This window comes from Podarcis gaigeae (assembly GCF_964106915.1).
Source record: "Podarcis gaigeae genome assembly, chromosome: 6".
Classification (NCBI taxonomy): Eukaryota; Metazoa; Chordata; class Lepidosauria; order Squamata; family Lacertidae; genus Podarcis; species Podarcis gaigeae.
The window spans coordinates 48,791,380-48,935,558 of NC_139682.1; the positions used below are offsets into that span (position 1 = coordinate 48,791,380).

Below are 144,179 nucleotides of genomic sequence, written 5' to 3' on the forward strand. Positions count from 1 at the left end.
TTTTCACTGCCTCCTTTCACAATTTCACATTCTGACCAGATGAGACATCTGATTCAAGGGCCAAACTTGGCAGCCTTTTCAACATGCTAGAACATGGGTGAGTCTTTTGGTCAAGGAGTTTTTAGGTTGCTTCACCACCCACTGACTGTATACTACAGATCAGGAAAGATACCATGAAAGCCCTAAGGATACCAGCATGGTTAAAGAGCAGAGTCAAATAAGCTACTAGAGGCGAAAGGCTTCCCTTAACAAATAAAGTCTTGTCCAAACTGAGATAAAAAATAACACAAACTTTGGTGAGGGGGGGGGGGAGAAAAGAAAAAAGTGCAAGCAGACAGTAAGGTGGGGGGGGCTGGGGGACCGTGGCCCTGGTGTATTGCTTCAGAGGGGGTGCAACCAAGTGCCCCCATGACAGGCTCACTCAGTGGATCCTCGTGTAAGCTCCACTCCCGGGTGAAGCCTGACCCAGGGGCGGAGAGCAGGAGAGTTGGCTGCAGTGTTGCCACCTCCCTCCTCTGCTTGGCTGCGGAATGTGAGTGCGTCGCATGCGCCACTTTGCGAGGCAAGCTGCAGTGGGCTTCCTCTGTGCCCCACCACCCTTGAGTGTTTGCCCCACGCACCCACTCCGGGTAATTGTATCTTACACTCCATCACTGCAAACATTGGCCAATAAATAAATAAATGTGCAGGTACACCATAAGGGATGCTAGAAAGGAAATTGATGAACACACATAAAAAATTAAGACTAACAAGAAGAACTTCAAATATGCAGGGAGATGGCTGGGCTAAAGGGAGACAAATGAGTGCTAAAGGAGGATGAGGGAATCATAGAGAAGCTGACTGAGTTTTCTGCTTCAGCCGTCACAACAGAATATTTTGGGCAGATCCCGGAACCATGATTTAACTTTTGTAGGATCAACTCTGAAGATCTGATGAATGCTGATAAGAAATGAAGTTCTAAGCCTATTAAACAAAATAAAAATGGACAAATAACCGAGTCTACATGGCATCCACCCAAGAGTTCTCAGTGAATGAAAATGTGCAATCACTGATCTTCTAACAAAAACATGTTACTTGTCCCTAAGATCATCCATCATACCCAAGACCTGGAAAGTAGACAATGTATCAGCAATTTTTAGGAAGGGATCCAGGGGGAGCTCCTGGAAATAGCAGGCTGCTTGCCATAACAATTCTCCAGGGAAAACTGGTGGAAAGTATTAATAAGGATAAAATGTCCAACGTTGGGGTGTCAAGTTAAATAAAATATTGGGGGAGGCAGGTAAGCCTCACACCACATAATCAATCATATGATGCTGTACACAAACATCATTTGAATGGCAATGGCCATCAACTTTGGGGTCCACGGGTCCACTCAAATATTTTATTGGGGGGGGGACCTCAGCCCCAAGGAGTTGGCTCTTATGAACCAAGCAAGGCTCCTCCAAGGGAAAGAGTTGTCTCACAAACCCTACTAGAGTTCTGAGAGAGTGTCAACAAGCACATAGAGATGATCTGGTCAACAAAGCATACTTGGACATTCGAAAACCTTCTGACAAAGTTCCTCACCAATGACTCCTGATTAAGCTTGGCAGTCATAGGCTAAGAGGAGAGGTCCTCCTCAGTATCAGGAATTAGCTGGGAAGCCGGAAGGCAAGAGTAGGAATAAATGGACAGTTCTTCAAATGGAGATATGTAGAAAGTGACATTACAAAATGACATTACAAAAAACAATCTACATAAGCAGAATAAAATACTTTATACCGTTAAAATAATTTTTAAAACCAGGCATTCTGTCAGATAAGAGTTTGCTCTCCTGAATAATTTTTTCTCCTTAAAATTGCTGCTCTAACGGCCAAACAAGCCACTTTTTCAGAGGTGTAGAGTGACTTTTGTCCTTTCATAATTTTTAGTTTTTCTTGCACTGCCAGTTGACTAAAATTTTTCAGAAGTCTTCTTAACCCTTGTTGTGTTTGAGACAATTGAATATCACACACTTGAAAGACCCATCAGGTTTGGATGGGTCCATCAGGTTTGGACTTTAACACTTTGAAACACCCATCAGGTTTGGACTTTAACACTTTGAAAGTAGAGCAGAATTCAGGATGTTGTGCAGAAGATCATCACAGGACATTCAGATTAGGTGCAAATCCATGAGAAAAAATTGGTTCAGATATACCCTAAACCACTGAGCCTCTTGGGCTTGCTGATCAGAAGGGTGACAGTTCAAATTCACGTGACGGGGTGAGTGCTTCTACCCCCTAGCAGTTCGAAACTACCAACCTAGCAGTTCGAAATCATACCAGTGCAAGTAGGTAAATAGGCACTACTGCGGTGGAAAGGTAAACAGTGTTCTGTCACGCCAGGAGAGGTTTAGTCATGCTGGCCACATGATCTGGAAAGCTGACTCCAGACAAACTCTGGCTCCCTCTGCTTGAAAAACGAGATGAGTGCTGCAACCCCATAGTCGCCTTTGACTGGACTTAAGCGTTCAGACTTAACCTAACACACACCTGCAAAGTGATTGAGAAGCTTATCTCATTCCATTTTTGAGCAGCTTATCAAATTTCCATTAGAATGCTTAGTCCAATAGCAGTGTTAAATATGTACATTTGTTATTAATAAGACATCAAAGTGATTGTGCTCAAATATATGTGTTGAGGACCTCAGATAAGAGTGGTAAATTTGCTCTTTGGATGTACAATGCCGGTAGATATACCCATCAAGGGCATGAGAACATTCACTGATATAATGTAGGTGGACTAACAGCTTGGATCTGTATAAGGTAGCTTTCTCTGTTCCTAAATGGCTGGAATCCCCCAAAATAAGATTGATTCATTTCTTTTTGTGCAATTTCAGGTCCTTCCTGGCATCCTTTTCTCTTCTTTTTTCCCATTCATGATGATTTGTGCTCATGTGCTATTGAGGTGGTCACATGTGGTCATGATTTTAATTATGTTTGCACATGAAAAATTTCTGGAGTGTCACAGTGCTTCATTTGCAAGCAGTGCATATTCTGATATATATATTCCAGATTTCACGGTCCTTCCCCCGTTACCATTTGCCGATGGCCATGGGACTTTGGGGGTTTGGGTTTGGGATGGGGTTTTGGAAGAAGCCTGTGCATCAATTTGTTTTATGTATGTAGATCAGTGCATGCTGACCAACACTCAGTCTTCGCAGTAAGGCTCTATTTCGATGGCATGAGTACCACAACGACCGGTAGATTCTTATCTGCTGCAGCCTTCATCCACCTTCACAGCCATTGTAACATACCTTGTTATCTTCCACCTGTTCAGCTTCTGAGGACTTCTTGGATCATTCTTTGTTTAGATCCTCCCCTTTGACCTTATCGTCTTGGGTGACTCTGCTGGGAGTACGCGACTCCTGATGGCTTTGCTCACAAGGGTGATAGGAACGTGCAAGCCCACTCACCCCCGACAAGGTGACAATCCAGCGAGTGAGATATTTACCCTATTAAATGCTGAATACATGACTTCCTCTTAGGTATGATTTCATTGTGTTTACAAAGCAAGGTGACTGATTACTTCTCATTTCCAAGTATGGGCTGGACTTTCTGTGATGAAATATGATCTTTAGATGACGGTGGGCACTTCTCAAGCAGCTATAAAATAACAGAGTTTCCCCCTAGAAAAACCAGAAAAACTAGAGCAGCCCCCACTGGACAAGCAGGATGAAGTACCTTGCAGTTCTCTTCACCATTGTTGCTCTCTCCGAATGTCTCGTTAAGTAAGTTATTGTTTTGTTGCTGATATTTACTCATCTGACAGCTACACTTTCTGATTAACTAATGAAGAGGATAGAGTGTGAATTATAACTTCAAATATTATATAATTATTCAGATATATATATATATATATATATATATATATATATATATATATATAACACATACACACAGCTGAGAGGAGATTAATAAATGCAAAATGGTCCTCTGGCCACAGTTACAAGGGTAGAAGCACATAAAGGTAAAGGTAAAGGTACCCCTGCCCGTACGGGCCAGTCTTGACAGACTCTGGGGTTGTGCGCCCATCTCACTCAAGAGGCCAGGGGCCAGCGCTGTCCGGAGACACTTCCGGGTCACGTGGCCAGTGTGACAAAGCTGCATCTGGCGAGCCAGAGCCGCACACGGAAACGCCGTTTACCTTCCCGCTGGTAAGCGGTCCCTATTTATCTACTTGCACCCGGAGGTGCTTTCGAACTGCTAGGTTGGCAGGCGCTGGGACCGAGCAGCGGGAGCGCACCACGCCGCAGGGATTCGAACCGCCGACCTTTCGATCGGCAAGTCCTAGGCGCTGAGGCTTTAACCCACAGAAGCACATAGACTCACTGAAAAAAGCATGGCTACGTCTAATTTGAGATGGAACAATATTTTGGGGCATTTGTGTATGTCCTTTTTTTATCCCCTGCCTTAAGTAGCGTAGTAACAGGATGATACTCAGCACCTGAAGCTCACCACAGCATGTCCGAAGTGACAGGAGAAAGTGGAATTGTCAAACTGTTCTTTGTAATCAGCAATTGAGGACCCAATAGCACACTTTGAAGTGCTGCTGACACTAATAGAAACAAAAGGAGTCTTTAAAAATGGGCTGCAAAGAATTCATTTTATGTCAGTCAAATATTAAACACCCTACACACCTACAGTTGTTTTTTTCTTTCAGCTATCTTCCTTAAATTAATTGAGAGATAAAGGAGATTATCATCCCTGTCATGCATTACAGCAGGAACTAGGATTCTATTTGCCGTGCTGGTTGGGGCTGATGGGACATGGAGCTTAACAACCTCTGGAGATCCACAGGCTTCTTTCCCCTGCATAAAAGCTGTTCAAATCCCACCCATGATCCCATGATCTTTTCTATGGAAAAGATGCATGAATGAATGTGTGCAAGATTATAGGCTATGTTACTATTTCTTGATCCTAAAAAAAGACTTTGACTGTATTGAGTGAGTGCGGACTTTCACTTCAATTTCCTAAGTACCAAATTTTTGGAATAGCTTAGATCTAGTAGTTAAGAGAGTTTGGAAGGTGTGCAGGGCTGTAACTAGGGGGTGGCAAGGTGGGCCCCCACCAGGGACGCAGGCTAGGGGGGGTACAAAATTGGCTAAAATATGTCCATAAATATGTCTTTTAAAATATTGATTATTGCCTCATTAGAAAAGGTTTTAAATAGAGGGTGAATTGAAGGGGGGATGGAGGAGAGGTGGAAAGAAGAGCTAATTTGTCAGTGGCTAAGGGGCACAATCTGGACAGGAGCGCAAGATTACCTAGCTATAATTTTGATGGGATGGTTATATTAAGCCTATTATTATGTTTGTAGCTATGGAGTGGAAAGACAGGTTGCAAAATAGCAAATTTTAGGGAGACAGAAAATCCAAACCTAGTAATTTTGTTTCTTATGTTCCAGGATTCCCTTGCAGAGAGGGACAAAAGTAAGAGACACACTCAAGGAGAAAAATCTGCTGGAAAATCTTCTTCAGAAATACCGTTATGACATTGGTACAAAATACAACTCAGATATTTCTAATGCTGCCCAGGTGGCTGAAGAACCACTTCTGAACTCTTTTGAGGTGAGTTCAAAAGAGTTTTGCTCTTATCAATTTGCTGTGCTGCTGAACAACATTTCCTCAAAGTTTTCATGATGGTCAGTTGAGATACTTCTTCATATTTCTCCTGACACCCAGAGGTTATCAACATACTATGTTAGATGCAATTCAGCAAAACACAGCCACCTCAATCACACAATGAGACTTAGTCATGACTATCACAAAGCCCTGTTGTTTTCAACATAAGAAGTTGCAACTAACTTTTGCCGGATAACTCCCATAGAGGAGTTATGATCCAGCCAAAGTTAATTACATTGAAATCCCATTGACACCTAGCGTAGCCAGATACAGTAGAGAACAGGGTTCTTGCACCTTTAATAGTTGTGTAGAAGAGGGAATTTCAGCAGATTGTGGCTTTTCATTCAAGTTCACAGATACTGAGCGCCCCTTTATTACAACTATTCAAGGTATGAGAACCGTGTTCTTTTTTGCATCTAGGCATCTTATTAAAGGGCAGAGCAGGAAAATGATGAAGCCAGGGTGTTGTGTAGGCCAGAAAAATAGTACTTTAGCTTGTTTTTTGTGGTGAACATTGTGAGAGCTCTTCTATGGCAATAAATGGTACTTACGTGTTTTTTAAAAAAATATTTATAATTTTCAATTATAACAAAAAGGAAAACATTTCACAAATCAATCAATAGTAATTCTGACACTTTGAATCTTGACTTTCCTCCCCCTTTTTCTGTAGTTCCTTAAAACTGTTTTCATCTTTCCCTGCATATCCCAAATTGTCTCAATCTATTCTTTTTTAAAAATCTGCTATTATATATATATTTAGAAACTGCAAGTTTTTACAATAGCACTTATTTGTTATGCACAGAAGTTATTTTGAAGTGGGGAAAATGTCAGTTCTGCTGTATTTCTTCTGTTCGTGAGTTATATTAAAGCACATACTGCTTTTATATTATGTCGTTTATTATTTGTTTATTTGAACAATTCCCTTTTCATATTATCCCACTTTTGACAGGAAATAAATTTCTCTTTTCTAACTTTTTTTTTTAAATGTAGCACTTAGATTTAAAGTGATTACCTTGCATATCTGTGAGGAAGTAAAATGTTCAAAAGCCTAAAAAGAAGGAACGTTTTGCAAATTGTGTTTGTTTTATGAATTAACAGACTGAATACTATGGAACAATCTACATTGGAACCCCACCACAGAAGTTCACTGTTGTGTTTGACACTGGATCATCCACTCTCTGGGTACCCTCTGTCTATTGCAGTAGTCAAGCATGCCGTAAGTAACTGACTATAAAAAAGTCTTCAAGCATGTCACTCTGATATTAAATATGACCTGGGAGGGCCTATGAAGTTGTGTAAAGGAATGGATTCATTATTTCACAATCCAGCATTGCAGACTCAGGTCATAATTCTATTTACATATGAGTAGGGTTGATTGAGAGATGCGGGTGGCGCTGTGGGTTAAACCACAGAGCCTAGGACTTGCTGATCGAAAGGTCGTTGGTTCGAATCCCCACTACAGGGTGAGCTCCCGTTGTTCGGTCCCAGCTCCTGCCCACCTAGCAGCTCGAAAGCACCTCAAAGTGTGAGCAGATAAATAGGGACCACTCTCCAGCAGGAAGGTAAACGGCGTTTCCGTGTGCTGTGCTGGTGCTGGCTCGCCAGCTGTGGCTTAGTCACGCAGGCCACGTGACCCGGACGCTGTCTTCGGACAAGCGCCAGCTCCTGGCCTCTTGAGCGAGATGAGCGCGCAACCCCAGAGTCGGTCACGACTGGACCTGTTGGTCAGGGGTACCTTTACCTCTACCTTTTAGGGTTGATTGAACTCAGTGAGGCCAACGTCTAAATAAATATGTGTGGAATTGAATGTGGGCTTGCAATCCCATACCCATTTACCTGATGTGTCATCAGTGTCCCCACACAGCCCAAGTAAGGGTGGCAGTGGGGAAGGGGTGGGAGGGAGGCAGGGTAGTAGAGTGGGGGCACATCCCATTATGCTTCAAGTGGCAAAACAGGACACTCCACTGCTGGAGAGAGAGATCTCAGTTTTTAGTGATCAGGTGTAATGCTCTCAGGCAGGCAAAAAAGCTCCAAAAAGAAGTAATGAGTTTCTTGGAAGATTTACAGTAATTTACAATTAATACAGAGAGAGCAGCATGAGCCTGCCATTCTCAGCTACAAGGTGCTCAATCTGAGTCCCCACCTTGTACATAGCTGTCAACTTTCAGATTTGAAAATAAGGGATCAGCAGCCTCGAAAATAAGGGATTAGCAGCCTCACCTGTCCCGGGGACAGTCTTTTGTTGTTTAGTTGTTTAGTCGTGTCTGACTCTTCGTGACCCCATGGACCAGAGTACACCAGGCACTCCTGTCTTCCACTGCCTCCCGTAGTTTGGTCAAACTCATGTTGGTAGCTTTGAGAACACTGTCCAACTATCTCGTCCTCTGTAATCCCCTTCTCCATCTTTCCCAGCATCAGGATATTTCCCAGGGAGTCTTCTCTTCTCATGAGGTGGCCAAAGTATTGGAGCCTCAGCCTCAGGATCTGTCCTTCCAGTGAGCACCCAGGGCTGATTTCCTTCAGAATGGATAGATTTGATCTTCTTGCAGTCCATGGGACTCTCAAGAGTCTCCTCCAGCACCATAATTCAAAAGCATCAATTCTTCAGCGAGATTAGTAAAAAAAATGTGTTCGGTGAGATTAGTAAAAAAAATAATACATCCCAGCTCCTGTTATCTAAATGTTTCCCTAGTGTTTTCCAATGTCCTTTTATTACAATTATTCTCTTCAGAAAATGTATACCTTCAGTTTGTTTCTGCTATTGATCACTGATTAAAAGCTGTTTTTGTATTAATTAATTTCTGATTCCTTTTTACCTTTAGAAACACACCATAGATTTGACCCAAGTAAGTCTTCTACCTTCCAAGGAACAGGACAGCCATTCTCCATTAAGTATGGGAAAGGAAGCATGGAAGGGATCTTTGGACTTGATACAATCAAGGTAAACTAATAGTATTTTATAGATACAGGACAAGTTGAGAATACAAGCTTATAAAAATATTGACTCTTCTGTGCATTTCCAAGGTCGATACTTCTCAATGTTTTTGAATCCTGGAAAATTTAAAGCAGTAAAAACTGAATCAGTCCTTTATATTCTGTGGAAATATTTATGTACAGTATATTTACATTGATGGCTGCTTCCCAGGGAATTCAGAACACAATATGTGGTAATCAAGAAGTTGATTTTAAATTGTCGTTGTTACAATCAAAATAGTACAAATTAAAGCTGCAGTACTAAGGTTATGCAATCCTGAAGTAAATATCAATGAAATTGATGAGACCAACCTCTGAATAAACAGGTTTAAAACAAGGACCTAATTTGCTCTTGCCCACTATCCATAGGAGCCAATTCTTATGGGCCATGGTCCCTTCATCCCCCAAATATTATATGACGGGGGCCGCCCCTCAAAGTTAATGGGCTTTGCCATTCAAATGGTGTGCATGGACTGTGTCTTGTGATCAATTATGCAGGATGGGACTTACCTGCCACCCCCAATATTTTATTACCTGCCACTATACATGTTTGAATATTATTGTCTGAAAGGTCAAATGAGGTTTCCTTTCATGTTAACATGCACAGGATTGTAGCCTGAACGCAATGCTTAAAGAAGCCTGCTCTGTACTTTACAACGTGATACAGAAGTAAGGGAAGACTGTGTTTTTCTCCTAGATATCTGATCTTACCATTTCCGATATGGAATTCGGCTTGAGTACCAGTGAGTCAGAAGACCCATTTTCCAGAACTAAATATGATGGGATCCTCGGCTTAAACCCTTGGAAAAAAAGTTCATTCTTTGAGAACCTGATGAAGAAAGGCTTGCTTGAGAAAGAAGAATTTTCTGTTTATCTCAGCGGGTAAACACTATTTTGCTTTACTGCTAAGAAGATTTGTTGCATGTTGATGGAGGACTCATGGAAGGAAACTGCACCTGAGATTACTTTACAGGTTGGCTAATGCTTTGCCTGCTGAATCTTGTAGAACAGGCTGTCTGCCACTGTGCTTTGTTTGCACAGAGGTTGATGGGTAGAGGGGACTGGAACCTCAATCCCCAATTTGGTTAGAATGCTGAGCCCCTCCAGGGATGAATACGCTATTGTAGTCAAGGCTACTTGATGATGATGAAGAAAAGATCCCTCCAGTTTTCTAGTACCCAGCAGTCGACTGCACCATCTTGCTTGTTGTGCCTTGAGAGCAGAGCAGAGCAGGGGCCAAGCTCAGGTGAGCTAAGTCTTAATGTGGGAAGAGAGGGAGGTGGACAGATGTGAGGCAGAGAGTGAAGAGGTCAACCCCCCTGCTTCTTTTACTATTATTTAATGCATGGAAATACGGAATTAAAAAAATATATTGTATTCCATCCATGTAGCTATCTTCCCTTTTCATTTTAATTTAATACTGTACAAACTTGAAACCTCCCCCCAAAAAACACTTTAGAGATTTGGAGTTTTTGCTCCAATTCACTATCCTACCCCATGCAGAATAACTGGAGGATAGTATCACAAAGACCATTTCACCTGACTATTTTGGGGGTAGATCAAGAACTGAAGGGATAAATTCCTCCCTCCCATCGGGTGGCTAATATGCAGCCCATCCTGTACATGTCAGCTCAGAAGTCAGTGCTACAGTGCCTGGCACTGCAACCTTAATGGTTTTTTGAAAGGGAGGTAGCAAGCCTTTGTAGGGCAGAAGACAGGAAGGAAAGCAGTAGGTGGAAGCAGAGCCAGCCACAAATGAAGCCAGCTGATTTTGTCCGCATTCTCCAACCAACTGAGGATATAAGGGTAGCAATTAGACAGACTAAGGAGGAGGAAACTGACAGACAGTGACACTCCCTGGACTGGGTGCAGGCAGGCAGGCAGGCAGCTGAGGCTGGCTGGAAGTAGACTGAGGTTGGTGGAGTAGAAGCCATTTCCGCAGAATGGCCTCCACTGCCCCAATGGCTTGCTTAAAATCACAATGAAAATCAATTAGAAGAACAAAACTTATGAAGATTATGAAGGGGGAAGTCAGTGTGTGATATACAGAGCTGAATAGGAAGCATGGTGATATATAGAACATTAACAGCATTCACCTTTCAAAATCTTAAAGCCTTCATTGTTGAGTGTTCACCAGTTGATACTGGTGCACTGCAAAAGTTTCTTTCTCTCTCTCTTTTTGTCTAATTTGGACAGAGATACAAGAACATGATACATACTGTCAGGGGTTCAGGAGCAGAGACACAGGACATGGAGCAAATGGAGAGTGAGGAGGAATCCGAGGAGGGTGTAGGCAGTGACAGTGGTCAGAGAGATTCCACGAGTCTCTCCAGCGAATCGGAAGATTCACAGAAAGGAGCGCCGATGGCCAGGGCAAGGGAGGTGCCAAGGGGGAAACCCCAGAAGGAAGGGGCCAGCGGGGACTCCCTGAGCAGCAGTTGGAAATCAGGACCAGCTTCCCCACCAGAGCGCAGTGGGGGGGAGGAGTCCCAGGCATCGGGACCAGTGTTCTCACCACCAGAGAGAGGAGATGAGTCAGGATTGACCATGCCTCCATGGGAGAGCAGGGAAACGGTCAAGAGGAAAGTCACAGGCTGGGCGCGCGCGCCAAGTTCAAATGTACAGGCGAGCGGCACAGCAGGTAGCCCGGATAGGGAGCCAGGTCCTAAAGCCCGCCGGAAGGAGGGGCAAGACTCAGGGGGGTCAGCGTCAGAAGAGTCCAGGAAGGAGGAAACCCCAGGGGGCAGAAGGACCCAGAGGAGGAAGGAACAGCGCAGGAGGTGGAGCCGGGCTAGGATCTTAAACTGGTGCGGAAGGGATAGTGACTCAGAGGGGACTTCGCCGATCTAGAGTCAAGACGTAGGGCTGCACGCTCTGGGGTTTGAAATGGAAACTAAACTTCAATGAAGACTTTTGTACATTATATCAACCGGGCGTTGGTCCTCTGTGAGCTGGGACCTAGAGGCAGCTCTGACACATACACTTTTTAAATATGCAGTCCAGCTTATTCTGAACGAATGACTTCACAACATCATATATATCTATGTTTCAGAAAAACAGATGGGAGCATGATCATTTTTGGTGGAATTGATCAATCTTATTTCACTGGTCCTATTAACTGGATTCCTGCCACATATAGGAAATTTAAGATTGAAGTGGACAGGTAAGCAGGAATTATTCTTATTAATAGTATTAGCAACATTATTGTTAATCTTAACATATTGACTGGGTACAATAAAACGGAAAAGTTTGTCTGAATAAATTTAATGGCTACTAGTTAGCTAAACAGGAAGAGAAGGAGGGCAATAAAATGTAAATACGAATGTGCAACTTACTTTGTGTTTTCTAGTTGTCCGTTGTTAGAATGACTTATATAGGACTGTTCTTATAAATGGCATTTACAGAGCATATGAGGGCAGGTCCTTGCTCTGAGCACTTTACAATCTGTAGTTCGTGAGTTTTGTTTTATGCCTTGTACTATTTCCAGTGCAGCTACCTGAAAGTACTTATCACATCCCAGTCTCCATTTAAAAAACCAACCCATGTTTGGGGAAGGGCCCTACCTCAGCTGAGGATCATTTGCTTTGCAAGCAGAAGCCTCCAGGGACATAGCTATACAGCTGCAAAGAAAACGTTTTAAGTGTGTTTTAAGTGAAATATACAATGTGACGCTAGATGTTGATGGTGAGCCGTACGGTAAATTCAATGTATTTTTAAAAACTTTTTTTAAAAAATAGCATTTTTTATTCCACCTAGGTTTCATAGCTGATATTTCCAGGCCGTGCTATGAGAACTCCCTCTCTGAAATCCTGGAGAGCTGTTCTATACAATGTGGGATTTTTATGTTTCATGTCAGAATCTAAAGAATCTAATGATGTCCAATTTCTCAGCATTCTAGTGTATGGTCAGGCAATTGCCTGCAGAGATGGCTGTGAAGCACTTCTTGACACGGGGACGTCCTTCTTGCTCGGCCCAGCATCTGAAATTAGCCAAATCCAACAAGCCATTGGAGTTACAAAAGTAAGATTGACTTTTGCTGGTTGTCTTCATACTGTAGCTGAAAGAGGCCCAGTACCATCCTTTTCACTCCAGTGTCCACACTCCATACTCTAATTGTTAGCTAGAGCTCAAGTTTCAGAGGCACACAACCGAAGGTGGTGAGGATTAGGCTTGACCTAGGATATCGCCTGGACTGCAACAGCTGAAACCTCAGTGCCAGGCTTCATAATTCTTCATGATACTGCACATGCATGCAAATGTACATGAGCATACAAACTATGACCATGGAAATGGCAGGGAAAGAAAACAATCTGGGAGGGTGACGTCCAGTGAAATAAACACTTCCAGTGGACTTAATGCTAAATCCACACAATTAAATGAAGTGATGGCCTTTTTTCAATAGGCTGATTGACTCTTGGAAGATCCTGATGCAATGAGAGTATGATCCATGGAAGCTTCTCTCTGACTGATGGTGATTTCATATGTGACCTTGGCATTTTTATATGACATAACCTGAGAATGTCCCATGGGTTTATTGTACTGTTGTATGTGCTTTGGGCTATCTAGCTATCCTTTCCTATATGCAGGGTTCTGAAAAGAATCCACTATACAGTACATGAAAGGTGGCCAGATGCAAAACACAACAAAACTCTTGCACCTTTAATAGTTGTGCAGAGAAGGAACTTTCAGCAGGTATTAGTTCTGCTGAAAACCATTCTTCTACGTCCAAGTCCCATACATGGACAGATAGAGGGTGTGTTTCATCCTTATCACTCTAGTGTCCACACTCCATACTCTAATTGTTAGCCGGAGCTCAGGTTTCAGAGGCACACAACTGAAGGTGGTGAGGATTAGACTTGACTTTGGATACCTCCTGGCACTGGTACCAACTCCAGGGGGCCCATGGGGGCCCAGGCACCACACAAAAAATGGTGGGTATTTGGCACCCACACTGCGGAGCCTCCGATGTGATTTAGGGTGCTTCGCAAGGCCCCGGAAGTCACATCCAAGGTCTTGCAGGACCTCCCGAAGCACTTTCAGGAGAAACCAGAAGTCACATTGGAGGCTTTGAGAGACCTCAGACATGACCCCGGAGATTGCATTGGAGGCCTTCCAGGGACTGCTGTAGTGTGTGCAATGTAACATGACATCAAAATGTCAAAACATCACATTACATCACGGGTGCCATTGGGCACCCATAATCTGGGGCCCAAGTCAGTGCCCCTGCCTCCTGGACTACAGCTGCTGGCACCTCAGTGTCAGGCTTCATGGTTCTTCATGATACCTACTGCACATGGATGCAAATGTGCATGAGCACCCAAGCTACAACAATGGAAATGGCAGGAAAAGAAAATAAGCTGTGACAACCAGTAAAGGAAGGGGGCGATAGAGAGCACTGCTGTTATTTCATACTGTAGTCTGTCTGCAAAATACATTGGCTTTATTTCCTCCAGACAACATCTCTCAAAACAGATTCAGTACATCAGCCTGCCATCAGCACCCATTTTAGATTGGGGAATTTGGGCTCATACCGGACTTTAAAAATGGATTGCATCATCTCCATTGCTTTAGACTGTGAGGTTTAGATGTGAAGTGTTGAGGTGATTTATTTGTAATATTCAGCTAGATGGCGTGCTTCTGTGCTACAGTGTTCTACAGTGTGCTGTTCAAACCTGTGAGCTACACTAGATGAAACAAAAAAAATTCCTTCCAGTAGCACCTTAAAGACCAACTAAGTTAGTTCTTGGTATGAGCTTTCGTGTGCATGCACACTTCTTAAGATACATCTTAAGGATATTCTTTTTTTGTTGTTTTGACTATGGCAGACCAACACGGCTACCTATCTGTAACTTACACTAGATGGTTATTAAGTTCTCACTTAAAGCGCTATGTTTGCTTTCCTGAGATTGGCTCAGGGACAAATCCATGACATTTCTCAAGCAAACTTGAGGTTTGCTGGTTCAGTTCCTTCATGATCAGAATAATGCAAAAACTCAACTCTTCCTTATCTCTTTCAGCATTCGTTCAACTGCAGAAACCTCCACAATATGCCAGATGTTGTTTTTGTAATCAATGGAATTCAATATCCTTTGACTCCACAAGCCTATACTCATAAGGTATATGATAGAACTGGAATACTATCTACTTGCCATAATAATGCAGGTTCAAACAGTTTAGGGCAGATTAGAAGTGCAAAATATTTATGAACACATGGGCTAAAGACGGGGGGGAGGAATACATTTTGGGGCAGAAAGCTTATTAGATATCCTGAGACGGTCAGAAGAACTGGATCCAAACTTGCAAGTCTTATAGAAATAAAGGCCAATTCAAATTCCCCACCAACATAGTTTTATGACAGTTTAGTATAGTATCTCTGACTACAGATGATTCCCAACCCAGGAAGGTTGCCTCTGATATGTTGTATAACATGGGTGCCTGATGACCCCGAGAAGGACTTAAACCTTCCATCACATATAGCAACATATATACTGTATGCAGCTCTCAGATGTGTTTGCTTGGCAGTTGCAGATACGGAAGAATTTTGAAGCAAATAATGTTCTTTCTCCCCTCGTTTCCTCTTTGTAGTGATGACACAATCTAGAGAGTTTCTAAATCTCATTATCAGCAGCATCCTAATGTTCCACATGTAGCCCTGAAGAAGGGCTTCTATTGGCAGAGGGACACAGTGATCCTATCCTTTATAGCTAGCAGTAGAGGTGGAGCGAGGAGGAGATGGAAAATAAGTCTCTTGTGATCTCCACTGACTCCATAGGGAGAGGCCATAGCTCAGTAGTAGAGGATTTGCTTTGCAAATAGAAGTTCACAGTTTAAACCTCCAACATTTCCAAGTAGGCTTGGCAAAGATTCCTTGTCTGGAACTGATTCTATAATAATTAAGCCAGCATAATTCCAGGGATAAGATGGCATTTCAATGCAATTATTTCTTCCAACAGAGCAGAGCAAAAAACATTTTGAATTGTGGAGACTGCCTATAATTTTAAAATAGTTTGCTGACTTGTACAATTTGGTTGCTCATTATTAAGGTATTATGCTAATTATTATAGAATGAATACACGATTTACAATATTGTGCACCATTACTATTGTCCTAGTGTTACATCTACAATATTTATTTCCTTTTTAGACTTTTCTTCCAGGAAAAATCCTTCCTTCGCCTTCTTTATGTTGGAATGTTACCTTATGCTAGGGTTTAAAATATGGCAACCCTTCCTTGTGCATTTTTACCTTGATTAATTTCTTGGTTGATATGGATGTCGAATAACCCACATCTTAAGGATATTCTTTCCTTTCCTTTCTTTCTAGGATGATGACCATTGCAAGAGTGGTTTTAGCTCTGGCAGCAAAGATTATGATCACTTGATACTAGGAGATATGTTCCTCAGAGAATACTACAGTATATTTGACAGGGGGAACAACCAAGTTGGACTGGCAAAGGCAGTGTAAAAAAAATTCTGCATTTAAACTATGCAAGTGCTGTAGCTGCTCATTTAATCAACTAATGCCAACGTCATCGTAACTTCATAGCAATGTATTTGAACAAATACTATCACTCGGTATCCTATTAAAATTATGTTCATCAGATGCCTTTAAAGAAGATGCAGGTGGTAGCATTGTTGTGGCATATATGATCTGAAAATTATGTATTTCAAATTAATAAACTGTTCCATGGCTAAGCTTTTGGATGTGATTTCTGTACTATACCCTATAGCTAATGTGAGTGAAGCTGAGGTGCCATTTCTGAAGTCAATGGGGAGGGAAAAGGCAAGGGCAAAAGGCCCAGTCTCAGGATCAGTCAAGTTTAAGTTATGGAGAGAAAGAGAGAGTAAAAAGCCACCAATGTACATTAACAGTATTTTTACTCATTTATTTCTTTTTTATGCCCTATAAATAATACACAGCGAGTACTGTACACTAATACCACACAGAGAACTGGAGAGTTGTCACGGATACAAGCACTCCTCCTGCAGGGACAGGGAACCTGTGGGCCCCCGAATGTTGTTGAGCTGCAGTTCAGCCCCAACCTGCATGGCCGGAGTTCAGGAATGATGGAAATTGTAGGGTCAAAAGTTCTCCATGCCTGCCCTTATTGATAATCACATATTGTCCTAAACTGTGTGGCAGTGAAAGGACTGTGCCCCCTCACCAGCTAGTGGTTTCTCTGGAGCAACATCTGTTTTCACTGCCTCCTTTCACAATTTCACGTTCTGACCAGATGAGACATCTGATTCAAGGGCCAAACTTGACAGCCTTTTCAACTTGCTTGGACATTGGGGAGTTTCTTGATCAAGGAATTTTTAGGTTGCTTCACCATCCACTGACTGTATAGTACAGATCAGGAAAGATACCATGAAAGCCCAAAGGATACCAGCATAGTTAATGAGCAATGTCGAAGAAGCTAGTATAGGCAAGAAGGCTTCTTTAAAAGAAATTAAGTCTTGTCCAAATGGAGAATAGATTGGAAACAAACCTGGAAAGTAGCCAATGTATCACCTATTTTTAGGAAGTGATCGGGGGGGGGCCTCCTGGAAAAAACAGGCTGCTTACCTTAACACCTTAACAATTCTCCAAGGACGACTGGAGGATAAAAACAACTGTTAAGGATAAAATAACCAAGCTTATTAAAGAGTCAACCTGCCTTTCCTTATTTCTGGGGCAGTTGAACTGCAGCTCTGAGCTTTGAGTTGGAAATTACAAATTTCTCCAGCATAAAGGAAATCACACCTATTTGCTGTCTTCATCCTCACAGCTGTTGCTTTTGCAAAACTTCTTCTGAAGAAACGAGTGATTGTGAAAGCTATATCACCTTCCTGATGTTGCACCATTAATGATCACACCCAAATAAAAGTGATTCATCTGTTTTGCTGGAATTTAGATTAGGTCCAAGTTTCCTTGTTTTTCTTGCTACCCAATTGTTAAAACGCATTAAGTTGAAAGTTCAGTCCCATGTTAGGTCTGAATCATGTTGAGTGAATGCAGAACCTAAGAGGAGACCAGTAGCTCCTCCAAGTCACTGTAGAGGTGGCATGGAGGGGGGCTGCTGAGGAGGCAGCAGATCTGGCATGCAAGGAGCACATGGCAATGGCAGCAACAGCAGGCGATGCATTCCTTGGAGGCGGGATCTGCTGCCCCTGTGGATCTTGCTGCCTAAGGTGGTCATCCCACCTTGTCTCATGGATGGGCTGGCCCTGGCTCTACCTCTGTATGCAGCAGAGGTTCTTGGTTTACTATCTAGCCTGTTTCTGTGGCCTTCTGGACTCCTCCAGGAATGGAAGGATGCTGGAATGCAGAAGTGTCAGTACAGTGGGAGAGCTTGGTTGCCCATTTGCTGCCATGATGGCATCCTCTGGACCCTACCAGTGATGGATGGCAGGAATCTGGTGGTTGAAGGTGGTAAGAATTGGAGGGAGCCAGAACACATGTTTATGCCAACAATACTCCCAGCAACCTGCAATAGAAGAAGAAGAAGAAGAGTTTGGATTTGATATCCCGCCTTTCACTCCCTTTAAGGAGTCTCAAAGCGGCTAACATTCTCCTTTCCCTTCCTCCCCCACAACAAACACTCTGTGAGGTGAGTGGGGCTGAGAGACTTCAAGGAAGTGTGACTAGCCCAAGGTCACCCAGCAGCTGCATGTGGAGGAGCGGAGACGCGAACCTGGTTCCCCAGGATTACGAGACTACCGCTCTTAACCACTACACCACACTGGGTGAAGGGAAAAGTTCCTTGCTGGGCAGAGAGAAGGGATCTATTTAGAGGTCTCTCTGTTCAGTTGTCAAGTTCCTAATGCCTCAAGTGGCCCTGTTGCCATTCACCTTCATCCTGTTTCATATGTACCCTTCTCCCTTCTCAGGTCATATGCCCATTTCTCCCAGCCTCACACCAGCACTTTTATTTTTTTTAATGTTCTTGTGAGCTACACATGAAGAAATATGTGCTAAACTTTCCATGTGCATCAGAAGTAGATTTACGTGTGTGAAGAAGAGGTGGAGAGATGATTTTAGCTAATTCTTATTGGGTCATAGGAGCGTGATGGAATGGCTTTGAATGCCTATAAGAAAAGCAATAAAAGCTGGTGAAAGACAGTAGAATATGGTGAGAGAAAGAGAGGACTCCACTGTGTGATTAGGTAAAGAGAAGGTAGACGAAGGTGTCAACAGAGAGGGAAAGGGGACAGGCAGAGAGCTGACAAAAGGAAGAATTGTGAAAGGAGGGAAGACCTGTAAGTGGCAACAGAGAAAGGACTAAGAAAATGCAGGAAGGAGGCTATAGTTACAGGGGGCAGGGGTGGGAGAGACAAGAATAAGATGGTGAATGTTATTAGTTAATGGCTAACATCATTTCCCCCACAATCAATCAATGAGACTGAAGTTAAAGCAAATACAGATTTCAGTAGTAGCAGGCACTTCAGTTCAGATGCCAAGTCTGACAGAAGCTGATTGAACTGTATAGAAAGCAATGTTGCCATACTGGCAAAATTCTCAAAGACAAACAAGCAAGCAAGCTCAGCCCCTGTATTGGAAAGCCACCCTATTTCTCTGTAAGCAAGACCACAAAGACAATGAACACGCAAACCATGGGCCTATTAAGTTTGCCTGGATGAATTTCTCCACTATCTCTAGTCCTGAGTCTGGACTGATTGAAGACTACTGGCCTGCACTGACCACCAGCACATCTTCATGGTTTCAAATAAGATATGGAAATATAATGCATGGCAATTTATTCACTGGATTTATTTATAACTGAAAATATTTTATGATGAGGACACACCTTAGGGAAAATTTCAGCATATTTACAAAGAAATATGACTGGTCAGTTTTGGTTTCCTGGAATGGGAGGGGCTTTCTGTGATGAAATATCATAATTCACCCTTCCAATAACATTGAATACTTCACAAGGAGCTATAAAATAAGAGCATTTCTGCAACAAACACTAGAGAAACTGGAGCAGCCTCTGCTGAACAAGCAGGATGAAGTGCCTTACAGTTCTCTTCACCATTATTACTCTCTCCGAATGTCTCTTTAAGTAAGTTATCATTATGTTGCTGATATTTACTTCACAGACATATGTGCTTTCTGATTAACTAATCAAGCAAGAGAGGAAAGGGAGTGTGAATTGTATCTACAAATCTAAGAATGTGTGGGTGGGTGGGTGGGTGTGGGTGTGGGTGTATGCGCACTTATATTTGTGTGTATACATATATACACACTGCATCAAACCTATTCTTAAGTTTTGGACTATAGAGTGGAAAGACTAATTGCAAAATAAGCACATTACGGGGAACCAGATAGAGGGCCTTTTCAGTAGTTGCACTCTCCCTGAAGGAACGAGGCAGAGGGCCTTCTTGGTAGTGGCGCCCGCCCTGTGGAATGCCCTCCCATCAGATGTCAAGGAAATAAACAACTACCTGACTTTTAGAGGACATCTAAAGGGAGCCCTGTATATGGAAGTTTGAAATGTTTGATATCTTACTGTGTTTTAATCTGTTGTAAGCCACTCAGAGTGGTTGGGGTAACACAGTCAGATGGGTGGCATATAAATACGTTGTTGTTTGTTTGTTTGTTTGTTTGTTTGTTTGTTTGTTTGTTTTGTACCAGGATTTCTTTGGAGAGGAGGAAGAGTCTAAGAAAGATTCTCAGGGAGGAAAACTTGTTGGAAGATTTTCTTTTGAAACAATGTTATGGCTTCTTTTGTCAATACCTCCCTTTTGCAAAAAATGGCCATGTGTCTAAGGAACCGCTTCTGGATTTCTTGGATGTGAGTTCATGTTTTGCTTTTATCAATTTGCTGTGCTGCAGAACAACATTCCCAAATATATACATGAGGCTCAGTTGAGACCCTTTTTATATTTATCTCGGCATGCAGGCTTAAGAACATAATAGGCACAATTAAGCAAGACTTAGTCATTCCCACTAAAAGCAACCGAATACGATTTAGTCATGGCTAGCTTAAAGCCTTGTTGATTTCTATGGGACATGTTGAAACTAACTTTGGATGGATTGTACCCATGATCCACCCATAGTTAAGCACTTTGAAATCCCATTGACACCTAGGGGGTAAAGGTAAAAGTAAAGGTACCCCTGCCCGTATGGGCCAGTCTTGACAGACTCTGGGGTTGTGCGCCCATCTCACTCAAGAGGCCAGGGGCCAGCGCTGTCCGGAGACACTTCCGGGTCATGTGGCCAGCGTGACATCGCTGCTCTGGCGAGCCAGAGCCGCACACGGAAACGCCGTTTACCTTCCCGCTGGTAAGCGGTCCCTATTTATCTACTTGCACCCGGAGGTGCTTTCAAAGTGCTACGTTGGCAGGCGCTGGGACCGAGCAGCGGGAGCGCACCCCGCCGCAGGGATTCGAACTGCCGACCTTTCGATCGGCAAGTCCTAGGCGCTGAGGCTTTAACCCACAGCGCCACCGGGGAGCTAGATGCAAAAGAGAACAGAGCTCTTGCACCTTTGATGTTTCCAACAGGAGTGATTTCTCATCAATGCAAACTTAACACCTGCTGAAATGCCCTTTGCTAAATAACAACCCTAATTCTACACATCCATTAAAGGTCTGTGAGTCCTGACTTCCTTTGCATCTGGCCACCCTACTGAACCACATGTAGGGCATGTTGGGATGATGTGAGCCAGAAAAATATTATTTTACCTTACTGACTATGCACAGAAGGACACTGGGGAAAATTGATAGCCCTACTCTTGTATCTTTGCTGATTAAAGGTTACGTTTCCATGCATTCAGCTTGAACATTTTGATGTTTATTCTTCATTTATTTGAGGGAAAAGAAATCCCCTTTCTGCATGAACCAGTCTTTGCCAACAATCTATTTCCTGCTTCCACCCTTCAGTTAATTATGTGGCACTCAAATTTACAGTGATTAGCTTGCATATCTGTGAGGAACTAAAATTTTCAAAAGTCTAAAAAAAGAGAGAAGTAACCAAAATAAGTGTTACAAAGTGTATTTGTTTTATAAATCAACAGCTCGAATACTATGGAACAATCTACATTGGAACCCCGCCACAGAAGTTCTCTGTTGTTTTTGACACTGGGTCATCCGATCTCTGGGTACCATCTGTCAAGTGCAGTAGTGAGGCATGCCGTAAGTAACTGAGTACCTCAATGTAGTCAAACATGTTAGTCAGATGTAAAAGTGGTGGTGGGGAGATATAAGGAATGGGTTCATTATTTCACAACCAGAAATCCGGAGTCTGGTTGAGGCTATAATTCCAGTTACCTAGGACTCACTGAATGCACAGGGACTTGCTTCTGAATAAATATGCATTGGATTAGAGAGTGAGCCTCCAATCCTATATATCCACTTTCCTGGAAGGAAGTGCCATCAAAGTCCATTAGAGGCGTTACTTCTGAGTAAACACGCATAAGAGTATTCAAGAATATCAAGTGGATTTGGTTGTGTGAAACTCAATTCCCATCATCGAACACAGATATTTTTAGTTAATGGTACAAAAATGTTAGAATGAATATATGCATGTGTGTGTGTGGAGAGAGAGAGAGAGAGAGAGAGAGAGAGAGAGAGAGAGAGAGAGAGAGAGAGATGGGGGAGGGAAAGAAAGATTCAAGTTTCAATATCAGGGAATCATTTTGTGTATCTGAAGAAGTGTGCATGCACACGAAAGCTCATACCTAGAACAACTTAGTTGGTCTTTAAGGTGCTACTGGAAGGAATTTTTTTATTTTGTTTTGACTATGGCAGACCAACACGGCTACCTATCTGTAAAGGGAATCATTTTGTATTGGGTAAAATTTATTCAGTTAAATAATAATAGCTCCCAATTTTATCTAAATATTTCCTGCAGGTAGACTAACAAGATTGCTAGTATTTTCCAAACACCCTTTACTTTAAAATTTTACAATAGTTTTATTTTATACTGTGATTTCTGCCTGATATCTATGATTAATTAAACACAATTTTTATATCTATTTAATGCTTTCTTTCTTTTTTACTTTTAGTAAAACATCGGAGGTTTGACTCATCTAAGTCTTCTACCTTCCGCAGAACAGGAAAACACTTCCATATTGAGTATGGGACCGGAAGCATGAAAGGAATATTGGTATTTGATACAGTTAAGGTAAACTAATAGTATTATACAGGTACAGTACAATGTTATACTCAGCTATTGGTTCTGTGCATTTCCAAGGCCAGTGAATCTCAGCCTGCTTGAATGCTGGAACTCAAACTTTAATGCAGGAAAAACAAAACAGCCCATTATTTTCTCTGGATACACACACACACACACACACACACACACACACACACATATACATATATACATAAATACATATGTAGATCTACATATGTAGATTATATGCTGCAGATGGATGCATATAAAGGAACTCAAAACAAAATATATTTTAACTTAATAGCTTTGTTTTGTTTTTTGTTTAAAAAGACTTTACTGAGTAATCGAAACATTATACAATACAACAAAAAAGAACCAACTGGTGACTTAGTATGATAGTTCTGTGACACATACTTAGATATCACTTCATACCATAGAAAGGTTCAATCCAATATCAATCAAGAAAATGAGAATTATTATTATTATTGGGGGGAAGCAGAAAGGGCTACTGCCAAATAAAATAAAAAATGGTGGGAACATGCCAACCCTGAGTTTGATTTTTAATATACATCAAAGCATTCCCCACATAGCAGCATAGTCCATTGATTTCTTGATTTTTAATTGCCATTGTTAGCATCAAAGTAATACAAAATTGAAGCAGTACAAAATCATGGGATCCTGAAGTAAATGTCAATGAAATTGTTGAGATTTACTTCTGAATAAAGACGTTTAAAACTGGGTTGTAAGTCACTCTTACCCGCTATCCACATTTGAATATTATTCTCTGGAAAGCCAAATTCCATACATGTTTAAAAAGAAAAGCAAGACAGAACACTGCTTGATGAGGTTTCCTTTTTGTTAACATGCACAGGGCTGCACCTTCAATACATTGTGTGTGTGTGTGTGTGTGTGTGTGTGTGTGTGTCAATAAGCAGATGAACATCACTAGTAGAACCCTGCTCTGTACTTCACAGCTTGATATAAAAGTAAGGAGATACTTTGCTTCTCTCCTAGGTATCCAGTCTTTCCATTTCTCATCAGGGATTTGGCTTGAGTACCATTGAGCCAGGTAAAACCTTTGTCAACATGTCATTTGATGGGATCCTGGGCTTAGCCTACCCCTCCCTTTCTGAAGAAAAAGCAACTCCGTTCTTTGATAGCCTGATGAAGGAAGGCTTGCTTGAGAAACACCAATTTTCTGTTTATCTCAGCAGGTAAATACTATTTTGCTTTACTGCTTAGTTGATTCGTTGACTGCGCCATCTTGCTCTTTGCTCCTTGAGAGAAGAGCTTTGCTTTAAGGGAAGAGCCAAGTTCAGGTGAACTATGTTGATGTGGGAAGATAGAGAGTTGAGGCTGAGGGTGAAGACGGAGAGCATTCTATAATTTATGTAAATGCAGAATAGGAAATTAGATTATATCTCATCAGTATAGCTCACATCGCTTTTGATTTTAATTTAATATTGGATCACCTTGAGACCCTCCTACCTAAAAACACTTATGGAATCTTTGTTCCCAATTGCAACGGTACCCCATGCAGAATAATGGGAGGACAGCATTACAAAGACCTTTTCACCTGACTATTTTTAAGGTCAAGTAGTCAGCAAAATGTATTGTTATGGGTTGTGAGAGGCGTAGGCTGTATGGCAAGACCCTTTTAATTCCTGGATCCAACAAGCGTTAAAATCTAATCGAGGATTCAAATTCCTGGAATAGCTAGGCTAGCTTCTTTGCTGAAGTGATAGCCTAGGTGATGAGTTATCCAGGCAACAAAGGAAGGATCTCTGTGCTAGCCAGCAAATAAGTGGGACCCCCTCCTTCTACTTGCTAGTAGTTAGACAGACAAAGGCCAGAGTGAAGGGTGGAGTGATGTCAGCTAGCCTTTCTAGGGCAGAAGGCAGGAAGGCAAACAGTATGTGGAAGCAGAGCCAGTCACAAGCAAAGACAACCAATTCTCGCTTTCTTCCCCATTCTCCTCCCTGCTGTGTATATAATGGCAGCAGTAAGACTGACTGAGGGGAAGGCATCTCACAGGCAATGGCACTCCCTGGACTGGGTGCAAGCAGGCAGGCAGGTGAGGCTGGCTGGAGGTAAACTGAGGTTGGTGGAGTAGAATGGCCTCTGCAGAATGGCCTCCACTGCTCCAAACTGGCTCCCTTAAAATCACAATGAAAACCAATTAGGGAAGAACAAATCTTATGAAGATTATGAAGGGGGGAGTCAGTGTGTGATGTACAAAACAGAACAGGAAGCATGGTGATATGGAGAACAAAACAGGAAAAGTATACAGTATTAACAGCATTCACCTTTCAGAATCTTAGAGCCTTCATTGTTCACAATTAGATACTGGTGCATTACGAATGTTCCTTTCTTTTTTTCCTCTTTCGGTAGTAATTTGCACAGAGGTACAAGAATATGATACATTCGTTTTTTAACATGCAGTTCAACTTATTCTGAATGAATGGCTTGGTAACAGCACACCATATATTCATGTTTCAGAAAGAAAAGAGGAAGTGAGTTCATTTTTGGTGGAATTGATCAATCTCACTATACTGGTCGTATTAATTGGATACCTGTTAATTATCAGTCGGGTTTTTGGCAGATTGCACTGGATAGGTAAGCAGGAATTATTCTTAGTAGTTGATGTTGTAGCATTAAGGTATTCTTAACATATGGACTGCCACAAGGGAAAGTAGGTGCCGTCTACGATAACACTGGAAATTTTATGTGACTAATATTCATTGGCCAAATCTATCCTGGTCAGTTATAACATTAAAATGTGTTATAAAAATATGACACCAGCGCTGTGCTGCAGACGCAATCGGTTGGCAATGAGAAATTACATTGAGACCTATGTAACTTTAAAATAAAATCCTTCAATGGCGTTTTTACATGTCAGTGCAGATCCAGCCCTAGTTATTGGCTAGCTAAAAATATAAGGCACAAAAGGAAATGAAGAGAAGGATTTGCAATAAAATGTAAATACTAATATGTAGTTTACTTTGTATTCGCAAGATGTCAGTTGTTAGGATGAATTGTCAATGTTATTATCATTTTATTTATTTATTTATTTATTTATTTATTTATTTATTTATTTATCTATTTATTATGTTCATGGTGATCTACAGTGTATATAAGGACAGGTTCCTGCCCTGAAGACCTTACAATCAATAGTTCATGCATTTTGCTTTACTACCGTCTACAGCTTCCAATATGTGATGTAATATTGGCTAGCACAATGGAGAACCTAAGCTGCATAGGGATGGATAGCTTCCTGAAACCACTTATCATATCCCACTATCCATTTTGTTTTAAGTCCATGTTTGGGGAAGGGTTGTATCTCAGTGGTAGGGCCTATGTTTTGCATGCAGAAGATCCCAGGTTTAATAACTGATATCTCCAAACGTGGTTAGAAGAACCCCACATTTTAAATCCTGGAGAGCTGCTGCCATTCACCATAGACTATACTGAGCTCGATGGACCAGTGGTCTGATCCAATGAATGTTCTATGTCACAGTCTAATGATTTCTCATTTCTCAGCGTTTTAGTGAATGGTACAGAGATTGCCTGCAAAGGTGGATGCCACGGAATCATTGATACAGGGACATCCCTCTTGCTTGGCCCAAAATATGATATGATTAAAATCGAAAAAGCCATTGGAGCCACTCCAACGCACTTTGGCATGGTAAGTTTTACTTTTTGGCCATTGTCTTCACACAGTAGCTGAAAGAGACCCCATATCATTAGCTGAGCTCACATTTCAGATACATGCAGAGTAAGGTGCTTAAGATTAGGCTTGACCTCGGATTCCTGCTTGCATCCCAGTCCTAGTCTTCACAGTTCTTCATGGTATTGCTCATGCACACTAATGTGCCTGAGCATAGGGGATATGGCATGCAAGGCTTTGTGAGTATGTAGTGAGAGTGCAGGAAGGAGAGGCAATGGTAAGAGCAGGAAAAGGAAACAAACTGGAGTTTGGCTGGACCAGTGTGACATCCAATGAAAAAATGGGCCTAATGTTGAATTAACAAAGTTAGCTGAAGTGAGGATATGTTTTTCATGGGTTTATTGGCTCTTAGCAAAAGAGGACCTTTAAGAGTTATGCAGAAGAAGGAAGTTCAGCAGATGTACCTTGTCATGCAACCTTAAACTTGCGGAAGGTCCTTCTTCAGTACAAATATGAAAGGTGCTCAATTCTTTTGCACTCCATCTGCAGAGAGAGGGGAGCAGGCTTTGCTGCTATTATCTAGTACCATTGCCTCTCCTCAAAATAGTTGTATTCCCAGTTGTGATATCTTTATTTTCCCCAAACACAATATTTCAAGAAAGAACAGACATACAGATTCAGTATGTCAGCATGGCATCAGCATCCCTTTAGAATGGGGAATTTGGTCTCAGAGCAGAATTTAGAATGGATGGTTGTTTCATCTTAATTGAGAGGATATGGTTTGGGATATGAAGACTGGACTCAAAGCTTTGAGTTTATTTGTTTGCAATCTTCAGCTAGTTGCGTGTCGAGGTCCCCAATACACCCCAAAGGAAAACACAATTGACACTTAATTGTTTTTTTTAAATAATTTTTATTCATTTTCCAAACAAGTTTTATACAGTCAACAAATTATTTTACACTCATGCTTCAATTTTTGACTTCCCTCAATTTCTCTGTCAATCTTTCAAAAAATTTCTATTTATTAACGCATTTCTAAACATGATATTGCCTTTCCCCACTTCTTTTCCTCTTACTCTCTTTTTTGCAGTATTTCTTACTATTTCACAGAGACTCTTCAAAACCAACAAGCGTTGTCTGTGTATCACATATATTTTTCAGATATTCTGTAAATTTTCCCCAGTCCTCGATAAACTTTTGGTCTTTCTGGTATCGAATCTTCCCAGTCAATTTGTCCAGTTCTGGACACTTAATTTTTGTTTAATTTTTTTGGCATAATTGTGGTCACAACTTTATTCAAATACAGCAATGTGAGTGGTTGCTTAGGCATTGGTAACACTAACTGCCCCCGCACGGGGATAGCTCTTACATTTGCACCCCCCGCGAAGTCAGGAAGGGTAAGTCACCTGGGGAGAGAGACGGGACTGGGAACCATGCCTCACCTCTCCCCAGCTTGCTCCCAGGGGCTTGCGTGGCCCTAGCCCCTTGCCAGGGGGTTTCGGACAAAAGCACGGGGGAGCCCCTGGGTTCCTTTAACGGTAAAACCCTTCAGCAGCAGCAGCAGCATTTTGGAGGGGCAGGCACAGCCGAATCCATACCCCTCCACCAGCAGCAGCATTTTGGGGGGCAGGCACAGTCGAATCCATACCCCTCCAGCAACCAATTCCAGACCAATGCCTAACCGCAAACCTTACAAGTTGTGACGATTTGCTACGCGGTAGGCAAAAACCAAGTGGCACACACTAATCAGCCAAATGGCAAAATTCCTACCGGGCCCCTGCCCCAAAGCAGACGACCCCATGACAGGCAATAGCAAGGTCAAGCAAACAGCCTAACATTAGGGAAGGGAGGGCGGGTGATCCGAAGCACGCAGCGAAAGAGGACGTCCGTTGCTGCGTGCCTTCTATTTAACAAATAGGGCTGTCAATCACTAAATGGCAACATGTAATTTTCCCCAGTAACAGCCCGCCCCTGCTTACGAGTTGGCCAAACCATCTGCCCAGAAACAGCAAGGTGTCTTGGAATCCCCAACCGCAACACGTGCTCTCCATGATGGAGAACATGCTATGTCCTGTTTCTGTGCTACAATGCACTGTTCAATTCACTGTTCATGTGTGCTACATTAGATGGTCTGAAGGGAAGTCCAGAATACTCAAGTTCTCTCTTAAGGTTCTTTCCTGAGTTTGGCACTGCTACGAGTCCACTGCATTTCTTAACCAAGCTTGCGGTTTGCCAGTTCATTTCCTTCATCATCAGAACAACACAAGAACTCAGCTCTCTTCCTTATTTTTTTCAGAGTGAAATCAACTGCAGTAAACTCTCCAATATGCCAGACGTTGTTTTTGTAATCAATGGAATCCACTATCCTTTGCCTCCATCAGCCTACACTCTAAAGGTACATAATCGTTCTCGAATCTCATTTACTTGCCATAAGAATGCAAATTCAAAAGGGGTTGGGGCAGATTTAAAGTGCAAAATCTTTATGAGCACATGGGCTGAAAACAGAAAAAATGGAATAAATATTTAGGGGGGAATCATATTAGATATGCTGAAAATGTCAGAAATGCTGGGCTAATACATGCATGTCTGATAGGGGAAAAAATCAATCCAAATTCGGATAATGGCTCTGCTCTGCTGAGCAGCATCCCGATTCCATACCAACATGATTTATTCATTGTATTGTATCTCTGACTACAGAATTGTATTGTACAATACAGTACAATTGTATTGTATCTCTGACTACAGATATTGTATCTCTGACCACAGAATAATTATTCCTATCCCCAGAATGTTGCCCCCATTAGTGCAAAACCTGGGTGCCCACTTATCCTCAGGACGCATATTACACCTTCCATCAAAATGTAGCAATGTATCTATGGAGCGCTCAGGTGTTCCAAGTATTTGCATGGAAGTTGCAGAGAAGACAGAAGCTGGAAGCAAACACTATTTTTCCTCCCCTCATCTCCTTCTTGTGGTGATGATACATTCTAGAGTGTTTCAAAATCCCATGGCCCAAACAGGAACGTGGATGGGCCCATGCTGTACATCTGTACCGTCACTGCCTCTTGCATTCACTTGAATGCTGCCTTTGTGGCAGGGGAGGAGATAGGAAACCATTCTCTTGTGCTCTTCATCAGCTCCACTGGGAGGAGTCATAGCTCAGTGGCTATGACTCTCCAGCATTTCCAAGTAGGGCTGGCTAAGATTTCTGCATGAAACTCAGTCAGTCGAACTGTAGACAGTACTGTTCTAGAGGGCCAGTGGTCTGACTCAGCATAAGGCCCCTCCCTGTGTTCCCATGATTCCAATGGGAGTGTTCCCGACCACTACCTTTGTAGGCAAAAAGCATTTTGGAATTGTGGAGGATTCCTATCACTTTTCAATACTTTGCTTATTTGTACAATTCTCTGGTTTATGTTGATTGGGAGATCATCCTGTTGATTAAGAGACCAAATACATAATGTACAGTCTTGTGCACTATTACTATTGTACTGTTGTTGTATCTACATTATTTATCTCCTTTGGAGACTTTTTCAGGAGAAACTCTTCCTTCTTTGTTCTGGAATGTTACTGTATGCATTGCTACCCAATTACTTTCTGGGATGATATTTTTGTAGAACCTCCTGCATGTGATGACTATCCCTTTCCTTCTCTCTAGGAGAAACAAGTCAGCTGCTTTAGTGGTTTCGGATACACATTTGATGGCAGTTGGAACCTAGGAGACGTGTTCATCAGAGAATACTACAGTATCTTTGACCGGGAGAACAACCAAGTTGGACTGGCAAAGGCAGTCTAAAATAATTGTGCCTTTTAACAACAGCAAGTGCCGTAATCGTTCATCTAATTGACTTACGCAGATAGCATTTTAACTTCATAGCCATGTATTTGAGCTAAAAATAGCAACTCCAATGATGTCCTTCAAAAAGTAATATTTGTCCAAAGTTTGTAAAGAACCTGCAGGTGGTAGCACTGTTGTGGCATTTATGATCTGAAAATTATGAATTTCAAATTAAAAAACTGTCCAAATCTTCTTCTTTTTTAGTGATTCATATAAAAATACTATAACTAATGTGAGTGAAGCTGGGGTGCCATTTCAGATGTCAGTGGGCAGGCGAGGGGAGGGACAAAGGCCCACTCTCAGAATCACTCCAATAGGCTCATCCACACTTCTGCTTTTCCCATGACTAGAAAGCACAAGTCCAAATGGTTTTCTGCTTGACCCATGCTTACTAGGCATGCTTCAGAGCATTTTTCCCCCATGCCCTATTCCTTTCCCAGAGAAAACCCACTCTTTAGTGCCAAACCAGAGCAAAGATCAGCCCGGAGAAAACCCAAATTGCCGTTTGCTCCAATTGAGCACTAAACAGCAGTTTTCCCTGGGGGAAAGCAGCAGGAAAATAGGAGTCTCTGGTTCCTGTAAACTCTAAGTTCTGCAGAGATTTTGACGTAGTTATCTCTCTCTCTCTCTCTCTCTCTCTCTCTCTCTCTCTCTCTCTCACACACACACACACACACACACACACAGAGAGAGAGAGAGAGAGAGAGAGAGAGAAACGTGGAGCAAAGCAAAGTACTTTCCTGTCTACTCTTTATATTTTTGTGGTTTTTTCACAATTAATCTAATACCAACAACATAGACAACTTCAAAACAGATACATATTATCTGTTTTTCTATATTCTTTTTCCCATGGATAATGGATAAGGATGATAGGAGTTCTAGTCCAATAACATCTTCAAGGCCACATCGTCTCCCTGCATTTTTCTTAATTAAACAATTTTGAGCATTGGAAGCATAATCTGAGTAAAGTGTCATAAATCCTCCTATCCCTTACTGACCACAGTACACAAAAGGAAACCACACAGTCTTGCAAAAGAAAAGCACAGATCTTCTCAGGAAGGAGATGCTGTGGCCAAACATGGTTTCAGTTCTTAGGAAGGCTTACCTGTGAGGAAGTTGGTGTCACACTGTCATTTTCTCAGAGGGATGGTGGAAGGCTGACTCCATCACTGAGCAGTAGAAACTGTTGTGGTGATTTAAGTGATCCCAGGCATGTTTAAAGGTCTAATATTACTCCAAGCATGAGAAAAAAATCATTTGCTGGCCAACTAGTGGTCCCAGTCAGTTGCAAGTTAACTGTCAATTGTTGGTAGGATAGCTGAGATTTGTCAGTTGAGGAGAAAGGGGGTGATAAGTTATTTGTGAGGGTTTTTGGTTGGTCAGACTGTCCAAGCAGTCAGAATTCCAACCAGAGGAGCTTTGTGGTTTGAGGATGGATTTTCCCAAGTGGCTAGCCAGGGTTCTGGGAGTCTTTGGCTCAGATATAGGTTTGGGGTATGTGGACTGAGGTTTGGGTCACTCAGAGGCTCGTGCTGGCAGCAGTGTCTCAAGTCTTCAAAGGCTTTCAACAAGCACCTTTGAGAATATGATAGTACATTTGACAGGGCAAACAGACAGGTTTTGCTGCCAAGGCAACCTAGAATAATTGTGCCTGTTCATGTAATCAGCTTATCCAAATTTCATTTTAACTTCATAGCAAGATATTTGAGCTAATAGTAGTGATTCCAATTGTGTTGTTTTAAAATAATCATCAGGATGATGTATTTTAAGAACCTGCTAATATGGCATAGAGTATACAATCTGAAAATTATGAATCTCAAATTAATAAACTGTCCCAAAGCTAAGGTTTTGCTTTTTGCGATTCATGTGTGAAATCCTATAGTTAATCTGAGTTAAGATAGGGCGCCATTTCCGATGTCAACAAGGGGGGCAGGAAAGGGAAAGAAAATAAATAACAACAAACGTGTTCAGTGTTTCCTGGTGTTTTTCTCTCTCTCCACACTCAAGAATCATTGTATTTGTGTATGTATGCATATATGTATACATATTTCATCTCAAGTGACAGCAGGTGAAATTATTAGCTGAGCTTTTCTTCTGTTCCCAAATATTTGTGAGAACCTGGGTTTCGAAGGAAAATTTGCCTCAAAGGCCTCAGCCAGAATATGAATATGCATATATAGGTACAGACTTGATCAGTGCTACCTAAAGTAAGTAGTTATTGCCATTAGGGTACTGTTGCCAAGACACTATGAAGCAGTCCCAGTGACAGCCATGAGTCTTCTCCTCTGTTCAATGTCCATTGCTTTGTTAAGCTCATCATGTTCTACAGTGGTGCCTCGCAAGACGAAATTAATTCGTTCCGCAAGTCTTTTCGTCTTGCGAGTTTTTCGTCTTGCGAAGCACGGTTTCCCATAGGAATGCATTAAAAATCAATTAATGCGTTCCTATGGAAACCGCCTTCAGACCAGGTCCGGGGACAGTCTGTCCCCCAACCTCTTCTGAAGGCCGGTGGGGGGCGAAAGTCTTTGCTCCCCCCCGCCTGCCTTCCCGGGGCGGTCTTAAAATGCTGGCGGGCGGCAGCGAACCCTTCGCTGCCGTCCCCCAGCATTTTAAAAGCCCCTGGGACAGCGGAGACTTCCCGGGGCGATTTTAAAATGCTGGCGGGCGGCAGCGCTGCTGCCCGCGAAGCCTTCGCTGCCGCCCACCAGCATTTTAAAATCGCCCCGGGAGCGGAGAAGTCTCCGCTGTCTGGGGTGATCTTAAAATGCTGGCGGGCGGCAGCGCTGCTGCCCGCGAAGCCTTCGCTGCCGCCCACCAGCATTTTAAAAACCCCGGGACAGCGGAGGACTTCTCCGCTGTCTGGGGTGATCTTAAAATGCTGGCGGGCGGCAGCGCTGCTGCCCGCCAGCATTTTAAAATCGCCCCGGGACAGTGGAGGAATTATCCGCTGTCCCGGGGCGATTTAAAAGCCCCCGGGAAGGCAGGCGGGGGGGACAAGGACTTTCGCCCCCCACCGGCCTTCAGAAGAGGTCCTGGACCTCTTCTGAAGGCGGGCGGGGGGCAAAAGTCTTTGCTCCCCGCTGCCTGCCTTCCGGGAGAGCGGAGAAACGCAGCGCTGCGTTTCTCCGCTCTCCCGGGAAGGCAGGCAGGGGGGACAAAGACTTTTGCCCCCCGCCCGCCTTCAGAAGAGGTCCAGGACCTCTTCTGAAGGCCGATGGGGGGCGAAAGTCTTTGCTCCCCCCCGCGCCGCCTGCCATCAAAAGCCATCCGGGATAGCGGGAAGTGCTTCCCTGCTATCCCGGACTGCTTTTAAAATGCTGGCGGTGGGGAGCAAAGCCTTTCGGCCCCCGCCGGCCTTCCTGGACCTCTTCTGAAGGCCGGAGGGGGGGGAAGGCTTTGCTCCCCACCGCTAGCATTTAAAAGAGGTCCCCGGAGATTTCCCTATGGGCTTTCTTCTTGCGAAGCAAGCCCATAGGGAAATTCGTTTTGCGAAGCGCCTCCAAAACGGAAAACCCTTTCGTCTAGCGGGTTTTTCGTCTTGCGAGGCCTTCGTCTTGCGGGGCACCACTGTATTACCTAAAACTTCAACGGGCAACAGGAGTGTTTGAGATCTACAGTGTATCGTAATAGCAATAGGAAATGTCTTGAAAATGAGGATTTCCATGGTTTATTTAATCCTGGTACCTTAAAAAGCTGGAAGGCAACCAAACAAGGAATAATTGCTTGGATATGAAAAATTCCTGTAGTTCGTCCAGTTTCATGCAGTTGTATTTTGGATGCAGAAGGAAGAGACCAAAACATGGTATTTTATTATGGCTCTGCGCCCCATCCCACCATCTGCTGATTCCCTGAAGCAGTGCTTTCCTCTTTCCTCTGGAAAAGATAAGGAAAGAAGTTCCTTAGGTCACAGGCTATGATACATAAGCAAAAGAATGCGAAATTCAGAATATGTGAGTCTGTCTACCTTTAACACAGAAACCTATCGGCCACTTCAGCCTTTAAGAAACCAGCATTTAACAGCAAGGAGAATTTTCTACAACACTCAACCTGCAACTCTAATAGTAAAAAGCAGTCCTTTTTAAAACTGTAATCCATAATATCTGAACACATTTCCTACGAAACATTCCATGAAATACTGGATCTATAAAATCTGTTGCATCCTAAGTTGGCTGCACTGCAATCATGCGATGGTATGGGGACCAATTAGGGCGCAATTGCTGTGCGAGCTCCAGGTTGCACAATGAACAACATGTTCCTCCCACGTGTTCCTCTCTGTTAAACCCTGCAAGGCAGTGATCAGTACTAGGGTTATAAACCAAATAGTTTATTAAAAAATGAGCCTGAAATTAAGGCTGGGCTGAAATTCCCTTCCATTGGGAAGCTGCAGTAAGAGCTTTGCACCATTTCAGCAGAATGGGATTAAAATAAAATAAAAAGCTTGTAAAAAAGAAAACCTTTGGCCACCTGATGAAGTTAAAGAAAGGAAACCCCTCTCAAAACTTCCAAGAAATTTCTTTTCTCCACCCCCATGATATTTTGGGAGTCTTTCATTCTCACACAATGAATGGTTGAAAAAGAAAGTTTCAAAATGTCCAGCACAGCACAGGTCAAAGTGGTGTTTTTTATTACAGGTAGAGCTCTGATTGCTCTCTAGAGTTCATCGAGGTTGCATCAAGGTTTCACTTGACTCAGCAATTTACTGCTGAACCAGAAAGGTGGAGAAAAACTCCCAGAAATGAAGGTACCACATCATGCACAGCCTACACCAGCATTGCTCTTTCTGGCCAGGTATATAAAAATCCCACAACAGCTCAGCTATCTGTGAATAGATGGCATTTCATAGTAGGAGGAACAAATGCCCTGGAGAAGCAAATCTGTCACCTATAAAGGGCAGATGTCCTAAGAATGTGAAATTTTGTGAATATTAGGGGCTGAGAGATGCAAGGTTAACCATATCACTGCTGGTTAGAGAAAATGTCTGGATCATGCATCTGTCTTACCATGGGGACACTGACAGGTACAGAAATCATAGACATCTCAGAACCTGCACCAGCATTACTCTTTCTAGCCAGGCATATGATACCCAGATAATGGCCCAGCTATCTTCTCCCAGCTACAATCTATGGAGAGATTATATTTCTACTAGGAGGATGGCATGTGCTGGAGAAGCATATCTGCCCCCTAAATGTGCAGATATCCAATGGAATGCCATGAATACCTGGCAGAGGCAAGGGTAACCACATTATTATTGCTAAGATATCTGGATTATGCACCTTTCTTACCGTGGGATTGGTGATGGGGACAGAAGTCATTGTCATGTCAGAAGCAGGAGGCTTGATATCTTTCTTGCAAGAAATCAAACGCCAGTATGTTTCTCTCACCTGAGGATTCAAAATACAAAGCTACTAGGAAAAGATTTCTAGTCTCCCCATAAAAACACTAAATCTAATTCTGTTTCTTTGGAGTGAGTATTGCAGGGAGCAAGGAACAAAACTGTCCCTTGTTCAACGGTCCACAAACCAGGAGTCAGCCTTGAAAATGTGCACTAAGTTATATCTTGTTGTCAATTTACATTTCTTAGTACAGAAACTATTGATCTGATGTGTAGAGATCTTTCCTATTCTACTTAGTTCAAGAGGATTCTGAAAGCTTCTCTGTGTGAAAGAAACTTCATGATGTTTGAGAAGCTGAGTACAGCTGGTTTAAACTGGTTTTGTTATCTCTTTCTGTCAAGGTCATGCCGACTATAATAGTAGGGCCAGAAGGAGCCTGGGTTTCACTTACTTTCTCTTTCTATCTCTTTTCCGTCTGGTGTGGTGTTCTGTGGGTTAGTTGTAAGTTTAAGTTAAGTCTGCTGCAACTGGATTTCTTATGGACAGTGCCAATCCCGAATGTATTGGATTTGAGACCATTATGCTCATTTGCCTTCAATAGCAGTAAAGCTCTGCTGGATGAAATATTCATTGCCTCTGGTCTAAGTTTTTAATCCGCTAACTGTATGTTGGAATCTGCTCTGGATCAATATTGAGTAGAATTTAAATGACACTTGTATCCTATTGCCCACATTTTATTTGATATTGCTTGCTCTAAGTACTACCCTCTCTTGTTCCATACATTACCTTCTTGTTCAGCAAGCAATGCACCAGGAAGATGAAGAATCCCTGCACACTGTTGGTGATTGTGAACAGGTATGCCATTACCTCAGCCAGAGGGCCAAACTGAAAGAGGCCTAGACACCAAGTCACACCAAGGATGAAAACATGGGCCATTGCCTTAAATGTCAGTGACCTACAAAAGAGGAAGGCAACAGCATGGATGTCATGAAAAGGTAAGGGCAGTACTGGGAAGTTGTATTATCTGAACGAATCCCAGACAACCCTCTTTTTCTCAGTGGCTGTCCTTGAAAGTACACGTTCTCCACTCATGTTTAATAGAAGGAAACCAAAGCTTCCTAAGACTTGGAAAAGTTGTGGGTAGCGATGGAAAGCAGTTAAGATTTGCTACAATGTCTGAAGTGTTCCAGTAACTCAGGTGCCAAATCACTAAGTCCAGTTTTTTAAATCACCACTTAAAACTGGGCAGCTGGATTTTGCACTACTATGTGGTTTATCTTACCTCGTATTTCTGAGGGTAGTTATCTCAGAATTGAGAGATGCAAGTTTCATATGCAAGATCATCAGAATAAGGCAGAAAAACATAATGTTGATCTGAGAAAAAGAAAAATAATTTGAGAAAGGATAAAAAGTGCTCCACGGGAAAATGTGAAGCATAATTCTTAGGACTGTTGCATTTTGTGAGTGGGGTTCAATTGCAAAGCAGTAAATTTATGTTGGGCAATGAAAACAAATTTGGTGCTTATATGCAATAAACCCGCTTGTAAAACACCCACACACACACCAGACCTTTTGCAGGAAATAAAATGATGGGGCAATGTACTGGTAACTCATGTAACTGCTCCATGAACTAAGCAGAAATAATAAACTGGGTCATTGAATAACCTTCCCGCAAATATTGTGAAAACCAATCAGGATGACATTTCAATGAACAAACTCTCTGGAATTCACTTTATTCATATCCAGCTTCTAGATGAGTGATGCAGATTCACTATCAGTTTGAAAAAGTTTCTAGTGACATTGCAAAATTATTTGTAGCCCGTATCAGTGTAGCAAAAAGGAGATATTGCACATTATTGATAACTAATTAAACTGAAGGCATGAGGGCAAATATAGAAGTAACTCTCAGGACTCCTTTCAAGTATTAGATGAAGCCAAAGACCTGGCCTAGATCTGGCTGACAACAAGAATTATGAATTCTGCACCTCAGCCCATAAAAGATTTCCTTTCCTTGAGCAGTTATAAAGCAGGGAGATGTTCAACAAGCAGTCTGTGTTTTCTTGTGTTTTTGCCCCATTTTCCTGTTATTTTTAGAGAATGAGAGCTATTTTTACTGACCACGATTATGGCACAGACAGGTCCCAGGAAGCTCCAGATAAAACCTTTCTCATGGTTAAGCCAGCAGCTAAGGAAAAAGAAATACTATCAACATAACTTTTGGAAAACCCACAAACACCAAAACTGCAGTTACACCTGAAAACACGGCTACATGTACACAACATTATATAGTCTACATTCAGTGTTCACTCAGCTTGTTTGTTTGTTTTCCCCTAACTAGTCCACACAGTCTGGAACTATTCCTCACTATATACCCCTCAAAAACACTTTTTCATAAATGTAGTTTCATTCTGAAAATAGAAACCCAATGCAGATTGATTCTGTTTTATGTCTAATGCCCAGTATGTCCATTTGAATATAGATGGAGGAGGATCCAGCGATTGCAGGGAAGGTGGGATCCACAACTGCCCAGTGACGTTCTAACTAAGATCACAGTTACCACTTCCTTATTGTGTTGGGGTGTGTGGAAAGGGCTTGGAAAACCTTAGCTGGTCTTTGTGTCTGTTAGCCCACAAACCTGGGTCTGTAGAGTGATAATAAAATCCATCAGTAAATACATTCAAGATTGAGGTGCACTAGTTACATGGGCAATCCAATTATTTTAAACAGAGGACTTCAAAGGATGACCTTTGCAGATCTCCCTGCCTCCCTATATTCTAAAACGGACACTTACTGATAATGGGTCCCATAGGAACCGGGTGAAATTGCTGCAGAAATGCCAACTATCATGGCAGGGAGCCCATAGCCACAGAGGTACATGGATATCTTCATGCACTTGCTGGTACCGCCGTAATTTGCCACTTTCAGGTTCTTGACGACGATGAAGAGGTTCACACCTTCCAAGAACATCCACACAAAGCAGGCCAGGAAGAGGTACTGCAGAGTCCCAGCTATGACCGAGCACAGGATCTGGAATGGAAATAAAAGGCGCCCTTTTGTCAGTACTCAGTACTAGAATCCTGTACTGCTTTGGATCAGAGTGCATGACTGGATGGGTTAGTGAGCAGAGTTATCGAGTCTCTGCCATATCCTTCAAGGATGTGCCAAAATACCTTGTTGTGTGTTTTGTCAATTCCGATTAAGAAGATGAGGTCTGCAAAGAAGAGGCACAAGCTCAGTTGCAGGTGGATGAAGGTGCTGCTGTTTTGGACGGAGCGGCAAAAGAGAAAGGTAACAATGGACAAGAAGAGGCAGACGAGCGAGATGATCAGTCCAATGTAGCTGATAATGGAGAGGATCAGAGCTCCCTGTAACACAGGACAGTGGCTCTCAGAACCAAAAACTGACTTTTGATAAACATGGTTTTTTTACACTGCATCTAGCAGATTTTGATTCCATAAAGGAACAAAATCCTCAGCTTTCACAAGCTCCAGTGATTCCATAAGGGAAATTAAAGTGATCTTGAGCATCTTGCTGAAATGTCTATCTATCTATCTATCTATCTATCTATCTATCTATCTATCTATCTGTCTATCATCTATCTATCATCTATCTATCTATCTATCTATCTATCTATCTATCTATCATCTATCTATCTATCATCTATCATCTATCATCTATCATCTATCATCTATCTATCTATCTATCTATCATCTATCTATCTATCTATCTATCTATATCTATCTATCTATCTATCTATCTATCTATCTATCTATCTATCTATCTATCATCTATCTATCTATCTATCTATCTTCTATTAAACCTAATAGTTATGCCTTAAATACAATAAAAAGTTGGTGTGCAGCACCTCAGCCTGATTCCACCCCCTCACCAGTGTGGCACATCAGGTGTCTGAATTGCCCTTTTAACCATTAATGATGACAGAGAAACCTGCAGCAGTTTGCAGAAGTATTCTATGAACGTGTTTCTCCACCACTAACTCTGGAGTAGCCTCACACTATCTAATCCATGAAATACGGTACTATAACAAGACCCAAAATAAATGGATTAGTGGTGACTTAGGGTCTGGTCTTTCACTCTTTCCTCCAACAGGGAACTCAGACATTGTCAGGCCTAAGTCTGACTTACCTGTTTGGGAGTGGGGGCCATCAGCACAGCAAAGTTGGACAGGTACTGACAGCTGCATTCTGAATGAGTGCTGTTAGACTGGAGGAGCTGGCAGCCCTCAGGGGACCAGGCACCACTTCTGCTTGCAGAGTCCCAGTGGACACAAACCACTTTTTCCTGGGGAACTTTATTCTGTAAGAAAGGGGAAGGGTTGGAGGAAGATCTGGAGAAAGTCCACTGAAAGTTATGCGTCTTTCTGATGCAAAGAATAGGAGCCGCAAAGTAACAGGTAAAGAATACATGACAAACAGAAGGAACTACGGTATGTCTACAACAACATTTCTGATAAACTAGGATACCTGCCTGTGAATCTGAGTGTCAGGGAGCAAAGCTTAGATGTATACAGGGAGTTCAGCTGAGGGTCTTGTCCCAGCTCTACATTTTCCTTGACATTGGGGGAGGGGTCTCTCTCACAACTTAATAGATATTCACAATATGAACGGAAAAAACACTTCCCTGATCTCCTCTGCAGAATTCATTTACACACCTCAAGGTGACGAAAGGTGAGGTTGACAGGGCTGGAAATATTCCTCATCCAGCGGCTGGTGGAAGCGCTTAGCATCCTGGAGTTCATGCGGAAAACTTCTCCCAGAATTCCCCTGCTCTGCTGAGTCTCATCCTGCAGAAGAATCCCACTCAGGAGTGATCCCAGTCCACTGTATGACATAAAGGCCACAGCGACAGGACCTGCAAGAGACAGAAAGAATATCGGAGGCAGAATAGTGAAAATACATGTCACATACCAAAGATACACACATGTACTTTTCTTTGGTAGAATAGAGTGTTGCAGGAGTAAGAATCTGATTGTCCCTTAGGCAATTCCACACATATAAATTTCTCATGCTGCTGTCTGCACAATGCACTGTTTGTCCCTGCACAGGGACACCACATCCTGATGCCAGCCACAAGGGATAGGGAGTCATATTTTCTAGTTGTCCTGCCACAAGTCCCAGATTCTCATTTCCCAGCCAGGGCCAGTGGTTTGTACCTGAAGACTGGACCTCCTTCTCAAATATGTACAATTAGGTTGCACTTTTTTACTGCTGAGAAATACAGGTCAAATTGATGCTGACAGTCAATGAAACTAGTTAAAAGTACATGGTAAAGATAGTAAAAAGTTTGGTGTGTTTGAAGAAAGAGAATATTCAAGGTACTTTTCTAAGGGATTTAGAAGCACTGTGATAAGTGGCTATTTTTTTATCTTGAACAAGTGTTATCTGAGAAATGAGCAGAAAGCATACCTTGGGCGAACCTGTCAATCACTGCTCTGGGATCAATGGTCATTTGGTCTTCTTGAGCCTCTAAATGCAGAGCTTCATTTTTTGAAATAACCTCTTCACTTATTATGTGGGTTTGGATCACTACAATGAGCAAAGAAGGGACATGGGTTCTTAGATACACATCATGATGACTAACAATGTGTTTGTGGGACAATGAAAAAGCAAATCCCAGAACGGGCTGCAACAACAGACATGAAGGCAGGAGCACACATGTCATGAAACACAAACCATGAAACACTGACTTTTCCAAACACTAACCATGAAAGTTCACAAAAAGCCCAGCTCATTCCCAATCTAGCGATTGAGAGCTCACCCATCACTATAAATGACTAGGGGTGTATGGATCAGCTTATTTCCATTTAAGTCGGTTTCACATGCTTCAATAATAAGTCTGTTCCATCCCATTTACTGCACCTTTTTTTTTTTTTTTTTGAAGAAAAATGTTTGTGTGGTTTCATCCATTTTCTCCTTATATACACATTTTGTACTCATCCCCCAACCCCCTTTGTATGCAGGAGAGTTTTTAACTGTGTTCCACTCAATGTATAAGTCTGTTAATTGCAAATCATGTATGTTCTGTTTAAAGTGCAGACCAAACAGAATTCTCTTCCATCCCTATCTGCGACAAATCTCTCAAAATCTCCAAACCTTCCTTCTCAACCTTCCAATATAGTTGGTAAACAATCCCCAATCATGGCTTTCTGTTAGCATCATAACAGAAATACAAGGAAACAGAAGGAAGGAAGGAAAGGAGAAGCAGAATTTTATCCACTGGGTTTCAGCAATATAAAATGAAAACAAACAAAACATTTCTCCCACTGCTGCTGCTGCTGCTGCAGCTTTGAAAGCCCTCTTAAATCTCTGTTGTTGTTGTTGTTTAGTCGTTTAGTCGTGTCTGACTCTTCGTGACCCCATGGACCAGAGCACGACAGGCACTCCTGTCTTCCACTGCCTCCCGCAGCTTGATCAAACTCATGATGGTAGCTTCGAGAACACTGTCCAACCATCTCATCCTCTGTCGTCCCCTTCTCCTTGTGCCCTCCATCTTTCCCAGCATCACGGTCTTTTCCAGGGAGTCTTCTCTTCTCATGAGGTGGCCAAAGTATTGGAGCCTCAGCTTTAGGATCTGTCCTTCCAGTGAGCACTCAGGGCTGATTGCCTTCAGAATGGATAGGTTTGATCTTCTTGCAGTCTGTGGGACTCTCAAGAGTCTCCTCCAGCACCATAATTCAAAAGCATCAATTCTTTGGCGATCAGCCTTCTTTATAGTCCAGCTCTCACTTCCATACATCACTACTGGGAAAAGCATAGCTTTAACAATACGGACCTTTGTCGGCAAGGTGATGTCTCTGCTTTTTAGGATGCTGTCTAGGTTTGTCATTGCTTTTCTCCCAAGAAGCAGGCATCTTTTAATTTTGTGACAGCTGTCACCATATGCAGTGAGCATGGAACCCAATAAAGTAAAATCTCTCATTGCCTCCATTTCCTCCCCTTATATTTTCCAGGAGGTGATGGGATCAGTGGCCATGAGCTTAGTTTTTTTTGATGTTGAGCTTCAGACCATATTTTGCGCTCTCCTCTTTCACCTTCATTAAAAGGTTCTTTCATTCCTCCTCACTTTCTGCCATCAAGGCTGTGTCATCTGCATATCTGAGGTTGTTGATATTTCTTTTGGCAATCTTAATTCCAGTTTGGGATTCATCCAGTCCAGCCTTAAATAAGCAGGGAGACAATATACAGCCTTGTCGTACTCCTTTCCCAATTTTGAACCAATCAATTGTTCCATATCCAGTTCTAACTGTAGCTTCTTGTCCCACGTAGAGATTTCTCAGGAGACAGATGAGGTGATCAGGCACCCCCATTTCTTTAAGAACTTGCCATAGTTTGCTGTGGTCAACACAGTCAAATGCTTTTGCATAGTCAATGAAGTAGATGTTTTTTCTGGAACTCTCTAGCTTCCTCCATAATCCAACGCATGTTTGCAATTTGGTCTCTGGTTCCTCTGCCCCTTCGAAATCCAGCTTGCAATTCTGGGAGTTCTCGGTCCACATACTGCTTAAGCCTACCTTGTAGAATTTTAAGCATAACCTTGCTAGCATGTGAAATGAGCGCAATTGTGTGGTAGTTGGATCACTGCCTTGTCGTGGCAAAGGGGCTTGAACAACTTAGAGAAACTATGAGCTATGCGGTGCAGGGCCACCCAAGATGGACAGGTCATGGTGGAGAGTTTTGACTAAACGTGATCCACCTGGAGCAGGAACTGACAAGCCACTCCAGTATCCCTGCCAAGAAAATGCCATGGACAATTCTCCTTACCTATTGAGTTAGTAACCACAGTCTGAGATTGGTGCTCTGGAGATGCAATAGCTTTTGCAACTGCGGCTGAGGCCAGTCCGTCCAAAACCAATGTCACAGCTGATACACGCTCCTCATTTGTTTCAATACTCTGTAGGGAACTGCTGACAAGAAGTTTGTCAACGGAGCCCACTGTGTCCTGCAGCATTACAAGAAGCAAAGAAACCACATGACAATTCAAAACCTTGCTTGCCTTCTTACAATCAGTTCTTCAAGAGAGGCAGGAGGGTAGCTTCATGAGAACAGGCCTTCTCTGCAGTGGCTCCTCGTTTGTGGAATGCTCTCCCCAGGAAAGTTCGCCTGGTGCCTTAATTATACACTTTTAGGCACCAGGCAAAAACATTCCTTTTTAACCAGGCCTTTGGCTGAAATTGGGCTGAAATTTAGGCACCAGGCAAAAACATTCCTTTTTAACCAGGCCTTTGGCTGAAATTTGGCTGAAATTTAAAATGTGACTCTTTGGGGAGAGGAAGGTTATTGGATTATTGTTTTTATTTTCATATATTGTGATCTTTTTTGTGAACCGCCCTGAAACCTTCAGGTATAGGGCGGTATAAAAATTCAATAAATAAATGAATGAATTCTCAGCATATGTACATAGCACAGTAGATTTTGTACGGCTCAATGGCTGTACATTATCCTAGAGCAAAACAAAATATCTACGTGTCTGTTCTTTAATTGTGAAACAACAACAAAATTTACAATTTTATATCAACTACATAGACCACTTCAAGACCAAAAAATATTATCTTTCTTTCTATATTCTTCTCCCATGGATAATGGGTAGGGATGATAGGAGTTCTAGTCCAATAACACCTGCAGGGCCACATGATCTCCATATTTTTATTTGTTTGAAATGAAACAGTTTTGAACATTGAAAGCCTTGTCTGTGTAAACTGTCATAGATCCACCCATCCTTCACTGACCACAGTACACAGTAGGAAACCACACAGTCTTGCAAACAGGAAGGCACAGAACCTCTCAGGAAGGAGATGCTGTGGCCAAATGTTGCCTCAGTTCTTGGGAAGCCTTACCTGCAAGGAAGTTGGTATCATACTGCCATTTTCACAGAAGGATAAAAAAACATTGAAGGCTGGCCCTACCACTGAGCAGTAGAAACTGTTGTTATGGCTGAAGTAATTCTAAGAGAAGAGAAGAAATGCGTGTTGGCAGAGATCAGCTGACAAGGAAATACAATGAAATACCCCCCAAAAAAGTAGTATAGGCTGGGTTACGTCAAATGGTCTGATATTGCCCCAGGCATGAGCAGAAAATATTTTGCTGGGCCAAATAGTGGTTATAATGGTTGCACTAGGATTAGAGACACCCAGATTCAAATCCCCTCTTAGGTATGACACTCACTAGGAGAGCTTTGGCCATGTTGCTGGGCAGATCAGTTGTGCATTTAAGGCAAATTACTTCCCCCAAAGAATTCTAGGAACTGTAGTTCCCCCCTCCCAGGGCTACAATTTGCAGAATTCTGAACAAACTACAGTTCCCAGGATTTTGTGAAGGAAGTCGTGTGATTATTGTCCATTGAATATGTTGTAAATGTATGGGGTGGATCTGCCCATTATCTCTCAGCCAAACTTACTTCACAGAGATGTTGGGCAGATAAGACCTATTTCAGTTTCCTCCCTTTCCTTCCAGCAGCTCTTCACAAAAACAGTGGTTCTTTCACAACCCTCCCCCAATCCCTTTCTTAACACACCCTGTCTTTAACATCAGAGTGAGGTCTGGAACATAATAATAATAATTTTTATTACATTTATTAGTGACGAACATAAAAGTCTCAAAGACAGAATACAACAAAAGCATTTTACAACCAGTAAACTTTAAAACAATGAGCAATACAAAATATTATATATATATATATGAATATCGAGGATATATAGAGTAATTAGCTCCGCATATAGAAATCATAAGCAGGTTGCCTCCCACACATGCTTAGCACAGGATTTTCATAATGTGTTCCAATAATTATTTTTCTAATCAGCTGAAAATAGTTTTCCCCACCCACCCGTCCAGCTGAAGAAACAAATTTCCAGAAGATGGGAAGGAATCACTTCAACATTTTTTAAATGTCCTTTATCCATAAAGTAAAGGAGTGAGTAGAACATGAATCAAGCATTTTCCTTGTCCAATTTCCTCCTTCCCTCCAGTTTTCTCAATTTTCAACAGATTTGGAGAATGAGAGTGAGTTAGCTAACAATGAAAACATCTAATCTGCATTTAGCACTACTGTTCTAGTGGGGAGAAACACCATTTGCATTTCAAAGAAGAAACATTGACAGTGTTAGCATACCAATCAACCCAGTAAGGTTAAGCATATCAGATTTACAGAACTGTGTTAATTTCACACATATCACAACACACATACCTCTGGTTCTGTTGCATTGAAACACACCCCTAGACCACCATTTTGTCTTACAATATCTGGTTGGCAGTGGTAGGGAATTTCTGTAAAGAAAACATAATGTACAACTAACATGCAATGCATGGGCTCCATGTAAACTTGTACGATTTGTGTGCTTGTTATGTGTGTGGAGATGACAGATTGTGCCACCATTTGTTCTGATCAAAAATTATATCTACTAGTTATTTCTGAATGTATTGAACTGGGGTCTAGCACGGATTGCTTTTGTATAATAATCATTTAAGCTTATATGTGTAAGAGAAGACTGCTATGTGTGAAGAATATATTGTAGCCCCCACCCTCAACCCACCAGGTTTTGCAGCAATCCTCTGCTGATATCTGTGCCTAAAGAGCTTCGGCTTCTGATCCTGACAGTTGCACCATCTTTCCACCTACAGAATTAGGATTTTATTGATAATAAAGAAATACTTTCTACCCTTTGGGATGGCTAAAACCCCAGTGTTATTTATTAACTTATATACTTCTTGCATTCCAGAATGACTTGTAAGCAGTTTACAACTATAGAATCAATTAGGACATTCATTTGTGATTATAATACACAATAGCAATTCAATAAGAGAGGAGTGAAACGTCATTTATTAAAACATACAATAAAGAAGCCAGTTGAAACAAGGACAATTAAAACCCTATGAGAAACAGTTTAGAATTGACAGAACAATAATGGCGTATTGCCATTGGTTATGACATTAGCAATGACTGAATATCAAATTTCATCACTGTGCAGCTCAAGTAGATGCCATTTAAAGGATCTGAGAATTAACACACTTACTCTCACAACTGGTGTGACTGGTTCCCAAAGTTGTCATTTCCCTGTATCCTTCTTCACAGACACAGCTGGATTTATTATATGAAACAGAATTAGGACCACAGTCTACGGATGTGTCATTGTCACTGGTAATACTGTCTTCATCATCCACATAAACTAAACAGAGGAAAACATAAAAATGGTATTCCACAGGCAAGCTGTGCCCTCCTGCACTGAGGGCAGAGAAGAACTGGTTGGTCTTAGGAAGATGTGGGTAAAGGTGACCCCCGACCATTAAGCCCAGTCGCAGACGACTCTGGGGTTGCGGCACTCATCTCACTTTACTGACCGAGGGAGCCGACGTTTGTCCGCAGACAGTTTTCCTGGGTCATATGGCCAGCATGACTAAGCCGCTTCTGGCGAAACCAGAGCAGCACACGGAAACGCCGTTTACCTTCCTCCTGGAGTGGTACATTTTAATCTGCTTGCACTTTGACATGCTTTCGAACTGCTAGGCTGGCAGGATCAGGGACCGAGCAACGGGAGCTCACCCTGTCACGGGGATTCGAACCACCAACCTTCTGATCGGCAAGCCCTGGGCTCTGTGGTTTAGACCACAGCGCCACCCGAGGAAGAAGTGTACAAGGAGAAAATATTTAATCCGCAAGTATATAAGCAGTAATACTTAGCAATACTAACTAGCACAATGACAAGTATATAAACAGTATGAGCTCACTGATTTTCATGCAAAATACTTTTAGAAAGAACTGCCACCAGCTGGCTATGCAATATTTTCAAACCCTCTCCATTTTATACTGGCTTGATAGTCTCTGAGAGGGTCAGGGCTCTACATCATTATACCAGTAAGAATAACATGGTGGCAGCCAAGGGCATAGCCAGGATTTATTTGGGGGGGCAGGCCTAATGTTAGAGGGACAAGCTTAATGTTAGAGGGACAAGCTTTATGTTGGGGGAAGGGGACAGAACCGAGTTATTTGCGACACAATTGGTCAGTTAAATCAGTCTGATCCAAGGTGAGGCAAGGCTCGCACTGCCACTCAGGTCACTATCCTTTAGGCTGTTGTATTAACTTTAAAGTTGATTCTGTCATGGTTTAATGTGTACATACTGTGACAATCAAATACATGCCAATGGCCTACACGTTTTTGGCAAATTCTGCTGTGTGATGGGGTTGCTTGTACATGTTTCGTATAACATTTACACGCTGATTCATAACAAGTGATAAGTCCCACAAGTGGAATGTAATAATGGAGGGATAGAATCTATTTCAGAGAAACAGACCAGACAAGAAAGGAGGAGTGGTGTTATATGTCAGGGATGTGTATACATGTGAAGAGAACCAAGATTTAGAACCTCAAAGCCAAAGTGAGAGCATTTGGGTCAAAATTAAGGGAGAGAAGAATAACAGTGACCTCATTGTGGGAGTTTACTATAGATCCCCAAGCCAAACAGAGTACATAGATGATGCCTTCCTGGAACAGATGGCCAAGCATGCAAAAGGAAGGGAGATAGTAGTAATGGGGGACTTCAATTACCCAGATATTTGTTGGATGTCAAACTCAGCCAAGAGCATAAGGTCAAACAGATTCCTCACTGGCCTTGCAGACAACTTCATTGTCCAGAAAGTGGGAGAAGCAACAAGAGGAACAGCCATTTTAGATCTGGTCCTAACCAATGTTGATGACCTGGTTAGTGGGGTAGAAGTGGAAGGATCATTAGGCGTGAGTGATCATGCTCTTCTGAAGTTTACTATACAGCGGAAAGGAGCAGCCAAGCATACTAGGACTCAATTTCTTGACTTTAAGAAAGCCGACTTCATAAAACTTAGGGAAGTGCTGGGTGAGATCCCATGGACAGTAATACTAAAAGGAAAGGGAGTTCATGATGGCTGGGAGTTTGTTAAGAGGGAGATAGTAAAAGCACAACTTCAGGCAATACCAGTGAGACGGAAACATGGAAGGTGCCTAAAGAAGCCAGGGTGGCTATCTAAAGAAATTTTAACTGAGTTAAGATTAAAAAAGGATGTGTACAAAGAATGGAAAAGGGATGGAAAAAATGGAAACCACCAAAGAGGAATTCAAACAAATAGCCAGCACGTGTAGACACAAAGTCAGAAAAGCTAAAGCACAGAATGAACTCAGGCGTGCTAGAGAGGTTTTAAAAGCAACAAAAAAGGCTTTTATGGGTATGTTTGTAGCAAAATGAAGAACAAAGAAACAGTGGGGTCACTCAGAGGAGAAGATGGTGAAATGCAAACAGGGGACACAGAAAGGACAGAACTCCTCAATGCCTTCTTTGCCTCAGTCTTCTCCGATAAAGAAAACAATGCCTGACCTGAAGAATTTGGAGCAAATGATTCAGCAGAGGAAACACAGCCCAGAATAACTAAGGAGAAAGTACAAGAATACTTGGCTAGTTTAGATGTATTCAAGTCTCCAGGGCCAGATGAACTGCATCCAAGAGTATTAAAAGAACTGGCAGATGTGATCTCAGAACCACTGGCCGTCATCTTTGAGAATTCCTGGAGAACAGGCGAAGTCCCAGCAGACTGGAGGAGAGCAAATGTTGTCCCTATTTTCAAAAAGGGGGAAAGAGAGGACCCAAATAATTACCGCCCAGTCAGTCTGACATCAATACCAGGGAAGATTCTGGAGCAGATCATTAAGCAAACAGTCTGTGAGCACCTAGAAAGGAATGCTGTGATCACCAATAGTCAGCATGGATTTCTGAAAAATAAGGCATGTCAGACTAACCTGATCTCGTTTTTTGACAGAATTACAAGCCTGGTAGATGAAGGGAATGCAGTGGATGTAGCCTACCTTGATTTCAGCAAGGTATTTGACAAGGTGCCCCATTATATTCTTGTAAAGAAGATGGTAAAATGTGGTCTTGACTATGCTACCACTCAGTGGATTTGTAACTGGCTGACTGACCGAACCCAAAGGGTGCTCATCAATGGTTCCTCTTCATCCTGGAGAAGAGTGACTAGTGGGGTGCCACAGGGTTCTGTCTTGGGCCCGGTCTTATTCAACATCTTTATCAACGACTTGGATGATGGACTCAAGGGCATCCTGATCAATTTTGCAGATGACACCAAACTGGGAGGGGTGGCTAACACCCCAGAGGACAGGATCACACTTCAAAACGACCTTCACAGATTAGAGAACTGGGCCAAAACAAACAAGATGAATTTTAACAGGGAGAAATGTAAAGTATTGCACTTGGGCAAAAAAAATGAGAGGCACAAATACAAGATGGGTGACACCTGGCTTGAGAGCAGTACATGTGAAAAGGATCTAGGAGTCTTGGTTGACCACAGACTTGACATGAGCCAACAGTATGACGCAGCAGCTAAATAAGCCAATGCAATTCTGGGCTGTATCAATAGGAGTATAGCATCTAGCTCAAGGGAAGTAATAGTGCCACTGTATTCTGCTCTGGTCAGACCTCACCTGGAGTACTGTGTCCAGTTCTGGGCACCGCAGTTCAAGAAGGACACTGACAAACTGGAACGTGTCCAGAGGAGGGCAACCAAAATGGTCAAAGGCCTGGAAACGATGCCTTATGAGGAACGGCTAAGGGAGCTGGGCATGTTTAGCCTGGAGAAGAGGAGGTTAAGGGGTGATATGATAGCCATGTTCAAATATATAAAAGGATGTCACATAGAGGAGGGAGAAAGGTTGTTTTCTGCTGCTCCAGAGAAGCGGACACGCAGCAATGGATCCAAACTACAAGAAAGAAGATTCCACCTAAACATTAGGAAGAACTTCCTGACAGTAAGAGCTGTTCGACAGTGGAATTTGCTGCCAAGGAGTGTGGTGGAGTCTCCTTCTTTGGAGGTCTTTAAGCAGAGGCTTGACAACCATATGTCAGGAGTGCTCTGATGGTGTTTCCTGCTTGGCAGGGGGTTGGACTCGATGGCCCTTGTGGTCTCTTCCAACTCTATGATTCTATGATTCTAAGTGCAAATGCCGTGTTGTTCCGTGTCAGGCTCCACAGAGCAATGTGCATTGTGACCCTTTCTTTCAATTGCTCCAGCATGGGATTTACAGGTGCTAACGATGCAGACATGGTCCAAAACATACCTATATCATAAGGCTTCAAAATTTTATCTAATCGCCATTGTCGTGGACCACCTGATCCTACAAAGAAACAGCAATTGTTAACATTTTTTAAAGAAGCAGAGTCCCATGAACAAGATATCTTTACATGGAAGTACTTTCTACTGCATTGAGGATAGGATGTGTACATAATATAAACGCTATGGACTATTCAGCAGATAAAGGAAAGAAAGAGGGATTAACCTTTGTCCCTGGGCTTCAACTAAGGAGCTGACTGCTGCCCATATTAATTCTCCCCATCTCACTTTCTGTCCGGATCTTGTAGTTGCAAATTAGCTAGCCATCTTCTGAAGTGAAACCCATGCATCAGGAATTCTCCACCCTTTTATTTTCATTCCAAAGTCTGGTACAGAGGACAATGCATGTGCAGCTTGACATTACTTTCAGTTCCTATGTTATGGTTATATATTAAGTCTATATTTGACCCATAAAAATATTTAAAAACCACAGATTGAGGTCTATTATTCAGAAATTTCCTTCATCATCTTTTCCCAAAATTTGTACTCTTTTGCAAGACCATCACATGTGCTGATAGATCATCTGATTAAATACATTTCTTAAATAGATGGATATCTGGAAGGAGTAGAGGCCAAGAACATTGCCCTCTTCAACAACATTAAAATAATAGTAAACAATGGTAAAAATTGAATCAATAATTGCTCCCACATTTTTCCAAATATTCTCCAGGAGAAAATAATTTTTACCTCTTTCATCTTCGTGCACAACAGCAAATCCAAGACAAATCCCTTGACAAATAACAAATCCTAGGACCAATATTTAAAAAACGATATTAAAAACAGCTGTTTGCCAGGATTGAAAGCCCCATACTGAGTTTTATTTTAAAAAAGAAACATTGCTGAGGCAACAAATGTCTAAAGCAGAAAGTTCTTCCTTATAAAATTCTGTACATTCATCTTTAAAATGCCAGAGACTTCTTCACATTTTGCAGAAATGGATTTCCTCCAATGTTTTTTGGTTGTTCCAGGTTTGTGTCTGTCCCTTTCCTCTCCCCGCTTCCATCTTAATCATAATTACAAAGGGTTGTATTCAGCATAGCACCAAGAACAATGTTCTCTCAAAGCAAGGGTTTCTTCCAATGCAGCAGAATTTCCCCCCCCCTCCCCTCCCATTCCCCCTGTGTCTTTTCTGTAGGATTCTTCAACCCTCCAAAGCAGAGTTGGGGGCAGTGTGCAGTGCATAGAGGGGTAGGAGGGGGGAGGTCCAATTGCATTAGTGCTTACCCTTGTACTAGTGCTTTTATTTAGTTGAATACCACCCAGAACATCAGAGTCTGCCACTTGAGTTGGAAATGGGGTGTGATGGAGGCTTTGGCTAAATGGTCTTCACAGCAATTCATTGTACTGCATCACAATGAAACTTGAAAGTTCCTGCACAAGCCAGTCCTAAAAGCACAACCTCCGACATTTTTCCAATGAAAACAGGAGTCTTTCACATCACCCGCTAGTATCTTACCTGTCTAACAGTACATACATACTACCATGCATTTATAACACACTTAAAGCACATCCCCTTGCAAAAAGGGAGGGAGGGAGGGAGGGAGGGAGGGAGAAAAGAATCCTGAGAACTTTTGCTTCTTGGTGGTGCTGGGAATTATAGCATAAACTACCATGCCCAGAACCATTTGGGGGCGAATGTGTTTTAAATATCCCTTTAAATATATGGGGCATATGCAGCCTGAATCAACAACTTTCTACATGCAATGCAATTTGCTCTTCCTCTGAGCTATTTCTCCTTGCTTATGTTGAATGTCTTAGCCTATCAATTTCCTACTCACCCAGAAGAAGGCAGCTGAGTGTGGTCCTCATGGTCTTGTTGGTACTGAGGTAATGAATGGTTTGTTTATGCTTGTGACTAGAAGTTAAAGCAAAAAGGAACTATGAAATGCTGAAACCACAAGTTTAGAACAGTTCCCATAAGTAGTATTCAAGTTCAGTCCCCACTATGACCCCAAGATCTCTTTCCCGGTCAGTTGAGAGTATATGCAAAATTTCAAAAAAAAACAACGCCCCAGGGTACATCATTTTATAGTTGCTTACAATGAGCTGTATTTGCCATTTTACTGACTGTTCATCCCATCAGGAGAGAATCTTTTGGAGCTTTTCACAAAAACACACTGAACCATTTGGTATCATCAGCAACTTCACCACCTCACTCCTAACTCCATACCATTATTCATTCATTTATTATTAACAATAATAGTACAGTGGTACCTCGGGTTAAGAACTTAATTCATTCCGGAGGTCCATTCTTAACCTGAAACTGTTCTTAACCTGAAGCACCACTTTAGCTAATGGGGCCTCCTGCTGCCACCGCGCCACCAAAGCACAATTTCTGTTCTCATCCTGAAGCAAAGTTCTTAACCTGAAGCACTATTTCTGGGTTAGCGGAGTCTGTAACCTGAAGGGTATGTAACCTGAAGCGTATGTAACCCGAGGTACCACTGTAGTAATAATAACCTACCCTTTACTCTAAGGTCCCAGGGCAGGTTACAACAATTAAAATACAATCTTAAAAATAGTTGAAAACAACTTAGATTCACAGAAATAAAGTGGGTCCGAAAAATATGTCAGGGTAAAGAGGTACATCTTCAGCATTTGCCAAAGGCTATATAATGAAGGCACCAGGCACACTTCTATGGAGAGTTCCACAACATAGGGAGAGAATGCCCTCCCCTGAGCCACCATTCACGAATCTTCTGAATAAGTTAAAAAACACAGGCCTAAATACCAAACCTGGGTGGACTCTACTTTCCACATTACTCTATTTCTTTGTCCCAGCAGCAGTTGGCATGGGATCCAGCACTAAGGATGAAAGGATGTGTCAATTTCAGTTCTCTCTATTTCTCATTCTTCCAATCTTCATTTGGCTCTCCCCATTTTGCAGCAATTTGCAATTTTAAAAAAATCCTTCTGAAAATTCACCAGCATTTTAGTGTGAATTTCTCTTAATAAACACATTTGTAGAGGCAGTTTTTGACTAATTTTCACCTTTTTGCAAGCAATTTTCTTAATATAATGTATTTTTCATATGATATTTTCACTAGTATCTTCATTTTCATGCACATTTCCCCCTAAATTATGCTTTTTCATGTTTTGAACTTGTTGTCCTGTGCCTTTGTTCCATAGAGGAGACTTCCTGTTCTGTGTCTTTGGTGACCTCTACATTTTAATGAGTCTTCATTTTTCTTGAGTACATATGCCTTTAAACACTGCCTTCATTATTTCCCACAGCAATCCTCTGTATTATTTTCCTTAATAATTATGCATTTTTGTAAAGGTAAAAAAAAAAAGGTAAAGGACACCTGGACAGTTAAGTCAAGTCGAAACCAACTATGGGTTGTGACGCTTATCTCCACTTTCAGACCGAAAGAGCCAGTGTTTGTCCACAGACAGCTTTCCAGGTCATGTGGCCAACATGACTAAAGCACTTCTGGTGCAAGAGGACACCGTGATGGAAGACAGAGAGCATGGAAACACTGTTTACCTTCCCGCCGCAACGATACCTATTTATCTACTCACAAACTTTCAAACTGCTAGGCTGGCAGAAACTGGAACAGAGCAACGGGAACTCACCCCATCAGGGGGATTTGAACTGCTAACCAAGAGGCTCAGTGGTGTAGACCACCGCATTCCTATTGCTATTTTTGTAAACACTGATAGGTTGCAGAACTGCGTTGCAAAATTCTGATAACAGAATTCTGAAGGATAGCTGTGCTTCAGTTTGCATATTGTTTCAGAAAGTGTAGAATTGATAGATTTGGCTACAAATGCAAACTAATTCAAGTTTCTCCCCTATCCCTGACCCCTTCCCTGCCTCAAGCACCATGTTTTGGGGGGTTTATTGGCTAGTGCCAACGAGGATGCAACCTCCCCGCTCCAAAATGGCAGATTGGGGGTTTGAATTCTCCTGTCCAAGACCCTATTAACTGCAGCGAGTTAACTTGAGAACGAGTTCCCGAGCCCCATTTCTACAATTAAGAACAACTTCCTTGTTTATCTAACTGGAGTGTGAAATGAGGAACAATTTCTGTATGCACACTGCACTGTGACCATTTTAGTTACTGATGGGTTTTCCCCTCCCTAAGAAACCAGAAGGGTTACTAGCAATTATTGTGGCAGTGAGGGTTTAAGGGGCGTAGCTCTGGATGCCACACTGCCTGCCCTGTGACCCCTAAACTAGCCTGCTGCCCTCAAATATGGTGGAGGGCATTGCCCCATGACCAGTGTTGAAATAAAAGTGCCCATCATATTGAATTATGTGCATTAAATGGAGAAAAGGGTGTGTTCTTGTCTTTCACCTCAGGCAGCAATGTGTCTTGGGCTAGCTTGGCACAGCATCATAGTGGCATTTGGGCAACAGTGTGGCACTGAGCACAGCTTGGCTAAATAGATAACTAAAGTCTCAGTATATTGTTTTGAGAGCTGTGTGGCATTCTGAAGTTGTTGTGCACTAAGAATTTCATCGTTGTTATTTGTTTGGTTGGTTGGTTATAAATTTCATTTAAACCAGGAGTGTATGTTTTTGAGCTTCAATTCTATCGAAATTGGAATTCAATGCTTTTTTAAAAAAGGTTATTTAGAGGCTCCTGGACTGGCAAAGGCACTGCCAAATAATTGTACCTTTAAGCAACAGCAACTCATTGTATTTTTCGCTCCATAAGACGCACTTGACCATAAGACGCGCCTAGTTTTTAGAGCTGGAAAACAAGAAAAAAAATTGTACTCAAATGTTGTACTAAACTATTTAAAACAGCAAAGCGGGTGGCTCCTGTCCGCTTTGCTGCTTTAAAGTGAGCCACAGTATATAATGAAGAGAATGGGAAAAGGATAGACATTCCATTACAATGTAGCTGTTTTCATTATCACTGGGAAGTCAGTATTGGCAGCCGTCGCATAAACTAAAATTTGAGCATTTTACTGTTATTAATCAAGAATGGTAATAGTCAGGGAGAGAAACCAGGGCTATGCAAATGAGAAGTGCTTGAAGTATGGAGGAACAGCAAAGAAATCAAATGATTGCGCTCCAGTTCCTAAATCTGTGAAGTTTTCTCAAAACAGGCATGGTTGTTTCGAAAGGAAGATTCAAAATGGAGTGACTGAGCAAAGAAGAGAGGAGGAAAAGAGGGCAGATAAATAGCTTCCATTCAATACCAAGAGAACACAATGTTTTTGGTTTGGTATAGGTGGACTGTACTTGTAAGAATTTGTATAATGGATTATAGATTTGGAGTGGAATATCAGTGCCTCTTTTCTGCAATAAAGATTAGCTGCTAGGAACATGGTCCACACACAAACACACAGGATGTCCGGTTATAGTTGTGCAGTTTAAACTGTTCCTGAGCCAGGTGCTTGCTCAGTTTTAGCTGAGCTCACTATTACTGGTTTGTGGAGATGCTTTGCATGTATTTATGACTATTTCCGCAAAACTGCTGCTTGAAGAAATCCCCAAACTTAATATTTTAAAACTTCAAATGGAGCTCAGAATCCAGTTAGGCAATCAAGCCTTTGCAGTTGAATTAGGAGGCACTGAGAGGCGGCAATTTGCTGCTCCCCCACCCCACCCCCAAAGAGCAGCCCAGGAGCACACAGCCTTCCTGCTGCTTGCAAACCTTGCTGGGGCTTCAGGGGAAAGTGGAGGCTGCCGGCAGAGCAGCGTGGCTCCTCCCCCCACCCCCAAAGAGCAGCCCAGGAGTGCAAGGCAAGGGCGATTTGGCTCCAGGGACCACACATTTGCACCAAAAGACGCACAGGCATTTCCCCTTACTTTTTAGGAGTAAAAAAGTGCGTCTTATGGAGCGAAAAATACGGTAACTCAAATTGCATTTTAAATTCATAACCATGTATTTGAGCTAAAAATAGCAGCTCCAATGTTGTCCTTTTAAAATTAAGGTAAAGGTAAAGGTACCCCTGCCCGTACGGGCCAGTCTTGACAGACTCTGGGGTTGTGCGCCCATCTCACTTAAGAGGCCAGGGGCCAGCGCTGTCCGGAGACACTTCCGGGTCACGTGGCCAGCGTGACATCGCTGCTCTGGCGAGCCAGAGCCGCACACGGAAACGCCGTTTACCTTCCCGCTGGTAAGCGGTCCCTATTTATCTACTTGCACCTGGGGGTGCTTTCGAACTGCTAGGTTGGCAGGCGCTGGGACCGAGCAGCGGGAGCGCACCCCGCCGCAGGGATTCGAACCGCCGACCTTTCGATCGGCAAGTCCTAGGCGCTGAGGCTTTAACCCACAGTGCCACCTGCGTCCCCTCCCTTTTAAAATTAGTATTTGCTTTAAAGAACCTGCAGGTCATGGCATTGGCAAATATGACCTGAAAACTGTTAATTCCAAATTAATAAACTTCCCCAAGGTTAAGCTTTTAGTAGTAATCCATGTGCAAAAGCTTACAGTTATTGTGAGTGAAGTTGGGGTGCCATTTCTGAGGTCAGCAGGAAGGGCAAGGCAGGGGAGAAAAACACCAAAAGATGTTAAATTCATTTCTTGTGATTTATTTTCTTTTTCATGCTATATTAATAATGCATAGCAACTACTGTGCAATACAGTGTGAGATATAGGTACTCCTAATGCAGGAAGGAGGAACTTGTTGCCCTCCATATGCTGTTGGACTATGGACAATAATAATATTATTATAATTTATTATTTATACCCCACCCACCTGGGCGGCTTCCAACAAAATATTAAAATACAATAGTCTGTTAAACATTAAAGGCTTCCCTAAATAGGGCTGCCTTCAGATGTCTTATGAAAGTCTGGTAGTTGTTCTCTTTGACATCTGATGGGAGGGCGTTCCACAGGGCGGGTGCCACTACTGAAAAGGCCCTCCGCCTAGTTTCCTGTAACTTGGCTTCTCGTAGAGAGGGAACCGCCAGAAGGCCCTCGGCGCTGGACCTCAGTGTCCGGGCAGAACGATGGGGGTGGAGACGCTCCTTCAAGTATACTGGACCGAGGCCATTTACGGGTTTAAATGCTCAGGGATTATGGGAGTTGTAGTCCAGCAACATCTGGAGGGCTACAGGTTCCCCATGCCTGCCCTCATTGGTAATCACATGTTGCCATAAACTGGCTAGAGGGGATAGGACTGTGTCTCCTTGTTCTCCCATTAGTTTCTCTTAGTTATCCTTATATTCATCTCAGAAGACGGACCAGTATGATTTGGAAAGTGGAATATATAATTAGTTGGTGCTCCTAATAATCCATTCGCATTCATTGGAATCAAAGCACATTGGAATCCTGGACTGAAAAGGGCCAGTTTCCAAGCAGATTACCCACATGTGTAGTGGTCCTGGATAACACCAAACTGGCATTCACGGGGATTGACCTCTAAAGTCCATCCATGGAAAGCCCCAATGCAGTCTAATATATCTATTCACAGTCTTCATTTATCACACAATTCAACAACCCAAGCACACACTCAAGGATCACCGTGTGTGTGTGTGTGTGTGTGTGAGAGAGAGAGAGAGAGAGTTATTGCCAATAGTGTGCTGCTGCCAAGGCACTGCTGAGCAGCTCCAATAATAGTGATGTGTTCTCTCTGCTGTGTTTCTTCAATCCATTGCTTTGTTAAGAGCACACACTGTCCCATCGAAAAATAGAAAGTGCAAGAGGAATGTTAGAGATCTAAAAAAGATATTGGGGGTTTTTTTAAGTTACAGAGAGAAAATGCTAATATCAATAGGAAAGGTCTTGGAGTTCAGCATCTGCATGGTTCTGGAATCCTGGTACATCAAAAAGATGGGAGCATCTTGACTTTCTGGAGGTACTCTTGTGATGGAAAGGGGGTGTCTTCTTCTATGTTACGTCTACAAAAATGCAAAATAATCTTTTTTCAAAAAAAGGATAAGGCAACCAAACAAGGAATATTTGTCTGGATCTGAAACATTCCTGTAGTCTGTCCAGTTTCATCCTGTTGTAATTTGGACATGGGAGATAGATACGAAAACACAGTACTGGATTATGGCTCTTCCACCTTCTGTTGTTTTCCTGAAGCAGTGCTTTCTTCATTTTTCTGGAAAATAAAAAAAAATCCATTATTTAATGTTTGCACCAGTTTGTGATATATAAGCAGAGCACGGGGCAAAATTCAGAACAGTAGCTTTAACATGGGATGGATCAAGACGCATTAAAGAAGCATTTCAGTCAAATGTGTTGTAAACTTCATGAAGGGAAATCACATCGATGAAAGACAGGACTCCACACCGCCATCTGGCGTCACAGTGTTATACACATATACCAGTAAATCTTTTTCCTAGATACAACCCTGTATCCTTCTTCACAGACTATGCCACTGCCATTGAAGTCTGTGTCTTCCTCATGCCCAGTAAAGAAACCTAGGAAAATAAAAAGTGTGTTTCAAGGGCAGAAATGGTCCCTCTTTCATCCAAATTCATCCAGAAGAGGTCTTATTGACAAGTACTTAGGAAGGTGTGGACAACCAGCAAATAGTTACGCCAAACATGCAGAAGCAGTACTAACTAGTGCAATGACTTTCATCTGAAAAGGGAACAATGATCAGCTCTATGCAATATTTTCAGACCATCTCTATTTTATACTGCCTTGGTTCCCTTTGAATAAATGTCAGCTTTTGATTAAGTCATAGTGATAGGATAGAGGGCCGTAGATGACCAAGCAATGAGCAGCAATTGAGGGGATCTGGGATCCACACAAGGCCTCACAGGGTGGTGGACTCTCCTTCACTGATTGGGTGGTCATCTGTCATGGATGTTTTAGATGAGACTCCTGCATTGTAGGGGGTTTGACAAGATGACTATCGGGGTCCCTTCCAACTCCACGATTCTATGGTAGTCCTGTCAGTTGAGTCACAGTGGCAGATGAATCGGACCGTCCTGCTTTACTCAGCATGAGCCAATGACAACGGTGGACCATGGCTGCACTCATCGCTACTAGCAAGTCAGCAGGCATGTGTCCAAATAATGTCACATGGAGTGCCTGTCAATATGGCAAGAGGCCAGGAAAAGTCTCCTCCGTTTGACAGGAAAAGTAGTACAGTGGTCCCTCGGGTTAAGTACTTAATTTGTTCTGGAGGTCTGTTCTTAACTTGAAATTGTTCTTAACCTGAAGCACCACTTTAGCTAATGGGGCCTCCCGCTGCTGCTGCGCCGCCGCACGATTTCTGTTCCCATCCTGAAGCAAAGTTCTTAACCCAAGGTACTATTTCTGGGTTGGCGGAGTCTGTAACCTGAAGCGTATGTAACCTGAATCGTATGTAACCCGAGGTACCACTGTACTTACTTCATCTCAGTATCTGGCAACTTGATGACAGCTATCCTTGAGACTGAGAATCCTAATCTGGCGATCCTGTCCTGGTTTTTGTTATGATTTAATATTTAAATTTTAAATGCTGCTTAGTCAATGGATTTTTGCAGCTGGTTCTGTGGCAAGCCAATGCTCTACAATCTACAGCAATCTACACTGTGCCATGAGGTCACTTGTATATGGTTGCATGGACTTTATATGCTGATTTATAACAGATGCAGTTGCTGTGTTGGTGTCTGTTCAGTGTCAGGCACCACTCCATGGTGCTATGTGCACTATTCAGTTTATTTAGCACGGGGGTCGGCAACCTGCGGCTCCAGAGCCGCATGTGGCTCTTTAAAGCCTTTGCTGTGGCTCCGGGGAGGAGGCGATGGGAGGAGGCGAGGAGCGGAGGCGAGGGGAGGAGGCGAGGGGAGGAAGCGAGGGGCGGAGGCGAGGGGAGGAGGAGAGGGGAGGAGGCGAGGGGAGGAGGCGAGGAGTGGAGGCGAGGGGAGGAGGCGAGGGGAGGAGGCGAGGAGTGGAGGCGAGGGGAGGAGGCGAGGGGAGGAGGCGAGGGGAGGAGGCGAGGAGTGGAGGCGAGGGGAGGAGGCGAGGGGAGGAGGCGAGGAGTGGAGGCGAGGGGAGGAGGCGAGGGGAGGAGGCGAGGGGAGGAGGCGAGGAGTGGAGGCGAGGGGAGGAGGCGAGGGGAGGAGGCGAGGGGTGGAGGCGAGGGGAGGAGGCGAGGAGTGGAGGCGAGGGGAGGAGGCGAGGGGAGGAGGCGAGGAGTGGAGGCGAGAAGTGGAGGCGAGGGGAGGGGAGGAGGCGAGGGGAGGAGGCGAGGAGTGGAGGCGAGGGGAGGAGGCGAGGGGCGGAGGCGAGGGGAGGAGGCGAGGGGAGGAGGCGAGGAGTGGAGGCGAGGGGAGGAGGCGAGGGGAGGAGGCGAGGAGTGGAGGCGAGGGGAGGAGGCGAGGGGAGGAGGCGAGGAGTGGAGGCGAGGGGAGGAGGCGAGGGGAGGAGGCGAGGAGTGGAGGCGAGGGGAGGAGGCGAGGGGAGGAGGCGAGGGGAGGAGGCGAGGAGTGGAGGCGAGGGGAGGAGGCGAGGGGAGGAGGCGAGGGGTGGAGGCGAGGGGAGGAGGCGAGGAGTGGAGGCGAGGGGAGGAGGCGAGGGGAGGAGGCGAGGGGAGGAGGCGAGGAGTGGAGGCGAGGGGAGGAGGCGAGGGGAGGAGGCGAGGGGTGGAGGCGAGGGGAGGAGGCGAGGAGTGGAGGCGAGGGGAGGAGGCGAGGGGAGGAGGCGAGGAGTGGAGGCGAGGGGAGGAGGCGAGGGGAGGAGGCGAGGGGTGGAGGCGAGGGGAGGAGGCGAGGAGTGGAGGCGAGGGGAGGAGGCGAGGGGAGGAGGCGAGGAGTGGAGGCGAGAAGTGGAGGCGAGGGGAGGGGAGGAGGCGAGGGGAGGAGGCGAGGAGTGGAGGCGAGGGGAGGAGGCGAGGGGCGGAGGCGAGGGGAGGAGGCGAGGGGAGGAGGCGAGGAGTGGAGGCGAGGGGAGGAGGCGAGGGGAGGAGGCGAGGAGTGGAGGCGAGGGGAGGAGGCGAGGGGAGGAGGCGAGGGGAGGAGGCGGAGGAGTTAGTTGCCTGAAGCCCCTTTTTAAATTTAAGCAGGGGGAAGTTTGGTGAATTGTTCTTTCCTTGGGGAAAGCAGGCTGCATTGAAAGGGGCCGTATACACTGGTCACTGTTTTGAAGGGGAGTGAAGAACACACACTCAAAAAAAGGTAACTTGTTAATTTTATTTCTATGAGGAGGAGTAATTCTGAGGGGTCAAACAAATGAATAATAAAAAGGTATTTTTATAATGACGAATGCCTCATTATTAATTATTATTTACATCAGCCACTGATTATGATTTATGGTACACTGGGGCCCTGATTAATTTTCTATGGCATTTTGGGGCATTGATTATTGGGCATAGCAAGTTGCGGTCGCATGGAATTTGTGCTTTGTGACTGTTTGAGGTGGGGGTTTTTTCTTGGGAGGCTGGGCGGCGCGAAGAGAGGGATTATTTTTATAATGACGAGGATGACATTGGGCCCTCATTATTAATTATTATTTGCATCAGGCACTGATTATGATTTATGGTTTACTGGGGCCCTGGTTAATTTTCTGTGGCATTTTGTGGCATTGATTATTGGGCATAGCAAGTCGCGGTCGCGTGGAATTCCACGTGGAGTTAGTTGCCTGAAGCCCCTTTTTAGTTGCTTGAAGCCCCTTTTTAAACTTAAGCAGGGGAAAGTTTGGTGAAAGTTTGGTGAATTGCTGCCAAGGAGTGTGGTGGAGTCTCCTTTTTTGGAGGTCTTTAAGCAGAGGCTTGACAACCATATCTCAGGAGTGCTCTGATGGTGTTTCCTGCTTGGCAGGGGGTTGGACTCGATGGCCCTTGTGGTCTCTTCCAACTCTATGATTCTATGATTCTATGAATAGCTAACGCTTTCCTTGGGGAACGTTATGCAACAGCTTATTGCTGGTCTTTCCCGCCTTTGTAAGCAGGCTGCATTGAAAGGGGCCATATACACTGGTCACTGTTTTGAAGGGGAGTGAAGAACACACACTCAAAAAAAGGTAACTTGTTAATTTAATGTTTATTTCTATGAGGAGGAGTAATTCTGAGGGGTCAAACAAAGAAATAATAAAAAGTGTCAAAAAAGGTATTTTTATAATGACGAATGCCTCATTATTAATTATTATTTACATCAGGCACTGATTATGATTTATGGTACACTTTGGGGCATGTGTAATGGGTCTGAGTTACTCGTGCGTAAACTGCCGCCTCTCTAGGCTTAATTGCCTTTTAAAACCGTTCTGACTGCACAGCCCATCTCCGCGTAGCTGTCTCAGTCGCTAGCAGAATCCGTCTGTGGGCATTTCTTAAACCTCTTCCAGCATAGAAGCTGTCTGACTCCCAGTCGCCTCCTCCTCTCACTGCGCGGGAGTCTTCTGCGCAGGGAGGGCGTGGCGTGGCTAGTGGAGGGTTCTACTCACTGATGTACAGAGAAGAATCCCGGAGCTCTCTCTCCGCTTCCCCCATCTGCCCCCCTTTATCCCTGGTGTTGCGCTGATTTCCTCCCCCCTCTACCAAGCTGCTTCTCCCCCTGGTGCTGGGTCCTTTGCCTGCAGAATCTGGGAGCCTCCCCTTCGCCTCTCACTCTGATGTCAGTTCCCTGACATCGGGCATAGCAAATTTTGCTATGGAGCCCTCTGATTTCTAATTACGTCCCTGTTTTGGACCCCCGGTAGGCCAGCCATGGATAAAGGCAAGAAAAGAAAAATTTCTGAAGAAAACAGAATGTTTAATGATACATGGACAGAATCATTTGCATTCTCTACTGACAAGACTGGTTTACCAGTATGCTTAATATGTGGTGAGAAATTTGCAAACAACAAAAAGTCAAATATTGCAAGACATTTCCAGAATAAACACGCAGCCTTTGCAGAAAAATATCCAGATGGAGATGAGAGACGAAAAGCCGTTGCAGAACTTATGAGGAAGGTTGATAGGAGCAAAAATAATTTCAAGAATTGGGTGAAGTCTGCAAATTCCACAACATATGCTAGTTTTGTAGCCGCTCAGGAAATAGTCAAGCATGGGAAGCCGGTCACAGATGGAGAGTATATAAAAGAAGCATTCCTTAAGGTTTCGGAACATCTATACATGGACTTCAAAAACAAGAATGAAATTGTGCAGAAAATCAAAGACATGCCTCTGTCTGCGAAGACTGTTAAAGACAGAACCCTAAAAATGGCAGAAAACATTAGCAAACAGCAAATTCAAGACATTAATTCAGCTGTGGCGTACTCCATCGCCTGTGATGAGTCCAAAGATAAAGGTGATATTGAACAAATAGCGCTGTTCTGCCGATATGTGAACTCTTCTGGGCCACAGGAAGAACTGATTGAGCTGATACCACTAAAAGACCAAACAAGGGGTGAGGATATCTGTAAGGCTGTCCTGGACTTTTTAAGTGCTAAAAAAATAAACACCAACCCCCTGGTCTCAGTGGCTACTGATGGGGCACCGAGCATGAGAGGAGCACAGAAGGGCTTTGTGGCTCTACTGCAGAAGGCACTGGGTAGAACGCTGCTGTCATTTCATTGCATCCTGCACCAAGAGGCATTGTGTGCTCAAACATTTCCCCCCGAATGCACAAAAGTGATGGATGTGGTCATTCAGATTGTTAATAAGATAATGGCAAAGGGTTTAAACCACCGCCAGTTTCGTTTGCTATTGGATGAGGTGGAAAGCACATATTCGGACCTCCTGCTCCACAACAAGGTCCGGTGGTTGTCCAGAGGCGAGGTGCTAAAACGCTTTGTCACATGTTTGGAAGAAGTAAAAACCTTCCTGGCCAGCAAAGAGCTTACCTTTGCTGAGCTGGAACAGCCAGAGTGGCTGGAAAAATTACATTTTATGGTAGACATGACAGCCCATCTAAACACGCTAAATACAACCCTTCAGGGGAAAGGAGGCACAGCCCTGCACATGCTGGAGGAGGTTTTGGCATTCGAGCGCAAGTTGACAGTGTTTGTCAAAGATTTCCAGAGAGGTACACTGTCTCACTTTCCCTCTTTGAGAGAGTTCAAACAAAGTCATGATACGATAAATTTGGAATATTTCAAGTCTGCAATCACCGCAATGCAAAGCTCATTTGGGAAACGATTCTGTGGGTTCAGAGAGGAAAAAAACACATTATCCTTCCCTGTCACTCCCCTGGCGATCGATCCATCCCTATTGAATATGACTGCATTTCCAGGTGTAAGTCAACCTGATCTTGAGCTGGAACTGGCCGATATAGCCGACAAAGATATATGGGTGTCCAAGTTCAAATGCTTGACCGCTACTCTTGAGGATGTTGCCCGTCAGAAGGCCATTCTGGCTCAGAATCATAAATGGAGTGATATTGAAAACCTTCCCAAACAGGACAAACTTGTATTCGAAACATGGAATGCCATCCCCAACACTTATATAAACATGAAAAAGTATGCATTTGGAGTCCTGTCGATCTTCGGTTCCACATATGTATGTGAGCAGGTCTTCTCCAACATGAACTATATTAAAAACAAACACCGATCACGCCTCACAGATGACAGCTTGCAAGCCTGTGTGAAAATGAAGGTGACGTCTTACAGCCCTGATGTGCAGACACTGAGCACTGAGGTTCAGGAGCAAAAGTCCCATTAACCTGGTTACCTGGTTGTAAATTAAATATTTTAATTAGCTATTTGTCCTTTTTTCTTGAGATTGACAGCTGACTGCACGATCCTGTATATACAGCATTAAGGCAAGAAACAACATATACAGTGTTATATTTGTTTTAAATGTTGCAATGTTTTTGCGGCTCCCAGTTGTTGTTGTTTTTTTGGAAACGGGTCCAAGTGGCTCTTTTTGTCTTAAAGGTTGCAGACCCCTGATTTAGCATATGATTTGCTAATGCTGCAGATATGGTCCAAAATGTACCTTTCGATTCCAGAAGAATCCAATATGCAGCAGGGGGCTGTTGCTGTGGACCAAGTGTTCCTATTTAAAAAAGAAGAAACATTTTTATCACTTTCTTTTTTTTTACTTACTTACATATGTGTATAGTGGTACCTCAGGTTAAGTACTTAATTAATTCCGGAGGTCCGTTCTTAACCTGAAACTGTTCTTAACCTGAAGCACCACTTTAGCTAATGGGGCCTCCTGCTGTGCTGTAGGAGCAAGATTTCTGTTCTTATCCTGAAGCAAAGTTCTTAACCTGAAGTATTATTTCTGGGTTAGTGGAGTTTGTAACCTGAAGCGTATGTAACCCGATGTACCACTGTATTATACAAAATTGAAAAGGGTGAAAACAGGAAGCTGTTGAACAAGGCACTTTAAGATCGGGGGTGGGGGGGACGGTTAGCCACCAGCTGGAGGACTGCCACTACTGCCACTGGGAGAAGCCCTCCCTGAAAATCACCAGCATAGTCCCACTTTTGCTGCCAACAAATAGCAAAAATGCTTTGAATGTTCCATAAAAATATGGAGTATACAAACACAGTGACATGGCTGGAATTGCACTAGCCTGTCCCCGTAAGTTCAAGTGAGCTCTATGCAGCACAGGAGAACTAGCATCCCAGACTGGGCTTTGTAAAACCTTATTTTTCAATAATTTAAAAGCTGCTGTGGTTATCCATTTAGGAAAGGGACAACATGATGAAAAGCAGGCTTTCACTGCAAAGAAAATGAGCTGGCATAGATCGCAGCCACAGTAACTTAAGTTATCACTGACCTTCCCTCCCCATCCCGCAGCAGATGAAGTAATTTCTACCTTTTACATTTTCGAGAATGAGAAATCTGGAGATAATCCTGTGAAAAATGATCCAAACACCAAAATAAATTTGTGTTTAAAATCACCTGTTTGCTGGGATAGAAAGCCCTGTATTGATTCTTTTAACAGAACATAGCTGAGACGGCAGATGCTTGGAAATTAAGCAAAAAGATGTCTAAAGCAGAAAAGTCTTCCTCACAAAATTGAATGCATTCATCTTTAAAATGCCAAAGGGTCTTTTGCATTTTTACTGAAATAGATATCCTTCAAATATTCCCAGGTGTGTTTTTTCCCCTGGAAGGGGCTGTAACTCCCTGCCGCCTCCTCCTCCTTAATCATAGAATCATAGAATTGTACAGTTGAAAGGGAGCATGAGGATTATCTAGCCCCTGCAATACAGGAAACCTTTGCCCAACATGGGGCTCAAATCCAAGACCCCAAAATCAAGAGTACCATGCTTTACCAACTGAGCTATTGGGAGAGCCTGATGTTCAACACAGTGCCAAAGAGAACAGTCCATCAATGCAAAGATTTCTCCTTGTGTGCTGGAAAGCCCTCCCTCCTTCTCTCCTCCCCCCCCCCCCCCGGGGCTATTCTGAGAGTTCCCCCAAACCTCCAAAGCAGATGCTGGGGGCTGTGTGGGTGCATATAGGGGGAGGAAAGGGGCGGAAGTTGAGTTACGCTAGTGCTAATCCTTGCATATGTGTCTACCACTTTCGCTGAAAATAGAGTGTGCTGAAGGCTTTGGCTAAATGGTCCTCGTTGCAGTTTGTTGTGTTGTAGCCCAATGAAAGTTCTTGCACATGCCAATCTGCAGAGTATCAGGAAGAAAAGAGTTGTTTCACATTGCCTGCTACTACCTGGTCCTCTTAACTGCTGATGACAGGGACTGAGACTGAGTCCGCCGCCTTCTATGTGCAATGCATTTGATCTCACTCTGAACTATTTCTCCTTGCTTACGTTGGATTTCTTAGCCTAGCAATTTCCTACTCACCCAGAAGGCAGATGAGTGCAGTCCTCATGGTCTTGTTGGCACTGGGGTAATGAATGCTTGAGACTTAAAGCTTATAGGAACTAGGAAATGCTGACAGCAGATGTTTTGAATGAGTCGTCACGTTACTCTACACTTTACATAATGAATATTCAAGTTTGTCGACAGACCATAAACATCAAATATACTGTAAGAGGATCAAGATAAGTGGGGTAGGGGGGAACAAAACACCTGCCCCCGCACACAAATTGTGCCCTTTTTGCAAGAACATTATAAAATCCAGAAACAGGTAAAAATTTGGACTAATTTCCCCTTCAATAATTGTGATCTAGTTTTGATGGCCACAGCAAAGAAATTGGTTGTGCGCTCTGTGATCTTACAATTGGAATCTGCCATTGAAATCAAAACATAAAATTCATCGGTGTTCCCCAAGTGTAGAGAAAGTACATGAGGCCGTGTGATGTGGCTGTGGAATCAAGCCAAAGGCAGAACTAGTCCAGCATCCTGTCTTGCAGTGGCCAACCAGATGCCCATGCGAATCCCACAAGCAGAATGGGAGTGCATTATCCACATTTATGATTCCCAGTAAGTGCTATCCAGAGGCATTCCTCCTCCAACATTGATGGTAGAACATAGCCATCGTGGTTGTCCACCATTGATACCCTTGTCCTCAATGAATTTGTTCAATCCTCTTTTAAAGCCGTTTGAGGAGGTGGCCACCACCATCTCTTGTAGGAACAAATTCCTATACGCTGTGAGAAGAGCTTTCTTTTGTCTGTACTGAATCTTCCAACACTCAACTTCACTGGATAGCCCCAAGTTCTAGTACTATGAGAGAGAGAGAAATACTTTTTCAGGTGAGGTGGCCAGAACTTTATTCCAGATGCAGTCACATTGTATATTTACACAACAACATTATCATATTGGCAGTTGAGTGCATGTTATATTTAAACCAACAGATAAGGCTCTTATTACCTAGGATATGAAGGGCTACATTTTGGAGGCCTTTAGACAGCTGGGCAATATGAAATATTATTAATCTTATGCTAGTAATCCCACTGCATGATCAAAAAGGTCACTATAATGTATGAAGCTCTACTTCAGGGTTACATCTCAAAAGCCACTTACAATATCCTTATGGAAATAGATGAAATAATATCCCAATTTTATCTGCTTCTTAAAATACATGTATAGTTCCTAGAAGGTGTCGGCATGCCACAGCAGCTGCTGTGATTCTCCAGAAGTTTGACTTCTCCCCTGGAGCTGCACTCCATAGTCTCTTGAGATAGATGGATGCTAAGAATCAACTTGACCTTCCCTCGGAAGGTAGCGGACTCATTGGAGCTTTTTAAGCAGAGGTTGGGTGGCCATCAGGGACGCAGGTGGCGCTGTGGGTTAAAGCCTCAGCGCCTAGGACTTGCCGATCGAAAGGTCGGCGGTTCGAATCCCTGCGGCGGGGTGCGCTCCCGCTGCTCGGTCCCAGCGCCTGCCAACCTAGCAGTTTGAAAGCACCTCCGGGTGCAAGTAGATAAATAGGGACCGCTTACCAGCGGGAAGGTAAACGGCGTTTCCGTGTGCGGCTCTGGCTCGCCAGAGCAGCGATGTCACGCTGGCCACGTGACCCGGAAGTGTCTCCGGACAGCGCTGGCCCCTGGCCTCTTGAGTGAGATGGGCGCACAACCCCAAAGTCTGTCAAGACTGGCCCGTACGGGCAGGGGTACCTTTACCTTTACCTTTACCTGGGTGGCCATCTGTCATGGTTGCTTTAGCTGAGATTCCTGCATTGCAGGGGGTTGGACTAGATGACCCTTGGGGTGCCTTCCAGCTCTAGGATTCCATGACCTTATGCATATGGAGTGTGTGCTCCACAACAAGGCAACCAAGAAAACAGATGAGAGAGGGAGTGGCCAACCCATAGTTCTACACTTAATAATGAATTAGCTCCCATAAATGGGGTGTGTAACTGGGATGTCAGATGATGAACAGATGTCTGGATACTTGCTACGTTGTGATATTTTTAGTTCATGTTTGATTCCCTCTCCCTAATAAACCAACACCGTCACCAACAATTGCTGTCTTTGTCTCTCAATATTCATAAAGGCTACAGTGGCCTCTAGTGGCCAGGAACCATGACTGCAGTCCTGTATAATTGTAAGGATACTTGGGATAAAAAAGGACTTTGATGTCTCTCAACCTTTGGCCTCTGAAAATGAAAGAAAAAAGCCTGACAAATGAAAAGGTCTCAAGGACGAAGGTCAAATCAGGGGTATCTATGAAAGCTGTGTAACATGTAGAAGAGAATCAGCTTTCTTTGCACTTGCCAGAGACATCTCCATAATGTATACTTTCCATAAGCTCACAGCTTCGGGGGCACATTGTTAAGAAACCTGCACATCAGATTTTGACACATCTGGGGAGGGGAGGGGTCATTAGCTTGACTCCAAATGGGTCTAGGAAAACTGAAAGTTAATGGTAGCAATTTAAGAGTTAAAGGTGGGGTGGAGAATCCCAAGCCCAGTAGCCAAATGCACCCTTCTAGCCCTCTCTCTCTCTGGCCCTTGGGAGTCTCCTCAGGCCACACCCCCACCAGCCCTGGAAGTACAGCTGATAAGATGCTATGGAGAGAACCTTGAGACACTTCTGGCCAGCCACACTTTCTTGGCAGCAAAACAATGCAATGCCTTGGGAGCAAAACAATGCAATTGTTGTGGAGTTGATCCCAAGGCTTTCCAGGAAGTGCAGCCAGCAGGAAGCTGCAGATGGAGCCTTGTGCTGATGTGAGCATTGGGAACTGATTGGGAACTGATTCATCTGACAATTTTGCCCAGAAGTGCAAATAATGACAGTGAAAAAATGCTTACCTTGCTTATCTAGAGAGGTGGTTCAGTGTTCATTTTGTTGATGCACTGTTTATTTTAAGTTTTCTTTTAAAACTTAAAATATTATATATATAAAGAAAACATGGAAAATCCTGGCCACCTCTAAGGTCAAGTCAGTTGGATGGCTAACCCTTCCTGGAAATTTCAGAGAAATTCCTTTCCCACCTCCCCATCATGTTGTTTTTTTAGGAGGGTTTTGCTTTAGCCCCTACTCAAGGAATAGCTGGAAAGAAAAATTCAAAATGTTCATCCCACTCCTACATCCTCCCCACTCCCTGTGAAAATCCTTTTCCTGACAAAAAAGCTGTATCAGTCTAACCATCTCTGTCCCAGCATAATAATATAATAATAATAATTATGTATACCCCGCCCATCTGGCTGGGTTTCCCCAGCCACTCTGGGCAGCTTCCAGCAAAATATTAAAATACAATAATTCATCAAATATTTAAAGCTTCCCTAAACAGGGCTGCCTTCGGATGTCTTCTAAATGTCAGATAGTTGTTTATTTCTTTGACATCTGGTGGGAGGGCATTCCACAGGGCGGGCACTACTACCGAGAAGGCCCTCTGCCTGGTTCCTTGTAACTTCGCTTCTCGCAGTGAGGGAACCGCCAGACATAATAATACGAATAAGAATAAACTAGTCCAAGTTAGACTTGCCAGCCAGACTGTGCAAAGGATGACTAATGTATGGATTTTTGTTTCACTTCATTAAAGAGTTCAAGACGAGACATGTTTCTATACAATTTAAACCACAGGCTGTGCTATTTTTAGCAAAGTGGTGAAATGAGGGGGGTTTTTTGTTTCTTATTCAACCAGATTGTTCTTCATTGAAAAACACTTTGCTCTTAAGCCAAGCAGAGATTTTCCCAACAGTGTGCACTACTGGTAAGGGGTAAGGAAGCCCAACTGTGCTAGTGCAAATCTTTCATGGGCTTCTGCTGGTGGGACCAGTTAGCTGAATCTGTCCCAAGCCATAGTCAGCTTCATTCAGCAGAATGAGGCAAAAGAATGCTGAGATAGTTGAATGGATGGCACTACTTCAGACTTGTAGGTAAAGAGTCGTATTCCCAAAATTTCCCATTTTATTCTGCTGCGCATAGTGGCTCAGCCTATCCAAGCTAACTAAGGGACTTTTCAGGTGAGATATTTCTGTAGTTTATGTCTTTTAAAGGATGTGACGTTCAATGTCATTGTGCCACTGGGTTTGGTTTTGTTTCACACAAAGCTGGTGGGGTCTACCCTCAAGACAAGCCAAGGTAGAGAGCTTAAATCTTTGCCCCTGTCTTGCTCTTATCAAAGTGGGAGGAATTTTTTTGACTTTGCTCCTTCTTTATAGATACAGATAATTTAATCTTATTTATTGCATGAAAATCATAGCAATAACTCCAAAGCCAGGGGACAATGGTGCCACACAGTGACTCCAAATTACGAGGGGAATGCATGGCAGGGATTCTCCAGAATCTGTTCCTGGGCAAAAAGGCAATACTCCAAAATGTATGGCTAAAGAGCTCCTCCAAGGCATTTGCAGAATATTTATACCTCACCAGTGGCGTAGCGTGGGGGGTGCAGGGGGGGCCGGCCGCACTGGGCACAACATCTGGGGGTTAGGGGGCTCAAATCCACAGGTTAGGGGGCGCAAATCCACGCCTTAGGGGGCGCAAATTACTTGCCTTGCCCCGGGTGCTGACAACCCACGCTACGCCACTGTACCTCACCATGAGCAACTGCAGCCTGTATCAACGTGTGTCACTAAGGAGGACGAATTCCAAGGCAGCAAATCCAAGGAAAGCACCAGGGGTGGGGTAGCATCCCTGCCACACCAGAGATCAGGTTTAAGATGGGGAAATGGCCCTAGCAGGACCACCAATGGTAACAGTAAAGGACAAAGGGCTCTGAGAGCTTATTGCATCATTTCTGTACTTCATCATATCAATATCTCGTACCTGATTGTATTATCATGCTTTCATCACAGGATTGTTTCAGTCAAGGATCAAAGTCAACCTTTATCTGGTCCAGAGGCCTGCTGGATTTCTGAGGTGAGGCCCAAGGGGCAGCCAGCAGCTGGATCCAGTGAGAAGTCCTCTTCCCCTTCAAAAAAAAGCAAAACCGAAAAACAAGACAACCATTCCTGTTTGAGGGAGAAAGTGTGGTGACGGTAACTTGGTGAGCAGTGCTGAACAACCTGATCTGAGACCATTTCCACTCCCCCACTTGTTTTCAAACTCTCCCTCCAGAATGAGGCTGAGGCCACCATAACTATTGCCAGCTGGAAAATATGTCAACAAACCCCGGACTGAAAGAGTGGTGTGGGACCCTTGCTTATTTTCCTCCCTCCTCTAGATCACTGTTGACTTTCCACTCCAGTTGCCCTACTATGTTTGCTTCATTCATTATTGTTAATATACCGTATTGGCCCAAATATAAGCCACACTTTTTTTTCCAAATTCCGACCATGAAAAGTCAAAGTGTAGCTTAAATTCGCGACCTTACAAAAACTGGCTTTTATGATATCGCTGCTGAAACAGACATATGGTAAAACGGAACAAAAAATGTTTTATTGCTGATTTGCAAGCTTGAGACTGTTGTGCAATTAATTCTAATGCCATTCATCGCTTTCCCCGTATTTTACAGTGCAATATTGGTTTTTTTTATTTGTATTTACAGTGCTATGAACAGGTGTTTAACCCACTTGCAGGTCCTCTCTAGTACCCATAGGATTTTATTCTACATTTGCCATTTACAGGTGTGAGTGCCTATGGATTTGTAGCAATTGAATAGTGATTCACAATTTTAGAGATTGTACAGCACCTTTTGCAGGCGGCTTATATTCAGGTATTGTCTTTTTTTCTTTTTCCCCTTTGAATTTTAAAGGTGCGGCTTATTTGCAGGTGCGGCTTATATTTGGGCCAATATGGTATTATTACCAGTAATTTTAGGTTTGCAACATTCAGATTAATTCTACTTCTCGGTTCTGTGTGGACTGTGACATTATCATAGACACAGGTAGTCAAAGGGTCAAATAGCTGACAACTGCCAGATCTTACTGCCTCACCTTCTTACCTCTTGGTGATGAGTTTGTGAGTAAGCACCCTGATGATGATGATGATGATGATAGCAGCAGCAGCAGCAATTACTACTACTATTACTATTAATACCGCCCACTGGCCTTTTTGAATTTGGGAGTGGGGTGGCAAGGCTGCTGTTGCTAATGATACCATTTAGGGCATTAGAAATAAATTTCTTTGGATTAATTAATACAACGAGCTAGACTGCAGTCCTTGTGTGTATACAGCGCAAGTGCACAGTATCCTTATGGCCTGTGGTGGGATTTGATCAAGCCTTGTCCACTCGTATAATTCTGTAATCAGCAGCTTAAATTCAAGATCCCAAAATAGTAAGCAGGGCATCGCATTTCCCAACCTTACTTTTACAGATATTCATTCAGCTTTCCGTGTTAGCCTGACCTTTGTGGATTTGCTTTCCATAGAAAGTTGGCGCGCAGTCAGGAGTGAGGGTTTTTTAAACTTAAAAAAAAAATGGGTTGCACATTTTGTAATTTAGGAAAGGGTACAACATGCCTGAGCGTAAGTGTAAACCACTTGTGTCGTTTGAAGGAAGTTGAATTACAGAAGGCTATTATGTTTTTGCAACTGAGGGTAATCAGTTACTACGACAGCAAAGTTGTTAAAAATTGAGGAAAAGCTGTCTATCAAGCCAGGCTGTTAACCATCTGACATCTAATCCCTACATGCACATCCGTTATCTAATTGACCTTCTCATGGTTGCCATAGCAACTGAGAGAAAAAGAAGGGATTTCCAGTAAACTGGAGGAAAAAGGGTATCACATGGAGGGGAGAGGTTTTGAGGTTGAAATCAGCAATGAACAGGGGTACGGAAGAGGCAAGCCACAGCCTACGCCCCCAATTCAGACCTCCATAGGAGGCAGACTGAGAGCCACAACCAGCCATATGTGGTTTTTCTTTTCTTTTTAAATAACAGCCTGGGGCATGTTAGTGCTCTGCAGCCTCCAGCTTCCAGGCTCCTATTTCAGAAACCAGAAACAGAGGTATGCTCACTTCTTTAAAGAGGACTTCATATTCATGCTACCTCCATTTTAACTCCTCTCCCCGGATCAAGTCACATTTGGCAAATAGTGACCACTGAAAAGCTGTCACCTACTGGTAGGGATGGAGGAGGAACTTGACTGCGTTTGCATTTAAAGGTGAACCTACCAAATCTGTACTATCTGAAACTATACATGAATCAAAACATAGCCATCCTTCAAAAGTCCCTGAATTTTGCAATTCTCCTTTTAGGCCAAGTAATGCATAAGAAACTGCATATACTGGTGTAATGTGTGTATAAAGATGCACATATTGGTGAATATAGCATACAAAATGCATTATTTCAGGGGAAATTGCTCTGCAAAAACATGTATATTACACAGATTTGCATACAAAAGTGTATATTAGGAGAAATTCACTGGTGAATTTTCATGAGGACTTAAACAAAATTCACAAACTGATGTAGAAATGCAAAGAATCTAATTTTTAATGGGGGAAAGACTGAGAGAACCTGAAACTGAGAGATTTGCGTATCCCTGCCTACTGCCTTGGCTGCTTCTAGCCATCTGATTATTTGCAGCCACCATCCTGTGTCAGATTTTACTGCAGGAGTCAGGTTTGCGGTTTTGTTCTTTAAAAAGCATTTGCAGCGGTTTGCAATAGTTCAGCTCCATGCATGAGCCACAGTTGCACACAGTCAGCTACCAGGTATCCAATGGTTATATGAATTGGATCTAAGTAAGGATAGATAGCATTGAAACAAAGGTGTGTGTGTGTGTGGTGCCAAATTTATGTATAAGCTAAACAGCTATAGCTTAGGGCCCCACTCTCTTGGGGGCCCCAAAAAAATTTAAAGGAAAAATATGGATGTACATTTCCAAAATCTAAGATAAGATCTAAAGGAGGGGGGACTGGATGTACATTTCCAAAATCTAAGATAAAAAACAAATAAAATTAAACCTACATACAGCAACAGTGTTTTGTGTTGCGTAGGCTCCTATGATGTAAGTGATGGGTCTTGCCAGCTAGCCTGCTCCCTAAAATATCACCTATTAAAATATGTTACCTTCAGTAGCTTAGGGCCTCATCAAACCTAAATCCGCCCTGTGTGTGTGCTAATCTGAATTAAAAGTTTGTGTGAAAAAGGCCAAGGAGAGGAGTTAAAACAAGGAGATAACAGGAATGTGGAAATTCAAAAAATCCTGAAGTGCTTTTTCCTCAAAGTTTTTTTGTCAGATGAGGGCATTATCCACCTTTTTTGAGAGTGCTTCTGTCCATCACAGAAACCTCACTAGATAATAGAAGAAGTTAGAATTCTGTGATGTGCTCATTCAACTTCATCCATTTGACCTAAGAAATATTTGATGCTCATTGTAAAGAAGGAGGTATGTACTTCTCTACATCATGTGAATGGTTCGGAAAGCGGGTACCCACACTTGAAAAATCATCCACGGTTGCACAAAAGCTTGTGTTTATTTTGTGTGGTTATTTGGGCAAAAACACTCCATGCCCGCAATTCTGAGAAGAAAAGACGCATGTTTATGGAAGATACAAGAAGATTATTACAAAGATAAGGTGAGGAAAGAGAATGAAATGAAAAGCGACAAGCATTGAGCAACATACCCTGGTCGAGAGGCGGGCTGCCAGTGATTGAGAGTGCAACCCTACACATATCTGCTCAGAAACAAGTCCTACTGAGTGCAAAAGGACTGGTGTACAGGGTTGCCACCTGAGAAAGCTGTAGCAGGCACTCACCTTTACACTCGGAGCTGAACCAGGTGGAAAGGGATAGGGATGAAAGAAGGGCAAACAGAGGAAATGGGTCTAGAAACAGGTGCACTTTATGGTAAATTGCAGACAGGAGCATGCCTAGAAATATTGGAGGGGCTCAGAAAGGAGCAGCAGAAAGAAGAATCCTGAGTGAAATACAAAAGATGCTACCTGAGAACTGGATCTTTCAAGTTCTCTCATACTTAATAGTTGTAGCGTTGTTGCTAAATAAACAAGACAATCTAGAGGTGGTGTGTGGGTGTGTTTAATTACATACATAGTCAGATGCTCAGCCGGTAAAAATTGCTATATTTAATATCTGTTTGAAACCAGTGCTGTGGATTTTGCCCTGTTACTCTGACCCAGGGCAATCCTATGCACCAGAAAGATTGCAGTCATTGTCTAGTTTTATGCAGGTTCCCTCTTTCTGCTTCTGTAGCTTTTTTTATCTTATACGCAACTTCTATTCAACAAACAGCTTTTGGTAGAAGCTGTGAGAACAGGGGAGCAATCTCAGATTTCATTGGTAAGGACAGGGAGGAGAGTTTTCAGCAGTGCTGGTGGGAAATGCATAACAAGGTTCAAAAATATATGCTCAGATATATTCTAAATAAATGCAAAAAAGAGGTTTATTTTAATAGCACGTCTTGTGATCAAAAATGGCTCATAATAACCAGAGATCCTGCCAAACAATTGCATATGGGTCAAATTGAGTGAGAAATCCATTGAGGAAGACCATAAAACTGCATTAATTTATCACAGCAATTAATATGGCCTAATATCATGTATATAGTATGAAAACTTGAATAGATGCCATTAATACCTTTCTAACTGTAATTTGATACATGTCTACTCGCAAGAAATGGGCTTATTTTCAAAGTTAGTGGCTATTAGATTGCAGTGAAAATTTGCATTTTTAAAAACCTACCTTAGCAATATAGTACTACAGACACTGGTTAATATTAGGAATGCTGATGTAATTGTTAATGTCTTAAAGCAAAAATAAAACCAAGTGTTCACGGTCAATGAACTGCCAATTATAGAGCTGAACAAAACATTTTTTGCAGCCGGATGTCTTCTCCGACGCTTCTACATGATTACCAAGTGATTCATCATGCATCATGGGATATTTATGCAAAGTTATTATACAGAAATAGTTCCTTTTATCTCCCTTTCTATTTTAAAGTTTCACTTCTTCTTTCCATCCACAGTCAAAATATTAGCATTAATCATTCTTAATGACTGACTTGAAAAAAATCTTCTTTTGGGGAAGTGGTCAGTTTTTGCCAAAGGAAACTGCATGGCATATTCATGATAGCTTCCCTGAGCAGGTATAGTTTAGCAGCAGGATTCAGTTCTGAAAGCTGCAATGAAATACATAATATTTCTGAGCATATGCAGAGTGCCTTCCCTTACTACCAAGGATACCTCCAAATGTTGCAGAAAACTGTAATGAAATGGAGAATATTTCTGAGCATATACACAGTGCCTTCCCTTACTACCAAGAAAACCTCCAAATTTTGCTGAGATCAGCAATTGTGACAGGCTGACAGAAAGGGCAGCGGGAAACTTTCCTGTTGCAAGGAGTTGCAGCAACTGCATTTTGGCACAATAGTCAAATTCCTGCTACTTCATCTAGACTAATAGCAATTAAAATAAAGATCAGTTTAATTTTTTCTTGTTGTTAATTTTCATCAACAATAACCCCATTTGTGTAGAGGAGGCACCCAGAGTATCTATGGCCAACCTAGAATTAAGGGTAAGAGCTTGTTTATAAAACAAAGCAAAACAAAAAAAACATTGATAATAAATTCTCACATTAGGGAACAAGTATTGACCTCAAAGCAAAGAAACAAATGTGAGACAGCCTAGCACTTGGTTATAAAAAGAGACAGAGGATCAAGGAAGAGAGATAAGAAATACTCTGTTTATTCGAAAAGTCACAAGAAGTCAGATAGCAAAAATGAAAGACTGAAAAACCCAAACCAAGTTGTTGTTGCTGTTTTTAAAAAAAGAGATTGAGTTACACAGTAGACATGGTTTGTCAATCGGTCAGTCAGAGACCCTGAGACCTTTCAAGGCTTTTATCTTCTGTGACTGCTCAATATTTTTTTGTCTTGTCTTGAGAACAATTTTCATTTGTGTTGTTCAGGGAGTCCATACTCCCATTCCCTGTAACCACACCGGTGAGTATTTTTTCTACCTCCCTAGGTAATACTTGTCTCTCTTCATTCTCTGTCTCCCTGTGGTAGAAATAGTTAAAGTTGGAGACAATGACTGGCACAGGAAGTGCAATGGTGAGCACCCCTGCAATAGCACATAAAGTCCCCACTATCTTTCCCCCCAGGGTGATAGGACACATGTCTCCATAGCCAACAGTCGTCATGGTGACCACAGCCCACCAGAAGCCATCAGGTATGCTGGAGAAATGTGACTGTGGTTCGTCCACCTCTGCAAAGTAGATGGCACTAGAAAACAGGATGACCCCAATGAAAAGGAAGAAGATGAGCAAGCCCAGTTCCCTCATGCTGGCTTTGAGGGTCTGTCCTAAGATTTGTAGCCCCTTGGAGTGCCGGGAAAGCTTGAAGATACGGAAGACCCTCACCAGGCGAATAATCCTGAGAATGGCCAGGGACATGTTCTGTTGGCCGTTTAGCTCAGTCTGTTGAATCAGCTCCGTGGTGAGGGTCACAAAGTAAGGAATGATGGACACAATGTCTATGATGTTCATAATATTCTTGAAGAACTCAGCCTTGCTGGGACAAACAATGAATCTGACAAACAACTCAAAGGAGAACCAGACGATGCAGGCAGTTTCTATCACAAAGAAGGGGTCTGTGAAGGTATTAGGGACCGCAATGGCTTTGGTTAGATTGTTAGCTTCAGCCTTGAGGTCCTTGATCTCCCTCTCATCTCTGAACTCAGGTAAGGTCTCTACACAGAAAATGATAATAGAGATGACAATAACCAGGACCGAGACCAAAGCCACCCCTCTGGCTGCACTAGAGCTTTCAGGGTACTCAAACAGCAGCCAAAACTGCCTATGAAAGTCATTGGTTGGCAGAAGAGTGACAGGGTCCTTGATGAAGCCTTCATCCTCTCTGAATTGGTCCATGGCATCTTCGCCCAGCTCATAGAAAATGATCTCGTCAGCAAAGACATCTATAGGGACGTTGGCTGGGCGCCGGATTTTTCCTCCTGATTGATAGTAGTAGAGTATCCCATCAAAGCTAGGCCTGTTTCTGTCGAAAAAGTACTCGTTCCTCATGGAATCAAAGTAGTGTATCCTCTTCTCAGGATCTCCAAGAAGGGTTTCTGGAAACTGATCCAGAGTCTTGAGCTGTGTCTCAAACCTCAGCCCAGCAATGTTTATGATGACTCTCTGGTCGCCCTCATCCATGCCCACATTCTCCAAGCCCAGGTGGTCACTGAACTCAGTAGACAATTTGGAGAATATGGTCTCATTGTTTGTGTTCTCACTGTTGATGAGAATTCTCCAGTTGGACAGGAGGCTGGTACAGCTGGGATGCCCTTTGTGCGATTGGCCAGCAGCCCTGAGGTCATTTGAAAAACAAGGCTCTTCCGCTACCTCGTCGGTGTTGTCAAAACTAACCAGTGCCACCTCCATTTCCTTCCAAGTGGACACGTCCATCATATGGGGGTAATCAGATTAGCGGCATAAATCCCGAGGTTAGATACCGGCAGCTTGCGTCTTTCCCACGCTATGATGATCTGCAAGTGAACAGACAGAGAGACCGAGAGGATTTTATGTCTATGTGTCGCTTGCTCGCAAAGAATGAAATCAAACTGAGTCCAGGGTAACTCATCTTCAAACAAATAGAATTAATTACTTTTAATGCTATTAACTTAGTACTGCTGCTGTTATCCCTTCAAGGGAGGATTCGAGTAGGTGTTTCGCATGCACTCGTTATTTGTGCAACACCTCCCAGCACAGTGCTGAAGGTTATAGGGTTTTACAGGGGCAATGTCTTGGATGGTTTCCAGAAATCCAGCGCCTCTGCTCTTTTCCCAGGCACTGCAGGTTATCCCTATAAGAGTTTCAAAGCAAAGATCCTTGGGGCAGGAAAAGAGGACCTTAATATTTAATTTATTAGCATCTTTTTAGGACCTGTTTTCCCCCCTTTCCTTGTTTGGGGTAGAGCAGAGTTGGGCAAGCAACAGAACCCTCAGTGGCCAGTTTGGATGAGTTCAGTCTTAACCCGCTTACCGCAGCTCCCCCCTCCCTCCCCCCCCCCCCCGTCATGGTTTCTGCTCCCAAACATATGGGAAATGCATTGCTCTGGCTTCTTCAAAACAAGCAGAAGCTGCAAATTTTGCATGCTTCCATGTGACAAAATGCTAAGAGGACAATATGCAGATGTTCAGCTTCTTCTGGTAACAATGCCCGTTTCCCATATGTCTGGGAGCAGAAACCCATGGGAGGGTTATTCCCCATGGGCTCAGAGCAATCATCAAACCCACAAGAAGAAGAAAATCAGTTGCCACTAGTAAAGGCCATTGTGAGCACTGGACTGGATGCACAATGCATTTTTCCCCTACTACTACTACTACTACAAAGCAATTTTATAGCAGGACCAACACATCTAGGGCAAAATCACACAAACTTGGATTTAAACTCATGGCACCCCAGAGATGCCAGTATCTGAGTGGTCCAAAAATAATCTGGAAAAGGGTTTATAGCATTACAATGAAGTATGGACACTTTTGAGAAAGGAATTTGTGCTACTACAATTATTGAAAAGTATGGCACTCCTCTATAAAAAAGAGCAGCAAAAGTGCTGAAACAAATTTGGGAGGGGGTTGATTTTTGTACTAGAAATGTTTTGCTCAGCTTTTCAAATTCTCTGTTGGCTTGTAGACACCCAAAGTTCTGACAATCTGACTTTGGAATCTGATTTTTAGTTCTGTGTGGTGCTTGTTTGAGAGAAGCCAAACCATTCCCTCCCATGTCTGCACCGTTTTGTGACTATTTCCCCAGCACAGACAGCACCATTGTAAATGTACTTACACAAAGTCCCATGGAGTTCAATCAGACCCACATCCAGATAAATGAATATAGGATTGTAGCCTGAACATCTTACATTTACTCTTGTGATTTTCCCTGTAGAACACAAATTATGTCATGATTGTGCTGGAGAGATATGGCTGAACTTCAGAGATAAACGTCTTAAGTATAAAATGGGATGTAGCACACCCTTGATCATTGAGGTTAATTCCTGATATTCCCAAGTGACATAGAACAAAGCTACCCTGCTCAGCATGCTATCTCTAGCTGCTGCAATCCCAAATAGGAATGGACAAATGTGTCAATTTCAGTTATCTACCTTTCCCATTTTTCCCATTTTAAAATTCAGTTCTTCACACTTCTGTGCGGGGGGGGATCCTCGCAAAAAATTGTATGCATTTTAATGCAAATGTCCTTCAATGAACACATTTTGATGTGTCTAATATACACATTTCTGCAACCAATTTTCTATAATCGAATGTGTTTAAGATGTTATTTCCATGAATACATGCATTTTTTGCACATTTCTCCCCAATATATGTATTGTCTCGTTGGAGAACTGTATTGTAAAATTCAGAATTCAGTGCAAATTGCTGTTTAAATTCATATATTGGCTGGAGAAGTGGGAATTAGGTAGTTTCTCATTAAAATGTGAACAAAATCAAATTTCCCCTCTGCCCCTAGCCCCAGAGGAGGGGTGGGGAGTAGTCAAGATCTAGCAATTGTATTTGCTCTGCATCCTTTTTATTTTGGTCTAGTCAAAAATATCTGGTACACTGAGAAGGAGCACTGGAGTGGTTCTACTGGGGCTCCTGTGAAGCCCCTAACCTCACTGCCTCTTTGTTACACCTCTACACTGTTCCAGAAAATGGCAGTAACACTGATGTTAGGAGGGCAGCTCTGGTCCATCTCTGTGACCACTCCTGAATGAGCCCAATCCCTCCTCTACAGGAGTACATAGAAACAGATATGAAGAATGTACACTATTCAGAGTTGTGTGACCATAGTTCCCGCCACCCACCATATTTGGGAGCTAAATAAGAATTAAAACTTTGTGCAGTTCTTGTGGCTAAGATACTGGCTTTTTTTGCACTGGGTGTATGGTCATGCATGTAGATGCGTGTGCATATATTTGTATATGGCTGTCTTTAATGCAAGGATGGGGATCCAGAACTGAATATCCCTCCACAAGCCACTTTGACAGGTAGTGGGGTCACCCATCTGCCAGTCATCTGATGCCATAGGACATCAGGTGGTTCCAATTAAAACCTGTGACTACAAAGAAAGTATTAGGAGTGCTCCTGATTTTTCCTTTAAAGCTACGGCTTAAGTAAAAAAATGAAGTCACAACCCATGCCTTCAAAGGAAGAATGGCACATAGTCTCTCTAAGCAGGCTCCCAATTCTTCCTTACCAGCTTGGAAAATTCAGTGCTTTTTTAATTTGTTGCATTTTCTGTCACAATTCAAAACTTTCGGAACTCAAGTAGCAAACTCCTAGTTTTCTTTTCTTTTAATTTTGCACCACATCATCTTCTGTCATACATACACCTGGCATCACAGAGCATCAGGTGGGCATAGCCTGGGCCAAATCAGAGCATGGGCAAAATGCAGGAGGTGCTGCTGGACATTGTTAGGCCCATAGAACAGAAGTTCTTGATTGCTGCTTTGATGGAATCCAAAATCTGCTGCATTACTCTGCCTTGGCAACACCAGCAACACAAAGGGGAAAGCTATTGTTACTGAAAGCAGTCACTTTGCATCCATCTGCAGATGCCACAGAGCTCTGTTACCTTCTCCCTCTTACTACGTGAAAGCAATACTTTGATGATGATGATGATGATGATGATGATGATGTTTCACAGCACACCAAATTAGCCACAGCTCTCCCCTTAATGGAGGAAAGCAGAGCTTGTTCAGCCTGTGTATGTACAAATGACTGATGAGTCTTATCTGTGTGTATTGGTTACAGTTTGCCGTCGCCACTATTGCTGCACTCTCTCAAGATAGTAATACAATACACCATTGTCTGAGAATGGCGAGTGGAAGGTGAAGTTCTAGAACCACCAGACAACCAGACTCATGTGCCAATGAAACTGCTGATATGAAACTGTTTCCAACTTGAGTAATTGCAGCTGTGTCCATTATGTGAAATGACACTTACAAACATCTCCCCACTCATTTTCCCCATGTATGGTCATCAGATCACCCTTTCTATACACCTGAGCAAAACGGCCTTCACATGCTATCATCTTAAAAGGGAATATTTAGGGGGGTTCTGGGGTCCAAGGACGCAGTAGATGTGGTCTTCCTTTTGCTCATCATTCACAAGGAATGTGGCCTCCCTGGTGCACTGCTTCACTGCAAAACTGCTTATGTTTTGCACATTGTAGACTATGGGCACAATATAATAAATAATAATAATAATAATAATAATAATAATAATAATAATAATAATAATTTATTTATACCCCACCCACCTGGCTGGGCTTCCCTAGCCACTCTGGGCAGCTTCCAACAAAATATGAAAATACAGTAATGCATCAAACATTAAAAGCTTCCCTAAACAGGGCTGCATTCAGATGTCTTCTAAAAGTCTGGTAGTTGTTGTTCTCTTTGACATCTGGTGGGAGGGTGTTCCACAGGGCTAGAGAAGTCTCTTGCCCAAGTCCCATTGGAATGAATGGGAGCAATATGGAGACCACAGTCATAGATTGCACTGCATGAGCCCTTTTCTCTGGAATTGCCATCCTTTGCACACTCATATTTTATGAAGAATCAAGACGCTGAGGCCCAGCCTTTGCATTCTAGTTACACACACACAGTTTTTAATCTATATTTCTCAGGCCAGTTGTTGTTGCTCTTTTGGGGTGAGCAAAGGTGAATCTAGGAGAGCGCAACTGGTTTGGTCGCACTGGGTGCGCAACTTCTGGGGTGCTGTGGCAGGCGCCACAATTATTGACATTCAATGGAAGGTAAGAGGTAGGAGGTGGTGCCAGATTTTGGCACCACACAGGGCAGCACTGAAATTTGAGGTGTCAAGGACCACCACTGGGGGCGGGGGGAATAAAACATAGTTTCTGTGCTAGCTTCTCTGTGTGCACATGCAAAGTTCTTTTGATGCAATTGAGGAATATTGTACCTTTTAATTAAAAGCTTCCTATTTGCAGCTTCTGCTCTTTTGCTATCTCTTCCTGTTCAGTGCAACATAGTTTTTTACCTTTTTACCTGCTTGGAGGGATTTAAGTACTGGTTTCCTTCCACTATTTTACTTCTTTTAAATTCCATAGCAAAATAGCAATATTTCAGATAATGCAAGGAAATCAATATTCATACTTACACCCAGGCACGAACTTATATAGCTGGAACAGAAGCTGAGCAACTAACAGGCATCACATACCCCCCGCTGCATCAAAGAGGAAGCAAGAAAATGGGAAGATGCTGCAGAGAAGAAACTTTTAATTAAGCTCCACTAAGCAGGATTAATTTCTTTAGGATGCATTATGGAAACATTATTGACCATGTGGATTGCCGTGGCTCAATAATACAGCATAGGAGAACATCCTAACTGTTCCATTTGCACCTGCTGTGCAGATTATCGTAGGATCAACATTGATTCAGTACCATACTCTGCTCTGCTATAAATGAATGCATCAAAGGCAAACACGGGAACACCAGTAGTCATGTGGACATCTTTCTATTTTCCACTGTATTTTTCTTGTTGCTAATGTATGGAAATGCACACTTTAGCTGTAAAGCTAATTGCAAAACTTACTCATAGCTGACTGCAAAAAAAAAACTAACAAAGGAAACCAGGGGCTGCTAGCCCTATTCATGGACTATTTAAGGGTATTAGTTGGCGTCCTTTTCAGAAAATAAAAGTACAATGTATTTGCAAAGCCGCAAGGAAACATGCAATATATAACTTAGTTTTCAGCATTGATTTCAAAATGGAAAGTTGTCTCATTTACTCCTCTCTGTAAATCATCCAACAGCTGCTTCCCAGAATCTGATTAACTAATACTCTTTATCTTAAATCCTCTGCTGGAAAAAAATAAAGGTCATTTTAGGAGGTAGAGTGTTTCTCCCATCACATTCTCTTTGTAAATTAGTATGTTTATGCTGTGCTTTCTCTTCCTTCCCACCCCCCACCCCCCACCAACAAGCTCTTGCCCTTGTCCCATCCCAAAATGCAGTTACATAAAATTGGTCTCGCTTCCGAGAAGAAGGAGCTCTTGGGTTTCTTCGGTGACTAAAACTCACTGTAAATGGGGGGAAAGCAGCAAAATAGATGCAGCAATGCATCCTTTTGTCCCCACCTCACCCCAGCCCGATTGCTTAGTCAAGATGACCAGTGAGTTTTTAAAAGCAAGTAACCCTCTGTAATATACTTAGCCTCAGGACTTACCGGTACAAGGCTGAGACCCACCAAAGCTCAATGCATCTGTCACATGAAACAATTTTACAATAATATTTCAAATTTTTTTAAAAAAAACTTAGAGGAGGGAAAAAAGATAATTCACATCTGCCTTTGCTAAGTTCTTCCGAATAGGATAAAAGCAGCAGGCAGGCAATGTAACTGACACTGCTCTCTTCTATTTTATTAACTTTACATCCGGATAGCTGGTACCTAAGAGGCTGCAGTAGCATATGGTGCTGTAGCCTAAAACTTTACCCCCCTGTTTTTTTCATGGGAGGAAGAAGAAAAGAAAAGAAAAAGAAGACTTTCATCTTATTGTCCGGCTGGCTTCGGGAAGAGGAGCTGAGAAGTACAGTTAATGCTTGAGACGCAGCAAAGTCGCCTTTGAAAGATGTTGATGAAGTAGCCGGGCTTGGTGGAAATGGCAGGTAAGATCAAATAACCTCCGGGACAATCTCATCTCTTATCCCATTCCACTCCTTCAATATGATCACCCTAAACTGCTTATAGAATCATCCCGCCTGCAATATTTGATATCCTTGTAGTCTAGACAGGAATACATTTACTCCAGCGAGCTCCCATGTGCACCACGGGAGGAAAAGCTGGAGCATTTCCCTGTCCCTCGCGAGGAGCATAATGTACTCTGCCAGGTTTCAAAACAGAAAACGTGCATGGTTTTCCCAGACCCTCTCATAATGTGCCCTGTTACAACAAACAGGTTTGAGGAAGTTGCACATCAGTGTTGAAAGGATGTTTTGCGTTGCTTCAGTATGTGGTGTTTTGTTTTGAATATGACTTCATTCCTTTCCTGTTGTTATTTACAGCCAATCCTTATCCGGAAACTATATCTTTTAAAGGTTCTGAGCTAGACTAGCAGCCCACTGCACCCCCTGCCCCATTCCACAGCTGTTCATGTCATCCACCCTTCTGTTCCATGTGCTGTAACCAGCAGGACTCCAGACTCACGGCATGGGGGAGAGGACCAGGGCACACATGGAGAAATTATTTTATTATAATCAGTTATTTATGTAATGGTTATTAGCATAAAGGGCATTTCAAGTACATGTGTGGCTCTCAGTCATCAGGAATTCATAAGTAAGCAGTGAATGCAAGGTTTGGTGGCATATATATATATATATCCCGCAACCACCCTGCAAGGTAGGTCAGTTATATTATTTTCATTCAAACATGGGAAGCTGCCTTGCCCCAAATCAGGCTATTGGTCCACCTACCTCAGTATTGCTGGATAAGTGTTTAATAGTTATTGTATTTTTAAAAAACCAATAAAAATCTGTTAAAAAACAAAAAACACAGACTGGTAGTAGCTCTCAGACAGGGGTCTTTCTTGGGCCTACCTGAAGATGCCAGGGATCAAACCTGGGAGCTTTTGCATGCAAAGGGTTGTATTCTGCCATTACACTATCCCCAAATGGCAGGTGAGGGGAGAGGTTAGGAGAAGCAGTAGCTTGCCTATGGCTGGGGCAAGATTAGAACCAGGGACATCCAAGTTGATTGTTCACACTCTTCTTAGTTATGATGCTACACGAGCTCTTACATAGCATCATCAGTGTGCAAGGCACTTCCAAGAAGCAAACGAGAGAGATCCCTGCCCTAAGGCGCTTGCAATCTAAATTTCAAAGGTGAACACAACAAGTGAAGAGGAGGAAACAGGAAGCAGAACAAATGTGAGCTGCACATACTTACTATAGAATTGTAGAGTTGGAAGGGAACATGGAGGTAATTAATAATAATAATAATAATAATAATAATAATCCCGACTAGTCCAACGACCTGTAATGTAGGAATAATTTGGCCATTGTGGGACTTGAACCCACGAACCTGAGATTAAGAGTCTCATGATCTGCCAACTGAGCTATCCCAGGTTACGCTTTGGTTCATGGCAGTGAGGTGAGGAATGGTGTGGGAGACCCAGTGGCTGCATCCTGCAGTCTTGGTGCTTCAGAGTTTTAAAGGGGACATGGCAACCCTATGCACAATAACAGTGGGGAAGAGGCATAGTCAGGAACAACAGTCAATCCCCACTTTCCTTGGCAGATGTATCTGCATATTACAAGTGGCTGAATCACCTGTCCCTCGTGTGCATGTACTACTTGCTCAGGTGCGCATGTAAAACGTTCAGCCGTTACACCCAAACACCTTAACGTGGGAAGCAGCCTTCAGAATGATCCCAGGCCCCTCTGAGGCCTTTTGCTCAGATCTTGCAGCTAATCCCTGATGCTACTCAGTATTTCTCAATGGAGAGGGTACCAGGCAGAGAGCTTGCTCACAGACTTTCCATTTCTAAAGGACCCTCTAATATCTCAGCCCAGAGACTTGATCTCAACACGAAGAACAAAAGCAAAGATTAATAAACACTCAGTTAGGTGTGCCTACCTCTCGCCTGAGACCATGAGGACAGTAGGCTCCTTTAGCTAGGGTGCGCTCACACTCACTTTGAGGCAGCCGTAGCCACTCTGAATCCCACAAGCAGCTCATTTTAGTCCAGGTTCCTGCCACAGTTCGTGGTCAGTGCCTTTCAGACAGCTGTTATGACTCAAGCCATAACGCCGTGAGCGTTTATATCCTTTGCAAATAAATAAATAAAGGAAATGACTTCTATAATGAAGCTGTGGATTAAGCTCACTATTTATACACTCAGCTAATATTTGCCCTCCCTTAATCCTGTTAACTTCTTTGCCTCGGTATCATACTGTTGCAATGAGTTCCACAAGTTAGATACGTCTCTTGGATTTATTTATTTTTTAAGTATAGGGTTCCTATATATAAAGCTCAGTAGTTATTAGAATTCAGCAGAATAAATTAATTGTGTAATACAGAGTTACATATTTCACATGCATGGAATATGATAGCTGGTTACTAAAATCGTCTGTCTTACCAAAATTTATGAAACATAGCAAATGATAATTCAAAGAAAGTAATGGGCATTTTAATAAGTACTGCTTCACTAAATGCTGACTTTCATGTGCTTATATCAATCAGCATTTTCACAGCCAGAACAATTTATATGGCTTTTAAAGCCCTACGTATTTTCACCTACATATCTGCTGTTGTTATTATAGGGCTGCATATTTATTTCTGACCAAACTGCAGGAGGCAGTGGAAGACAGGAGTGCCTGGCGTGCTCTGGTCCATGGGGTCACAAAGAGACGGACACAACTAAATGACGAAACAACAACAATAATATTTATTTCTGTTGTTTAATGCTGCTGTTTAGTTTTTATCAGTTTTTGTTGCTGTGATTCAATCGTTGTATCTGATTTGATGTTGTCAAACCTCTGGAGTCTGTCTGAAGAAGAGTACAATAGGGGTTGGGGGGTTTCCCCTTAAAGCAACAAATAATGTGTTCCCTAGGAGATGGTGGTCTTACCCCTGAGCAGGTAGTCATCATTAATGGAGTTGTGAAGGTTGGTGGGATCAGTGCATTATTCCTTATTTGTTAACAGTTCTTTGCTTCTGGAATTATTGTAGCCTAACAAAAACTGGATCCTAGTTCAGTTGGCTGCTGTTGCTGCTGCTCAGAATATAGCAGAAGAACCTTGCGGGTAGCCTGCTATGTAGGCAGCATGCTGCAGATGTAAGGAACCTTTTAAAGTATGCATGACGTGGAGCTAGGCTGGCCATGTACCCTACCTTACAGTGGTCAGACCCTTAACTGAAGGTCTGTCTGTTCCAAGTCTAGTTCAAAGAAGGAAGAACAGGGGCTTTGAAAATGCCCATCCATGGGGAGCAGCTGGATAGCAGATAGCGCAGGCTCCCTGTCAGTCTCCCCCATGATGGTGTGATATACTGTATTTCTATGGAAATTACAGTAACTCTCTCTAACTTTGCATCTATAGTTCTAGGCCATCTAGGCTCTCGCCCCCTCTTTTTGGCCCTGTATAAGCAGCCACCCTTCGTGGAAAAGTTTGGGTAAGAGCCCCTTTCTGGTCAAATGTTTGTATCCAACTCAACGGTCATAAAAGTATCATAATGCTAAATAAAAAATATATAATGACATAAATTAAGGATCCCTGCTTCGTGGGGGTTGGACTAAATGATGCTTTGAGGCCCTTCCAACTCTACAATTCTATGATTCTAATTATTATTATTATTGCCTTAAAAGGCCTTGTCTGTGAAGTTTCTCGTTTAAGAAATGCATTGGCTATTGGTCCTCATTTGAAGCATTTAGTGGTGAGTTTTAACTGCTGATGACACCTCCCCCCCAAAAAAATGTGCTAATGAAGCAGATTATACTGGGGAGAGTTGGAGCAAGTGAGGTTTGCATCTTTTCCAGGTGATTTGTGGATGGTTCTTCTGCTTATCCACACACACTTCAAATAAGAATTGTCAACAATATTTAAATATTGCCAAGGGTTGTTGTGTAACTATATGTACTTCTTGTAATGTGATTACAAGCATTGAGAATGTGAGATGTTTTTAAAATCTGATTTGATCTTAATCAAAAGTAATCAACATACGACATACTCATTATTATAGTCATATACTTGTAACACAGTACAAGTATTACCTGCAAGCATGAAAACTGGTTTCTCTAATTCAATATTCTGCCCAAACTCACCCTTACTGAAATCAGTAAGTCCAAAAAGGACTCAACCTTGGGTGATCATGCCAAATTATAACAATTTGTTACAACTGATTTCAAGTTCTATTTCTAGCTGCAGTTTAATTTGATTATACTTTTTTCTGTTTCAGGGCGGAGGCAACAGAGATGTTTCATGGGAAGCTATGTATGTTATTCTGTCATTGAAAGAATTTCTGGCACATGAAGAAGCAAAATGGACTACGCCTCATTTCTCAAAAGGACAATGAGCATCTGCCAATAAACCTATAGAGGACAGCACCAAACATGTCAATGGTTTAAAGACTATGGCTTTGTAGTTGGTTAGTTCATTTTTCTCTACATCAACAACACTACTGTGTAGTGTTTGCTTGGACAGCACAGAGGAAATACTGGATGTCTTTACAGCCACAACAAATAATCAGAACAGAGAAGCCCAGCTGCATTCCTGCTGCCAAGAAATTGGCTGGTAGTGAGTTCAAGACACACAAAAGGAAGCACTTCATGCAATTCATAATTAACTTATGCAATTATTGCAAGCTGTGGTGACGGGCACTAGTTCAGATAACTTTGAAGAAGCATCAGGCAACATTTATAAAGAATAGGCCCATCAACATCCATTAGCCATGATAGCTAAACATGGAACCTCTATACACAGACCAAGCTTCCCAGAGGCATCTAGCTAACCAAGAAGACATAATGTTCTGCTAGATGGAATTATTAATCTGATCCAACAGAGCATCTCTTACTATTTTCAAGATGTATCTCCACTAAAGGAATAAGTGAACCTAGACCAATGTGATATGTGATTCCTAGCTTAATGACCTTCTTCCCAGCGATATGCAATTGACCCTATCAGTGCTGGTCTTCAAAGAGGTTTGGAAGACTCACCTCTTCCAGCTAGCTTTTTAATTAAAATGACCTCATTAAAGTAGCTTCAATAACTTTAAAAGGTTCCTGCAGTTTTTCTGGTCATATTTCCATGATGTTATGTGCTGTTCATTATTTGTAAAATAAAACATTACCTTAAAAAGGGGGGGAAAGAATATTTTATTAAGGTTGTTGGGATTATAAGAGTATTAGTCTGTTGGCTTATGTCCTGTGAGATGACCTTAAAACCACAGTGTTCTGTGGATTTTGTTTTTGCTTATTAAAATTATGAGAACTGCAAAGAATGTCTGGTCTTTCCTATTGTGTGATTGATTCTAGAAGTTCTTTAAGTTAGTTTAATGGAGTCACCTTAATGATGTGAAAGAATGATGTACCTGCAGGTACATCAGAGCAGTGGAGAAAGTGGAGATGGAAAATGCAATGGCTTTGCCCTCTTTCACTATCTGAAACCCTTTAAAACTGGGGCAGGATCTCTGAGGATCCCTCAGTTTCATCATTCCTCCCACAGCCCATGAAAGTAGCCCCTGTGAATGGGTTGGTTTCGCCCTCTAAGGTCAGAGTCACTCAGGTAGGAAGGTAAAAGGAGGGAGTTGAAGCTGACGCTTCTTTTGCTGGTGATAAGAGTTCAGAAAGTTTTAACAGACCAGAAATATTTCTTCAGCTCCGCAGCAGAAGTTTGCCTTATGTCTGTATTGGTGTTGCTTTCTGAAAATTTATAAAGATGAACATGCTCACAGAGGAGTGAGGGGGGTACATAGATATAAGAATCTATATATATGTTTTGGTGTCAGGGCAGGGATGGATGTTTAGGACACAGTAATGACAAAGACAGCGCCTGAAGCCAGATAATTTGCAGCTGCGCCAATACCACCACACCACTTGGTGTGATTTTTCACCTACACTGTAAGTGTGATGCATCCAGACACAGAGAAGTAAATGTAGACTCAAACCAGACTCAAGAGTTCCCCTTGGAGGCCCATGCTTAGAGTCCTGTCCTGAAGTTCTATATAAACTTGCTTAATAAACTATTGCCAACTCTTGTGGGGAGCTGATATTAATAGTCAAGTTTCAGCACAAGAGAACATAATGGGAGCACATTTCCTGACTCACCATCAGTATTGACCTGTGTATCTGCTGTAAGACAGGAATACTTCATATGAGCAGTACAACATCAGAAGAGGGAGCTTGAGCAAGATTGCAGCTCGTCCATGATTTGAAACATTTGACCTTTTAAGAACGGATGTACCGGCTCTTAGTCTGCTCGCACTGCCAGAATGGCATAGAAGAACTTTGCTCTGCGAATCAGATTCTCGCCCAGTACTGGTGACGCCTGCCAAAACTGCTTCAACTTGAAACCTCAGGCGCAGAGGCTTGTCTTCTTGTGTGAACAGTGACAGCCAGACTTGTTTAATCCCCTCCTCCAGTTTGCACATTTTATTCAGATTTTTGCTTTATAAATAAAAATCAGATTAACAAAGAACCTGGTACACCCAGTACACGCCATGAGACAGAGGAAATCTTTCTGATACCCAGACATTCAGCGCATATTAATCAACCGTGGATTAACCGGGTCAGCCTGTAATTTAATAACGAGAGAGATCAGAGATCAAAGCTAAAAGGCAGACTTTCCACATATAAAAAGCAGCTAAAAACCATCAGCCATTAGAGCCCGCTATCGGTTAAGTGAAACTACATGTGCTTTCACAATGACATATGGGCTTGCCCTAGAAAAACAAGAACTCTGTTTGACAGCAAGTATTTTAGTATGCTCCTCAAAGATCTTTCTCAGTAATATTACAAGATGCAGAACTGTGAGCAGCCTGGTACCTGATAGGACTTTTGATGCCCTCTCTGAAGATTTGAGATTCTCAGTCACACAGGAACCACTTTATATATTCTCCACCAATGAGGAGGGAGCACCAAGTTGGTTCTGCAGAGACTACAGCTTCTACAAAGGTATCATCTAGGTGTCAGAGTTGGTTAAGGCCTCTCCAGCTGTGGGGGGTCACAGCCCTTCCCCACTCTTCCGCTTTATGCACAGGCAGTGGTTTTGGTGAAGATGACCAGATTTTGTGGGATGTCTCCCTGAATAGATGACAATGAAGGTCTGGCCAGAAACTGCTCTAGATCTGAGGGTGTCTCGTTCAAAGTGAACCCTGGATGGGCTCCCTCCTGTGTAAACAGTCCAACTGGGGCTTACCTGGTGGAAACAGGCGGCAGCACTCTGAGCAATACAACAAGCAGTATTGAGTGATTGAGATTGGCCACCAATTTAATTTCCCATAATGTCCCAGAGTGGTACTACACCAAGGGAATTGTGGGACATTAATATGGCAGCTGGACGCAGCTGGGCAGGACTGACCCTGCCATGCCCTGCCTTGTAGCAGGGTAAATCAACCTGCTAAGACAGTACAGACATACCTCATGTTACGTCCGCTTCATGTTACGGAAAGGGTTACTTCCGGGTTTTGCTGCTCGCGCATGCGCAGAAGCGCAAAATGATGTCACGCGCATGCGCAGAAGCAGCAAATCGCAACCCGCGCGTGCGCAGATGCGCCACTGTGGTTTGCACTCTTTTCATGTTGCAAATGGGCCTCCAGAACGGATCCTGTTCACAACCAGAGGTACCATTGTACTCTAAAGGCAAAATGGAGACAAGAACTGGTGTCTGATTGGTGCCTTTTTAAAGACTTTTTAAAGTGCTGGCCCTAGCAAATGCATTTAATTTCCAGTTTAGGTAAGAAAATGTTTTGGGCTGGCAGTATGGGTAGGGAGGACCCATTAGATCTCCTTGAACCCATGAGAAATCTAGTAAGCCTTGGGGGCAGGACAAGATCTTCTGAAAGATTGCTGTTGAATCAAATCAATATTACTGCTCTCTGACCTCTGCTTCTTGGGCATTTTTAGCATGGCAGAAATTTTCTGGCAAAGCAGCACCATAACAATACATTGCTGTAAGGAAATGTTTCACTTCAGATCAGTCAATGTATGCTTGCAGTCAGAAAACATTTAAGTGGCCATTTGTCATTTATGATCTTGCTGAGATTCCTGCATTGCAGGGGGTTGGACTAGATGATCCTTGGGGTGACCCTTCCAATTCTACAATGCTATGATTCTGTGAAGTGCCAATGGTTCTGAATATTCTATTGTTGCTCTCAAGTTATGCTCTAGAGGGGAAGTCAAGGGAGCCACCTAGTGGCACCTGAAAGCATTACAGTAAAGCAAGAACAAAACTTTAAATTAATTGCAACTGATGCTTGCAGAGCAACTTTTCGGAATGGGGGAGTGCTAGGTTCTAAGCTAGAGGCCTGCCCCTTTGAGGCCTTCCAAGAGGCAGAGCTTGGAATGGGTGAAATGACCCTGGGAGCAAATTCTTCACTAGGAGATCTTTTTGGGAAAGTTGCTTTGCTGCATCACATCCCACATGGGAGCCTTGTTAGGACTAGGACTGGCAAGACTCCCATTTTTAAAGCTGGTGGTCAATCAACACCACATATCATGTGGCAGCAAATTCACTATGGTGAAGAGATGCGCTTTCCCTTCTCTGCCAGAATCTTCTGCTATAATCTCATGTTGACTTGCATCTACAAGAGTAGCTTCTAGAGGCAAGAGGCCTGCTCACTGGCTCTACATTTCTAGTGGCTATTGGCAAAGACATTTACTTTGGTGTGGGATAAATGACATGCCTACACATGCCTTTCAGTTTTATTTTTACTTTTTACAATGTGTTTATACCATTGCAATTTTTTAACCTGGAGACAATTCTTTAGCAATTTGTGGGGGTAGAGTTGAAAGCAACAGGTAATTTATTAGAAATAGGAGGGAGGTGACAGCTCTTACTTTAAACAAGGTACCCGGGGTTATTTCTTTCAAATACATATACATCCTGAAAATTTATAAGAAACTTGCCTACCCCCTCAGAAACAGCACTCTCCCCCCGCTTTCTTTCTCTCTCACACATCGCAACACACTGCTTTTTCACTGTTTGGGGATCAGGGTTTTTATGGAGTGACATAAGCCTGAGTTGCCACTGCGGCATATCACAATTTCTTGCTTCGTTTTTTAAAGTAACTTGCCTGATTTAATATACAAAGCACATAAGAGACAGTTCTTCATCACTTTTCTCAAATACAGTGGTACGTTGGGTTTCAAACACCTCGGGTTACAAACACTTCAGGTTACAGACTCTGCTAACCCAGAAGTAGTACCTCAGGTTAAGAACTTTGCCTCAGGATGAGAACAGAAATCGTGTGCCGGCGGCGCAGCAGCATCAGGAGGCCCCATTTGCTAAAGTGGTGCTTCAGGTTAAGAACGGTTTCAGGTTAAGAACAGACCTCCGGAATGAATTAAGTTCTTAACCAGAGGTACCACTGTACTTGAGATTGTGTTTTGATGGCTGCAATTTTGGCTATTAGTCAGAAAGTATATGAATCATCTGGCACTGGTTGTTTTTCAAATCCCTTGAAATAGCAATTAACAGTGTTACAGTAACATACAAAATTTCAGGTCATTCAGCTCCCCTTTTCTTTTTCCCAGTTCAGGTACAAAATATAACAGTGACTCAGAGAGCAGTAAGGAAAAGGGGCAACAACCTCCACTTGCCTTGCCTCTCCTTCTAAATGGTGCAGATTGATCCCACAAGCAAATGGGAAGTAGTGATGAAGACAAAGTGGTGTTACTCCGTTAGGAAGACTCTTGAAGTTGGGTTGCTCAAGCCCTACCTCAGGGGTGGGGAACAAGATCTGGCCCATGAACCAGATTGGTCAGCCCTCAACCCTCTACAGGCCAGCTTTGACCAGTGGGCAGGACCACCCACCAGACAATCCCCTGAGATTGTCTGGTGGGTGGTCAGGTGATTGAAACTGGGATCGCTGCAAGCACTGATTGGCAAGCACTGAAAGGTGGTGTGGTTACAGCGACCACCTTTCAAGGCACACTCCCAGAGGCTTGCTCCATTAGCACAAAGCAGTTTGCATCAAAAGGGCTCGCTAAGATGTAGGGAACAAGCCCACCTCATCCCCCCTCCACAAAAACCCGGAGATGACATTGCTTTAAAAAGCTTATCACATGGTACCTCTAATTATGTCCAGAAGCACTTGTAACATGGTTAAGTCTACAGGGGAGGAAACACCCCCATAGCCACTCCATTCACTTGTAGCCACTGTGCCATAAGCTTTTAAACAGCTACCCCTAGAGAAGCAGGAGTACCTCAATTGCTCTGCATGTTTAGGTGACCTGACCTGGACTAATACATCAATTGCATTAGTCATTTAGATTTTGCACTTCTCCAAATTTTACAATATAGTTCTTGTCTCAAATCACATACCCCAATGTGTAAAAAGCTTGTCCCAATAGTATTTTAGAGCAGAAAAAAAATATGTTTAGAAATGCATACGTTAAGGTAAAAAAAAGTCATATTTTGTGGTAAAATAGTATTTTAAATACTTTTTAAAATTAAAAAATCTGTTTCTTTTTAAAAAAACAAACAAACCCAGATCAGTGCAAAAATGAGACTTAATGTACTTCTGAATGAATGCATGTGAAATTACCATGGACTGAAATTAAACTGAAGTTCACCCTTAGGGACCGTATTGCTGCCAGTCTTGAATCACCCATACCACAGAAAACATCAAGGGGGACCACTGTCAATACTTTCCCTTATGAGGTTCAGTTCTGAGAAAGATAGAAATGGGATTGGGGTGACACACCTGGGGCTGGGGAGCCAACCTCCCACCCACCAGCCAGGGTGCTACGTGGACCCAGATGCCCGGCTGCAATGCCGCTCTTTCTGAGAAAGAGAGAAAGGGGGAAATGCTAGATCAAGAGGCCGCGGTCACAATGCTATCCCTCATTTTTAGCTGTAAATATCCTCACTTGCACACAAAGCCTGATCCAAGTCCAGTGATATCAGTTAAAGCTCTTTGGCGCTAGCGTGGTTTGCATGAACACTTCTAAGTCAACAGAACATCCCCTGCACAAGAAAAGCCTCACAGTGGATTAGCTGATTAATGTTAATGCATCCCGAGTATACTTCTAAGGTAGCACACTCTGAGCTTTTGTCATTTTCTGTTCTATGACATTTGATAGTCTAATTACTGTTCTAATTGCTGTACCACAGGACATCAGATCTAGCCAACAGAGGTGTTTTCATTTCCTCTGGAGAAACACCGGCGTTGCCACTCTGCATATTTAGCACATCTTGTATATTCCACACATTCACTTTTGAATATGGAAACATGCTGTTCTTAAACACACACCACTTTATATTACAAGAATTCATCAACAAAAGGTTTCTTAAGCAGGCACTTACTTAGAAACAATATTCTGATATTCTGATTTAGGTGACTACCTGCAACAGGGTTAGTGATGTCACGGAACTCATATTTCAAGGGTCGCAAGTACAAGTTTCAGGAGACTCATCACAGCTCAACGGCAAGTGAATATTGTAACCCCTGAATTCCCCTTCCACCTCTTCCAGCCGACCTCAAATCTGCTCCCTCCCACCCAAGCAGCCCACTTTCAATGCATCCTGATTCCCCAAGCCTCTTGTAGGAACATAAGAAGCTGCCTGGACCACTGATCCACCTTGTACAATATTGTCTACTCTACACCACCTGGAAGCAGTCCCCCGGGGTGTCAGGAAGGAGTTTCTTGTGGCTCTACCTGGGTTTGAACCTGGGACAGAAGATACCGTGCACTTAAACTAGGGACTGCATGTTGAGATTCTTACGTTGCATGGGGTTGGGCTCTCGGAACCCCTTCCTACTCTGCAATTCTTTGATTCCTCTTCCATTCTCTTCAATGCCACTAAGCTCCAATGGGTGGTAGAAAGATAAAGAGAGGGAGGGAGGGAAGGAGGATTCCTATCTCTCCCCATTTAGCACACCAGGCTACAAGACTGGGAAATGTAATTTCCCCAAGGCAACTGACATTACAGGAGCTCTTGGGAAAATTACATCTCCCAGGGGCTACTTCAGCCTGGCTTTCAACACTTCTATGCAGTACGCACAGCTGATTTTGGAGGAGAGAGGAGAAAGTAAGCTCCTTCCCCTCCTTCCCTCTTTCTGTGGCTTGTCGTAGTTTGCTGCTGGTGCTTAGGAACCTGACCTCCAATGCAGCTTGGGTCACATTCACACCATATATTGCAGGCACTCACAACACTTTAACAGTCATGGCTTTCCCCCCCAAATCCTGGGAAGTGTCGTTTTTTTAAAAGGCGCTGAAGATCCAGGCACCCTTAACAAGCTACAGTTCCCAGTACTCACCATGACTGTTAAGTGGTTTGAATATATGTTGTGGGGGTGACCCCAGTCAGTGAGATGAGAGGGATGGGTCCGTGGGTTTGATGGATTGTAGGGACTGTTTCAGTGGAAAAGAAGGGAGGGGTTTCACATTGACTGACAATGATTTAAAATTGACATAGTTTGGTCCATTGAGTAGTAATGGCTTTGCGTAGCTTGTTTTCCCCTTTTGCCAATAGCTAAGCACAGGGACACCACACTAGATTGGAACCACAGTGTGACGGTAGAGGGGCTTTTGGCCATTTTGTCTCTAGTTGCAGTCCTGTTCCTGACTGGATCCTTACAATATGCAACCACAGAGGACTGGGCACAATCTCAGTTCATAGCATATGATGGTGAGGCCTTGAATATGTTCCAAAACCTCTCCAGAGGTCCTGATGAAATGCCCTGGGATCTTTCAGGATAGAGTCATAGAATCGTAGTAATAATAATAATAATAATAATAATAATAATAATAATAATATTTTTATTTATACCCTGCCCTCCCCAGCCAAGGCCGGGCTCAGGGTGGCTAACAACCAATAATAAAAACAAGTTGAATGAATACAACTTAAAAACAAGATTAAAAGACAACATTAAAACATTAAAATGCAGCCTCGTGGAATTGTAGAGTTGGAAGGAACGCTGAGGATCTCCTAGTGCAACCCCCTGCAAAGCAGGAAGATGCAGCTGTCCCATATGGCGATCAAACCTGCAACCTTGGTGTTATCAGCACCATGTTCTAATCAACTGAGCTAAATGTTCATTGCAGGTAAGGATCTTGAAAGACACCAAAAGAGCACAACACTTTTCTTTCTTTCATAGTTGCACTGAAGGTGCAGCTATTTTCACCCCCGCATACCACACACAAGATCACACAACTAGATGTACAATGAAATTCTGAACAACTTTTAAGAATTCCTTCCTCCTTTGCTGGAGGTCACTCCATTGTGGAATAGTCTAGCCCACTGGAAAGTGGGAAAGAATTCCACTACATTGAATGAAAGGTATCACAGATATCTGAGCAAATTGACATCAAAATCTCATGCAGCATAGTAGTTTAATTTCATTAAACCACATACCAAAATCAGTCATTCATACACCTTCCATTGTCTGGAGCAAGAAGGACTTCAGAGGGCTAGTCAGCTTGCAGGTGAGATCTGGGCCTTACTGATTACCAACTTTTAATTAAAGTGTGGCCAAAACAATGGCTTTGATCCCAGAAGTCCCTTCTTCAAATGAAAGGGCTCCTTCCATTTGTAGAAGCCCTTTCAAGCCAGTGGAGGAGACCAATGGTAGGAACCAGGTGATCTTCACCACTTCTACCTCCCACTATAATACCACCACACCATCCTATCCTGCACATTGTTCTGGAAGGTTCTCCAACTCAACTAAAGAAACGAAATTTCCAAAAGCTATGTGAGATGCTGCTGCTGCTCCTCCTCCTCTCTCTGTTGAATGCAACAATCCAGGCACAACCTTAAATTTGATAGACCCCAATTTTCTTATAGAGCCTGATCCATAAGAGAGGCAGAATATACGTACAGTAAAATCACCACCACTGGTCCATAAAGCAGGCAGATAACAACACATTGTGGACATTGACATCCCTAGTCTTGAAGAACATGCTGTGATATGAGGATAGGACTGCATAATATTGGATAATTTAATGAATTCAACTTAGGGCCACTGTGAAGAGTGTTCACCCAGTTTTGTTTCTTCACTTGAACAAGAACTAGTCACCATTCCGACCATTTTTTAAATACAATGCAAATTATTCAAAGCCTTGTAGAGCAAAGTCATCAATAAACATGAACAGTAGGAATATTTATATCAACACAAGGAAAACAAAAGCTATTGGAAGTTCTGATTCACATGGATTTTCCTAAATTGAGGTTATTGTCTTGAGGTCCACAAATGGAGGCATTGTAAGATACTTCATTTAGAATTGTTAAGTAAACAGCTTTTGTTCCATTTTAAATAACTGAGTTGCTGCAAAAGAGATTGTTTTACTACACCCATTGTACCCTGCCTGATTGTATCTTTTTATGTTTCTATCACATCATTCCCCCTGCCCACCAAATGGGTTCTTCTTTTAAAAAACAATGCAATATAAATATTCAGCAGCTCACCTCAGATCCAATTCAGCTGGTCTTTTGAGGGGCAGGAACTTGCATGGGAAAGGCTGAGATATCTCCAATTGTCCCAGATGTGACTGGTGTCTGCTTGTTATCTCCGATACAAAGATAAGCATTAGAAAGAGTTTGCCTTGGCTAAGACTCAGATTCAGAAACACTATATGCTGGTGAAATCTTATCTCCTTGTTGTCATAGGCTTTAAAAGGAATTGTTCTCAAAAACGGGAGCAGCATCAAACAGAGACTGGGTGTTCTTGTGCGCTTAAGTGACACAGGCAATGTGATCCACAAATTACTTAAGCAAGTATAATTGCACTCAAGCCAGGTTAATCTCGCTGAAGTCACTGAGACTAAACCACTTTGGAAACAATAAAATCAATTACTTATGGATTCAGACAAGGTTAGGAAATAAATTGTCCGCATGGATAAGACTTCCATCAACTAAGATATTGCTTGATCTTTATGTATACAAAGAACTCTTCACTCCAGATTTGTGCATGGATCAGAAATTGGCAATCCCTAAGTACCCATTCATATATTCTTATATTTCCTATTGATTTCCAATAAGCTCTACAGTTAGATCATAAGCACATTTCCTTGAAAGTAAATTCCACTGAATTCAGCTAGGATTTCCTCCCAGGAAAGTGGGCACCAGTTTCAGTCTTACTTCCTAGTATGTATGTCACAATTGCAGCCTTAAAAGTAAGAGAAGTCATCTCCATTTTATTTAATTTTTTGTTACATTGATACACTGCCCATATAACTGAGTTCTCTTAGTGGGTTAGATGCAGAGAGAGATGGTTAAGTGCCACTGATTTCACTGAATCCACTTATTTCAATCCTATATATACTGACAGCAAACTTCTTCCCCGAAGGCCGGTAGCAAAAACAACACCATCCATGCATGAAAGGGAAATACCAAAACAATCTTCAGCCAAAAAAATCTCTAAGCGGAGGATCCCAAAAACAGTCTAATGGGGACTGAGCATACTCAGTGACTAAGGAATGCCGATGGACTGATGGACTGGAATCTTTTAGGAAAGGGCATGACTGGCAGTGTGGAAATCTAGACAGGTGCACTGCACACTTCACCATTTTGATGCAACTTCCTCTTATTTTTTCGTAATTCTACTCAAAGTCTGCATTTACTCCATTCACTCCATTCTGACTTCCTTCTAAGTAGCATGTTTAAGCTGAAAGTGTATAGTGCAGGAAACAAAAACAATTGGATCTTTCTGTTACACATCAGTAGCCGCAGTCCAACAAATGTTTAAGTGCACTTAAAACCATTGATGTCAACTCTTCTCTGACTTATATGGCTAACGGTTATAATCTAAGAATATGCGTGCTTAGGTGGCCCTAATAGCTAACTGGCCCATTACTGTTTTTGTACCTCTAGGGCAGATCCAGTCCTTAACTATGCTGCAGTATGACTGAGCTCAGGCACTCAGGGAACCAGGCAGAGGGCCTTCTCGGTAGTGGCACCCTTCCTGTGGAACATCCTCCCACCAGATGTCAAAGAGAAGAATAACTACCAGACTTTTAGAAGACATCTGAAGGCAGCCCTGTTTAGGGAAGCTTTTAATGTTTAACAGACCACTGTATTTTAATACTCTGCTGGAAGCAGCCCAGAGTGGCTGGGGAATAAATAATATGTTGTTGTTGTTTTTATACCAAGTATCAGTCAATGATACCTGAAATGTCTGTGAACTTCCTTTCCTAGAGTTAGGTCTGCCCCCACCATTCTGTTCAAAACATCTCTAGGGGAGCCTACAAAACCAATAAGCGGTTACTTCCATTTCTCTTTTCCTTCTGGAAGTTTTGCTCACTGCCTTCAGTATTTTTCATCCTCGTGTTTTAAGTTTTGTTTCCTCATTACCAACAGCAAAACCACCATTAATGGAATCCAGATGGAATCCTGGTTGCGGTTGTTAACTTACAAAAGGCCACACTTACCCCAATGCCTTCTTGTGACTTTTGCCATGGGGTGATTTTAGCTGATCAACATATCAGTCATGATGAGAATTGGTTTCATCTCTTTTTGCCAGAATAATGAGGCATTGCTTTGAATCCAAACAGGGCAAAGGAGGTGAGGTGTTCATTTCTGGCAATTATAAGAAGGAAAGGACCAGAATGGAGTTGAAATAATGTATATTATGTGTGAAGAAACACATGACAGCTTAGGTGATGATAAGTCATTTGCCACCCAAGGTCCCTTGGGGTTTGCTAGCTGGTTTCCAGTGAGGAGATGGCCCCAGAATATCACATCACTACTCAGCATCAGGAAGGAGGGGGGAATCCCCCTGAAAAGCAAGGAGCTTGAAAGCAGAGCCCTTGGATGGAAACAAAAGCTCCCTAGGATAATGTTCTTTCTACTTACTGGCTGTGACCATGTCCTGCCTGCCATCTGGCAAAGAGCAGTCTGCAGATGCTGGTAAGAGATGGTTGCCAACAGCCTTGCATTGTGTTTCTCAGCCAGGCAGGTAGCTGCCCTCAAAGGTCACGTTAGTCAATTTGAAGGTGCTCACTGACTGCTATGTTGGGTCACGAATAGGGGAGAGTAGTGTTGCCATTTTCTCTACTGACCTAGTTCCAGGGGACCTGCCTCCTTCTCCCTATCTCTCAAACACACACTCAGTGAAACTTCCTTCATTCCTTTATTGCCAGTCCACTTCCTTCCTTTTTGCATGAGTAGGACCAAAAAACACTGATGTCCCCAAGCGCAAGCTGCTTGCTCCTCTTAGCACCTTCAGATTCCGTACAAGCCCAGTAGTTCTGTACAAAGTGAAAGCCGTTTCTGAGTTTCAAATTTAGCTTTGTTTTCTCGCCAAGGAAAGGCGAATTGAACTAATTACAGTGGTATCTCTGGTTAAGAACTTAATTCGTTCTGGAGATCCATCCTTAACTTGAAACTGTTCTTAACCTGAGGTAGCACTTCAGCTAATGGGGCCTCCCACTGCCGCTGTGCCGCTGCCACACAATTTCTGTTCTCATCCTGAGGTAAAGTTCTTAACCCGAGGTACTACTTCCGGGTTAGCGGAGTCTGTAACTTGAAGTGTTTGTAACCCGAAGCATTTGTAACCTGAGGTACCACTGTATTACAGTAAATATTGGATTTAACCAAACCTTGAAAAACAGATGGGATTTTCTTCTTCTTCCATGCATACTGAAGTTCATGGGCATTTTTATTTCCTTGCCTAGATTTCTTCTCCCTACATCATTCATCAGTGGAAGGAAAATGGGATATGTTCATTGTCTTCATTGAAATATATGCATACAAAAAAGAAAATGGCCACCAGGGGAAGCATTGCTCTGGAAGAACAGCTTGCCATTTTAATGCTTGGCATGTAGAGGCTGTGAAGGGCCTGACCTGCAGTGACGGGCTGCAATGGCAAGTCAGGCTAGCAGTGTTCCTCCTTCCCTCACCAGCACCACCCCATATTATGCCTGCCAGTGTCATGATATTGGTGATAGAAACTAAAATCTGTCACTTGACCATGGACTGGGGTCAGCAATGCAAACTGATCACAGTGTAAGAATGGTCAGGGTAGGTCAGCCCCCTCTTCTGATGGAGGGATAGACTTTCAATGTTCATTTAGCTAATGGTTTCATCTTCCATGGAACAATTGCCAGGGCTTAATCTGAGCTAAGCCTCAGCTTGGTTTGTAATGCTAAGGTTCAAACCTTTGAACAGCTGGAATGATGAAGAAAAGAAAAAATTCCTTGACCACTACATCTTCAGCACCAAAGTCTTGTGGCACCATATAGACTAATGCATGTATTGTGGCAGAAGTGTTCATGAACCACAGTCTGCTTCTTCAGGTGCATGAAATATCCCAAGACATGGGACTATGGCTGGGGGTAAACAGGGGTCACACCCTGGTGCTGCTGTGAACTGCAGGATGATGAGAGGCACTGGACTGAGGCCCAGGAGAGTCACAGAGGGACAGACAGCAGGAAGAGCAAAGGAGAAGCACTTGGGAGGATCACAAAGTCCTTTCACTTCCGATATTGGTGGTGTAAAGGAGGAGAAATGCAGAGCTCTTTCCCGCTCTCCCACTTCCAACCTTTGATGTTGCAAGTTGAAAAAGTTGATGTGGAGAATGAAGGCTGTTGCTGTCTCTACTAAGCTCATGAACCCACAAGGGATTTTGACAGGTGGTACAACCCAGCTGACAACCATGAGACATCATAATGACTTCATTTGATTGACAGGTGGGCTGCCCCATCCACCCATCAAAGTAGGTCCAAAGTATGTGTGTGTATCTGTAACTCAGGAGAACACTTTATGCATCTGTGGCCATACAAGTTGATGATGTAATATATATATATATATATATATATATATATATATATATATATACTTTAAAAGTGCCACAGGACTCTTTATTGTTTTGGTTGCAGCAGCCTAACACAGTTAATTTCTTCTGGAAATAGTTACTTAGACTGTATGTCTTTTCAGGACAGAAAATGTGGCATGCATGCATGAGATCCGGCTCTTTGTAATTTGGAGATTCTTCCATAGGTTCAGTTTGATTGTTTACATTGTTTACACTCATTGTTCACACATAAGACACATCTGCACATAATGCGGAAACAAACTATGGATTTGCACGACTGCACAAACATGTGAGCACCTGGGGAGGAGATCACAACCTCTTTGTTCCTCCTTGGTCCTTCAGTGCATCATGGCAGCTAAGCCATTGTTCGGCTTAATGTCATCCTCTGTGTCCTTGAAGCATGATCAGCCACAGGTGGAGTCACTTGGCCTTCTCCCCCTTCAGGCAGATGAAGCTGACTCCTGGTCCATGTAAACTTTTTTTAAAATCAAAGGAAAACCAGAACACCCAAAAATCAAGTCTGCATAATCAAGGCTAAATTTACAGGCCTCTCTTTCATATCCAAAGATGTAAACTCTTCCAGTCAGAGAAATGCATTCTTAATTTCAATGCAATTTACTAATAACACATATGAATTAAAGAGAAATAAAACTGCATATTTGGATGTGCTGATGTGCTTAAAAGGTAAAGGTAAAGGACCCCTGACCATTAGGTAGTCATGGCCGACTCTGGGGTTGCGGCGCTCATCTCTCTTTATTGGCCGAGGGAGCCAGCGTACAGCTTCCAGGTCATGTGGCCAGCATGACTAAGCTGCTTCTGACGAACCAGAGCAGTGCACAGAAACGCCGTTTACCTTCCCACCAGAGCGATACCTATTTATCTACTTGCACTTTGACATGCTTTTGAACTGCTAGGTTGGCAGGAGCAGGGACCGAGCAACAGGAGCTTACCCCATCACGGGGATTTGAACTGCCGACCTTCTGATCGGCAAGTCCCAGGCTCTGTGGTTTAACCCACAGCGCCACCTGCATCTGCTGATGTGCTTAGGAAGTATTCAATAAGACATCCCCAATTATGCATAAATCTATTCTGGTTCTGTCTTTCTTTCCTTCCCATTTAATATGTTAATTATGTCAGCAAAGTGTAATCCCATAACGTATCAATCCAATCCTTTGTCAAAGGTAATGTACATGACCTCCAATTTTTTGCACAGAGAATTCTAGCTATCTGTGATCATGTAAACAGCTATGTCTGTTCATGTCTAAAGTTACATTGGTTTTAAAGGCTCTGGGTCATACCCAATATGTAATACAGCCGCTTCATGTAATGAAACAATGTTGTTATTTTTTTCTATTAATCAGGGAGGTGAATTATTTTACAGTATGGTCAGAATCAGAACCTTCATGCCTAGGCTTTGCTCTTTACATTAGGAGTAGGGAACTGGATCTAGTTGGTGGACTGGATCATTTTCTCCCCCTGGCCTGTGGATCAAGTTTGACCCTACCCAGCTGTCAATCACCTAGTGTCACTATGATTTCAGGTGAGCACTGTGCATAGCATTTCTCAAGCCAGCAGATCATCAGGTCTTACAGAGTGCTGTGCATGGAGCTTTGCACTTTGAGAGATCTGACCATCACCTTACATGTTCCCATGTTCCCATGGTGATATGTAGCTCTTCCCCCACCCCCTCCAGCTCATGTTGCCTTTGTCCTTATTGGCCTTCATCTGAGTAGTGACAGCCAATCCCCCTGAAGGTTCGTTTCAGTTTGTAATTCTCACTGCAAAATATCTGTTATGTTATCCTTCCAGCTTGGTGTCACCAGGGAAACAAAACCTTCTCTCGTCTTCTCCATCCCCTGATTCATTTCAAAATATAGTAATTAATACTGGACCCAGCTGTGACCCCGAAGTGAAGCTATCTCTCCCCCTTCTCTTCCCAAACTGGTACATTGACATTAATAATTACAGTGATCTTACTGAAGCTGTACCTCCTTTGTGTAATTTTTTTGAGATCTGACTATATCCTGTGCTTTTTGTCTGGAGTAGTGGCACCTCTTCTTTTTGCTGCCCATGGCAGCCAATATGTGCTGGCGCCAGGGCTGGCCCACCTATGGGGCAAGATGAGGTGACTGCCTCAGGCAGCAGGATCCATAGGGGCAGCAGATTCAAATGTAGATCTTTAGTCCTCCCTCCCCCCTTGTTCCTGAGACAGATTTTCACTCACTCCTTTATCCTGGTAGGGAAAGAGGCACCATTTCACCGTTCATCTCAGAAGCCAGCCCTGGCTGGCACCCACGACACGTTTGTTATGATATGAATACTGCAAGCTACCTGGTGCCATCAGAGAAAGGTTCTTGTTCTGGAGATAGGATGAAGATTAAGATTTCCAAATGATGTTATATGCTAAAAGAACCATTGTATCTGATTGTATCTTTACATATAGTAAAGCAAAATATAGGTGACAGCCAGAACTGTGGCAAGTGGGGAGCAAGTTGCAAGAGGGCAACAGGCAGAGAACTTAGTTCAGTGTTTCCCAAAGTGAGGGGTATCACTCCGGCGGGGGGGGGTGATATTGCCTATGGAGGTGGCAGAGGTGTAAATGACCATCAGACTTGAAAACATGGTACCCCTGGATCTAGTTTATCAATTTTGTTGAATTAATTAAGCTAAATAGTTTTGATTGGATTTGGAATAAATGTGCAATTAAATGTTGCTGTTTTGAACTTTAATCTTCCTTAGTGGGTCATGCAAAGTGCTGTTCTGAATAATGCATTTTATAAGGTAGGGGGATGAGTTTAGGAAACCAAAGGGGCATTTTCCCACCACCACCAACTGGGGAAAACTGACGTAGCCAGTGGCGTAGCGTGGGTTGTCAGCACCCGGGGCAAGGCAAGTAATTTGCGCCCCTAACCCGTGGATTTGCGCCCCCTAACCCTAACCCCCAGATGTTGCGGCCGGTGCGGCCGGCCCCCCCTGCACCCCCCACGCCACGCCACTGGACGTAGCCTAACTTCCCAGCTGCAGGATCCCAACTTGCACAAGCACAACTGGGCCACAGGATTGTGTGTTACTCTGTTTTGTTAGGCCATTCACCCACAGGTTAGGGTGCTGGATTTAGAGTGATGGATGCATTCTGAATGCTTCTGGAGCAGGCAGATTATGCTCAAAATTATTTTAGCATTGTGTTTAAAGCATCCCACATGCCTGCTGAATTAGATGGGTGTGTTGTGACCCCTAGTGGCATATTTGTGGATGTGGAGAGGAATATCTGGTCTCACACTTTTTTACTACATGCAGTTTTAAGAGAGCCATTTCGTTCATTTTAAAACCAGCCCTGCATACATTGTCCCATGTAAATCTCTGCCACTGGATACATTTCAATTAAACGAAGCCAACAAGGTGGACAAGGAAACAATGAATTAGCACAAGCAGATGGAGGTGGACCACCCAGTGTGCCCCAGGCCAGGAGACCATCGGAAGGGCCCAAGGGGGCAGGGTGTGAGATTTGGAGACGTGAGCCTTGTTACTTTTAAAAGACAAATTCATGGAGGAGACAGCTATTAATGGCTACTAGCCATGGTGGCTATACTGTTGCCTCCACAGTTGGAGACAGCAATATTTCTGAATACCAGTTGCTGGAAACCACAGGAGAAAGGGTGCTTTTGTGATCAAATCCTGCTTGTGGGTTTCCTACAGGCATCTGGTCACCCACTGGGAGAACAGGATACTGGACTAGGGTTACCAGACATCCCCGGTTTCCAGGGACAGTCCCCGGATTTGCAAATCTGTCCCCAGACAAATTCTGTCCCCGGAATGTCCCCAGATTTGCAAATCTGTTCCCAGGAAATGTGGCAGCAGCAGCCTCAGCAGCCCGGAGCCAGCCTGGTAGCGCAGTTGGCTCTGACTGGCTTCGCTGGTAGCGCAGTTGGCTCTGACTGCTCACTGCCGTGACGCCCGCCATTTTCCCTCGCTGGAAGTACCCATATGATGTGTCTTGTGTGCAACACATCGTATGGGGACTTTTGGACTACCAACTGCACTACCAGGCTGGCTCTGGGCTGCTGACTGCCGCTGCTGCCGCCACTGCCGAAGGGGAACTGGGGATGTCTGGTGGTACAGATCTCCTTCCCCCTTCCCCCTTTGTTTTGACTGATTGGGGGAGGCTTGGGAGTCGCAGGTGGGTTGGCGCACCATTGCCCAGGAGGGGCGCAAGGTGCACGGTTTCTCTGCCGGGCAAGGTGCAAAGGCCTTCTTTCGCACCCTGTGAAACATAAATGTGCAGAGTTCTTTTTAAAGAAATTGTGCAACGGCACACTGTCATAACAAAGGGGGGAGGGGGCAGGAGATTTGGGAAGGCTTGGGAGTCACGGGTGGGCAGCGCGCCATTGCCCAGTTTTTAAGAAAATGCAATTATGTTTCACAGGGTGTAAAAGAAGAGCATTGCACCTTTATACAATGTGCATGCGTGCTTGGGCCCAGGGTCTTTTGCCTCACCATGCCCACTACTGACTCCCTGTTGCTACTCAGCTTCAAAAAAAAAAAGTGTCCCTGAATTCATTGAAAAAAAAACTGGTAACCATATACTGGACTAGATGGGACATTGGCCAGATCCAGAAGGTTCTTATTATGTACTTAAAATGTGCATAATATGCATATATTAGTGAAAATAACATAGAAAGATGTTGAGAAAATTCTTTGTCAAAAATGTGTATAGTAGGCAAAACTGCATGCAAAAAATGTGTGTATTAGGAAAAATTCACACTGAAATGCTGGTCAATCTTCATGAAAATCTTATTTAGAAAAGTTCACAAACTGATTGGGAAATGTGGAGAACTGAATTTGAGACTGAAAAAATGAGAAACTGGGAGAAATTGAAAACGGAGAGAGTCCATTAGATCTCTAGGTTGTGACTGGCCTCACTTCAAGCACATCATTGTCATGCTCAGATGGGAATGACTGCATAGGAATCCAACCTAATTTCTCTCATCAGTTATGTCACCATCATGAATAAACAGCATACTCTTGGGTTGCTGTCATTTCAGGCAATCCCCAAGAGGTGAGATTTAAAAGAATTGTGTTAAATTAATGTATCTTCCCCAACTTCAGTGCTCAAAATAAAACCAAATCTCCTGTGAATTCTCCTACTCTGGTGAATCATTGTTATGACCCATCACATCCTGATCTGTCTGATGTTCTAGTTTGTTACAAAGCTGCATGACTAATGGTGACAATTGAGAACAATGGGACCTCAGCCTAGGATGCAAGGCGGCATTTTTGTTTCATTTCATCTGTTTGGTTTCATTCTCCCACCCTGAACTATAACTGGGAGGGCCACAAATCTATAATAAATAGGTGTTAGTTGATATTGTTTATTATTATTATTATTATTATTATTAGCCTGATCTGCCTTTGGTTTCAGTTGGTATGAACAAGGGCTGCTTCAGAGTTGGCTTTAGAGAAGTGGAATGACACCCCCATTTCTTCATCTTGGTATAATCCAAAGGCTCACATATGCAGGACGAGAGCAAGCCAGCATTAAAGCATTGGCCTAGATGAGGTAGTGATCATAAGAGCATAAGAAGAACCTGATGGTTCTGGCCAACAGCCCATCTAGTCCAGCATCCTGTTCTCACAGTGGCCAGCCAGATGCCTCTGGCAAACCAGCAAGTACACATTTTGTACTCAGTCTTCCCATAAAACAATGTTCTTTAGACTTAGGTCGGCAGATGTTGTTAGACTACATCCTATCATCTCCAGTTAGCTTAGTCAGTGGTCATGGATGATAGGGGTTGTAGTCCACCACCATCTGGGCAGCCAAAAGTAGAAAAACATTGATGTAAAATATGCCTTCTTCCATGCATTTATAGACTTTCCAGTGCATTTCCCCCAAAATACACATTTTGTACACCTTTTAAAATGTAAAAATAAGTAATTTTTTGTGTACACTTTCAAGGACCTAATCTGCAATGAAAAATCCAGAAAAATGTGTAACTCAACAGATAGTTGCATTCTGATCCGCAAGCAAGTTTGAGAACACTGAATTGGATTGGTTCACTGTGAAAAGTGATTTTAAAATATGGATGTTGATTTTGGAGAGGCGAATGCACAGATGTACTGAGCATTTGTGTCTGTTGCATTTCTTTCCAGATTTTGCAAAGGAAGGATGTAGTCATAGTTTGACAGAGAAAAATATGTGTCACTGGATTCCAGCACTTCTGAGACATGAAGTAGTAATCATTTGACATAAGTAACAGATGCATGTGGATCTTGCAAATAAGAAAGTGATTTTGTCTAACACCAGAATATTGAGATAATTCCATCAACAGATTAATGTTTGCTCATTGTTCCTGTTGTGCTGCTATTGATTTTAACCAGCCAGCGAAAGAAACTGCAGTAAAAAAGACTTATTGTTTCATATTATCTCTTAAATGGAGTAGAGGACAGGTATGTACACAAACACCCCACAGCCTCAACTTTTCCTTTCATTGTAGTCACTCACAATTTAGCTGTCTGAACAGGGGCAAGAACGGCAGATGCCTCAAAAAGGGTGACTCTGCCCAAATGATATTTATGGTCAGAATCCTAGATGAACTTTGGTCAAACCAAAGTCTCAGTGAAGGTTCTTGAGAACTGTCATTTTAGCAGCACTCTCTCGTCTTGCTCTTCCTCTCTTCTCTCACCAAAAGAATAGCAAAGGCAAAACAAAAGCGAATCATGAATGAAGTTGACATTTACATCATTGCAACTAGGACCTACAACAAGAAGTTGCAATGGAGGGTGCTCCTGTCTAGGATATTGCATTCCATTCCCCCACCCCATTCCTACACCTCACTGGGCTGCATTGAGCTCTGCCATCTCTTTAGGGGTTCCCCCTCCCTCCACAAATATTTGTTATAGTTCTGTTAACCTTGGAGGTTCTCCAAAGCCCGCTAAATCCTCCCTTGTTTGTGTGGATGCTGCTGCCGATTAAGATTGTCATGAGTTCAGTGGAACCTTGGTTCTCAAACTTAGTCTGTTTGACTCCTGAAACATTCAAAAACCAAGGTGCAGCTTCTGATTGGCACAGGCACCCCAAAAACAATAGCCGACAGCTGCATTGGACATTCAGCTTCCAAAAAACGTTTGAAAACCAGAACACTTGCTTTCAGCGTTTGGGGGCCGATTTGTTTGTCAACTAAGCCGTTCGAGAACCAAGGTTCCACTGTATAGTGTTACAAATGTTGCTCACCACCCCCAATCTCTGCCAAACAGTAAGCAAGATTCCAGGAGGTTCCAGGCACTTAACCAGGGTATATTTCCATTGGGAATCCAGGCATGTAAGAGACTGTAGTGTTTTAAGATACATGGTTGATTTTACACCTATATACACCTGGGTCTAATCAGATAAAGTGAGTTCACAGCATCGCATCTCGAGAGGGGATTGTTCCTCACAACAGTGCAGCACTGAAATCCAAGGCATCCTGCCTGTTAAGTTGTGGGTGAAAATATCAGACGACACAGTGATTCTTCAAACAGCTCTTGTTTATTCACAGGCCAGAACAGAACTGAACTGAAGGGTTCAGCCAGCCTGCTTATATAGAGCTCCACTACAACACAACAGTAACAACTTTCTGTAACTATCCAATCACTGAACGTCACTTTCAATTCCTTATTTGCATATGTGGACCTGAGTGAATACTATCTACAGTATCCCCCTGCTGGCCCAGGGTGAGAACTTTAGTACATAACACTGCCCACTATTCTCCTGCCTCTGTCCCAGCCTACCAATATGGTTCTGTTCCACATGGCCTCTGCCTAGCTACTACCTGCTTCATGTTCCCAGAACACCTTGCCAAAGGGCAACAACCCCCCACCCCTTAGGTCTGCTTGCCCCCCTTCTCCTGGTTATTCCACACCTAGCTTTTAAAGGTGACCATTTTTCCTGTAACCTACATTATCGCTCCGTGTTACCTTGGCAACCTCCATTGGCCCAGACCCATCAACATCTTTTGTCAGGCTTAAAGGCTTCCATCCCAGGTGAGGCCTTGGCCTGAAAAAGGAGCTTAGTCTGTATTTTTCCACTGGCCTGCATCTTCCCTTCAATACTCTTCAAATTTGTAAAATTCAACCATTTTACTAATTTCTAACATTCACTAACTCTAGCAGTTATGTGTGCCCTTGCACCCCAAAACTATGTTACCCCAAATCTGTATTAATATTTACAACTAGGACCCTGCAATGAAATGTTGAAGTATAGAGTGCTTCTTTTTAACTTCCCAGATGCTCTGTTCCAGTTCACCACTGCCCCACTGGTTTTCTCCCCTACTTCACCCCCAGTATTCTGTGCCTACTGAGCAAACTCAGTCCTCCTCACATTGAAAACACTGCTGCCTGATCCCAGCTACATTAAAATCTCAGATTTTCCCCATTGATTTCTATGGGCATCCCTCACTTTCATCCTTGGAGTTATCTAAAAATACTTGTGAACTGCCCTGAGACCTTCAAATGAAGGGTAGTATCCGAATAAATAAATAAAAATGGTGTCTCCCTTTAAATCATGAAATGTCCTATCAGGGCAATTAGAGGTTTGTTTGGTTGGTTTTGTTTGGTTTTTTGCTAAACTAGTGATGCATGGAAGTGAGAGCTGGACCACAAAGAAGGCTGATCACCTGAGAATTGATGCTTCTGAATTATGGTGCTGGAGGAGACTCTTGAGAGTCCCATGGACTGCAAAAAGATCAAACTTCTCCACTCTGAAGGAAATCAGCCCTGAGTGCTCACTGGAAGGACAGATCCTGAAGCTGAGGCTCCAATACTTTGGCCACCTCATGGGAAGAGAAGACTCTCTGGAAAAAACTCTGATGTTGGGTAAGATTGAGGGCACAAGGAGAAGGAGATGACAGAGGACGAGATGGTTGGACAGTGTTATAGAAGCGACCAACATGAATTTGACGAATCTCCGGGAGGCAGTGGAAGACAGGTGTGCCTGGCGTGCTCTGGTCCATGGGGTCACAAAGAGTTGGACATGACTAATCGACTAAACAACAACAACCCTACTTTTCTAGCATCTCCATTCCATTCCCCCTCCTACCAGGTTGTCAGGTATTTTCTGCTCAGCATTCAGTCAACATTCCATGACCCCTGAGCATGCTCAGTTCTTATTAGGATGTTTTGGGGGATTCCCCCCATTTAGGCCCACTCCTTAAAAGATTTTTTGTACTTCTGCAAACCTCCCAGCTATCTTCAGTCTGCTGATACCTCCCACTTCTGTGGTGGAGATGCAGTTTTGGTCATGCAAACAACTGCACACAAAGTACTGAGCAGGAATTAAAATACAGTATGCGTAATTAACAGGAATCCATTATTTCTAGAATCCCCAAATAGGGCTGTGGAAGATGCTAAATGAGAGGGGGGTGTATGTACATGACTGGCTTACACTCTATTGTGGTAGAAGTCTCCTTCCTCTCCATTCACTTACAGATTCTGTATCCGTGCCTTAGCACAGAACTATTAAAATATTTACAGCCGGGCTGGATAAAAAAGACCGAGGCTTGAATTATTCATGCTGTTCCTTTTATCTTGGCAATGGCAACTTTATTTAGTGTGGAGGATTCCTACACTAGAATCCTGGGTAATCTCCCTCAACCAGAATCACTAGATAAACTCTCCGGTGTGATTAGCACCAATTAGAAAAGGAGGTGGGGGATCAAATTGTAACTTCTCGCTGGAGACAAGAAGGTTGTCGCTTTGATGAGCTGCAAGAAGGATATATAGTCATACGTCTGGTGTCTTGCAGCACAAGGAGAACAGTTGTAGGAAGAAGGGATCTCCCAAGCTTACTTCCAAGAAGCAACTGGGCACATTGCCTAACATCAGGCTGGGCTTCTGGAGGATGTGAAACAGGCATTGCATCTCAGTCATGCTAATGATAAGGAAGCCAAAGGGTCCTAAGTTGTGGTTTAAAGAGCCCAAACCAAAGCATCCCCTAGAGGAAAAGAGCCATAAAGGAAACATGAACTTGACCTAGAATGAGAGAAAGAAAAGTTGAACTTTAGCTTCACATCACACTTATTGCTATTCATGGCTATGAAAGTGGTATCATAACATTTTGTGGTGCAGATGTGACCAAGGTCTCTTCTTCTTTGGACTGCAGCTTCTTCCTTGGTGTCCAGTTACCGTATTTTTAGCAATTTCATCATTCTCATTAACAAAACATATGTGGCTCCAATTTCTTCTACACACCTAAGTTGCACTCCGAACCAGCTTTGTCCAATAGCTTTGGCTCCACACGCCCCAAAATGTTGGCCTGTGTATAAGCCTCAAGGCCCAATTATAAAGAGACTGAGGTCCAGAAGTCTGTTCATACATTGTTGCCCACTCTAAATTAGGCGGGAAGAAGTTGCATTGGTCCAACTTGGCACTGGAAAGCCCCATGATCATATATTTTTCGTACATGGAAGAAGCCAGGAGAAGAAAAGCTGTGAGGTAGTGCTGGAAAGCCGGATGGGTTCCAAAGAATTTGACTCATAATTGGCAGGAGGTCTGTTCTAGCAACAGGGAGCATCAATATAAAGCTGGCTTTCACACCACGCCAACAACAAGGAGGAAACATCCCAGACAAGATTCTCAGAAATCAATGAAAAATCGACAACACTGACACCCAGCATCAGGTGTTAATGTCTTTGAAGTTTTCATCCCTTCCTTATAAATGATGTTGGTCTCAAGAGCAGGCTCAGAGAGTCCATGCCAAAAGGAACTGAGTGCAAAACTGTTCCTTGTGTAAAAGTCCTGATATTCTTTGCAGACTCTTCAACAGGATGTGGTTGAGATGGTGATGGTTAATGACTGGACTGGTGTCTCCAAGGGTTTGAGGAATGGAATAAACTTTGCAAAACTACTGCAAAATCTGCACAACTGCTTAAAATGTGAGCTCAAGGCAAGTGGGGGGGGGTTTCTATTCCATCTCCTTGCCCTTCTCACCATTTGTATGTTCAAAGACAATGAAGGCAAGGAGGAGAAAGAACAGGGCAGCCCTATATAAGGATGTGGGCCTCAGCAAGTGCCCTACGCCAGTCCTGTAGGAAGGAGGTGAAATGCCATCACTGCCTATGTTCCCTTGCTCCCTCTTGAATAAAGTGGTCTTTGGATGTGTTGTATATGTTTAGTAGGGGAAAGGTAAACTAAGGATCCTGCTTTGGTAAAGAAAGAAAACTAGAAGGCCTCATGAGATATCACCCCCTGAAACCCAATAATTCTATCATTTGTTCAAGATTATTCATATATTGTATACCATGGGCTCAGGTCAGATTATTATTAGACAACTCCCATCATCCCTGCCCAGTGGTTCTGCTGGCTGGAGGTTGAAGGGAGTTGGAGTTCAAGAGCAGCTGGCGGGCTGCACATACCCCATCCCTGCCTTAATGCTATGATTTCCCCTCCCATTTAAATTGAATAATTTCAGGGAAGGTTCTTTACTGTCCCAGCTGCCAAAATGATGCACTCTTTTAATTTTCTGTTCGTATATATGTTTGCATTCAAAAGTCAAGTGCTTCAACGCATTAGGGACATAGAGTTGCAATGTCATATGGCCAAAATGGATAAACATGCCACAATTAGAGACTTTGGGAGAGGGTTTTCACCCGCAAATTATCTGGCTGATTTACAAATACCTAAGTACAGACACTCCTTTACCCTGGCCAGATTCAACGTTCTGCCCTCTGCCCTGCTGCTAGGCAGATATGAGGGCAAACCATATGAGTCACGTGTTTGCCCATGTGGCTCATCGGAAGTGGAAACAAGTCTGCATGTATTGCTGCACTGTAGTTACTATGAGGATCTACGCCTGACCTTTATTGCCCCAGTTCTACAAAAGCTTAAAAATGAACCAGAACTCCAACGTATGAGAGCCTTGGTAGAAGATAAGGTTCCTGAAATTACGATCAATGTTGCCAAATTCTGTGTAGCCGCTATTAGGCGTAGGAAACAAGAGCTTTCCAATGTCAATATGCAGGCGAAGGCAAATACTTAATTTTATTTATGCTGTCTAATTTTAAACTGCTGTTATGGCCTAATCTGTATTGAAATTGTCCTTTGTTTTTTTCCAGTGTTATGCTTTGCTGACTAGCTGTACGAGTTAACCTGGTCTGTGACCGTTTAATAAAATTTGATTTGATTTGATGATGTTTGCATTCATGAAATGGGTAACATTTGAAATAATAATAAAATATAAATTCAAGGGCAAACAGTCTTTTATCAGTGAATTACTCTTTATGTGTCCAGTTTTACAGTATATTTAAGGAGTCAGCATCAGCATCATAAAATCACCTACAAACATTAGGGATGCCTAGTCCGGAAGTTCACAGAGATTATCAGGATTTCAAAGGTGGAATTAGAGCTTCTTTGAGGTTTGTTTTTAAAAAGCTCAACAATTTTGGGTTCTTCCTACAAAAAGCTCAACAAGTTTACTTTTTGAAATATAGCAGCCCTAACTAACACAGGGGAAAGAAGGATGAATTAAGCCCATTATCTTGAGCAGCTCCTCAAAGCACTTAAGGCTGTTCTGGAATTCTGTTTCATTTTATTGTTACATTAGGCATTCTTCTAGATTAGAAGTAGTCTCTTATATCAAGACAGCCTCAAAACGAAAGCAAAAATAAACAGGAAGGAAGAAAACTTACGATCAATTATCTGAAGGCAGCCTTTCTAAAACTGGATGCTTATCACTGCACTATATTCCCACTCATAGATGGATATTGATATGGGATACCCGGGGAAAGGAATTAAGGCCCAACCATTTTCAACCAGGAAGAGGTACGGCCAATTCACTGACACTCTCACAAAGAGGTACATCAGCTAATCCACTTCCCAGGGTCCCCTCACATCATTAATGATGAGTCTGTTGTAGATTATTTATATATATATATATATATATATATATATATATATATATATATATATATATTTGCTTTCGTAGATTTTCACGGGTACAGGAATGCAGGTTTTGGTGTCCTCGGGTGTCTTCCCGTGTAAAAGTTGGGGTGTCTAGGCGACGTTTCGACGAGGTCTCACTCGTCATCTTCAAGAAGATGACGAGTGAGACCTCGTCGAAACGTCGCCTAGACACCCCAACTTTTACACGGGAAGACACCCGAGGACACCAAAACCTGCATATATATATATATATATATATATATATGTACACACATATACATATACATATATATGTGCACCCACATGCTATATAGCTTTTACACTCAATGCAGGAGCTACTTTGGCTTAGGCTAATGTCACAAAAGGCCAAATACCAACTTGGGTGAGTTTGACCCCAAACCCAGCTCAACTATTACAGTCTGGGCCAGGGTTTTATCCCATTTTTGTAATCTGTCTCTTCAGAGTTATGTTCAGCTGTTGCAGTAATGTTTTCCAAGTCTTTACCTGGCTCCTCCCAACATCTCTGCACTTGAGGGGCTTAGTGTTACCGCAGAAATTAAGGCTGAATTTGAAGAGAGGAAGGAGTCTAGGAGCCCCTTTTTCTTACCTAGAGATCTGTGGGGCATATCCCAACTAGAGCTCAGGTAGGGTGAAAAAATCTCAAGAAAGGAGGGAGCTCTGTGTTAAGGTATCATCTTCCACAGATGAAATCTCTACCCCCATGCCTTATCCTTAACTGTGAGAAAGTCTAAATGCTTAGTGTGATTGCACTGGCACATAGTCATCCCCATATATCTTTGTTTTAGTCTTCTCCCCATCCCATCATATAATCCTCATTGCTTCCCTTCTCCAGTCTCAATATAGTCTGTGTGTCTGCTGCCAAGAAAACATGTCTCTCCTCCCCATCCCATGCCTGCATTTAAACTGTAAGGTCTCTGGGGCAGAGATGTTCATCTTTTGCTTCTGTTGCTCTTTTGCTCTCGAAAGCACTGTGTTAGCTGATAAAGGTAAAGGTAAAGGTACCCCCGCCCATACGGGCCAGTCATGTCCGACTCTAGGGTTGTGCGCCCATCTCACTTAAGAGGCCGGGGGCCAGCGCTGTCCAGAGACACTTCCGGGTCACGTGGCCAGCGTGACGAAGCTGCTCTGGCGAGTCAGCACCAGCGCAGCACATGGAAACGCCGTTTACCTTCCCGCTATAAAGTGGTACCTATTTATCTACTTGCACTTAGGGGTGCTTTTGAACTGCTAGGTGGGCAGGAGCTGGGACTGAAAGATGGGAGCTCACCCCGCCGCGGGGATTCGAACCGCCGACCTTACGATCAGCAAGTCCTAGGCGCTGAGGTTTTACCCACAGTGCCACCCACGTCCCTGCCGTGTTGGCTGATAGCATGATATAAAACCTTGTTGCTTCTTCCTCCAGCTGCCCTGCTTCCCAGCCCAAAATGTATCCTGTGTGTGTGTGCATGTGTATGTGTGCCCGCACGCTACCACAAAATTTTCCAGTGAAACCCCTCTGGGTCTGAGAAAAGCAGGGGAGAAGCTGCAGCTGTGCCTTTTCCTTTCAACAACAGTTCTCATGGCAGCATCTTGACCCTGGGCTGAGTCCCAGCTGTCAGCGATTACTCCTTCCTTGGAGGAAGCTGCTGCCTTGTCCCTCCATTATTACGTTCCCTTCTCATCTCTTTCTGCAGGCTCACACGGCAAGTCGTGACACACTCACAGTCAAGGGAGGGCAGCCAGCCTTTGTCCTCCTTCCCCCATGTGATAGGAGGCTCTCGGCTGCTATTTGCACTCTCTGTGCCCTAAACAAAGGCTTCCCGTCTTTGATGCTGCCTTTCGGATAGGATGCGTTGACGCTGGTCATGAATCTACAGTCAGTTATATTTTCAGAAATAGGACAGCTCTTATTTAAGTAGCCCTCCGGAGAAACTTCCAGCTCAAAAAACAAAATGCAGTGTGCTTGTGAACACACCCTCTCCTGTATTTTGGTAGATGAAGATGGCACCATGTTTTTAGACTGTGAGGTGCTCCCCCTTCCCAAGCAAGCAGAGACATCCTTGAAGAAGCAATTTCCTATAGAGGAGATGTAGGGAGAGGACTGTAGCTCAGTGGTAGAGCATTTGCCTTGCATGCAGAAGGTCGCAGGTTCAATCCCTGGCATTTCCAGGTAGGGTTTGGAAAGACTTCCTGTATGAAAGCCTGAAGAGGCACCGCCAGTCAATGTGGGCAAGACTGAGCTAGAGGGATCAATGGTCTCATTCTGTATTAGGCAGCTTCCTATGTTCCCATAACTTTCTAGTCAAGAATTTATTTACAAATCTGCTGATTGTGTAGGCAGCTGCATTATGGAGAAACTAGCGGGGGGCGAGGGGTGGTAATGCCAGCTCCAAAGCAAGATCACTCCAGGATGCTGAAAGACCAACCCAACTACTCAGGACAAAAGGACAAAATGGCACCCTCAATGCCATTCCATGTACAAAAGCCACCCAACTTAGCTGTTGAATTTTACTTCAGAAGAGGACTATGTTGTCCACCACATACCTGAAGGCTGCAGGATAGCTCAGAGAGCTTAGGACAGGTTTGTGAGAAGTGAGGTTACAGGGAACCAGGCAGAGGGCCGAATCAGTTGTGGCGCCCGCCCTGTGGAATGCCCTCCCACCAGATGTCAAGGAAATAAACAACTACCTGACTTCTAGGAGACATCTGAGGGCAGCACTGTTTAGGGAAGTGTTTAATGTTTAATGTTTTATTTATTTATATTACAGTGGTACCTTGGGTTAAGAACTTAATTCGTTCTGGAGGTCGGTTCTTAACCTGAAACTGTTCTTAACCTGAGGTACCACTTTAGCTTTAGCACTGCCGCCACACGATTTCTGTTCTCATCCTGAAGCAAAGTTCTTATCCTGAGGTACTATTTCCTGGTTGGCGGATTCTGTAACCTGAAGTGTCTATAACCTGAGGTTATTGTTATTGTTATTGTTATTATTCTGTTGGGAGCCACCCAGAGTGGCTGGGGAAACCAAGCCAGATCAGCGGGGTATAAATATATTATTATTATTATTATTATTATTATTATTATTATTATTATACTTCTTATTTAAAAGAAAGCCCACACCACTGAGCGAATGCTACATGTCATGCAACATCTACTCTGAGTCTTCCTTTCCTATATAATGAGTGCTTCAAGTTGCCACTGGCAATCTCAATCATATATCAACCTCTGTTCTTATAGTTTATCTCAGGATTGATTACAGGCAATTTCTTCCTTTCATTCCAATGCGTGACCTCTTGATTGGTTGCTTTATTGCTCAGGACTGTGCGCTGGCATAGAGACATTTCTTGCTGAAGCCTATATTTGTTGCAACTGTTTTGGTTTTTGTTTGTTTGTGTAACATTATTTTTGGCCCTAAACTGAACAGAAGTAGCGGGAGTGTGGGGGAGAGAATGACAGCAATAGCTTTTGGATGATGATGCACTTCAAAAATTATTTGTGCTCTCTTGGATCAATGAGAAAAGGGCTCTGGAGGGCAATAATATCTCCTATGGTGCATCAGAACCTTTCCTCCTTTGTGTATCCACGCATTATGTATACAAAAGAGAAGTTTGCCATAAACCAAATGATTTGCTCTGTCATCGGTGATTCCAGTGGAGATGTGATGGCAGAATGACTGGAGCGCAGGAGAGTGCTTAGCTTGAAAACCCAGTGAAATGCACTCAGTTCTGCAGACTGCTCTTCAATTGCTTCCATACATTTTGCAAATATTTGGCCCATATGCTTTTTGGAGCTGTCAATACTGGTGAAAGATTGGAATCAAAAAGTACCTGAAGTATATTAGTCCATTTGTTGCCAGACCAGTTTAACAAAGAATCGCTATATGACAACATCTGGAAACCCTGGTGTTGCTGGAAAATGAATGTTTAAGTTAGATTTGCATAGTCTTATCTTCTAAAATGTGACTGTCTCTGAGCTGCACTCCAAACTAAAGAGACACCACAGCTATTCTGCTATTGAAGGGTGGCAGATATTGTTGGACTAAGGCTCCATCCATTCCTGGCCATGCTGGCTGGGGCTGATGGAAGTTGGAGTCCAGCTATCTCTGGAGGGCCACCTCTGACCTATTGAGGCTGTTCAACATCACCCAGAGCCCTATGTTAACTGAAAAAGTACATGGAGTGATCTGGTCTAGTCCAATCCAAATGAGATCTTATGTCTGAAGGAAACCCTTGTTCCTTACCGCCAATAATAATAATAATAGTAGTAGTAGTAGTAATTTATTTATACCCTGCCCATCTGGCTGGGTTTCCACAGCCACTCTGGGCGGCTTGCATTAAAACACTAAACACTAAAACACTAAATGGTCGTTGCATATTTGCTGTGCGGGTTGTATGAGGCAAAGAAGGTTCTGATTCAGGTGGGCAGAAGAGAAAGATCTTGCCCCATCCCTCCACTGCCCCTGCCAGAGTGGCACAGCCCTCATATGGCAGCACAGTTGTGCAATGTGCAGTAATGTTAATAATAATAATAACATTTGTATCCCATGTAGCACTAACAGTCCCATCAGTGCAAGGATTTCCAGGCATGCAACAGCACTCCTCCATCTCATCCCCCTGCATGCACCCCCATGTGCTCCCCAAATGTGCTCCAAAGGATTGCGGGAAACCCCATAACAGATTTAGGGGCACTCGGGGGGAGGAGGGGGGAGTCCCATTACACAAGCAAATATACTTGCATGGATGGAATGGTTACTTAGTGCTACGGAGTTTCCGGGCTCTCTGGCACTCGTCACAGTGTCCCGTTGTGCCAGAAGTGCTTTAGTCATGCTGGCCAGATGACCCAGAAATCTGTCTGTGGACAAACACCAGCTCCCTCGGCTTGAAGCGAGATGAGCGCCACACCCCATAGTCAAGATTGACTGGACTTAACCAACCTTTACCTTTTTCATATTGAATATAATCCTATGCGTCCATATTACACCTTATGAGTGTTCAAAGTGCTTGGCATTGTCCTCATAATAATTCTTACAACAAACCTGCAAGGCAGGCCCGTGTTATTACAGAGAGGAATAGATGGACTAAGACACAGAGAGGTGGGATTTTAGGAACTAAACTATTGAAGCTGCACACTTACTAGGGAGTAAGGTCACTTCCAGGTCACCTATTTATTGAGCATTCATCCTGATTTGTTTGCAGAAATGTTAGACACCAATGCATCAAGCAAGTGTTGTCCCACACTTTCCAGTCCATTTTCCTATCACTTTCCTTACTGCAAAAATTCTGATCTGTAGTGAAACCAGGTTTGTTGCACAATAGCTCCCAATCGACTTTAATTCAGCAACCTGAATTTGCCGGTATAGCACCCAAAATTAGTGTCAATCTGGAAGTGCCCTAAGTTCCATTGAAGGAAGTGGAACTTGCATCCAAGTAAAACTGCATAGGATTTTGCCACACATGGGTCTCTGCATTTAATGTGCACTTTATATATATATATATATATATGCTTTCGTAGATAGATATATATATAGTAGCCACTGGGAGGCTGACCTGGATGAAAATTGCTCCCCTGGAGCTGCTCAGCAAAGTTCCCACTGACAACTGTTTTAGAATATGAGATCTTTTATTCTGCACAGTTATAATTCAATTTTTTTAAAAAAACTGAATAGCAGAAAGGGAAACAGACTGAGCCAGATGGTGGCTCAGGTAGTGGCTGAGCCAGGGTTTGATTTACTGGTCTCAATGTCATTTCAGTTGCCAGTCCAGGAGGAAGCTAATATTGCTCTGCAGTTGGTTAATGCACTTGGAATCTTTTTAAAAATATTATGATATCCACCCAAAGTGGTTAAAAATGGTTATGTGAAGCAGCCACATTCAAGCTGCAGAAAAAAGAGGCGAATAACAAGAATATTTGAATTGTAAATGTCAGCCAGTGTCCTATTGCATCAGTCCAGAACCCACTTCTTAAACATTCAGATGGCATGAACTAGCTATCGTGATTATATCATTACACAACAAATAATGGCTTCTTCTGGCTAAAAGGAAGCCTTTGCCACTATGCATGTGGGGAGAAATCGAGCTGACTGTTCTGTGTATTTATTCCTCTTCTTCTGAACTTGTTGTTATTCCTGTATTTGATACTCCACAGCAGAGTCTGAAAGCTGCATTGCAGACAATCAGATCCGCCTTGCCTGTTTTAGCAGGTATCAAGCTCAGAGCCACACTATTGCTTGGATTACGTCTATATCTGCTTGCTGCAGCTCGGATTCCCTTAGGACTTAATTATTTCTCCACAATGTGTTTTTTTTAGAGGCAGGACAACTTTACCCCATCGGTTTCATGGCATCACCCATACCACATAAGCCACACTGCATTATCCACACAGCAAAAAAGAAAATTGCCATTAGGACACAGTATTGCACATAAACAGGATGCTGGCAGGATGCCTTAGTTAAAAGATTATTGAATATCTTTGTGCATCCAGGGAGACTTTGATAAGACCTTTATCACAAGGACTTGCATCCTCAAATCTTTATTTTAACAATGTTATAATCATGCGAATGGGAAAGTCCTAATGAATTAGCAGCTTGTTGCATGGACAAAAAATGATCATGTGTACCCCATTGTGGATATGCACTGTGTGCCACTGTCTATGGGGTTTCCCAGTGTCTTTAGAGCAGCCTCCCCAAACCTAGTGCACTCCAGATGTTGCTACACTACAACTCCCATCATTCACTGCCATTGAACATACTTGCTAGAGCTTATGGGGTATGGAGTCCAACAATAACTAGAGGGCAACTAGTTCCGGGAAGGCTATTATTATTATTATTATTATTATTATTATTATTATTATTAACCTGCCCTCCACCAGCAGGTCCCAGATGTGTCAGATCTGGAACTTTGGAGTGGCTCTGAACTGAACTGCGATGATCCATATAGAGCGATTTAGAGCCCTGATGACCAGATAGAAAGATTTAGCTCTCAGGCCTGAGGTTCCCCAGCCCTGGTGTATATACATGTCTCAACTGAGGACAGCACATCATGTGCGTCTGATGTAAGTGGGACACTAATCCACAAAAGCTTGTGCCATTAAAAAATGCATGAGTCTTCTAAGGTGCTACAAGGCTCCTTGGTGTCTTTGCTGCAGCAGGCAAACACAGCTGTTTCTCTAGATGCTGCACTTTTAGGAACTGCATGAAGAGGAAACTTCCATCAAATGTGGCTTTTTACATTTCAGCAATGCACATTACATTCCAGTGCTGGGAAAAGCCAGGTATGCTGGATGTCTCCCATCTGTGCCACTCTTAAAGGTACAGGATCTGGTCACCTCCAGGGCACTTCTACATCCAAGCTTCCAGATCTCCTTGTTTTAAGGACGAGTCTTAAGGCTTAAGCACTGACACCTCTCTTATTAAAAACTGATCACTTGCCCTTTCTAAGTTTGCCTAAGATTAGCCAAGCAGGATTTGCATAGCACAAGCAGGATTTAGGAATATGATCTCCCCCTGTGCCAGAGGGAGGTTCATGTGACTGCAGAGAATTCGCCTCTGCAGGATGCAACATCTGTGTGCCCTTGCGACTGGCCTCTGCAGGGATGCAAACACCACACCCTGTGCCGGCCACCACTCTGGTCGGTGCAATACGTACTGGAACACTGCCTTGCAAATTCTTGTGGATGTTCTCTTTTGGGATTTGTGCCTTTACCACACACATTAAATGTTGGCACATTGCTTCTGGGCTTCCCACATTCCCAGTCATCTGTTAAAATGGCATTGTGCCCAGTCTCACTTTCAAAAGTTGCAATGGAAACTCACCAAGCATACACAGTCAAGGCAACCCGGAAAACACAGAAGGTTCAGTGTCTTGGAGGATTAGAAGCCTAGCATATGGAGAGCAGAAGAGCTCTTGCAACTAGAGGCAGGAAATGTTTTGTGTCAGAGCATATGATGCAGAAGGGACGCAGGTGGCGCTGTGGGTTAAAGCCTCAGCGCCTAGGACTTGCCGATCGAAAGGTCGGCGGTTCGAATCCCTGCGGCGGGGTGCGCTCCCGCTGCTCGGTCCCAGCGCCTGCCAACCTAGCAGTTCGAAAGCACCTCCGGGTGCAAGTAGATAAATAGGGACCGCTTACCAGCAGGAAGGTAAACGGCGTTTCCGTGTGTGGCTCTGGCTCGCCAGAGCAGCGATGTCACGCTGGCCACGTGACCCGGAAGTGTCTCCGGACAGCGCTGGCCCCTGGCCTCTTGAGTGAGATGGGCGCACAACCCCAGAGTCTGACAAGACTGGCCCGTACGGGCAGGGGTACCTTTACCTTTACCTATATGATGCAGAAAGCAAGAAATGCAAGTCACCTATAGCAGTTCCAGAACCGTGTGCGAGAATAACCATTCCATCTGATGCTATTTTCAGTATCATTTCCAGTCCTTTCTTAAGAATCCCTAATATTCTGTTTGCCTTTTAATTTGACATTTTGCACAGGTGTTTTTCAGAAAGTGGTCCCTAATTATTCCCATTCGGACATTCAGGAGCTGAAGAGGATCCCTCTCTTTCACAGGCCTCTGCCATTTCAGCTTTTACATGGAGGGTTCTTTGTTTGAAGGCAGGTGCCTTACACCAGTGTTTTTCAATGCTGGGCCCACAGCAGCTGTTGGATGACAACTCCCATCACCACAGGTAACTTAGCTAATAGGCAGGGATGATGGGACTTGTAGTCCTGGTTACTGAAGCTTGAAGGACGCTGCCTTACATGACTTCCACACCTTATGTCAGAATTTACCAGCTCACCTGAGAGAGAGCCTGAGAGCTAACCCAAATCCACAGTCAAACAGGCTATAAATAAAAAGGAGCTCTCTCTCTCTCTTTTCTGTGTCCATCCCACCTCCCAGAAAAACAGAATCTTTCTGCCAGTTTTCAGAAGTCTCCTTCAGACTGACTCACAGTGATTTTGGGAGAAGTTGACCTTTTGAATTTATGTATGAAATGACCCGATCTGCTCTTCTTGGACTAAAATGTAGCTTTCATGCTTCTCCAAATGTTGCTATACTGCTGTGAACATTTTAAACCCTGAAGAAAATCTGTACCTGCTGCTTTGCGGCACATCTTTGGGAGGCTAAGGAGTAAACCCTACACAAAGCCAGAGTGGAGTGCCTAAGACCGTTGAATGGCATCTTGTACACCTCCTTCTGGCAACTCCTGCAGCCAAGCTGGTGCCAAACATATTGCTCTGCTTTCCTTTGAACCACATCAGCGAGGATGAAAGTGAGGGTGGGGGAGTCTTGTTGTTTGGGCACCCCAGGACCTATATACGCAATGCCCAAAGGTCACTTCACTGCTGCTAACACAGAAAAAAAAACACAGGAGGCAGCAGTTATGAGTTACCAGTCTCTGCAGCTACAGCAGTTGCTGTGACTTCACCTCCAGAGGTGCACTCCATTGTTTCTTGAGACAGATGGATGCCAATGGTACTGAATTTTAAAATGATGTGAACTGCTCTGGGACCTGCTCCAAAGTTCCAGATCTGACACATGCGCAGCCCTAGAAGAAGCAATGGTAACTGTATGAAGGTAATGTTTACATTAGTTGCCCCACCCACTTTTACCTCTGGCCCCACCCACCACTGGCATGTGGAGTCCTGGTAGATTGTCCAGAAGGGAATGGAGCCCTTGGGTTGCAAAGGGTTCCCTGCCCCGGGGGGACACACTGGTGTGGACAAGGGGGAGGGCTTTGACAACAGAGGGCTCAGAATAGCAAATGCATCAGTCAGTATAGCATGTGAGAATTCACGCAGAGCTTGTTAAATGTACACAAAATAAGCGCCGTGATCATTCACAACAGCAGGAATGGGAGGAATTCTTCCTCTCTGAATTAGGTCCTTTGTTAGACATGACCCAACAAACAAGGATTGACCAAAAAGGAAAGCACCACCAATAGCTAATGGTGTAAACCATCTTGCCCAGGTTACCTCACCCCCGTTGCATCACATCGTCTTATTCAATGCACTTCTCTCTCTCTCTCTCTCTCTCTCTTAAAATGGGGAGAGAGTGTCTAATTTTCAAGCTGTGACTTTGCATTTTGTGCAGAGGAGGTGGCAGTATTGGTATTGATGAGAGCAAAGGGAGGAGGATTCCTGAACATCGCTGACTGCAGTGGCAGCTGCACTGCAGAGCAACACACTTAACTCCTTCAGAAAATAACAAAGGTACATGCAAACCAGGAACATTGAAACAGCAGCTGTCTGGAGCATTCACAGCTCTCCCAAATGGATTCAGAAGGTCTTGGTGTGATTTATAGTTCAAAATTACTGTGTGTGTACAGTATGTGGACAAGGGAAAGAGAGGTGCAATGAGAGGATGCAAGAAATGCAGAAGAAAGGATGCATACATGTCCTCTTTTTTATATATGGCTCAAGAGCCGGGTTTGATCCAGACCTGCTACAATCTGTTCACAGCTTTAGAAACTTTAACAAGCAGATTCCCTGGAGGTGATTAGGCATCTAAATAAAGTATCTTTAATAGTGGTTAACATCACACAATTCTAGTCTGGTTTAAAAAAATAAATCCTGCAGTTAAAGAGATGTATGCATATCCCAAGTCATACCCCTTGCAGTCAGAACAAATTTTTGGTGCATTCATTTCAATAGTTCTACTCTGAGTAGAACTTAGATGGATTCCCAATAACCTTGTGTTTCATTTTATGAACCAGTAAAATTGCCTTCTTACCCTCGTGGTATCTCTAAAATATAGGGTGCCCACTGAAATGTAGGTTTTCTGTATGCTCACTGGTGACATGATATGTGTGACCTGTACAGATGGCACAGTGGAGGCTCAGCCCCTGTTTGTCCCAAGTGTGCATGGAATCCCCTGCCATAGGGAAATAAACAGATGTTGCTTTCAGCAATAGCAGATCAGACTCTCTCTATGTCTTCAGTATGTTCCATAGTCTTCAAGATTCCAGTCACCACATGGGGTGGGAGAAATCTGGATTTAATGTTCCTCCTGTCCACCACAAAGAGAAACAATGGCCCAAGGAAGGTGGTGATTGGCAGGAGCAGGATTCTTCACCAGGCTGGAAGCTCAGGCAAGGTCAAGGAGTGCCTTTGCTGCCGCATTCAGAAAAAGGCAAAGAGTCTTGTGGCACCTTAAAGGCCAAACAGATATATGCCACTATAAATATGTTAGTCTTGAGCATACCATAAGACTCCATGATTATTATTTTTCTGCAAGAGACCCTGTGGAAATTTTTGCAGATTACAATTTCAAAAGACCTTCAATCAGGGATTTTGCATTTCAGCACCATGGTCAGCTGAGTTCCGCAGCCTGAAAGCGAACATCCTGTGTGGCGAGGAAACTAATATTTTAAAAGGCAATTCCATCTCTCTCTCTCTCTCTCTCTCTCTCTCTCTCTCTCACACACACACACACACACACACACACACAATCAATGCTTGCATCCAATCTTGAGAACTGTTCTCAGAGGTTAAAAGGTTTAATACAGATCTCTGATGTAACCATTCTGGCCAGCAGTTACAGAAATGTTAAAGTGCAAAATTCCCAGGCAGTTTGTAGGAAGAGTCTGTAGAACTTTAAAACTAAATATCAGATATTTGGCTGGCAGCAATTTTTGCTGAATCAAACAAAAAAGTACTGATTTGATTAATTTCCTGGTAGGTCTTCTTAATTATATGCAGTATAGTTTTGTGTGGTTTGATGTGTCTATGAGACCTGAGCATCATTGCTGTTATCACCACCATTATTCTACTTAATCTCCTCAAGACTACAGTGGTACCTCAGTTTAAGAACAGCCCTGTTTACGAACTATTCAGTTTAAGAACTCCGCAAAACCAGAAGTAGTGTCCCGATTCGTGAACTTTACCTCAGTCTAAGTACGGAAGCCGAAGGGCGGAAGGGCACGGGTGGCAGGAGGCCTCATTAGGGAAAGCACACCTCGGTTTAAGAACGGTTTCGGTTTAAGAACAGACTTCCGGAACAGATTAAGTTTGTAAACTGAGGTACCACTGTACCATAACTTAGCTTTATGCAAGCTGATGAAATAAAGATAAAAGTAACCACCATATGCAATGTCGTCAGCATACAAAGTGTCATACAACAAATGCAACACACAGGCAGGCCGTTACTCCAGGGAATTACAATCAACAGTTTGAGAACAGGGAAAATAACAGAAGGGGAAGAGAGATAGAAGATGAGATAAGGATAACAAGGGATGTGTGTGAGTAAATCCAGTTACCTGTGTGTGGCATATAAGTTTTCCCTCAGGTGTATCCTTTCACTGCCAAAAAGACACAGTTACAATTATATCATATCTAATATTGTGTAATAACCACAAAACCCCTTTCTCATTGCACTGTGTAACAGTACCATGAAGTAGAAGGAGATAAAATGCGGACTTATGCAAGTGATCCTATGGGGGAAAGCAATGGGAGGGCCACCCCACTTTTAGTACTCTTGTGGTCTGGCCCTGATTTTGCAGCAGTGGTATGATCTCCAGGCAATGGGCAAGGAATGAACTGGCACCACTGGAATAGCTAAGCAGTAGGGGAAGGAAACCTATTCACATTTTTAAGAAAAATTAAATGGGTGAGATGTGTGTTCTAATGCTGGGAGTGATGCTGCGTGCCTATGCTACAAATAAAATATATAAGTAAAGGTTCTTCAAATGGCAGGACATTACTTCAGGTGAAGGCACAATGCTGCATGGAAGGGCTACATAAGCATTCATGTGGCAAAGCAGATAAGCATTCACCCTTTACAAAACTTATATATATAAAACTTTTAAAATAGTTTTCAAAACCACACATGCAATAGATGGCAGGGAGAGGGAGACTGTGCCTGATGTCAGGAATGGCATTTATTTTTATTCATTTGAAGAATTTCTAACCTGCAGTTCACCAATGCTCTGAAAACATATTAAAATGTTAACAATTACAATTTTAATAGTAAAGCATACAATTACAACCAGCCGCTAAAATTTCCAAGCATAACACATTAATCAAACACAGAGATTTTTTGAAAGGTCTTCAGAATACTATTAAAAAGCAGCAGTGATGAGGCCATATGTATTTCCCTAGAGATGGAGGGCCAGCAGTGAAAAGGCCCTGCCCTGGGGGCCATGCCAGTCTAGCTTCAGCTCTTGCTGGTGAGAGCAAGGTCTCAGATTCTGATCATAAGGCTTGGAAGACTCATACAGGTGCAAGCAGTCCTTCAGATAACCTGATCCCAAACTGTGACTAGAGTTGGTACTAGTTGCACAAAAATGTGCACACCTCTGTCACAGCAGCAGCACCTATTGAACTTCAGAGGCAAGTTTCAAATCTTGCCAGGTACTTCCTAAAGCTATGAAAACCAAGAAAACATTTTTGCCAGTGATGCAAGTAAGGGGGGAAGTGGGAGGGGTGATGCAAGTAACAGGAGGAAGGCAAAAGTTCTTTGACAGCTCTGGAAGAAGAAGAAGAAGAATTTGGATTTGATATCCCGCTTTATCACTACCCGAAGGCGTCTCAAAGCGGCTAACAATCTCCTTTCCCTTCCTCCCCCACAACAAACACTCTGTGAGGTGAGTGGGGCTGAGAGACTTCAGAGAAGTGTGACTAGCCCAAGGTCACCCAGCAGCTGCATGTGGAGGAGCGGAGACGCGAACCCGGTTCACCAGATTATGAGTCCACCGCTCTTAACCACTACACCACACTGGAAACATATTGCCTGCAGAAGCCTTGAGGAGGGTTGATGAAAAGTTGGGGGACTGACCTTGCTTAATGGCCAGAGTTCACCAGGGTTAGTTCTTGAACAACTTCAAGATGCTTGGCTTCATCCTGCCAATTTTTGGAGAGACATTCTTTCTGTTCTTCTGCTTCCTCCTTGCTGCTACAGTGTTCTTCATCACTGGCTGCATGGCTTGTACAAAGTGCTGCTTCACAGATAGGAGTCATTCTCAGCCATTATGTCAAAGAGATAAACTACCATTGCTGAAAGTCCCCTTCTACACAAGTATTGAAAAGGCAGGAGCCCTGTCCTCGTGTGCATCTGGCCACCTGGGGAAAAGGGAAGAAGCGTTGGAATTCACAGGCTTGGCTTGTCCACACTTTCTCTATTTGTGTTGGTGCCTAGCATTCCTACTACCACAAACATTAACCTGCCCTGCAGGTCACCAGTATAACCATCTATCAAACATTTTCCTGCAGCTGGAATAGACTTTCACATTTCTCTAGCCCAGCATACCAACTTACATCCTTTGAAAACATGTTGGATTAATCAAGCACAATAGTCTTCCCTTCAATATTTGTTCCAAGGCTTGATTCAAGATTCATTCAAGTTTGAAGCAATGCATTCTGTGTGCAGCATGCTCTCTCGCATGTTCACTCAGAACAAGCCCCTCTGTCTTCCATGGGGCTTACTCCAAGGAATGTGTGCATAGGTTTACAGTCTTAGAATAACCAAGGGCAAAAGGGTGAACGTGAAGCCACAAAATGGAAGTCCTAAGTGCTAAGAGAAAGAATATTTCCTTCCAATACTTTGCAGCTTTCTTTTTTGCAAGAAAAGGAGCAGCTGCTTAGTGAATTGAGCTTATTCTGCTCTTGTGTAAAGCATGCCTTTAGAAGACACGTTCTGATATGGCCGTTGCTGGTGCACAGGAGTCAAGAAGCAAGCCCAATAGCTAAGGTCAATGATGCCACAGATGGCAAAGACTCATACCTTATTCATGGTGAAATGCTGGATAGCTTTGTTACATTCAGCCTCGTACAGGTCTAGAGGGCATTTGACTTTAAAAAAGAAAGAACGAAAAACTGAACGCTTTACAATTCTGCAGGTAATGGCTAGCTCTTCAATTCCATTCCCAGTTGTAGTGGATCAATAGATCTACTGCCGTTTTCTTCCGTATTCAGGTCCAGCGCTCCAATATTGCAGCATGTATCAGGAGCAAAGGGAGATTGGTTTAACAAACCCTAGTAAACCCTAGGCATTTGCACTGGTTTATCAGACTGAAACATGGTATGAGATCTATGTGATATCAGGTTGTTTTGTGATTAGCCACCATTTCGCCTGTATAGCTTCTGTGTCTCCAACTGGTAGATGAGGCTGAAATTCAAGAGGTGCTGTTTCCCCTTCTGTAGCACAATGACAAGAAAAGTTGCATCTGCTGACTTGTCTTTCCTGCTATCTTCAAAGGCACAATGTATCTGTCTATTTTAAAAGTGGCCATTCTGTGTGTGGCGCTGTGCCACATTCCCCACTGGTCCTGCCCTGCATATCCCATGATACTTTTGTTAATAATCCATTCTGTGCTCATAGAGTGGGTTATATGAGCAGCCATAAGTAAAGGAGAAGAATGTGCTAAGTTCACAGCTACATAAGGCAGCCAGTGATGGGGAAAGAAGACTGGGCTCTTGCACCTTTAAGAGTTATGCCTGCTGAACTTTCCCTGTTCTATATAACTATTAAAGATGCAAGAGCCCCTCTCCTCTTTTGTATTGCTGACCACCCTACTGTGGCATCAGGCCACCTCCCCCCCCATCCTAAATCCTCAATTATCTTTCATTCCAGAAACCTATTGGCTACCCTATAAAACAATTCCAAACTCTTTCCATTTAGTTCCCTTAGCACCCCCTTCTCACATTTCAGAATGGCTTGCAGCTCATAAACACTACATCTGTAAACTAGTTTTAATAGTCATCCTCTGTCCTCTGCAGACCTGCAGAACTGCATTTTGCTAATGGACACCATGCTAAAACTGTCAGGACTCCTTAGGGGAGGTCCTGACAGTTAAAATGATACCAGCTGTGATGAGTGTGCCATGACTATGCACCCTCAGTCTCCCCCCCCCACACACACACACACCCAAGAGGTACTGTAAGCCAGCCAGCTCTGGACAAAGGGCAGCTGAATCGCCTGGCCCATCTATGACAACGCACTATCCAAAAGGAAGTTTTACATAAGAGGTCACAGGCCACACAACAACATGAAGGAGGTGATCTGCATAAGGCATGCAAGGGCACAGCTGTTTCTCCCAGTTAATGTCCTTCTGTAGCAAATGCTGCTACATACTTGCTGGAGGACCTCAAAGAGGATCCCAGGACGCTGGCGTTTTTCTGAATCTCAACGATAGGGAGCCAACCCACGGGTATTACTATAAGCATGGATCTTTGGCACAAAGCAGAACAGAGATTGGGAAGAATCTTTGTAGGCTGAGTGAGCTTTTTGCATAGATATGAGCCACTGTTGATTGGGATGGGGGTGGGGGATAGATGTCTCCTGGGCATTGAGTTTGACAGTAAGGAAGGAAGAGCTCAGAGAAGGAAATGCCCAGAAAGTAGGTCACCTATCACAAGCGTTACCAGCAAGCCTGTGCTCGGTGGGGGATCAGCTGTTCTCTGCAATCAAGCTCATTGGCCATGAGCAACCACTGTGCATTGTAGGGCCGAAAGGCCTTTTGTGTAAGCAAAGGGAGCCCTTTGTGTTTGCCTGCCAGAATAATTAGCCTGCAAATATTGCTGTCTATTTTAAATTATGTAAATGTGCCAAACTGCCTTGTTAGCAGTAAGACATAGATTACTGACTGCATTTCCATGTATTTGAAGCCTGCTTTTGCTAGTGCTTAATAGCTCGGCTGTTTACAATAATTACCCACATATCTTGCAGACTTGTCCTTACATTTCTCTGAGAGTGGGGCTCAGCAACTTAATGGCATGGTGCAAACCCCTCGCACTAGCTTGCGGTTCTCCATTTATGATAGCATAATCCAAAAAGAGACACTGAAAACAGAGGCCGCATCCTTTGCATCTCTGTAAACACCCGTGCGGGCATAATGGTGTGGCTATTGGAAAGTAAGCAATCAAAATTATTTTTAGATATCCATTTCAATCATGGATCACTCCTGATTCACAGTTCAGGTCAGGTATAGATGTATCATTTCCCAAAACTTCTCTCTCTCGATTTCAAAGCACCCTACAAATTACTATTACCTGTTGTTGTTATTATTATTATTTATTAAATTTCTATACAATCATTCATCTGAAGATCACAGGGTGGCTACAATATATAAACACAACAACATATGGCACAAAAACAATACCCCCCCTTCCACACATACACAGTTTAAAAGGCCTGGGAGAAAAGAAATATTTTTGCCTAGTGCCTAAACATACGTAACAAAGGCACCAGGTGAACCTCCCCGAGGAGCATTCAGCAAGTGAGGCACCACTGCAAGAAAGGCCCTTTCTCATGTTGTCACCCTCCAGACCTCTTGCGAAGGAAGAACATGAAGAAGAACCTCAGATGACGATTGCAGAGTCCAGGTCACTTCATATGGTGAGAGGCGATCCTTGAGGTATTGCGGTCCTGAGTCGTTTAAGACTTTATAGGTGAAAACCAGCACTTTCAATTAGACCCAGAAGCTAATTGACAGCCAGTGCAGTCAGGCCAGAATTAGTGTAATACGCCCAAACTGTCTTGTCCTGATGAGCAACGCTGAGTTTTGCACCAGCTGAAGTTTCCGAACCATCTTCAGAGACAGCCCTACATATAACATACTGCAGTAATCTAACCTAGAGGTTATCAGACAACAAAGGTTAGGCTGTCCCTGTTCAGATAGGTGCAACTGGGCCACCAGCCGAAGCTTACAGAAGGTGGCTGTGTTTCAATTCACACATTGCTTCAGGAAGTGTTAATTGGGTGGGTCCAATTTTCATGTGAACTCAATCACTTCCCCCACTCCCTGGACCCCAGGGGTTTACCGCTCTTGCTCTCTTTTGGAAATGTGGCATATATGGAAGCTCTCTTACAAGCAAACTGAGGCTAGCACAGCTTCTTGCAAGGCTGGCTGTGTAACGCAGCTAGAAAGGAAAATAACAAGGGTGGTCATGAATATATTGGAGCATTTGCCACACACTGTCAATTCAAAGCTATTACCTAGTGGATGTATTGAGCGCTGACCAGGTTCCATCCTATTAAACTAACTGGTCCTGACAAATGCTGGAAGCATGAATCTTCCTGAGACTTCATAATCACTTTGCTATGGCACTGCCCCAAGGTCCCCCCCCCCCATCCTGTCTTTGGCAGGGTTTTTCTGACAAAATCAATTTAGGAGTAAAATCAAAACTAGTGACCATGTTTTCCTGCTGGCTAAATGCCACGTTAGTGGAGTTTTTGTCTGCGCCCTCAGCTAATAGTATGCACAGCCTCATAATCCATTGCCTGGCAGAGGCACCATTTAGGGATGGCATGGGAGGGACAACCTCCCTGCCCCCCCTTCTTCCATTGCAGGCCACATGTGAACATTGCACACTATTGTTCTCATTTCACATAGAGATTTTGCTGAGACTCACGGTTCTTGGCTCAGAAATAAGAGTCTCTGGGGCTCATAATGCTCACCTCACATTATAACTGTGTGTTCAACTGCTTTTCAGATGTCAGTAGCCTTTGGCAATGCTGCATTTCCTGCTTGTATACTGTATATCAGCTGCTGGAGGGGAGGCAGGAGAGATTTCCCTCCCTCTTGTCACTGCTGGAATAGCATCAGCCTGGGTAAGGAGGAAGCAGGATTTGGAGGAGGGAGGGAGGGAGGGAGGGACAAAGGAGGGCATGGGGAGAGACTTGGAGTTTCATGGAGTCACAATAGTATCAAAATAGATTCAGATTGATTTGGATTAAGAACGGGGGGGGGGGATTCTGTTTCGATTTTAATGTGAACCTATCTAACGTATATTTTCCAAAACAATTTGCATACCAAAACACTCTAACCTTTAAAATTTGCAGCTCTGAATTTTGTGATTCAGTTGTCCAACCCAACAATGTGTACAGAAATATGTGTATAAGTAAAAAAAAAAACAACGATGCCGTCATATATTATTAAAAGTAATATATAAAATGCATTATATCAGGCAATATTGCATGCAGAAATGTGTATGTTGGAAGAAATTTGCACTAAGTTGTTGATCTTCAGATATTTTGCAAATAATTTAAATGGAAAATCAGGAAATGAAGAGGTTTGTATTTATTTTTAAGAAAACACTCACTTCTGAATGTTTTCCTGAAAATTAAGAGGCAATCTTTTTCACTTACTTTTGAGGAAACTTTTTAATTTTGCTCATGAATGTTAAGGTACTTACAAAAAAAAGAAAGAAAACAGGAAGATTGTGGTCACCAGCAGAACATTGAGGGCTGAGGGGCATGACCTGGAAAGAGCTTCTAGCAAATCAGATGAGGCTAATGTTAACAAGCTGCAGAATTTGAACAAAGTTCACTAATTTTCCTGCTGACCAGTTTGGTTCAGTCTTTAAAGCCAAAGGACCCTTTATCTAGTTCTTTGGTGTTTAGCTTCTGACACCAGTTGGCCACATTATTATAAGACTGGGACTAAATGACTTCCCAGCATCCCATTCAATTGGGTGGTGGTTCTTTATTTATTCTATGAAACTCATATCCCGCTCTTCCTCTCAGAGGAGCCCAGGGCAGCTCTTGATTCTCAAAGAGAAGATTCACAGCCCTGAAACCTGCAGGCCAGTTTTGGCTCAAGCACATCCCTTTGCAGGTAAATTAAAGGTGAGATGTTTCCATGAGAACTAAACAGGAAGCAGGAGATAGCTTTTAATGGCTGGCCTTATCAATGGCCAGCAAATATCTGAATCTGGATGCCTCTTTCTCCCCTGCCAGTTAAGAAATATAGTAATCCAAATGCCTGTGTGAAAACAAAGGTGAGGCAACCTATAGTTTAGAATTGGGAAACAGACTGAGAAGGCTGAGGTTTGTCTCTGTAAAAACATATTGGTGCTGTTCCTCTAGAAATCTGATCTGATTTTAGATCATCCTCAAAGCTGTACCCCTATCAATGTTCAACCTGCATATTTGTTAATAAATGCAAATATTAGCCAAATCCCTCAAAGGAAGAGCTGTCTGCAGTCCGACTGCTTGTTGTGGTGGTATAAATCTTTGTACCCTTTCAACAGTTCCTGAATCTGTTCTCTTCAATGTGCTGTGTCCCCATTATTACACCATCTGGTTTGCATCTGGTTTGTGATGTCCTGGAACTGAGTAATATTCCAGTAGCCTGAAGCAAGTGACAGATATAGCTCATCAACACTCCAGTTTGTAGGGAGCTCCTTGTCCTGGCTTGAGTCCATGAAAGGGTGTGTGTGTGTGTTTGTATGTGTACATGCCTATAGCAGGCACTGGCGGAGGAAGAGGAGTGCGGGGGGAGCGCACCGCCCCCGGCAGCGCGATCCCTGTGGGGTGCCATCGCAGCTGCCCTCCCCTGACTGTGCTGGGCGCCACACCCCTGCAGGCGGCATGTCATGCCCCCAGGAAGTGCATCATGCCCCTGGGACGCACACCAGCCCTGCCCCCACCTGCTCTCCGCCCCCCACTGCCGGAGCATCAAGCTCTGCTACTGATAGCAGGACTAACAACAAATATAATGTTTGAATATAAAAAGTGGCGATGGGTTGGCTGCTATCACACAGCCCCTCCAAACACAGACATAATTGTAGGTGTCAGCCAGTGTCAGCCAGAGAATAAAGTACTGGCCTGGCCTATTTTCAACTCTCAGATTCACTATCATGCATCATTTTCAGCTTCAGTTTCCCTTCTGTGTGAAGATATTATACTGCAGTCCTAAACATTAAACCCAGCAGAATTTCCTTCTGAGAAAGCATGGATTGTGCTATCAAATAGCCTACCTCACAGGACTCTTGTGAAGGAGATTGAGGTAAGTGCTACAAAGTACTCTGCATATTGAAAGCCTGTTTACTGAGAAGTCTCATTAGTTTCAATTGGGATTTCTGGTAAGTATGACTGTGTCAAGGGCACAGCCAAGGAATGCACACGACAGAGAGCTAACTCTTTATTGTCAGAGATAACACAGCTCTGGGGACCTAGGCACACCAATCCAGCATCTAGGCAGCTATTCCTAGGTCCGTGCTCTATGGAGCAGTTGCAGCTTGCAGGTGGAGTGATAAAGAAAGCTAAAAGAGAGGTTTTTGCAAATGGACAAAGATGAAGTGGTCACCTGGAGCTGTAGTTGCTGGGGAGCAGCAGTGCGGTTTGGAGAGATCTGTGTGTGCCACATGACCTGTTCTCCGCCAAGCTATCCTGCTGCCTTCAGATGCCATGGAGGGCAGTGTCCCACCACCAGTGTTGAAATAAGCTCCAGCTGCAGACCAAGTGGCTTCTGTAAATAGACTAGAGGGGGGCACTATCAGAAGCATCATTGGAATTAGGCAGGAAGGTGCCTAATATTGCCAAACCCTTGGTCCGTCTCACTCAGTATTGTCAACAATGAGTTTCAAACAGAAGTCTTTACCTACCTGTAGATACCAGGGATTGATTGGACATGGGAACTTTCATACCTATGATCTGCCATGGAGCTATAATCCTTTTCTGCACCATAATATCTTGGGTGACCCCTATCCTAAATGAATGGATAGGGTTAGCGATGTGCGAAAATTCGTAAGTTGTTTTGGTATACAGATCTATGCAGCTTGCCATGCTCCGTGACCTAACAAATCAATAACAATTTCCCTTGAAAAGTTCTTATCTACACATGTACAGACCAAAGCAAGCTGTTTTGTAGGCACATCCACAAAGGTAGTTTGGAGTTAGCCTCTTCAATGATAGTCTAGTTTGTTGCTCTGACTGTCACCAGATCACTGGGTCATGTAGCCTTTCATTTGATGAGTCTCTTTCTTCTCTTTGGGGGTCAGAGTTTTTACTCCCATCCAGCTATAAAACTGCTTCATGTTCCCTATACCAAATCAGACTACAGTGGTACCTTGGGTTAAGAACTTAATTCATTCTGGAGGTCTGTTCTTAACCTGAAACTGTTCTTAACCTGAGGCACCACTTTAGCTAATGGGGCCTCCTGCTGCTGCTGTGCCGCCGGAGCACAATTTCTGTTCTCATCCTGAAGCAAAGTTCTTAACCTGAGGTAATATTTCTGGGTAGTGGAGTCTGTAACCTGAAGAGTATGTAACCTGAAGCATATGTAACCTGAGGTACCACTGCATTGGTTCATCTACACCAATATTTTTTATTTATCAATCAGAATTCATATCCCGGTTGATTGTAATAAAACCTCAAAATGGTTTACAATCAAATAAAATAAACATTAAAATAATCAATAAAAACAAATATTTTCCACCAAGGTACTGCCAGCAGCTCTCCAGAGTCTCAAGCAGAACAAGGCCTTTCACATCCCCTGATTCTTGATCCTTTTCTTAAGTGGGGATGCCTGGAGTTGAACCTGGGACCTCCTATATGCAGAGTTGTGCTCTGTCACTGAGCTATAATTCTCTCCCCCTTCTTGGACAGTCACCAAGAAAGCTAATAAAGATTGAACTGGTTCCAAAGCTGAGCCAAAGGGAGTTTGCCTGCTACTGGTTAAGAGTTCTTCCAGGTCACTGAGAAAGCTGGAATATGGTATTCATGTGCAGCCTAGCACACTGATTGCTAAAGAAATATAAAAACGAGCCACGTTTGCACCAACTAACAATAAAATACTGGAGAGCACAGGGGCATAGCGTGGTGGGTGCCAGAGGGGCCATGGCCCCGGAAGGGGATTTTTGATGAGGCGTGAAGCCTCTAGGAAGACAAGCACACTGTAAGCACAAGAAAAGGAGAGGCAATGCCATGGTTCCCATCAAGGTACATGGGATGAAGAAAATTGGCTTCAGGTAAGAAGATGGCTGAGACGTGGCTAAAAATGTGATCCCCTCTTTGAAAATGGGATCACCACTGCCAATAACAAGGGGCATTTTATGTGCCTCCTCCTCCAATATATCCTCCTCAGAAGCAGTTTCCTACATATCTCGACTGAATTAGAAGGCAGACAGTGTTGCCTGGTGCATCTTTCCTGACGGCAGGACTACTCGTTTGTTAAGATGATTTATGGTGCTGAGGGTAAATAATGCAGTGTGTGTGTGTGTGTGTGTGTGTGTGTGTGTAGGGTACCTCTCTTGAGAGCCTCAAGCTATGTCATGAATGCACATAGCCTTAATTTATCCATTTTCCTTTGGTCTCCCTGGCTCTGGGCACATGGCAAAACCAATGTTGCTAGCCAAACTTTTGTTTTGTCACCATGGAGACTTAAAAACCGTTTCCTCTGTTTTGACTAGGCTGACTTTGACCAGTGCTGTTCATATTTCCTGTACTATGCAAGGACGGAATTTGGAATGTAGCATATATCTCTGCATCTCAACTATGTCTCTGGTCCTCATGGTTATGGAGATAATCTTTACCATTCTTAAGCCCAGTGAGGCTTCTAATTGCCAGGGGTTGGTGCTTCAGTGCTCTACAGAAACCTAAAATATATGAAAATTAAGCAAATTTGCTTTATCTGTACAGGTAGCTTTGATTGGTGAAGAATTTATATAGACCAGACACTTTTTGTAAACCCATGTAATTACTGTTTATTCATATCTTAAGCCGATTTCTGAATAATTTGTAAGCTTTATAGGGCAACATGTTTGCCTTTTGTTAGCGAAGTATCCCTTGCTTCAGAACACCAGAGTTCTTTGAAACCCTATAAAATATTGAAATGGTAGTCCAGTTTATAGAAAACAACCACCTTCCTACGGCTGCATGCTCCATCTGCCTACTGCTTGCTTCTCACAAGCTGCAAATGAAAATTTCTAGTGCTTATTAAATTCCATATTCCCGCTACATCTGAACCTGGAAACTGTGACTTAACCACAGGCACTGAACTCATATCCTGGTTTATATTCTGTAGTTAAGACTACAGTGTCCCTGTTCACATGTAACAGGAAACCGTGGTTTAACCAACACAAGAAGTTTTCAAAACAAAAACAAAAAATTCTTCCAGTAGCACCTTAAAGACCAACTAAGTTAGTTCTTGGTATGAGCTTTCGTGTGCATGCACACTTCTTCAGATACACTGAAACAGAAGTTTCCAGACCCTTCTATATAGTGAGAAGGTGGAGAGGGGTATTACTCAGAAGGGTGGTGGGAATGGGTGATTGGCAGATAGCTGTGATGAGCCTGTTGACGACTCTTAACGACTGCAATAGGTCTTACAGGAAAAAGCAAGGGGTGAGAAGGTGAAAAATGGCTTTGTCATGTATAATGAGATAAGAATCCAATGTCTTTGTTCAGACCAGGTCTCTCCATGGTTTTAAGTTTGGTGATAAGTTGCAATTCAGCAGCTTCTCTTTCCGGTCTATTTCTGAAATTCCTTTGTAGTAAAACAGCTACTTTGAGATCTTGTATAGAATGTCCTGGGAGATTGAAGTGTTCTCCTACTGGTTTCTCTGTCTTGTGATTCCTGATGTCAGATTTATGTCCGTTTATTCTTTGGTGTAAGGTCTGGCCTGTTTGTCCAATATAGAGAGCTGAAGGACACTGTTGGCATTTGATGGCATACACAATGTTAGACGATGAGCAATTAAATAGTCGCGAGATGGTATGTGTGATGTTGTTGGGGCCAGTAATGGTGTTGTCCGGGTGTATGTGGCAGCAAAGTTGGCATCTGGGTTTATTGCAGGCTCTGGTGCCAGTGTCCGTGTTAGGTCTGGTTGTAGTATTATTGTGGGTTAGGAGTTGTTTAAGATTGGGTGGCTGTCTGTAGGCAATTAAAGGTCTTCCTCCCAGAGCTTGAGAAAGAGAACTGTCATTGTCCAGGAGAGGTTGTAGATCTCTGATGATGCGTTGTACTGTTTTAACTTGGGAGCTGTATGTGATGACTAGAGGTGTTCTGTTATTTTCTTTTTTGTGTCTGTCTTGCAGCAAGTTCTCTCCGGGTATCAGTCTGGCTCTGTTGATCTGTTGTCTAACTTCATCTGCTGGGTATTTTAGTTCTAAAAAGGTTTGCTGTAGATCTCTTAGGTGAGAGTCTCTGTCTGTAGAATTGGAACAGATGCGGCTGTATTGTAGTGCCTGGCTATATACAATGGACTGTTTGGTATGTTTGACATCAGGAATCTGACATCAGGAATCACAAGACAGAGAAACCAGTAGGAGAACACTTCAATCTCCCAGGACATTCTATACAAGATCTCAAAGTAGCTGTTTTACTACAAAGGAATTTCAGAAATAGACCGGAAAGAGAAGCTGCTGAATTGCAACTTATCACCAAACTTAAAACCATGGAGAGACCTGGTCTGAACAAAGACATTGGATTCTTATCTCATTATACATGACAAAGCCATTTTTCACCTTCTCACCCCTTGCTTTTTCCTGTAAGACCTATTGCAGTCGTTAAGAGTCGTCAACAGGCTCATCACAGCTATCTGCCAATCACCCATTCCCACCACCCTTCTGAGTAATACCCCTCTCCACCTTCTCACTATATAGAAGGGTCTGGAAACTTCTGTTTCAGTGTATCTGAAGAAGTGTGCATGCACACGAAAGCTCATACCAAGAACTAACTTAGTTGGTCTTTAAGGTGCTACTGGAAGAAAAAAAAAATTGTTTTGACTATGGCAGACCAACACGGCTACCTATCTGTAACAAGAAGTTTTCAGTTGTTGTGCATGTGAGAACGAAGGGAGAAAGGAAGAGCCCAAAGCCATCACAAAACATTGAGTCTAACAGACTGCAGCACTGCTGCTTCCGCCCCTCCCCCCACCTCCTTGCCACTGCCACTCCTCCTAATGCCTATTTTCCTCCCAACCATGGCTTTGTCTCCTACTGCTTGCTGGCCTTTGCTAAATTCTGTAAAAGCAGCTGCAACACAGACATTCACTCTGAAGAAAAGGTCCATCCTCAGAGTGAGAAATTGCTTCACCCCGAGAGGGTCTGTTCCATCAGTGCTTTGTCACAATGGTGGCAAATTGCTGTTTCGCATTAGTGCTAAAGGGAGAAGGGAAGGGGGGGAGGGAGGGATGGGGTGAGCAGGTAGCAGCAGGACAGAGGGAATGGTGGTGGTAGTGTTGACCAACCAATCAACTACAGGGGGTGGCTGGCCCTGAGGGCAGTGTGTGAGAACGCAAATGATCTTCAGCCCCTCCCCTTCCATCAACTGAGCCATTTGGCCAGCCCTGAGGAAGTACATAGACACAAGACTTGTCCTTGGCCTAATAATCCATGCTTTATTAGACCAAGTTCATTGCGTCTGAGTTGGACCATGGTGTACAATCAACTGCCAAAGAAATCTATCTTCCCACCCCATAAACTACCACAGAGCAGCTGCCATTGGATCATATTCTTGTTCACTTACCTCTGGGATCAGCTGGAGGCATCCACATTCACCATCTGCATTCAACAAAGGCTCTCCTCTCATGGTCCAGAATCAGGCAGGCACAGGAGAGCTCTTGGAAGACAACAGACTTTATTATTTACAACAAGACTGTGAGCTATAGCTGACCAGAAAGGAAGCAGAGGAAGTTTTATGGAAGGACAGGAAATGGGATCCTCAGACAACTTCTCTGAAAGGCATTGTCACATTCTTGAGCTCCAATTATATTTTGCTATTCTTGAAACCTTCCTTGGGTTACATTGGTTAACATTGCCTATTTGTAAAATAGTCCAGAAGGGTAACACAGATATAGAGAGAAGGTATGGAATGATCAGAAAGACAACTTCTAAGGCCATAGTGGCCAGTGAAGTGGAACGGGAGGCCATTCTGATGCTCCTACCACCACATGCTA

At 43.2% G+C, this 144,179-nt stretch overlaps 4 protein-coding genes across 5 annotated transcripts; 2 read left to right on the plus strand and 2 right to left on the minus strand.

Moving 5' to 3' along the window:
- Positions 1 to 3,613: 3,613 nt before the first annotated feature.
- On the plus strand, positions 3,614 to 16,306 carry LOC310847416 (embryonic pepsinogen-like). The gene is made up of 9 exons (XM_083745226.1): positions 3,614 to 3,747; positions 5,424 to 5,586; positions 6,739 to 6,856; positions 8,463 to 8,581; positions 9,311 to 9,495; positions 11,666 to 11,776; positions 12,504 to 12,633; positions 14,631 to 14,729; positions 15,936 to 16,306. Exons 1-9 carry the CDS (start codon positions 3,692 to 3,694, stop codon positions 16,074 to 16,076), a joined length of 1,122 nt encoding a protein of 373 aa, XP_083601352.1. The 5' UTR covers positions 3,614 to 3,691; the 3' UTR covers positions 16,077 to 16,306.
- Positions 16,307 to 19,565: 3,259 nt separating this feature from the next.
- LOC310847415 (embryonic pepsinogen-like) lies at positions 19,566 to 30,360 on the plus strand. 2 transcript variants are annotated; one of them, XM_083745224.1, is made up of 9 exons: positions 19,566 to 19,653; positions 20,226 to 20,385; positions 21,610 to 21,727; positions 22,600 to 22,718; positions 23,724 to 23,923; positions 25,209 to 25,325; positions 26,250 to 26,394; positions 28,673 to 28,771; positions 30,035 to 30,360. In XM_083745224.1, the coding sequence occupies exons 1-9, from the start codon at positions 19,598 to 19,600 to the stop codon at positions 30,170 to 30,172; spliced, it is 1,152 nt and encodes a 383-aa protein (XP_083601350.1). In that variant the 5' UTR covers positions 19,566 to 19,597; the 3' UTR covers positions 30,173 to 30,360. The 2 variants fall into 2 exon arrangements, with proteins under 2 accessions (XP_083601350.1, XP_083601351.1); XM_083745225.1 differs by lacking the exon at positions 28,673 to 28,771.
- A 1,820-nt stretch (positions 30,361 to 32,180) lies between these two features.
- On the minus strand, positions 32,181 to 66,349 carry LOC310846141 (adhesion G protein-coupled receptor E3-like). The gene is made up of 21 exons (XM_083742208.1): positions 66,298 to 66,349; positions 65,466 to 65,525; positions 58,648 to 58,718; positions 52,487 to 52,563; positions 51,396 to 51,455; positions 50,656 to 50,712; positions 46,574 to 46,726; positions 45,748 to 45,827; positions 44,402 to 44,509; positions 43,329 to 43,506; positions 40,974 to 41,093; positions 40,220 to 40,419; positions 39,694 to 39,864; positions 38,718 to 38,912; positions 38,339 to 38,574; positions 37,666 to 37,732; positions 36,830 to 36,921; positions 36,329 to 36,502; positions 35,497 to 35,590; positions 33,783 to 34,087; positions 32,181 to 32,537 (listed from the first exon to the last, which is right to left on the minus strand). The coding sequence occupies exons 4-20, from the start codon at positions 52,515 to 52,517 to the stop codon at positions 34,025 to 34,027; spliced, it is 2,079 nt and encodes a 692-aa protein (XP_083598334.1). The 5' UTR covers positions 52,518 to 52,563; positions 58,648 to 58,718; positions 65,466 to 65,525; positions 66,298 to 66,349; the 3' UTR covers positions 32,181 to 32,537; positions 33,783 to 34,024.
- An 11,617-nt stretch (positions 66,350 to 77,966) lies between these two features.
- Positions 77,967 to 100,396, minus strand: KCNA10 (potassium voltage-gated channel subfamily A member 10). The gene is made up of 2 exons (XM_083745804.1): positions 100,330 to 100,396; positions 77,967 to 79,735 (listed from the first exon to the last, which is right to left on the minus strand). The coding sequence occupies exon 2, from the start codon at positions 79,656 to 79,658 to the stop codon at positions 78,105 to 78,107; it is 1,554 nt and encodes a 517-aa protein (XP_083601930.1). The 5' UTR covers positions 79,659 to 79,735; positions 100,330 to 100,396; the 3' UTR covers positions 77,967 to 78,104.
- Between the last annotated feature and the right edge of the window lie 43,783 nt (positions 100,397 to 144,179).

Excerpts from the sequence above, each read along its gene's own strand:
- LOC310847416 (XM_083745226.1), top strand. The coding sequence starts at position 3,692 with ATGAAGTACCTTGCAGTTCTCTTCACCATTGTTGCTCTCTCCGAATGT. Across the intron at positions 8,582-9,310 it reads TTGGACTTGATACAATCAAG|ATATCTGATCTTACCATTTC; the intron begins GTAAACTAATAG and ends TTTTTCTCCTAG. Across the intron at positions 9,496-11,665 it reads TTTTCTGTTTATCTCAGCGG|AAAAACAGATGGGAGCATGA; the intron begins GTAAACACTATT and ends TCTATGTTTCAG.
- LOC310847415 (XM_083745224.1), top strand. The coding sequence starts at position 19,598 with ATGAAGTGCCTTACAGTTCTCTTCACCATTATTACTCTCTCCGAATGT. Across the intron at positions 19,654-20,225 it reads CTCTCCGAATGTCTCTTTAA|GATTTCTTTGGAGAGGAGGA; the intron begins GTAAGTTATCAT and ends GTTTTGTACCAG. Across the intron at positions 21,728-22,599 it reads GTGCAGTAGTGAGGCATGCC|TAAAACATCGGAGGTTTGAC; the intron begins GTAAGTAACTGA and ends TTTTACTTTTAG.
- LOC310846141 (XM_083742208.1), bottom strand. The coding sequence starts at position 52,517 with ATGAGGACCACACTCAGCTGCCTTCTTCTGG. Across the intron at positions 51,456-52,486 it reads ACTCAGCTGCCTTCTTCTGG|GATTTGTTATTTGTCAAGGG; the intron begins GTGAGTAGGAAA and ends TATTGGTCCTAG. Across the intron at positions 34,088-35,496 it reads TCCCCATCACCAATCCCACG|AGGAAAGAGGAAAGCACTGC; the intron begins GTAAGAAAGGTG and ends TATCTTTTCCAG.
- KCNA10 (XM_083745804.1), bottom strand. The coding sequence starts at position 79,658 with ATGATGGACGTGTCCACTTGGAAGGAAATGGAGGTGGCACTGGTTAGT.